At 51.3% G+C, this 115,884-nt stretch overlaps 8 protein-coding genes and 1 long non-coding RNA gene across 21 annotated transcripts; 3 read left to right on the plus strand and 6 right to left on the minus strand.

Moving 5' to 3' along the window:
• Nucleotides 1-716: 716 nt before the first annotated feature.
• Nucleotides 717-14,013, minus strand: Hnrnpl (heterogeneous nuclear ribonucleoprotein L). Of its 3 annotated transcripts, XM_052762913.1 has the most exons (13): nt 11,624-12,365; nt 9,425-9,543; nt 8,933-9,170; nt 8,722-8,809; nt 7,711-7,805; nt 7,554-7,626; nt 4,344-4,415; nt 3,952-4,232; nt 2,812-2,933; nt 2,319-2,520; nt 1,651-1,708; nt 1,441-1,536; nt 717-1,082 (listed from the first exon to the last, which is right to left on the minus strand). In XM_052762913.1, exons 1-13 carry the CDS (start codon nt 11,879-11,881, stop codon nt 1,024-1,026), a joined length of 1,761 nt encoding a protein of 586 aa, XP_052618873.1. In that variant the 5' UTR covers nt 11,882-12,365; the 3' UTR covers nt 717-1,023. The 3 variants fall into 3 exon arrangements, with proteins under 3 accessions (XP_052618873.1, XP_052618874.1, XP_052618872.1); XM_052762914.1 differs by lacking the exon at nt 11,624-12,365 and adding an exon at nt 13,895-14,013 and having other exon boundaries at nt 3,952-4,415; XM_052762912.1 differs by having other exon boundaries at nt 3,952-4,415; nt 11,624-12,366.
• A 12,020-nt stretch (nt 14,014-26,033) lies between these two features.
• Nucleotides 26,034-36,287, minus strand: Rinl (Ras and Rab interactor like). Of its 2 annotated transcripts, none has more exons than XM_052762056.1 (10): nt 33,918-36,287; nt 31,429-31,531; nt 29,975-30,047; nt 29,829-29,893; nt 29,133-29,282; nt 28,558-29,046; nt 27,961-28,254; nt 27,616-27,798; nt 27,363-27,526; nt 26,034-27,280 (listed from the first exon to the last, which is right to left on the minus strand). In XM_052762056.1, exons 1-10 carry the CDS (start codon nt 34,191-34,193, stop codon nt 27,236-27,238), a joined length of 1,842 nt encoding a protein of 613 aa, XP_052618016.1. In that variant the 5' UTR covers nt 34,194-36,287; the 3' UTR covers nt 26,034-27,235. The 2 variants fall into 2 exon arrangements, with proteins under 2 accessions (XP_052618016.1, XP_052618018.1); XM_052762058.1 differs by having other exon boundaries at nt 27,667-27,798; nt 33,918-35,364.
• Nucleotides 36,288-36,393: 106 nt separating this feature from the next.
• On the minus strand, nt 36,394-60,468 carry Sirt2 (sirtuin 2). Of its 4 annotated transcripts, none has more exons than XM_052762061.1 (16): nt 60,331-60,412; nt 59,522-59,568; nt 55,391-55,439; nt 55,047-55,160; nt 49,824-49,865; nt 49,618-49,724; nt 49,477-49,533; nt 48,027-48,095; nt 43,070-43,199; nt 40,370-40,429; nt 40,107-40,162; nt 39,924-40,000; nt 39,794-39,845; nt 37,345-37,415; nt 37,159-37,225; nt 36,394-37,067 (listed from the first exon to the last, which is right to left on the minus strand). In XM_052762061.1, the coding sequence occupies exons 1-16, from the start codon at nt 60,344-60,346 to the stop codon at nt 36,912-36,914; spliced, it is 1,170 nt and encodes a 389-aa protein (XP_052618021.1). In that variant the 5' UTR covers nt 60,347-60,412; the 3' UTR covers nt 36,394-36,911. The 4 variants fall into 4 exon arrangements, with proteins under 4 accessions (XP_052618021.1, XP_052618020.1, XP_052618022.1 ...); XM_052762060.1 differs by having other exon boundaries at nt 55,391-55,553; nt 60,331-60,361; XM_052762062.1 differs by lacking the exon at nt 59,522-59,568 and having other exon boundaries at nt 60,331-60,468.
• A 216-nt stretch (nt 60,469-60,684) lies between these two features.
• Nfkbib (NFKB inhibitor beta) lies at nt 60,685-67,741 on the plus strand. The gene is made up of 6 exons (XM_052761288.1): nt 60,685-60,953; nt 64,448-64,553; nt 64,637-64,970; nt 66,285-66,373; nt 66,454-66,723; nt 67,575-67,741. Exons 1-6 carry the CDS (start codon nt 60,775-60,777, stop codon nt 67,674-67,676), a joined length of 1,080 nt encoding a protein of 359 aa, XP_052617248.1. The 5' UTR covers nt 60,685-60,774; the 3' UTR covers nt 67,677-67,741.
• A 63-nt stretch (nt 67,742-67,804) lies between these two features.
• Nucleotides 67,805-70,790, minus strand: Ccer2 (coiled-coil glutamate rich protein 2). Of its 2 annotated transcripts, XM_052761289.1 has the most exons (6): nt 70,678-70,790; nt 70,355-70,473; nt 70,136-70,176; nt 69,892-69,979; nt 69,063-69,580; nt 67,805-68,128 (listed from the first exon to the last, which is right to left on the minus strand). In XM_052761289.1, coding segments are annotated over exons 1-6 (858 nt in total). In that variant the 5' UTR covers nt 70,680-70,790; the 3' UTR covers nt 67,805-68,038. The 2 variants fall into 2 exon arrangements, with proteins under 2 accessions (XP_052617249.1, XP_052617251.1); XM_052761291.1 differs by lacking the exon at nt 70,355-70,473 and having other exon boundaries at nt 70,678-70,787.
• LOC128124710 (uncharacterized) lies at nt 69,555-71,629 on the plus strand. The gene is made up of 2 exons (XR_008222942.1): nt 69,555-69,668; nt 70,299-71,629. It is a non-coding gene; the product is annotated as an uncharacterized LOC128124710 (long non-coding RNA).
• Nucleotides 71,630-72,926: 1,297 nt separating this feature from the next.
• On the minus strand, nt 72,927-83,850 carry Sars2 (seryl-tRNA synthetase 2, mitochondrial). The gene is made up of 16 exons (XM_052761287.1): nt 83,448-83,850; nt 81,170-81,265; nt 79,384-79,413; nt 78,483-78,623; nt 78,351-78,405; nt 77,860-77,923; nt 77,504-77,609; nt 76,300-76,347; nt 76,005-76,113; nt 75,755-75,800; nt 75,585-75,672; nt 75,390-75,499; nt 74,082-74,175; nt 73,900-73,992; nt 73,727-73,792; nt 72,927-73,376 (listed from the first exon to the last, which is right to left on the minus strand). The coding sequence occupies exons 1-16, from the start codon at nt 83,712-83,714 to the stop codon at nt 73,233-73,235; spliced, it is 1,557 nt and encodes a 518-aa protein (XP_052617247.1). The 5' UTR covers nt 83,715-83,850; the 3' UTR covers nt 72,927-73,232.
• A 49-nt stretch (nt 83,851-83,899) lies between these two features.
• Mrps12 (mitochondrial ribosomal protein S12) lies at nt 83,900-86,530 on the plus strand. Of its 2 annotated transcripts, XM_052761298.1 has the most exons (3): nt 83,900-83,963; nt 84,162-84,228; nt 85,916-86,530. In XM_052761298.1, exons 2-3 carry the CDS (start codon nt 84,180-84,182, stop codon nt 86,284-86,286), a joined length of 420 nt encoding a protein of 139 aa, XP_052617258.1. In that variant the 5' UTR covers nt 83,900-83,963; nt 84,162-84,179; the 3' UTR covers nt 86,287-86,530. The 2 variants fall into 2 exon arrangements, with proteins under 2 accessions (XP_052617258.1, XP_052617257.1); XM_052761297.1 differs by lacking the exon at nt 83,900-83,963 and having other exon boundaries at nt 83,970-84,228.
• A 2,858-nt stretch (nt 86,531-89,388) lies between these two features.
• Nucleotides 89,389-111,950, minus strand: Fbxo17 (F-box protein 17). Of its 5 annotated transcripts, none has more exons than XM_052761294.1 (6): nt 111,837-111,950; nt 93,913-94,343; nt 93,244-93,355; nt 91,772-91,867; nt 90,995-91,130; nt 89,389-90,027 (listed from the first exon to the last, which is right to left on the minus strand). In XM_052761294.1, the coding sequence occupies exons 2-6, from the start codon at nt 94,259-94,261 to the stop codon at nt 89,884-89,886; spliced, it is 837 nt and encodes a 278-aa protein (XP_052617254.1). In that variant the 5' UTR covers nt 94,262-94,343; nt 111,837-111,950; the 3' UTR covers nt 89,389-89,883. The 5 variants fall into 5 exon arrangements, with proteins under 5 accessions (XP_052617254.1, XP_052617255.1, XP_052617252.1 ...); XM_052761295.1 differs by lacking the exon at nt 111,837-111,950 and adding an exon at nt 100,175-100,276 and having other exon boundaries at nt 90,995-91,094; XM_052761292.1 differs by lacking the exon at nt 111,837-111,950 and adding an exon at nt 100,175-100,276.
• Nucleotides 111,951-115,884: the final 3,934 nt, after the last annotated feature.

Genomic DNA, 115,884 nt, shown 5'->3' on the forward strand with positions numbered 1-115,884 from the left:
TACTTTCAGGACCAGGTTAAATAAACCATGACACCTCTGAACAATGACACTCTGCTCGAGCCAAGGTACCACTGTCACTTGTCATACAGAGCACTATTCAGAACGTTTTTCTTCCTAAACACTTGAGCAGGTTAAGGTACTTCCCACCAAGCCCAACGACTTTTTTTTTTTCTTCGAGACAGGGTTTCTCTGTGTAGCTTTGCGCCTTTCCTGGAACTCACTTGGTAGCCCAGGCTGGCCTCGAACTCACAGAGATCCGCCTGCCTCTGCCTCCCGAGTGCTGGGATTAAAGGCGTGCGCCACCACCACCCGGCTTCCTCTTTTTTTTTTTAAGACAGTGTTTCCTTGTGTATCCCTGGCTGTACTGTAACTCACCCTGTAGATCAGGTTGGCTTTTCTGGGCATTAATGGCGTGCACTGCCACAACCCGCTCCACTTAAGTTTTTAATTACTGATTTCTCCTTCCACCTGAGACTGAACTCAGCTAGGTCAGGCTTGCCAGCAAGCATCTTTAGCCAGAGCCATCCACTAGTGCCTAATTTCACTTTGTCAATGAATACCCACAACTAAAATGAACCTGCTTGGAATTCAAGAATGTCACTGCTTTAATTCCAGTTTATTGTCCATCTGTTCTGTCCATCCTGAGCCCACCACTCTTCAGAAACTGGGTGGGAAAGAGGAAAGCAGACACCCCACCCTGCAGCCCCAGCTGCAGCTTTATTTTCCAAACCATTTTATTGAAATGTGCCAAGATACATGGGCAGCACAAATGTATGAACAGGGAAAAAAAAAAAATCACACATACAGTTATCTTAAAAAGTGAAGGTTAATCTTGGGAGATACCAGTTCCCCTCCCCCCCTCCAGAGTTCCAGAATTTCCATTGTGGTTAAGCGTCTACTGACCTAGCATTTAAAAAGAAACAAAAACTGCAAAAATAAATCAAAACAGAACAAACCCAAAGAAAACCAACAGCATAAAGGAAAGACGTTTTCCTGCTCGGACGTGCTCTTGCCAGCATCTAATTAGGAGGCGTGCTGCGCGGTGGAGAAGCACAACTTCAGGGTGTACGGGTACGGGCCGTCTGCAAACAGGGGGACAGATGTCAGGCTGGGCCCTGGACTCCCGGCGCGCCGCCAGTTATCCCCGCCCGCCCGCCCGACGGCACCCACACACCCTCTTCTGCAGGTCAATTACAGGGATCTAAGTCGTCACCATCAGGCAAGGCCTGAGTAACTCCCAAGCTCTCAGGTGGGTGGAACCAAGCAGCCTGGCTGGCCTCCCAGGAGAATGTCATCAGACTGCTCTCCTGGTGACCAAGTCCCATCTGCCTGTGTCTGCGACAAAGGCAATCTCTAGGGTCCTATCTTGCGGGCAGGAAGGCTCTGGCATGCAGCCAGACAAGCCACCAGGGGTATTCTGCAGGACACACAGACACTCACTTGGGTTTTTCATCTGGTAATGGTTCAGGAAGCCCAAGGTCTCCAGGGCATCGCTCTTAGAGTCCCACTCCAGCAGCCCAGAGGAGCTGCGCTCACCTGGATAAAAAGCAAGAGACAGCAGCAAGCTTAGGCTGAGCCAGCAGAGCTAAGTCCCCTCCCACCACCACCCAGAGGCAGAGGCCGGGGAAAGAACGTGGCCAAGGGACTCACTTTTGCCTGAAAATACTTTCACAGAGGTTGGCCGCTTCACTCCCAGCTCATCGCAGATCTGGGGCAGAAAGATAACAAAAGAATTCAGAAACCAAGGACTGCCTATGCGAGCCTTCAGACAGACCAGGTCTAGCAGTATCTGGTGTTCTCTAAAGACAGCTTTGATCACAAACTAAGTCGCCCTATCATCCTGTAACTTGAAAAGTTAGAAACCCCTCTCATGAGGCAGCACAAGGAAGGAAAGTGCTTCTCTAACTCCTATCCTGGCAGCCCCGCAGGCATGAGTGACATTAAATGAGTGTCACTCAATTGTGGCCCCTCTTGCCCTACTTCCCTGACAGACCAGGCCCTCGCAAACTTCACCCTCTAGAGTCATCTAGACACCCCGAGGCTTGATGACCTATGTTCGGACTCCACTCTTGGTAAATCACCAGCCATCACTGCTTGTTCAAGATGTCAAAGAGCACAGTGTACAGAACTGTACCGTGCATGCTTCTGCTCTCACCTGCCCCAGCTATGAGCAGGGGACCTATCTGTTTTGGTCTTTTGCTGTGTCCCCAAACACAGGGACCAGTGAATGGCCTTGGGAGTCTGATGATTACTTACAGAACAGAATGAGCCCAACTCAAGGACAGTACCAGACAGGCAGTTCCTTCCACACCACCTACCTCAAAGAAGTTCTCCTCGGTCACCTCCAGCGGAGCATTGAAGAAGTGCAGTACATTGCTAGGGTGCTGGATGCGGTTCTTAGCTGCCTGCTCTGGGGTAGAGAACCGATTGTTCCTCGACTCGCTGAAGTCTTTGTAACTGCAGGACCCGTCTTCTAGCCCGTATGACTGGCCGGGCATAATGGCTGGTTGCTTGGAAACACTAAGGAAAGAAAGGGAAGTCTTTGCTCATTGTCCTCCAGGGCCTGCCAGAGGCTCAGCTGGTCCCACGCCTGTCTGACACTGCGGGTGCTTTAACTCACAGGGTGCACAGCTGAGGTGGGGCTACCCCACTTTTGCCCAGAGCTTCACAAGGAAGCAGAAAACATGGCTCCCGTACCCACACCCCCATCCCTGGCTGTGCAAGCACCTTGATCTCAGTCAGCACTTGGACTATTACCTCTGCCCATGTCTCCCCCCTCCACCTGCCCCTGCCTGTGGTAACAGCACCTACCAGACATTCATCTTCTGCCCAAACATGAAGTTGTTATTAAGGTGAGTAATGGCTCGGTCCACAGCATAGCCATCAGCCATCTCCACCATGGCGGCCCCCGGCTTGCTTTTCATAAATTTCACCTTAGAGAAAAAGGGTGCGATTTAGCACCAGTGTCCAGCTACCAGAGTCCTCTCCCCTGTCAAGTCAGAAGCTAACTCCTGCTCTGGCTCTGGCCTTCCATTTCCTCACACGTGAATGGGAAACAGAACTACCCCCAATGCAGGCCTAGTTTCGGCATGAGCTCAATCCAAAGTAGGCAGCTGAGCACAGGTAGTGCTTTTCCCACTGGAGAGCTGCCCTATGAGGAAAACAGTATGCAGAATGAGAACAAGCCACCTGCACCTGCATGTTTTTGCTACGGCATGTTATGCATCCAGTCACAATATCAAAAGAAAAAATTTTAAGTGCTGGGGATGGAATCCTGGGCCTCTTAAGCACTTTACCTCTGAGCCCTAAGCCATCTTACAGCGACTACTACAGTACACACTGGACAGAAGGCAGGCTCTGAAGCCAGGCTATCTAGCCAAGTCTTGCTTCCATGTAGAGTATTTAACCTGTTCCTTTCTGATTTAAGAAATACAGTATGGGGGGGGGGGGACGACCCCCACACAAACAACTACATAGGAAGCACCAATCCTCCAAGCTTTACTGTGTTCTTTGAGATGGTCTTATCGGTGGCCCAGTCTCCTGAGTGCTAGGGTCCCAAGTGTGTGTCATCACAGCAGGCTGCTATTACTCTTATTAGCTGGACCAAGCCCAGGACTACACTCTTGGACGAGGTTGACCAGCAAGAAAGAAGCCACGAGCTACCAGGTGGAGTCACCTTTCAGCAGAGAATGCAGAAGGGCCCCGAGTGGTGAGATCAGAGGCAATGTGACATCACCATCTCTACGGTGTGTAGATTCTTAGGACTCCCGACTCACTGGTGTCCTCGTGCACTAAGTCTTAGTACTTGAAGATACAGGTAACTCAAACTCGTGAAGCAGGCTGCCTGCGCTGTAGAAGGCACTACACAGGATGCACCTCACTGTTCTTCCCTCTGCTCCCCTCCATCTGAGGCCTGGGGCCTCCTCCAGTTCTTCAAGGAGAGAAACTCACCTTCTCCACATTGCCATACAAGCAGAAGACATTGAAGACTCGGTCACAGTTCATCTTAGATTGATCCAAGCCATAGACCATGAGCACAGGGCTGTCAGCGTGGGGGCCATAGTCGGGTGGTGGGGGAGGGGGTGGGGGATGACCATACTGGGGGCCATAGCGACTTGGGCCCCGACGGTGACCCCCCACAGGTGGGCCCATCCTTCTCCCTTCGTAGTGAGGTGGGGGGGGCCCGTAGCCCTCATCATGGTAATGGCTGTGGTACCCACCATGGGGCCCTCCTGGGGGGTGGGAAGGAAAGAGAGGGAGGACGGGTGAGAATTTTCGCGGCGGACGACGGGCAGGGGCACATGAGCCACGGGAGTCCACGGAGGGGAACCCCCTGCCCTCACCATATTCTGCGGGATGATCTCCCAGGAGAGGGGGCTGCCGCTGGCGTTTGTTGGGATTACTGCCAGGGTCACCTGTAGATCGAAACAAGAGTTAGGAATAGAACTCAAGAAAGACTCCCCCAACTCCTAACTGGAAGCCCACCGCAAGGCCTCAGAGCTCCTGTGAGCATGGCTGCAGAACCCTTTCCTTACAAGGGCTGCCAGGGCCTCCATCCTATGACCTGGGGTCGGGGCATGAAGCCCAGGTCTCGGCAGTTGGGACCCACTCCCCTGCCTCCTTCCACTACTAAGGAGACCAGCTTCTGGGCTTACTTGCTCTCCCTTGCCCCGGTTTGTAGAAGGAACAGGCAGGGACAGGAGCAGCTTCCTGGCTGTCTAGGGAACTACAGTGTGGGTATATTATGAAGGGAAGAGCAGTTTTATAAATTAATGCCCAATGAAGGGAGAAATATTAAGGGCAACAAATAAGTAACCCAAGATGGACGGAAATGAAGTGAAACCGCCCAGAAGCCCCTAGGTTCAGGGCACACAAGGCCTCACTCCAGGCCTATCTTCATCACCCCTGGCCCGCCCCCCTCCACACATCACCCAGCCCAGCCCTTTGAGAGGGACAGTACATCTGACAAGCAGGGCACCAGCACAATCAGTTTGAAGGAGCAGTTAGGTACAAGGCATCAACATTCTCAGACCCAACAATGGCGCAGAGCCCCTCCCAGCCCAACTGGAGTTCTTAACCATTAGTTCAGCGCTTAAGTGACGGACACTGGTAAGCACTTTACAGACATCACAGCTTCTCCAATTCCTCACAACAACCCTATGAGGTAGGCACTCATTTCCCAGCCCCATCTTACAGTAAGAGATTAGAGCAGTTACTTTGTCACTGAGCAGTTAAGACACTCTTGCAGATCAGAGGCTGAGCTAGGACCTCAGCCCAGGTCTGGGTGGCACCAAGACCCAGAGCGTGAAACCGCTGCCCTTTCCTGCCACCCTGCCTGGGTTTGTTCTTTAACAGTCATTACAAAGATGGAAAAAGGCTACTTACAGCAGAAGTACAGAGTACAATGTCCATTTGTCACAAAAAAACAAATCTGTATTTTTCTCTTACCATTGGACGCTTCAACAGTGAGTTAGCACAGTTCTGAAAGATGGCGTCCCATCAAACATACACTGCGACCCTGCATCACATGGTTTTACAGTCATAAATACAAGTCACGGTACACATCCGCTACATTTTTCTTTAAGAATCGTTTTAAAAGTCAATGTTCTGATTAAATCAAAATTGGCTCACAGATGCTGTCCTCAGAAGATACCAGAAAGTGGAAATGAGGTGTGTGGAGTGGGTAGTGTCCCTCCGTGTAGTCACCTCCTCACACTGTGTGCTGCAGTGCGGTGCTTCTGGCTGTGTAGCGCTCCATGTGCGTGTCTCCTGGTATGAAGTGTGCCAGTGGCCCCACTATGCTTGCGCTTTGGCCTTGGTAGCGCCCGGTTACCCACCAGCAGGTAACTGTGTGCCTCTGAGCTGTTTTTGATTTTAGGTCTGTTTTGGTTTTTTGATTTTTTTGTTGTTGTGGTTAAATTTTTTTTTTAATTTCTGATCTCCAGTTGGTGCAGACTGTGTTGGCAGCCGGTGACTGCAGGAAAAAAAAAATCAAAACACAAAAGAAAAAACAAGGCCCTCCCCAAACCAAAGGACTTAAAAAACAAAACCCACATGGCGAGGAATGGAGAGAGGATCCTATTGTCTTGGAGGCCCATGGAATCTACTCCAGTCTAGGAATCGAATCGTTCTCCGAAAAGAGCGCCGCTGGCTGGCTGGCTGAGCTCTGTTCTGTGTTTCCTACTTCTGTGTACATTCTTGGGTTCAAGTTTGCTTGGATTTTGACTTTTAATGTTTAATAAAAAAGCAGTGTCTGCTGCCATGTTGCGTCTCTTTCTTTGTCTCTGTCTGCCTCTGTCTCTGTGCTTGTAGCTGTTCCTTGGAGCGCGGTGTGGTGTTCTTGATGTAGTGAGCTCAATCTGCGGCTGTTTCTGGGGACGTGGTGGAGGCTGCATGTTCTGTTCTCCAGGAAGAACTAGTGGTTTTGTGCCCTGTGTGTTGGTGCGCAATGTGCAGAGGCAGAGCCGCTGAAGTGTGGTTCCCGAGGGGGTGGCGAAGCACCGCCCTCACTCCAGGTTACCTCATCAGCCCTCGGTTTTTTTGGGCCCCAGGCTTGGGGCAGCCAAAGCTGAGGCATCAGAACCAATGCACAGCCAGCCCCTGCTACTAGCCCCTGCCGGTCTGCACATCTTCTATTTGTGTTCCTTGGAGAAGAAATGGTTGGTTGCCATGTTTCTGTCAGCAGTCATGTAATGCCATTGCTCGCTCTGGTACATTCACTTGGTCATAATTTGCCTCTGACCTTTGGAGGGAGCAGCCAGGCCCAGAGGGACAATTCTGAGGGTCCTTGGGAGAGTCTAGCCCACCCTGCCCACTGGCTCTCAGCTGCAAAGCAAGCAGAACAGGCCCACCTACAAGTGTAGGGGTGAGTCTCTGGCCTCCCAGAGTCAGCCACCAGCCTCCTCCCACAGCCCAAGGCCTAGTTCGACGTATCAGACCAAGAAGTGGTTGATCTTGATTTTCAGAGGGGTGATGCTGTTTTTCAAAGATAATCCTTGCCCTCTCCCACCTACCAAAAGTAAATCATTCTTGACAACACTAGAAAGGGGGTTGTCCCTGTGGACCCCTGAAGAGATGCCGAGTCCCTTCTACAACGGAGATCAGTAATGTCTGTCCTGGTCTCATCCAAGTGTCTGACCTCTACAAGGTCTACTTGCTTGAAGGCTCTGCTTCAAACCCCTTCCTCCTGAACCCCAACCATCAGCCCCTCAGACAGCAGAGAGGTTCTCTGCTCATCCTCCAGGGAATAGAGACTCAAGCAACCCTAACCAGGCTCTAGAATGAAGGCAGCAAAATCCTATGGAGCTGCTGACCTCTGCCTCCTTGCCATGCCTCCTCCTCATGGATGCCCTGTCCCGACCCTGCCCAGCCCCAGCCTCAGCCTCAACTCTGCCCCTTCAGCAGACTCAGGAGGCAGAACTGACCCAAGGGCCTTCCCATGCCCACAGGGAGCCCAATGGCATTACATAACCCTAAGCCCAGGTCTATGAAGTGCACTACTCGAGTGAAGAGGCAAGGCAATGTGTTTAGAACAAAGTAGCCATCAGGATTACCTTGTCCACTGAGGTTGGGGTTTGTGTAGTCCCAAGTATCTTGATCATTCTTGAACACATTTAAACGGGTAGGCTGCAAGAACAAGACAAAGTTTGAGACTGGCCATGCCTCATCTCACCAGGTGACTAACATCAGGTAGTCACTCCCGAGACTCACCTTTGCGTACTCGATCTTCAGAGTGCAACAGCCAGAATAGATGTCAGCCCCATTAAGTGAGGCCTTGGCCCGCTGGGCGCTTTGCACAGAATCAAATGTGAGAGAACTTAAGGAAGCTATCAATGTGGAGCTTTGGAAAAGTCATTACATTGCTGGATAAAACAAGGACCAGACAGCACTCAAAGACGGTGAGCACCACCTATAACCTCAGGCACAGCAAGAGCCATCGAGACACACCAAGGACTGCCCTCAGAAAGCAGCCACTGGCCAGGGCTCTCTGGGATCTGCAGTCTTTTTTTTGTTTTTCGAGACAGGGTTTCTCTGTGTAACCCTGGCTGTCCTGGATCTCGCTCTGTAGACCAGGCTGGCCTCGAACTCACAGAGATCTGCCTAGCTCTGCCTCCCAAGTACTGGGATTAAAGGCGTGCGACCCCACCACCTGGCTGTGATCTACACTCTTATCCCAGGCACCAAGAGATGGCAGCAGCAGCTTCTCAAGCTGTCCCATCTTATCTCGAAAATCTACACCCTGCCTGCTTTAAAGGTGGCTTCTCATTGCATCCTAGCCAAGGGGGCCCTAAAAAGCTATCTTTATCAAAACCCCCCTCTCCCCTTGTAAGTCATTCTGCAGGGCTTGAGTCTTCTGATTATCTAAGCCCCATCTACACAGAATACCAACCACCACCTCACCGAGGAGGACTGTGGATACAGCTGAGTGTTCCCACCTGTGCAGTATGCATGAAGCACTGGGCTCAATACTGGGGGGTGGGGTGGGGGTTAACACACCACCTGAATAAAATAGCACCCTCTTGAGAGAGAGGTGCCCACATCACCTGCTGTTACATAAACCTCATGAACTGTTTGTTCCTTTAAGATTTGCAGTGTATGGCTCCCTGGTCAGACTTCCACATAACTGTCTCTGCAAAGGCATTTGGTATGTGGCATGAATTCTCTCTGCCAAGCCCTGAGAGGTCCCCCAGATCAGAGAACACCAGTTTCCCAGAAAAGGATATTCCACCATAGCCTGGACTCCATTCTTCCGAAAAATGACAATTCTCTGGACAGGACCACAAGGATTACAGATAGTGTAAAGAACATCCTATAAAAGCAACAAGAGGCAAGGTAAGGGGCCTTGGCATGTCATGCTAGCTCGGGGGTGGAATTGGGACGACAGGGGAAAGGAGATCTCAGAGCAGCCTAGAGGAATGCCTTCAGCACACACCGTGGTTATGGAGTAGATGGGGTTCAGGATGGTAAACAGAAGCACACTGTTGACGCTCCGGGAGTCATCAGAGTCGCCGGGGCGAGAGATCTTCTGGCTGGTGGAGTAATTGACAAAAGCAGGGTGCCCAGCGATGTAGATCTGGTTGTCGGCCGCGTAGTTCACTGCATTACAAGCCCCCAGCACATCTTCAAACTCCACCAGCGCCTGTCTCTTCTTTGGCATCACCACCACATAGCTGCAGAGAAGAGGTGGATTTCAGTCCTGCTCTCTGTGACCTGATTCCTGCTCCTCTGAACTCTGACCCCAATACATCAAGTGATCGACAGTCATCTCCTGACCCCTCTTCCTGTTTCAGAAGAGACCGTCAGAGTGCTAATCCATCACTGCCCAGGCAACCCTGTGGGAAAGGAATCTAGGCAGCTTCATCCGCATTAGTTCACAGTAACGCTAAGGAGCCCTAACCCCTGGTTTCAGAAGATGATGTCGTACCTGATGGGTCCAAATTCCTGCAGGGCTTCCACAAGGTCAGCTTCCACCACACCATCAATCAGGCCCCTGATGTGGACAACTGGGGAGGCAGGGGTTTTGTGGGGGTCATCGTAGTTCTCCTGAAAAAGGATGGACAAACCTTGAGTGAGAAGAGGGACCCCGATCCAAAGCCATCGGATCGAGAACCGCCTTTGAGTGGGTAGCCATCTGCTCACTGGCTTTAGTTTCTTTTCTTTTTTTTTTTTTGGTTTGGTTTTTCAAAACAGGGTTTCTCTGTGTAGCTTTGGTGTCTTTCCTAGAACTCACTCTGTAGCCCAGGCTGGCCTTGAACTCACAGAGATCCACTGCCTCACTCACAAGTGCTGGGATTAAAGGAGTACACCACCGCCGCCCGGCTGGCTTTAGTTTCTAAGGAAGGCTGAACGTAGGAAGAACTGGAAACTCACATTTGGCCTTCTTCCTGGAATCTGTCTCTCCTCAATCAACGTACAACAGGAAGAGTGGCTTGGAAAGGGGCCACACCCACGGTTAGAGCTCCAACAGCTGCCTGCTAGCCTCAAGAACACACTCTGCATGTGCTCTAACTTCTCTGGCTTTCTCTGGCTAGGCAAGCTGTGGTCATTTAGTGACTGTTCCCCACAAGTCACCTTCATGGCCAGTCAGGGTAAGACCACATGGCTTCTAGGACAACATGCCCTTCGTTACACTGACTAGGCCAAACTAAAGAGAACAGGGCCAAGATCTTCTACACTGAACTGCTATCCCAACCTGTCGGATCTACCATAGCTCCTCCTCAGGGGATGTATCTTTCCACACACACCCAAGCTTCTGGGGCTCTGGAGGCAACTTTCTCCTCCGTCTCTCCTGGGCTCTGGGCCCAGGTTCTTGTCTGAAGATCACTGGCCGAAGCCCATGAACACTAGTGGGTTCTTTTTCCAGTAGGGAACCACACAAGACACACTCTTCCTGGCAGTTTCAAGCTAAGGCTTGTCTCCCAGAGCCCCGAGTTTGTTTAATCCTAACCCCGCTCCTTCCTGTTCTGTGAGGGAGTCTACAAAACTACCCATCTCAAAGGAACAGCAACTAATGTGAGAGATCTTTCACTTTAAATTATTGGGGATGGAGGCAAGATACCACACTGCCCATGAGATGCTCAGAGAACTCTCTGGAATCAGTACTCCTTCACCCTCATGGGCTCCAGCAGTCTAACTAAAATAAAATGTCTTCCAAACAGGAGGAAATGTAACATCCTAATGAGGCTAAGCGAGTACATGCTTACAGCAGAAAAGCAGCTGAACAAGAGGGCATTGTTTGTTTGAGAAGGAGTCTCACTATAAAGCTCTGTCAGGCCTGGAACTCACTATGCAGAACAGGCTGGCCTCAAACTCAAGAGATTTCGCCCGTTTCTGCTTCTAGAGCACTGCGTTAAGGCCAGCGCCACCGTGTCCGGTAGGAGGAGGACTTTTAGAACACTTTTAAAAGGAGTGCGGGACTGCAGCCCAACACAGAAATCAGAACTGTGACTTTTAGGAGAAGACTGAGTAGGCAAAATGCCTCCGGGCATGGCCACGGGACCAAAATATTTTAGTTTATAAATGCCCCTCTCCGGGAAACCGAAAGCAAACTGCGTGATGACTTCTAAGCTCGGCTCACAAACTCTCTTCCGTTTTACAATGCACACAGCATCAGAGGTCAAATATTCTAGTCTGGCTGGGCATTATAGTCTCAACAAGTCAACTTCTGTAAGACGCGACCGTGATTCGGACTTCGAAGGGGCAGAATTACCGACCCCACCGCCCACCCACTTCCCGCTCACAAGATCTGGTTGCAGAAGCGCGCTTGCGCGTGGGGGCACAGACTGAAAAAAAAAAAAAAAAAAAAACCGATAAAGGGAGAAAGGGAAAAAAAAGTCCCGGCCGCGTGCCTGGGCCCCCCACATGCCAGACCGCGGCGCCTGCGCACTGCGCCGCCTGCAGAGGCAGCCGCTTCCTCCGCCCCCTCAAGCCCCGCTACGGATTGCGCGCACGCGCAGGCGACTGTCCTCGCGCAAACCCCGCCGTTTGCCCAACGCCTGCCCCTCCCCCACCCATCCAAAAGCGCGAGGGCTGCAGCGCGTGCGCAGAGGTCCCCCGCAAAAATAAATAGCTTTAAAGTAAGAAATTTCCCCTTTCTTCCGGGAGTCTAAAGCCCTGGCCTCACCCCGCCGCCGCCGCCCGCCGCCCCGGATCCTCCGCCGCCGCCGCCTCCGTGCTGGTCGCCGGCGTTTTCAGTCTTCAGCCGTTTAGGGGCTCGGCCTCCCTCGTTGCCGCCGCCGTAATAGCGACCACCGCCGCCTCCGCCGCCCGCCGCCGCCATCTTCACCATCGCTCCCGCCCGCCTCAGCTGCTCGTCCGGCTGCTGCCTCTGCTCGAGCCGCCGACGCCGCTTCTCCGCCCGGGGCAGCAGCCTCCGCGACATGGCGGCGCAGAACCCGCCTCCCCCCGCCTCTCATTGGGGGAGGGACACGCCCGTCACTCGCCGCCCCCACCCGATAGGGGGAGCCACTGGCCCTGTCGTGGGGGGAGGGGAAGGCCCCACACGATTCCTGCCTATTGGATAGAGCCCATGCCGTTCTATTGGAAAGCCCGCCCTCGTCCGTCAATCGCACTTCTTATAGGTGAACCTTTCCTGCCAGTCATTCCGTCAAGCCCCGCCTCCTTAAAATAAACTTCGATTTGATAGGCCGGGTTTTTGGCATCGCTCCGCCTTCCCACAGACAGCAAATGGAAGCGGCTCCCCGAAGGTCCGCCTCCTTCCCACTCTCATTGGTTTCCTCGCTTATCGATCACTCTGAAATCCTTGCGTCCCCCAGTCACAACGATTACCTTCCCGCGCCACTCCGCTGGGATACAAGAAAGGCCTTCCCTTCTGTGTTCCTGCAGTGGTTCCCGCAGGTGCCCATCTTCTACGTCACCACTCGATTGGTCAATGGAGAGTGGAAAGAAAACCCTCTTACCAGATGGTATAGGGCGACTGATAGTCTCTGATTGGTGAAAAAGGGGAGCCCGTAGGCGCTCTCTGGCGCAATCTAGGAACGGGCCGAGGACGCATGCGCTACCGTACTTTTCGGGGCCTCAGGAGAAGAGGTGACTGTAAGGAAGCGACTGATAGACTACCCGGACTATTTTGCTTGCCTGCTGTTTGCAAGCTCCGGAAATCTAGACCAAGACAGCAATTTGCAGCTATAACCCCATTAGTACATTTCCACTTCACCTTTATCCTATCCAAAGCTAGAGGGTTGTTATTCTTTGAAAAAGAACCTCCAAATCTGAGCACTTCTAACTATAAAAGCACTCACTGCCAACTGACTTCGGACCCTGCCAAGCGGCATCATTTCACTTTAAATTCAGCCACAATAGATCTCTCAGTTTAACTCGATTCGCACGTGGTAACAGCACCGCGTCCTTGGGATTGCTCTGTAGCCCAGACTCGCTCCCTGGAGACTGCCCTGAAGGGACTGGTCTTCCTCCTAGGGTCCTGCGAAGCCCGAGAGCTGTAACGCGGCCAGAGCCCATTGGGGAGCGGACAGGGAAGGTTACTGACGGAGGATCCTGACCATGGTCCCGTCCACAGGCGTTATGGGGACAATAAAGAGTCAAACAGGCTTTGGAACGCTGGCCTACCACAGACAAGGCGCAAGTTTACACACCACCACCACGACACACACACACACAAGTCTGAAGGTCGTGGAAGATTCACAGGACGCCCCAAGCGTGCTGGGGTACCTTTCCACGAAAGTCTGAAGGTCGTGGAAGATTCACAGGACGCCCCAAGCGTGCTGGGGTACCTTTCTACCAGGTCAGTGGGATCCCCAAAGCCGGGATCCTCTTAGGACTAACTTTAAAATGTAAGGACACAGGGACTGGAACCCCGTTTGTTTGGAGAAGTAAAGTTTTGAGCATGGCGTGGTGGTTGCAAGCCTATAATTCCAGTGCTCTGGAGTCAGAGGCAGGATTGCCTTGAGTTCAGGGCTACCCTGGGCTCCAATTTAAAGAAAAGAAAAGTTTGGAGGCATCAGATGACCTAAACGAACCTCCACCCCATTCACTGGACGGATACTCCGAAGCCGGCACTCCCAACGTGGGGTGCGCCGCGGCGCAGCAGGTGACGCGCGGCGGCGGTGGGGCGGGCCGCTCCCGCGGAAGGGCGGGGTCCCGCGGCGACGTCAGAGGTGGCGGTGGGGGAGGGGAGCGCGCGGTCGCCTCCCCGCCCCCGCGCCCGGCCCGGACGCCCCTCGCCAGGGCGCGTCGACGGCACTCGACCAGACCCTGTACAGTGCGGGCCGCTCGCGGACCACGCGCGCCCGGGACAGCGACTGGCGCCCGTGCCCGCTGCTCCCGCAACCAGTCCCCCGCCCTCCCGCCGGCGCGGCGACGTGCGTCCCGCCGGTGCCCCCGCGGCCCTCCCCGACCCCGCGGCCCTGTCCCCTACCAGCTCGGCGGCGAGCCTGGCCGGCCGTCCGGGATCGAAAAGAGCAGACACTGGGAAGTTTTGGGGGAGGGAGGGGCGGGCCTTAAAGGGACCACGACCTCTTTTCACTGGGGGAGTGGGGGAACCGAGGAGGTACCGAAGCTAGAGCGGAATGGGAAGAACCTTGGGCCGCTGCGTTCGTTCTGGCTCCGCGTTCCCGCTCACCCTCAGTCCCACTCTCCACCTTAACCAGGAAAAAAGGTCCCCCAGTTGCTTGGGGTTCACGTGGCAGTTTTCCCCATTTGCTGAGTGTTTTGGAGGAAAATGTAGACATGCATGTTGTACAAATGAGTAAGCAAGGCTCAGAGCACCCAAGGTGCCACGGCTGCTCAGTGTCTGACATCGAAACTATTGCAGGGTGATGTCTGTGTGCTTATCAGAGAGCACTAGAGAATGGTGGAGAACAGCACAGGCTAGACCCCACGGCCGGGTTCAGCTACCCACCGGAGACAGAGAATCTCGAGTTTAAGGACAACTTGGGCTATATATCTAGATCACACCGACATACCAGCAGGTCATCTGACTCTCACAGCCCTTGTAAAAATCCCCACCTACCCAAATCTGCCGATTCTCTGCCTGCCGAGATCAGAAGAGGGTTGTCTTCGGATTCCCGGGGACTGGAATAACCCACAGCTGTGAGCTGACATGTGGGTGCTGGGAATTGAACCCTGGCTCCTCTGCAAAAGCAACCAGTGCTCTAACGGCTGAGCCAACTCTCCAGTCGTGTTCTATGTCTTTGCTTCTTTTCATCTAACGGCCTTTGACTCCATCTCAGTCCACCCAGTAAACGTCCACACACAGTTTTAATCATGGCTCATGCATAATCCCTGAAAGAAACCGGGTGTCGGCAACAACCGTCGTCCTGTCTCAGAGACACCTCCTTTTCATTGCCAAGGTTATAGCCAAAGAAAGAAGTGATTGAAAGTGTGCCAGACAGGTGGAGACTGGAACGCTGGAACATGTTGCTGCAAGGCTACCTGAAACACCATGGATTCCCCTCTTGTGCTGGGGCCACCCCGGAGCAGGAAGGGTTATGAAAGAAACTGCTTGCTGCTGGCCTGCTAAATTAGCTAATCCTCGATGGGGTACACGGACAAAGCAAGCTAAGCTAATGAGGTCACTCTAGATGTGGTCCAACCTTTAAACCCTCCCTCCTAGCCAGAAATTCAGTGGTGCCAACAGCTACCTGTAATCACAGTTCTAGGGAAACTGAGTGCAAGGTCATCCTCTGCTCCTAGTGGATTGGGGACAAACCTGGGCTGCGTGAGATCCTATCTTCTCAAGAAACAAGAACATTTTTTTTTTTTAAAATCAAAGTAATTACAGCCAGCGAGTCTGGCCAGATGGATTAGTAAAGCTGCTTTAGTGCACAAGCCAGATGACCTAAATTGATCTCCAGAACCCAGTAAAAGTGGAAGGACAGACTGACTCACAAAGTTGTCCCCTGCCTGCCACACATGTACCATGGCGCTCAACCCCACACACACATCATGCACACATAATAATAAATAAAAGTAATAAAGTAAAACCCCTCTTCCGGGGCTGGGGCTATAGCTCTGCAGTAGACAGCTTGCCAGAATCCTCCAGGGAGAGGCCAGGAAGCACAGCTCAGAGGCAGAGCTCCGCCTAACATGAACGGCACAGTGAGTTCCATATGTAGGACTGCACTAAACAAATCAATAAATACTTCAGGAGTGGAGAGAGATGGCTTAGCGGATAAGAGCACTCACTGGCCACTTTTCTAGAGGACCCGGGTTCAACTCCCAACACTTACATGGTAACTCACAATCATCTATAACTCCAGTTCCAGGGGGGTCTATGCACTCTTCCGGCCTCCTCGGGCACCAGGCACACGTGTCATATACAGACAGACATTCATGTAGACAAAACGCCCAAATGCATACAATAATAAAACGTAAAAATACATTAAAATCCCTCTTCCTTCAGTAACGGGCAGAAGAGCTGCAAACAGATTCCACCTTGCTCTCAAGTTTGTCTTCCCGTTATTGTTATTTTTTGTTTTGTTTGTGTAAGAGTGTCTCATTATGTATGTAGCCATGGCTGACATAGAATTCTCTATGTAGATAGACTGGTTTTGAACTTACTCCCTCTGCCTCCTGAATTCTGGGAGCAAAGCCCTGTGCCACCATGCGCAGCTTCCCTGTTGATTTTTTTAAAAATTATTGCCGGGCGGTGGTGGCACACGCCTTTAATCCCAGCACTCGGGAGGCAGAGCCAGGCAGATCTCTGTGAGTTCGAGGCCAGCCTGGACTACCAAGTGAGTCCCAGGAAAGGCACAAAGCTACACAGAGAAACCCTGTCTCGAAAAACCAAAAAAAAACAAAACAAAACAAAAATTAATGTTATGTGTATACACACATGGATGCTTAGTGCCTACAGAAGCCAGAAGAACTGGAGTTACAGACAACTGTGAGCTGCATTAGTGGGTGCTGGGAATCAAACCTGGGTCCTTTCGGTGAGCAGTCAGTGCTCTGGTTGGTTGGTTGGTTGGTTGGTTGGTTTGGTTTATTTCATGACAGAATCTCCCTATGTACCTCTGGCTGTCTTGGAACTCGCTCTGTAGACCAGGCTGGCCTCGAACTCACAGAGATCCTCCTGGCTCTGCCTCCCCAGTGCTGGGATTAAAGTCGTGTACCACCACCGCTCAGCTTGCAGCCAGTGCTCTTAACTTCAAAGTCATCTCTCCAGCTACTTCCCTTTTTTAAATGGTCTCATTTTAGTTTTGGCTGGCCTCAAGCTCTGTAGCTAGACTAGGGTGGCCTCAACTCAGAGATCTTGCCTCTGCCTCCCATGTGGATTAAAGCCATGGGCCACCATGCCCAGCTTCCCTGTTTATTTCCACAACGCCTTTGGATAAAACACCCAACTGGTCTGTAGACCAGGGCCTCTTCTGGTTCCTTTTTGTTTTCTTTTTTTTTTTTTTGGTTTTTCGAGACAGGGTTTCTCTGTGTAGCTTTGCGCCTTTCCTGGAACTCGCTTTGGAGACCAGGCTGGCCTCGAACTCACAGAGATCCGCCTGGCTCTGCCTCCCAAGTGCTGGGATTAAAGGCGTGCGCCACCACCGCCCGGCTTCTGGTTCCTTTTTATCCCCAAATTTTTCCTTCTTTTTTTTTTTTTTTGTATTTAAATTTTTCTTTATGTATTTGTTATGTACTGTGTGTATTTATGTCGCTGCAAGGTTTATGTACAGCACATCTGTACAGCTGCCCTCAGAGTCCAGAAGGTGTTGAATGCCCTGGAACTAGAGTTACAGGTGGCTGTGACAAGGTCTTACTGTAGAGCCCTTGCTGGGCCTGACCTCGTAGCAATCCCGACCTTGCCTCCTCCACTACGCCTAGCTTTCCCTAGGAAAATTTTATTTCTCTAACTCTAGGTAAATAGGTATATAAAATATGTGACCATGCCAGGCATGGTGGTGCGCGCCTTTAATCCCAGCACTCAGGAGGCAGAGCCAGGCAGATGGATCTCTCTTCAAGATCCCTGGTCTATATAGTGAGTTCCAAGTCGGCCAGGGAGATAGAGAAAGACCCTGTCTCAGAAAACCAAAAAGAGCCGGGCGGTGGTGGCGCATGCCTTTAATCCCAGCACTCGGGAGGCAGAGCCAGGCAGATCTCTGTAAGTTTGAGGCCAGCCTGGTCTATAAAGTGAGTTCCAGGAAAGGCGCAAAACTATTCAGAGAAACCCTGTCTCGAAAAACCTAAAAAAAAAAAAATAATAAATAAAAATAAAAGACAACCAAAAAGAAAGGAAAAAAGAAAGAAAGTTGCAGCCACAGCATGTTCAGAAACTTTATTTACTTTTTTTTTTTTTAAGTTTTCAAGACAGGGTTTCTCTGTGTAGTTTTGGTGCCTGTCCTGGATCTCACTCTGTAGACCAGGCTGGCCTCGAACTCACAGAGATCCACCTGGCTCTGCCTCCCGAGTGCTGGGATTAAAGGCGTGTGCCACTACCGCCCAGCCAGAAACTTTATTATTGCTAACTTTTCGCCAACCCCACATTCAGTTATGCAACCCCAATATGGGCTTGATAGGCACTTCTGCCCTATGCCAGCTGCAGCCTTCCCAGCACAGCTAGGCTGAGGTATTACAGGTCCCTGCTCACCTACTGTCATGGTTAATATCGCCATCTTGACTGGATCTAGAATCTCCCAGGAAACAAACTCCGGCATGTCTTGAGGGATTGTGTTCATCCCAAAATGGGAGGCGAAAGACCACTGACCTAAATCATCATGACCAAATTAATTAAAGCAAGTAATTACTTCAAGTCAGCTTTTTTATTCATGTACACAGGCTGCCTCTCTCCCTAAGGTGGGGTTTGAGAGGTCAGCCTCGGAGGTGAGGGAGACAAGGTTTTTATAACTCAGGGGAAGGGGGACTTGGCAAGCAAAATAGGTGGGGTTACAGGACTAGAACATCATAACAATTTAGTCCTAACAACCTCCTGAAACAAAGACATGGTTGCAAGGTGGGCATGACAAGGTAGTCATAACAACAGGTAGTCATAACAAGGTAGTCACAGGGGTTCATATAACCTTTTAAAACAAAGATAGGGTTGCAAGATGGTTATAAACAACTTTTTGAAACAAAGACATGATTGGCATTCCTGGAGCAGGCAGTGCAGAACCATTTGTAATTAAGGTTACAGGTGGGGCATAGCCCAATCTTTGAGAAACAGAGGTTTAATCATAAATAGGAATGAACCTAGTTTGTCTTTACTATAAGGTGGCTCTTAAGCCTAAGATGGAGGCAGGATGGTTCTTCAATTACCCAGATCAGGTTAGCCTCTGGACATGCCTGGAAGGGATTTTCCAAATTAGGTTAATTAAGGTGGGAAGAACCACTTTAATTTTGGGTGGCACCATTCCATGCACAGGTGTCTCAGACTTTATAAAAAGGAGAAAGTTACTGAGCACAAGCACTCGTGACTCCCTGCTCCCTGATTGGTGATGCGAGGGGACCAGTCAGCTTTCTGCCCGGGCTGCCAGGCCTTCCCCTCCCCATCAAATGATCCCCTCAAACTGAACTGTCAGGCAGAAGAAACCCTTCCTTCTTTAAATTACTTTTTATCACAGCGATGAGAAAAATAACTAACATACCAAATAATTATTTCCTCCCACGTGGAGCAATTTGTTAATTTCTGACCCCTGTCTAGAACCTGGGCTCTTTAGGGGCTGGGTAAGCATAGTCATGCATTGTTTAAGGACACTGTGTTCCACCACAATGGATAGCACATAACACCAGGGCCCCCTAAGATTATATTGCCTGAAATGTCTTGTTGAACCAGAAAACATAGATGTGTTCAGAAAACATCTGATGAGCACATGAGCAAACCTGAAAGATGCTTCCACTGGCCAGATCTTGAACAACCAGGGAATCAAACTAAACCAGGAGGAAGAAGAGATGGCTGTGGTGGTGTGTACCTACAATCCCAGCACCGAGGAGGCTGAGGCAGGAGGATCATGAGTCCCAGGTAACCCTGGGATACATAGTGAGACCTGGTCTAAAAAAAAAAAAGTAAAGTCTGGGGAGATGACTCAGCAATTAAGAGGACCTGAGTTCAATTCCTAGGACTCACAACATGTGTAACTCCAGTCTCAGAGACTTCAACACCCTCTTCTGGCTTCTGTGGACACTAGGCACACAAATGGTACACAGACATACATGCAGACAAAACACCCATCCACCTAAACATACATATACATATATATATATACATATATATATACATATATATATGTATATATATATATGAGTGTGTGCATGTGTGTGGGAGGCACAGAGGTTCTTGTGCTCACAGATAAGCACTAGGGGAACCAGGAATATTAAAGATCTCTTCAAAAGGAGAGGGTTTTTATTTCAGCCCAGAAGGCTAGGAACAGATGTGGTTCATAGCCCGGTGACCCTTTGTCCCGTCCCGCGGGCCAGGTTATTGGGGAGACCCGAGGAGGCACCTCCTGAAAGATCAATGGGGGCGAGAGAGAAAAGAGACCAGGCGCCATAAAGGAAGACAGAGTCAGTCTGAGTCGCGTCAAGGTCTCGTTTATTGACTGGGTATTGAGGCTTATAAGCAGGACTTCAGGCAGGGAGGGGGAGTAGGGGAAGCAAAAGGAGAGAAGAATGGAAAATTCCTAAGGAAGGGTGAGGTCGCTTTGGTCCCAGGCCCCTGCAGCTGGCTGATTAGCAGGTACTCCAGGAAGTTGTACAGCCCGCGGTTAGGCCAGGAACCTGTTTTTTGCAAGGTTTGATAAAGTAAGGAAGGTCACACAAAATTCAAGACACAGCTGTCCGGAGTTGGTCTCTAACAACCCTTGCGCTATCTGTGTGGCTGAGACCACACCAGATCCTCCTCTCAGACCCATGATAATCATGAGCCTGTCAATCTGAAGAGTCCATCTTTATGGTGTCACCTGTAGTCAGTCTACTGACCCCATCTTTAGGGAAGATGTCACATGTACCTTACAAAGAGTTTTGTTGTGGTCACATCTTTTTAGGTTTTTGGAGGGTTTTGTTTGTTTGTTTTGCTTTGTTTTTCTGAGACAGGGTTTCTCTGTGTAGTCCTGGCTGTCCTGAAACTCACTCTGTAGACCAGGCTGGCCTTGAACTCACAGAGATCCGCCTGCCTCTGCCTCCGGAGTGCTGGGATTAAAGGTGTGTGCCACCACCGCCCGGCTGTAGTCACATCTTAAGCTTTATTGTGCACACAGGATTGAGTTATTATCACCAAGAAAATTTTCACCAAATTGTGCTGTGCTTAAATATGCCTTTAAAGACTGACTTGGGGTCAGACTTTCAAAGTTTGAACCAACACCAGCTGGCTACTTATTCATGCTGAACTGAATTTCTTTCTTACCTGTCTCAGATCATTACTCTGTTGGTCATGGTGCGCACATGTCCATGCATGTGTCCATGTGCCTGCGCGCATCTGTGCGCACGCATGCCCTCCCACCCCCCATTTCTCCCACTATGGAGCAAGTAATTCTGTCTCAGACACCAGCTAGTTTTTGTCTAACTGGATTCAGTTCCGACACTTGGGTACAGTGTCAGGTCATATAGATTAGGGGTTCAATCCCAAGACTGCTCCCCCACTTTAGATGCCAGTCGGTGACAAGCCACACTTGTGGCTTCTGTGCTTCTGGTGGATTACCTATGCTACCACTTCAATCTGCAATGTCCCCTGTTAGTTCCTGTCATGGAGCCCTCGTGCTCTGGCTGGTGGACGCTACTTGGGGACGCTGTGGAAGCTGAGGCCTCCCTGAAGGAAATGGGTCACTGGGGGCAGGCTTCTGAAAGCCAGACTCCGCCCAGGTTCCTATCTTGCTCCCTGCTCCCTGGTCCATGATGTGTGAGCAGCCTCCGCTACACACTTGCACCTCCAAGAACTGAGTGGCTCCTCCATGCCTTCTGGCCACGCTGGGGTGGACCGCTCCACAGTCCTGAGCCCAGGTCCGTCCTTCCTTCTTTAAGCTGGACTTGTTGGATATTTTAGCGAGAGCGATACAAAAATGGCGAGGTCAGGCTAGAAATCAGGGGTCCCATCTGTTCTCTTTTCCTCTCCGCTGCTGCCATAAAGCATTCCAGTAAAGCAACTAGGCGGAAAGAGTTCATTTCACCAGGTCATCGCCCATCACGAGGGACGTCAGAGCGGGAACTCGAGCAGAGACCGTGGGAGATTGCTGCCAGCTGGCTCGTTTGGGCTCTTGCTTAGCCGGCTTTGTTATAGCGCCCTGGGCCACCTGCCTAGGGAATGGTGGCCTCTTGACAAAATAATCCCTAGTCGTGCGCACAGACTGATCTAATCTCACCTCAGGTGAGACCACTTTCTCAGGGGATCTGGGTTGTGTCAAACTGACAGTTAAAACTACCAGAATATACTACCACCACCTTCCAAGCTGGTTAAATTTGTTGAGCAACTGTGGCTTCCACACTCTCTGTGTGGTATAGTTGGCCATTTGGGGTGTGTGTGTGTGTGTGTGTGTGTGTGTGTGTGTTATTGATGATTGACCCTAATGCAAGGTACCTGCCAGGCAAGTGGACTGCTGCTGAGCCCCCGCCCCCCCCAGGAAGTTCGGCTGTTTGGACGCTCTCCCAGCCCTGTCCTTTTGAGGTTTTATGGAGGCCGCACAGGCAGGATTGCTAACGATGGGGTGGGGAAACCCAGAAAAACCTGTTGGTTCAGATTCTCCCGGCCTCCCCGGCAGCATTCCTTTCGCCAGGGCAAAGGACAGGATGTGTGGGGACGCAGGGTTAAGTTCTCCCAGTGAGAATTCACTCCAAACGCTCAGGGAATAAGGAAAAAATTCTTTAGTAGTCCAAAACCAGCCACAAACGGACGTTAGTAGGAATTACATAAGATTTAGACTTTAACATTCCACATACACCACTGTTCATCTGTACATGTCATGAGGTCCCAGCCCCAAGTTAAAGCCAAACAATTAAACAGGGAAAAGAGTGTAAACCTGGCCATTTTCAGCAATTGGGAAATGTACACAGCAAAGTTATGGTCACAATTACTTTCAAAATATACCAGTATCGTTCTTTTTGGGTTGGCTAATATTACCCAGGGCCATCCTGCCTACCTGGCAGAATCATTACCTCATCCCAATAAGAGAACCAGGACTTAATGGCAGACTAGAATTCAGTGGTGGCTGCTGGCCAGTGCCATCCCTTTGAACTGCCAGGCCGAGGTGTGTGCTTTGATATGGGAATGGAGCCTAATAGGCAGCAATCTTAGTGGACAGATCTCAACAGAAACATTTTCTCAGCAAGCCCCAACTGCAATTATGTTCGCGGTATGACATTTCCCCTACAGTCTGACAAGTCTGATCAGTCCTCTGCTTATCTCCGAGCCATATTAGGGGCAGCACTGCTGTGAGTGAATCCGACCTTGTGCGACTTAGAATTTCCTAAGCAAGTCTATTGGTGAATCCTTTGTAACCTCAATTTATTACTCTCAGTTTCTCCTGACCATCCTGACCTACTAGGAAGTAAGTCAGGGTCATGATTCAGGAATTGTAGGGAAAACCATAAACATGCACATTCACATTTGCTTTGTTTTGTTTGTTTTATTGAGTCAGGGTTGTGCTGTGTGACCCCAAACTGGCCCCCTGCCTCAGCCTTTCAAGGTTTGCGATTACAGGTTTGTACCACATGACCGTTTACATTGTGCTGTCTCTGTCTCTTTCTGGTGTACATCTGTGTGCACATGTGTGTGCTGTGCAGGTTCACATTGGTGTGCTCTGCAATAGTTTTTCTCCTTTATTTACATTTGTGTGTGTGTGTTTATGTATGTTCACCTGCTAGCCTCATGTGTGGGCACAGATGTGAAGGCATGAGAACCAGGAGCTGATTCTCTCCTTCCACCACATGGGCTCCAGGCTTCACACGCAAGTCAGGCATGGCAGCAGAGATCTTTACCCACTGTTTTTTGCTAGCACCACATTTAATTAATCATTTTTGTGAGAGTGTTTTGCTTCCATGTATAAATGTGTACCACACGTGTGCCTGGTGCCCATGGAGGTCAGAAGAGGGTGTAAGACTCCCTGGAACTGCAATTACAGTTGTGAGCTGCTATGTGGGTGCTGGGAATTGAACTCAGGTCCTCTGCAAGAGCAGCAGAATGCTCTTAACCACTGAGCCATCTCTCTAGTTTCCACGTTGGTTTTTTTTTTTTTTCATTATTATTTTTATCTCATGTGCATTGGTGTTTTGCCTACATGTATGTCTGTGAGGGTACCATATCCCTTGGAACTGGAGTTACAGACAGTTATGAGCTGCCATGTGGGGGCTGGGTCCTTTGGAAGAACAGCCAGTGCTCTTAACCACCGAGCCATCTCCCCAGCCCCCACATTGTTTTTTAAGACAGGATCTCTCACTGAACTTAAGCTTGCTGTTTTGGCTAGACTGGCAGGCCAGTGACAGTCTCAGCCCCCCAATATCTGTCTGTCTCTACCTAAGCATGGGGGGTTATAAGCACCTGTTGCCATACCAAGGACCTGCACTTTACCCACTGGGCCATCTCCCCAGTCTAGTTTGGTTTTGAAGACACGGTTTTTACTATGTAGCCCAGGCTAGCTTAGAACTTGAGGGAATCCTCCTGCCTCAGCTTTCTAAATAATGCAGTGGATGATAGACATGCATCTTTAGAATTTTTTGTTTGGTTGGTTGGTTGTATTTGTAAGACAAGGTTTCTCCATTTAACAGTCCTGGTTGTCCTGGAACTCGCTCTGTAGACCAGGCTGGCCTCAAACTCATGGAGGTCCGCCTGCCTCTGCCTCCTGAGTGCCGGGATTAAAGATGTGCACCAACACCGCCCTGTGTATCTTTAGAAGTTTTAAATATTGATGTCATGGTGGTTTGATGAGGAATGTCCCCTGATGGAAGAATTCCCACATAGCTACACCTGGTTTGACTCTGGAGTGTTAGCACCTGGCTTTGATCTGGCTTTTGTGATTGTTACCCATCTCTGTGCCTTCTGTTTGAAGTCTTAGCTGAGAGCTTTCCTAGGGGATCAAAGCCTAAGTGCAAACTTAGTAACAACAGCCCAGAAAACTGTGGTGTTATTACTGAGAATTTGCATTTGGTTCTCTGGGGGGCTTAGATCAAAGACTTTGGTATATGGAATTGACTTGTTAAAGGTGTGATGTGTGTAACAATAAAGGGGCCTTTTGCTCGGCGAAAGTTCATCCTTGAGTTACCTCTGTACTTCTTTCCACAGACCCACGTGAACCTGCACCTACACCCTGTATACAACAGTCCCCCATAGGCTCGGGTATTTGAACACTTGGCTCCTGGTTGGTGGCACTGTTTGGGAAGGTTTTGGACCCTTTAGGAGGCAGAGCCTTGTTGGGAGAAGGACTTGAGGCTTTACAGCCTGACCCCTACTTCCAGTTCTCTGTGCCTTCTGTGGGTTAGATATGATCTCCCAGCTTCCTTCTCTGGCTGCCTGATGCCATGCCTCCCCCACTATTCTGTAATCATCTAGAACCGTCAACCAAAATAAGTTCTTTCTTCCTCACATCGCTTTTGGTCATGGTGTGTTATCACAGGCATCAGTAACGAATCCGGGTGCAGTCCACTTGATTTTTCTTTGGCTGTCTTCTCTTCTGCTACCATTTCATACATCGTTGTCCAATCTGCATGAAGATGTTCTCATTTTTGTGTAAAACCTGAGAACCACACATTTCCCACTCCCACACAATTCACACACTCTGACACCAGATATGTGGAGGTTTCCCACACAGACATCAAGAAATTCCACAGCCAATAAAGATGGGTGTCCTATAATTTAACTCCATCCTGACATGACCTGGAGATAGCCTCAGACCCCACAGGGAGTTGGCTTGGATACGCAGGATAGCGCCCACCTCTGCTGCCTCAGGGCCAGTCTTGAGTTTCAGGTTACAATCGCTCCTTCTGGCCAATGGGCTTTTCGATTCCTGTGGGCTCTCCCTGGTGTTAACTGATTGGTTAGGAAGGTTCACATAACTCAGGGAAACACACAGATATGTTTATCAACTTAGTATGTACATTCCCTAATTTCCGATGCCTTCACTTACATTTTAAAAATAGTTAAAACTTTTATGTGTGTGGGTGGTTGGCCTGCATGCACCACATGTGTGTCTGATATTGTGGAGCCAGAGGAGGGTCTTAGATCCACTAGAAGTGGGGTTACAGAGGGTTTTGGGCTGCCATGTGGGTGCTGGGAATTGAATCCTGGTTCTCTGGAAGAGCAGAGCAGTCAGTGCTCTTAACTGCTGAGACATCTCCCCAGTCTTCACTTAACATTGTGTGTGTGTGTGTGTGTGTGGGGGGGGGGGGGGGGGGGTGTTTTGCTGGTGATAAAACCTAGAGCCTCAAACAAGCAAGACAAACAGGCCAAGCCGTAGCTCCACGATGGTGAATAGCGAAGTTGTTATACTGAGCCGCACCCACAGCCCTTCACTGGAAACTCTAGGTACGAACACTATTACTGAGTCCAGCAGGGCCTCAGGTAGCCCAGGCTGGCCTCAATCTCCTGGTCTTCCTACTTCTCCCTCCCAAGTGGTGGGATTACAGGCCTGCACCACCATTCCCAGAAAATAAATTTTTTACAAAAGGTTTATTTATTAGGTATACAGTATTCTGTCTGCATGTGTCCTTGCAGGCCAGAAGAGGGCGCCAGATCTCATTACAGGTGGTTGGGAGCCACCATGTGGGTGCTGGGAATTGAACTCAGGACCTCTGGAAGAGTAGTAGTCAGTGCTCTTAACCTCTGAGTCATCTCTCCAGCCCCCCAGGAAATGCATTTAAAAAATGTATTATTACCATTATCACCTTGGTGTCTTAAGATAGCAGGAATTTATTTGCTCATCGTTCTGGGGTCAGAGTTCTGACATCACTATCTCAGCCAGAAACCAGGGTGTCATCTGGGTCACATGACTTCTGGAGCTCTGAGGGGAGAAGCCTTTGCTGGTGCTGCACAAGCTCGTTTGTGGGGGTGGCGCACGCCTTTAGTCCCAGCCCTCGGGAGGCAGAGGCAGGCGGATCTCTGTGAGTTCAAGGCCAGCCTGGGCTACAGAGCGAGTTTCAGGACAGCTAGGGCCACACAGAGAAACTCTGTCTTCAAAAAACAAAACAAAACACTATAATAATAATAATAATGGCTGCACAAACACTTATGCCAAATAAGGTAACATTGATGGGTCACAGAGATTCCTGTTTTCAAGGCTGATGGAAAACCTATCCCATTGTTTCCTGAACTCTACTATATTTCAATGCCACTGTCCTGAACATCTAATATGTTTCAATGCCACAGTGTCCTCGTGGTCTTGGCCTCAAGTAATCCTCCCACCCCATTCTCCAGAGAAGCTGAGGGCATAGGCTCATGACATCCCCATACCTCTGCCACCCTCTTAACGACTTAGGGCACAGAAGAATCCAGAATAAGCTCCCACTTTAGGTCCAGACATGCTATCATTTTTATAAAGATCTCTTGACCTGGTGAAGTGTCATAGATGCAGACATCTTTGGGGGACCGTGCTTTTATTTCACCTGCCCCAAAGGGGTTCAGGTGAGAGGGTTGTAGTTTTAGCACTGTTTTGGGGGGTTGTGTTTGCTGGAGAGAGCCTCCTTGAGGCAGACCAGAGGAGGGGAGGAAGGAAAGGAGGGGTGTACAGCTGTTAGGCAATAAGCCCGTCCCTTTCCCTGCCCCACCCTCCGGCTGTCCCAGATGCCTCCAGCATCTTGCTTAGCAGAGGAGTGAGCCAAAAGCCCAGAAGTGACCGGGGTTTGAGGACTCCAATCATCACTGGTCCTCTACTGCCCATGGCTCCTCAAAGGGCAGCTTCGCCTGTGGGGAGAGACGGGAGGCTGTGTCAGAGGGGCAACAGATCCCACCTTCCCTTTGACCTGGATCCCGCACAGGTGGTCACCTGGGCTGTGGGCAGGGCTTGCTGGTGCAGCGTCCGCCTTCGGTGCCACTGGCGCAGGGAGGCCCGGGCCTCTGAGCTGAGCCCCTGGGGTGCACGGCCAGAGTCGGGCTGGTAGTGAGCAATGTGATAAAGAGCCCCAAACCACGTGGTAAGATAATAGCCAGCTAGGGGAGAGAAGGCGAGATCATCATGGCCCTCTGGGCTTCTCTGAATGCCCATCTCCCCTTCTGAGGCATAGGAAGATGGGGCTTACCGAGGGTGCCCCCCTTCTCAGTGTCTGGGCATACTGGAGGTGGGAGCTCACCTTCTCCCCGCAGCTCCTCTGGATCCAAGAGCTCCATAAGAAACTCCACGTCCAGCTGCGTCTCCCCTATGTGTGGACTCCAGATCAGCTCCTCGGTCAGGGCCGGCAAAAAGGCGTCGGCCCCTAGGGGCTCTAAGGAAGTCCGAGGACAGGTCGTGAGCTCGGTAGGGGGAGGCACACACACCTTCCTTCGGGTCCCCAGGCCTGAGTGGGCACTGGCCACCAGAATGGGCTACCCTTCCCTTGGATATGGGTACCCACCATTAACCCAGTCTACCTCCAGAGGTTCTTTACCTCGATTCTCGCCACCGGCCAGGCCGGCGTAGACGTCGCTGCATACCGCCAGCAGCAGCGCCACCTTGCGGCGCGGGACGCACGCGGCGTGCAGGTGCGCGAGGCGCGCGTGGATCCGGCTGCGCAAGGCTGGGGCAGGGTGCTGTCCCTCGGGCCCTGCCCCCGCCCGCAAGACTATTTGGCGCCGGCGCAGCAGCCGCAGTTCCTGGGCTCTGAGAGTTCGGAGTTTGGTCCACAGGGCCGGCTTCAGGGGCTCCAGAACTGCCCGACAGAGGGCCACTTCCACAGCGGAGCCTGCGGGGTGTGTGGCATGTGAGGACAATGCCACCGTGACCCACCCTGATCCCTACTCACCCTGTCTCCTGCTCCAGGTCACCTACAAGTGAGGATGGAAGTAGGGGCGTGGGGGCGTGTGAATACTCCAAGGATGGGAGAGTCTGGCCGGCAATGCATGTGTTAAGTGGAGCTATGATGCAGTAGTTATATGAAGTAAGGGTGTGTTTGCCCATGGGGAATGAGAAGTCGGATGTGAACACATACTGGGCCGAGTCATGGTATCCCCAAACCCTTGGGAAGTTTCCCTCCAGTTCTCATTACCAAGATCTTCGTCCCGAGGGACCCTAGGTTCCCTGTTCCCAAAGACAGCTCTGACGTCGGGGTCCTTTGCCAGGTAATTCTGGAGATCAGTGAGGAGCTGGCGCACATCCTGAAGCAGCTCCGTGGCCGGGTCCCCGGGCCTGTAGGGATTTCCAGAATTTGAGGTGAGGCGTGCCCGAAGGCATCGGTACTGCCGGGCTACATAGCTGCTCCGGGCCCTGGCCAGAGCACGGATATGGTCAGTGAGCAGGTCCTCGCGGCCTTCCTCTTCATCTCTGGACTTGTCACTGCCCACTTCCTCCTGCTCCTCCACCACACTAACTAGAGCAGGCCTAGGAAAGGACACTTCTGCTCCAGGACGGTACAAGGCCACTTCAAGGTGGTGAGTGTCTGGTCCAGGATGATGCACTTCCTGTCCAGTGTGGTGCACTTCCGGTTTCAGTGGGTCTTCCACCCAGGAGACCCGATGTGGGGTGGGCTTCCTAGGGGCTGAATGTGAGAAGTAGGTTGGGTCCCTTGCTAGAGCGGCATCCATTCCCTCATCCCTCAGGGTACCCAGGCCCCGCCCAGCTGACCTGGACTGTATTTCTGGTCAGTCTCTGGCTCTGTTTGCTGTGGAGCTTGCTCTGTGCCCCAGCCTCCATGCGTCTCCAGGTAGAGCTGGTTCACTACAGACAGCACCCTCCCTGAGGTGTTGACCTGGATGCAGCCAAGTCGCACAGGATCTGAGAGCCAGCAGAAGAGACAAGGTGTCCCAGGTGTGCAGGGGGCAACCAGGAGGCTTCATCGCCAGCCTTGCTCACTCAGGACCAAGAATGCAGTCCCAGCTCGCAGGTCCTCAAGCTGTATCAGGACCCGGAGATGGTCTCATCCCCCCTACTGCTACAGCGGCTGCTGCTGCTGCTTCTTCTTCTTCTTCTTCTTCTTCTTCCTCCCCTCCTCCTCCTCCTGCTCCTCCTCCTCCTCCTTCATCTTCTTATTTTCCAGACAGGGTTTCTCTGTGTAGCCCTGGCTGTCCTGGAACTCGCTCTCTAGACCAGGCTGGCCTCGAACTCACAGAGACCCACTTGCCTCTGCCTCCCGAGCGAGCGCTGGGATTAAAGGCGTGCACCCATCACTGCCCGGCCCACCACAGCTTCTTTTCACACTTGCCCCAAGCCCAGCTTCACCTCTCTCAAACCCAGTTATCTGGTCCTAATTTAGATCCAGTCTCTCTGGACCAAAGAGACCAGCAAGTTGACCTCTCCCTCCCCTGGAGCAGTGTGCCTCACCTGTGTCCTTGTCTCCTGGCCCTTTAGGTGGAGTGGGCAAGAGCAGTGTCCTTGGCAAAACGTCCCTGAGGAAAAAGGGAGACCTCAGTCTGGATGGGGTATCTCCGGGAAGGGCCCCCATTGCCACTCCGCCAGGGCACCTGTACCTGCTGGCTGACAGGAAGGCCAGGAGATGGGGAAAGTCTGGCATGCAGAGGTTGGAGGATTCCAGGGACACACCTGGGAAGAGACGAGAAAGCGAAGTTACAGGGTGGCCACTGGCCTCCTCCACCCTACCCTGTGGCCCAACCCCCCCCCCCCCCCACCTCTTGGCATGGGATCTCTATTCTTATATTCCTCCCTCAGAGAAGGAAAGTTTTCCACCCCTGGGAGTTGACATCTCCTTTCCCGATGTTGCATCTCAGCTCTGACACCAAATGGAAGTCATCAAAAATTTCTTCACTATTTTTTGTTTTGTTGGAGCGGGGTCTCACTGTAGCCTTGGCTGGCTTGGAATTCACTATATAGACCAGGTTGGCCTCAAAACTTGTAGCAATCTTTCTCCCCGAGATTATAGTCCTGAACCACCATGCCAGGCTTACATTTCTTAATTTTGTTCTATTTTATTTTATTTTTAGACAGGGTCTTGCTATGTAACCCAAGCCATTTTTGACCTTGTTATGTAGCCCAAACTAGAATGGAACTTTTTTTTTTTTAATTTAAATTTCTGCCTGGCGGCGGCGGCGGCAGTGCATGCCTTTGATCACAGCACTTGGGAGGCAGTGAGTTCGATGCCAGCCTGGTCTACAGAGCGAGATCCAGGACAGGCACCAAAAACTACATGGAGAAACCCTGTCTTGAAAAAAAAAAAGAAAGAAAGAAAGAGAAAAAGGGGGAAAGAAATTTTAATTTCTATTTTTAAATTTATTTCTATGTGTGGGTGTTTTGCATGCACGTGTACTACATGCATGCAGTGCCCACAGAGGCCAGAAGAGGGCATTGGATTCCTGGGACTGGAGTTACAGGTGGGTTTGAACCTCTGACATGAGGACCTCTGGAAGAGCAGCCAGTCCTCTTAACCAGGACCCATCTCTCCAGCCCTGGCAGACCTTGCACTCTTGATACCTTTTTACGGAGGCCCTCACGGCTGTAGCCTGTGTCAACCAACCACTCAAGGAGGGAGGCTGATGCAGGAAGAACAAGAGCAACACGCTGTAGCTGGGTTAGCAGGAGCAGAGAAGAGAGCCCCAGGTCTGAGCAGTGAGGGAGGGAGGGCCAGAAGCATGTGAGATCAAGCATGCTGCGGCTCATGGTGACCACCTAACTCTGTATGTGAGGATGTTACCAAGCCTCTCCAGGTTTGGGGAAGGGATGGACAACATGTAGTCTATGTGTGAGAACTGTGTTGGCTGTGCTCAGCATGGATTGTAAGGAAAGGGTAGGCACAAAGGCACCTGAGAGATGGCCACTGCAATGGTCTGGGCAAGAAGGAATGGGCCAGCTCAGACCACGTGATGGATGCAGGTGGTATTGGGGAGAGTCAAGAGATATTGGGGATCAAAGCTGAGAGTTCTTGATCCATTTGCAATGTGGACTGGAAACCTAGGAATAGGTACCTCACCTCCAGCAAACTTGTGAATTGGATAGGTGTTGACGTCTCCTGATGAAGGCCCTGTCTTCAGCATCAGGACCTGGCTAGGATCTTGTCCTATGACCAGGAAGCTCTGGAGAGAGGGGCGAGGGCAAGAATCAGCTTGATGCAGGTATATGCAATTTCTTTTTGCCTGCTTGGGGCCACTTCCCTTTAAACCAGTGGTTCTCAGCCTTCCTAATGCTGTGACCCTTAATACAGTTCCTCACGTTGTGGTGATCCCAACCATAAAATTATTTTTGTTGCTACTTCATAACTGTAATTTTGCTACTGTTATGAATTATAAATATCTGATACACAGGATATCTGATATGGGTCCTCCTGAAGGGGACGTGACCCACATGTTGAGAACCATTGACTGCTTTAGGAAAGCCTCTCTCTATTCCTAGTGCCTGTGGATGGGACCCTAGCGGGTGGGGCCAGATCTAGAACTAGCCAATAGGATGGGCTTCTGTCTGACCACTGTTCGGTTCAAGGATGGGCAACTGCCTAAGCGTGACTAATGAACATCTGCCATGGGATTTTTCCTGGAGATCTTTGAGTTTTGTTGTTTGTTTATTTATTTTGTTTGTGGTCTCTCTCTCTCTCTCTCTCTCTCTCTCTCTCTCTCTCTCTCTCTCTTTCTCTCTCCTCTCTCGCTCACTCAGGATTGAACCCAGGTTCTTTGCTGAGCTACATCCCCAGTATTGTTTTCTTTTCTTCCCTTTTTTCTCCAAAAGGGTCTCACTACATAGCCCAGGTTAGCCTCAAACTCCCCTCCTTCAGTCTCCCATCCCACACACTTAGCTTGAGGGAATACTTTGGAAAAAGTGGGGAATTCTTGTGGCGGGGGGGGGGGGGGGGGGGGGGGGGGGGGGGGTGCTTAAACCCAGGGACATTTGCTCACTATGCAAGAATGCTGCCGGCCACTGAGCCGCACCCCTGATTCCAAACACCTTTCACTCGGGTCTCTGAAGCTGGCAGGACATGGCACTGACGGTCGTCTTGACCGTTACAAGGAGGGGCAGCTGTGGTCTGCCAAACCTGTTAGCTGTCCTTTCCAAATTTATCCTGTATTCCCTGGAGAATTTATTTATTCAGTTATATTTTGACAAGGACTCAATGTCATCCAGGCTGGCTTTGAACTCCTGATCCTCCTGCATCAGACTTCTTAATGGTAAGATGACAGGCACGTGCCACCAGGCACAACCCTGTGGAATGTCTCGTCCAAGGCGTTAGTATCTGAGCTACAGGAAATAATAATGGTGGACATCTGGGCTTGGTGGTGCACACTTGTAATGCAGCACTCTGGAGGCTGAGGCAGGAGGATGGTGGGTTCAAGAGTAACCTGGTTACATAGTGACATAGAGGTACTCAGTGCTGGCTTGGCTGTACTGTATAACTCCTAGGTGATCTTTTTTTTTTTTTTAAAGATTTATTTATTTATTATGTATATAGTGTTCTGCCTGCATGCCAGAAGAGGGTCCTGGATCTCATTACAGATGGTAAGAGGGCACTGGATCTCTTGTGGATCATTGGATCAGGCAAGATCTCTGAGCCAGATATATAATAGAATTAAATTATTAGTCCTTGCCCTAGCTGGAGCAGCCTTGAGTCTTGTCTTCCTCCGAGCCAGAGGCCAGAGCATGGCTCACTGGTGCCTGGCAACATGAGGATTATCCAGCTGGGACCTGGCTAGGATCTTGTCCTATGACCAGGAAGCTCTGGAGAGGAGGGGTGAGGACAAGAATCAGCTTGATGCAGGTGTGTAAGCCACCATGTGGTTGCTGGGAATTGAACTCAGGTCCTCTTGAAGAGCAGCCGGTGCTCTTAACCTCTGAGCCATCTCTCCAGCCCCCTCCCAGGTGATCTTTTAAAGCTTGGCTGCCCGGCCCTTGCCATGTGTTCTGCGTCAGGTCAAAGGCACAAAAGCACCTGCCACCTCTCTTCTTCCTGCCTGGGATGCACATAGCGTGGACCTGGGCCACCCCGGGTAAGACAAGGAGAGCTCAGAGAGCTGCCCAAGAGCCAGCCCTGATGTCACTGGGCTGCAGGCTCCAGCTGCCGGGTGCCTTGCTGTTGGGAAGACAAACAGCTGTTTGGTGATGCCTGTAGAACAGGCCAGGAGATTAAACTCAGTTGGTAGAGTGCCTGCCCTGAGTGCATGAAGCACTGGGTTAAATCCCCAGCGCTGCATATGCTGGGTGTGGTCTCTCTCTTACACACACACACACACACACACACACACACACACACACACACACACACCCCTGTAATCTTAGTATTCAGGGCATGAGAAGTCAAGAGGATCAGAAATTCAAGGTCAGCTAGTGCTACATAGTGAGCTGGGGACCAGCCTGGGCTACATAAACCTTTTCCTAAGTTTTGGGTTAGCCCAGTTTGCATTGTGTCGGTCTCCTACCTGACACAAGTTGGCAACAGGGATGGTCAGAAGTGACCCCCCAGCCGTGAGTACTCACCCCCAGTGGCCACAGCTCCAAAAAGGCCTTGGCATGCTGAGCATCCAGCTCTGGGACCTGCCACACCCTCTGTGTCCTCTGCAGTCGAAGAAGTGGCTCTGGGGTACTGAGGACCCCAAGTGAGTTCTTGCCTGCTCCATCTGTTAGTGGCCAAGCCAACCTGGGATGTACAGGTTCCAGGAGGTCAAGGGTCATAGTAGAATCTGGCCATTGACGTGGGGTCCAAGAGACAGGGATAGCCCAGGGACAAAAGGTCAAAGATGGACCTGAGGACATTGGGTATCCTCACCTGTCCCTTTCAGTAGGGGCTGCAGACACCATGTCCTCTGGCTGGACAATCCTCATGTTGCCAGGCACCAGTGAGACATGCTCTGGCCTCTGGCTCGGAGGAAGACAAGACTCAAGGCTGCTCCAGCTAGGGCAAGGGCTAATAATTTAATTCTATTATATCTGGCTCAGAGATCTTGCCTGATCAGAATGGACCTCAGAGGTTCCCCAGCTATGCCAAAAGCCTATCTTTGTTTTGTTTTTCAAGACAGGGTTTGTGTTCTTTGTGAAGCCCCGGCTGCCCTAGAACTAGCTCTGTAGACCAGGCTGGCCCCAAACTCTTGGCAATCTTTGTACTTCAAGCTTTGAGATTATAGGCCTGAGCCACTATGCCTGGCTGGGGTGGCCATGCAATGCAATTCTTTAGTTGCTGGGTGGCAGGCAACTCTGGGGACCCCAGGAGAAAGGCCTGTGTATCTCGAGGGTGGAGGGCAGCATTCCCAACAGGAACTTACAGAACAGAAAGGGATATTCCAAGATCTTCATGGAGGTATTTGCAACCATACAAGTGCGTGAGATCTGGATAACCGCCACAGTTAAACCCAGAGCCTAGAAAAAATTCTTGGCTCACAGCGGAGCACTCTATCCAGATGCAATGTGACACACACTTCCTCCTTTTCCAGCCTTCAGAGGAGGCCTAGCATACCCTCCCCCACATTCAGTTTTTGGTTTGTTTGGTTTTTTCTTTTTTGGAAATAGGGTTTCACTATGTAGCCCTGGCTGTCTCTATATAGACCAGGCTGGCCTCAGACTCACAGAGATCCACCTTCCTCTGCCTCCCGAGTGCTGGGATTAGAGGCGTGCACCACCATACCCAGCCTTGATTAGAAAAAAAAATAATAGTAATTCTAAACATATAGAAAAGTTGAAAGAATATTCTAGAGCCTGCCATACGCCCAATATCTGGATTCTCCTGTGAAAATCTTGCTCTAATTTATCTCACATCTGAGCTATCCATTTATCTGTCAAACCTTAACTTTTTGTTGTTGTTTTTCAAGATAGTTTCTCTGTGTAGCCCTGGAGATCCTAGAACTCACTCTGTAGACCAGGCTGGCCTCGAACTCACAGAGCTCTGTCTGCCTCTGCCTCCCGAGTGCTGGGATTAAAGGTGTGTGCCTGGCCCAACCTTAATTTTTCTTTCTTCTTTTTGAGACAGGGCCTCATGTAGCCCAGGCTTGTCTCATACTTGTGTATTGTAATAGAGGCTAGCCTCTTACTCTTGATCTTCCCCACCCCACTTCCCATGTGCTGGGATCACAGGCATGCGCCAACTATACCCAAGAAGGGAACCCTGTAAGGGATTCTCAACTCAGGGTGAGCCTTTTGAATATTTCCCCCACAGCAGTCTCAGGAGTAGGGAGGGTAGTCTGGAGAGAGACCATTCATCCATCCATCTTTCCATCATCCCTCCATCCCCATCCCCCCATCTTTCCATCTGAATTATTCAGCTTGGGCCCAGCATTAGGTGACTGGCCTAGGAGGAGGGTTGGTAAGTGGGCTAGCCCTTTTATGAAGTGGGCTAGCCCTTTTGAGAAGGTTCCATTTCTGTTAGGGTGTTGTATGCAAGCCAGATAATTAACAGCTATATAAATCAATTAGCTGCTGAATGGCAGCTTCAGGGGGGGGAGGGGGCAGGCACACCTCAGGGATAAGCAGGGAAGAGAGGTGGAGAGGGGAAGGCGGGTGCCCTTCCCCTCCAGGACTCTTGGGAGGAGATCCAGATATGCCTGGTGCTGGGCAGGGTTGGATGGAGGCAGCTGTGGATGCAGAAGCCAGATGCTGGGTCCCTGGGGGCCCTACCTGTTCCGAGGGGAGCCTGAGCAGCAGGAAGCGAAAGTGTTCTCTGGAGAGGAAGCCCGCATACAGGGGAAGAGGCGGGGCTGGGGGCATCTGAAATCACCTTCCTCTCTCTTTCCGGGGACCAGCCTTAAGGGCTCCTCTTTTGGAGGAGTGGATCTCTGACAGGCTAAGAGCCAGGGTGAAAAGTCGCCAGGCCACCATCTCCAGGGGGCATCCTCTTGGCCCCACCCACTATCACTCCTAAGATCCTGGAGCCATAGGTCGTCAGTCTGCTGTCTTTATGGCCCCCCTCCCTCCCCCAGATGCCGCAGGTACCCACTAAAAGAAGCAGAGGCCACACAGCTCATGGTTAGTTGCTTTGTTTTGGTTTTTAATTTGTTTCCAATAAACAAGTCTCCTGCTCATCCCCCACTGGCTGGCAAGAGGGTCCCTAGGAAAGGGAGGCCAGCACCCACTTTGTCTGTTGGAGGCAGAGAATTGGGGGGCCTTCAGGCTTGGAGAGCCCACAGACTCTCACCCCTGGGTGAAGTTCAGCCCTTCTGTGGGGTAGGTTAATTTGATTTAGACACGCCCCCCCTGAGAACAATAGAGAAATGCCTTCTTCTGGCACAGTTAGCAGTTTGGGGGTAACCTGATCTCTGGGAGTTGTTAGGAGTTAGGGGAGGTCTTCTTGCCCTCGGTGGTTAGAGGCTGTGGGCTGTTAGTGATGGGCTGTGCAGCCCGCAGCCCCCAGGTACATTAGAATTTTCTGGGATTGAGTTGGGGACCCTGGTTAAGAGAATGAAGGATCCACTGAGCCCCACAGCAGCTCATGTTAGAGGGGCCAGTGCTGGCGGGGGCTCCACTGTCCTGCTCAGGAGGTAGTGGTCAGGGGCGCTTCTCTCTCTCTTCGGTCCTGGCCGCCTCCTTGGCTGGAGGTGGAGACTTTCTAGGGGAGCTGCTAGTGCCGGGGTTGGGGGCCTGGGACCCTGACTGAGCATCTATGCTGGCATGCTCCCTCCGGACAAGGTCTTCCAGCTCCTTCTGCAGGGGGCAAAGTTCAAAGAAGTTAGAGGTTACCATAACATCCTATAGGGCTGGGCTCAGGGTGGGCTGGGGTGGCCTAGCTCCTCACCTTCCATCCCAGGAGGTCAGCAAGGGCCAGGCAGCCTTGGTCACAGTCACCTAGCCAGGCCACATCCCTGCAGTGCGAGCAGGAGGTAGAGAACAGACTGAGGCCTGGCCAGGCTTCTGTCTTCTCTCCCACCTCAGCTTGCCCTTCCCAAGCTCCTTCGCCCCCCCCCCCAGGCCCAGACCTCACCTGTAAGCTTTCTTGGAGTCAAAATCCATGCCGCCTCCCAAGCCCATCATCATGCCCAGGAAGGGATCTGTCTGTGGGGAGAGTATGGTGATATTTTATTTGTATTAAAATATTATTTGTATGTTAATAAATAAAGTTGCCCGGGGGTCAGAGCTATTAGCAAGCCATAGGAAAGCAGGGCAGTGGTGGCGTACGCTTGTAATTCCAGCACTTGGTAGGCAGAGCTGGGTAAGTCTCTGTGTGTTCAGGGATACAGCCATTATTGGATACACATGCCTTTAATCTCAATACCAATCATAGAAAACCTGGAGGCCTATACAGACAAGCCGTGACATGGCGGTCATGTGGTTGGGTTTACAACCAATGAGAAGGCAGGACAGGAACTCTATATAAAGACTTTAACACAGGGGTAGCTCTGGTTCGGAGAGGTAGGACCACCGCAGGAGGAAGGGTAAGGTTTTAGCTCTTAGCTCTGACCTCTTGGCTTTCTTCTTTGCATTGGTTCTGTGTTTCTTATTTAATAAGAAGGTTGGTTACATCTACAGGAGAGAATAGCTAAGAGCACAGCCCTGGAGCCACCAGACCTGCCTGTATTTATTTTCGAGACAGGGTTTCTCTGTGTAGCCCTTGCTGTCCTGGAACTCACTCTGTAGTACAGGCTGTCCTTGAACTCACAGAGATCCACCTGCCTCTGCCTCCTGAGTGCTGGGATTAAAGGCCTGCACCACCACCGCCTGGCTTATTTTTATTTCTTAAGTGTATGTAGTAAGTATGTGTCTGTGTGTGTGGGTGTGAGATCCCCAGGAGCTGGAGTTGGAGTAGTTGTGAGCCTCCCGATTCGGGGGCTGGGAGCTGCACTTGGGTTTCTGAAGAACAGAAAGTGTTCTTAACCACTGAGCCATCTCTCCTGTCCAAAACCATCATTTTTTTTCTGACAGTGCTGAGGCTTGAACCCAGGGCTCTGTGTATGCCAGGCAAACACTCTGCCACTGAGCCATATCCCCAACCCAAACATATTCTTTTTGAGATAAGGTTTCTCAATTGGCCTGGAACTCGAAATTGGTGAGACTGTCTGTCCAGTGAGCCCCAGGTATCCACCAATCTTTGCCTCTCCAGTACGGGACTGCAAACGCATGCCACCATGCATTCTTGTGTCATTTCATGTGTCCTTCGGTCCCGTGTCTCCTGTCAGCTGAGATTTGTCACAGACGTATAATCAGAGTCTGTTTTGAGCTTATTCCAGAGCCTTCCATCCACAGACACCCCCTCCACCCCCCCCTTTAGTATTGTCAGCAGTTGCTGGTGAGAAGGGACATGGTGATATTTAAACTTCTAAGCAGTTGCCAGGTGGTGGTGCACACCTTTAATCCCAGTAGTTGGGAGGCTGAGGCAGGTGGATCTCTGTGTTTGAGGCCAGCCTGGTCTACAGAGTGAGTTCCAGGATAGCCAGGGCTACACAGAGAAACCCTGTCGTGAAAAAAACAAAACAAAACAAACCACAAACAACAACAAAAAGCTCCTCCAAACAAATAACACAGCCAGGTGTGATGGCACAGGCCTGTAACCCCGGAATTTGAAAGGCAGAGGCAAGAAGATTAGGGGTTCAAGGCCGTCTGTGATTACACAGTGAGTTTGAGAGGACAGGCCACACGAGAGCCTGTCTCACTGTTTCAATAACCTTCTCCGGGTTCACACTGCGTCGCACCACACGTCAAGTAGATACAGCTTAGCATCTCCAGGAGGAGGTGTGTGCTGCCTACAGACAATCTACCACTTCATACGAGGGACCGGAGCATCTCCAGGAGGAGGTGTGTGCTGCCTACAGACAATCTACCACTTCATACGAGGGACCGGAGCATCTCCAGGAGGAGGTGTGTGCTGCACACAGACAATCTACCACTTCATACGAGGGACCGGAGCATCTCCAGGAGGAGGTGTGTGCTGCACACAGACAATCTACCACTTCATACGAGGGACCGGAGCATCTCCAGGAGGAGGTGTGTGCTGCACACAGACAATCTACCACTTCATACGAGGGACCGGAGCATCTCCAGGAGGAGGTGTGTGCTGCACACAGACAATCTACCACTCATACGAGGGACCGGAGCATCCCCAGATTTTGATATGTGAGAAGGTACTAGGATGGTAATGGCTGGAGCCCTGTGGCACAGTCAGCCGTACACTGGTCTCCTGGGTCCCAGGGAGCACTCGGGCTTCAGCAGGTTCAAGGTGTGGTTCTGTCATTTGCTCAGAGGAATCCAGAGTGGGGCAGAGGCCTGTAGCGTCAGGTTGGCCCAGCACCTGACGCCCATATTCTCCAGCCCTGAACTGGCAAGTCTAAAGCACCGATGCTCTCTAGGAGGGACACACTGAGACCTGTCTCACCCTCCTGTGGGAGGGGTGAAACCCCCCAGTGAGCAGAGAGCGAGGGAAGCTGAGACAGACTCACCTGGCCCGTCTTCTCCTTGTTGATGAGCAGGCGTGGGGTAGATAGTGGTGCCCTGGGAATGGGGAGCTGGATTCAGGATCTGCCTTGTTTCCTGTCCCCAGCCGACCCCCAGCCCTACCTCTCCACCTACTTGCTGATCAGGGAGGCGAAGGGCTGCACTTGCAGGGAGGTGCCCATGATGATGAGGAGGTCCACCTTCGAGAAGTCCTGCAGGGAGGAGCCAGGAGGGACTTGGACCCCACTGCTCTGCCTTTGTGCCCCACCTCCCTCCAGCTCGCAGCCCACGTGGGCCAAGCCCAGGGTGGACACTTACTGACTGCATGCAGGAGAAGAAGCGTGGTGGAAGATTCTCACCGAAGAACACGATATCTGAGGTAGAAACGGATAGGAGAGGAGATATAGGAGACAGAGCTGGAACAGGCAGCAATCAACTGAGGCCTGAGGGGGCAAATACCCACCCTCTGTAGGACAGGAGGGGGTGGGCCACGCAGCAGAGGTGGCCAGAGGTGGAGTGAGGGGAACAGTGGGGGAGAGGGCCCCAGCTCCAGTCCCCCCACCCCAGGCCCCGAGGCTCACCAGGCTTCACCACACTCTGACATTTTTCGCACTTGGGGGTTGTTTCTGAGAAGATCTTCTCTGGATGGGAAGAGGGAGGGAGGGAGAGGCGTGAGGCCTCCCAAGCCTGGAGCAGTCATTTTTCTTCTGCCCCTCCCCACTGTCAACATAAACGCACCCAGGCAGGTGGCAGAGGCGCACGCCACTAAACCTGCTTTTGGGAGAATTCAGGAGGAGGACTGTGAGTTCACGGACAGTCTTGGCTACACAGCAAGACCATGTCTCAAGCAACTCAGTGTGTAAACGCATATGCTGCCAAGCCCGATGACCTGAGTTCGATCCCCAGAACCCACACGCTGAAAGGAGAGAAACAAGTCCTGCAGACTGTCCTCTGACATCCACAGGCATGCTGTGGATGTATATACCCACACACATACACATGCAAACACACAAAGAAAGAAATGTGAAAAGTATTCAAAAACAAAAAGTCAAGAGGAAAGGATGTAGCTCAATGCTGGAACATTATGGGACCTGGGACATGATTCATCAGTAGAGCCCCTGCCTAGAATCTGACTGTGGGCATGGCTCACTGGTAGAGCACCTGCCTAGAATCCCCCAGTGAGAGGCTGGGGGTGTGGCTCAGTGGTAGAGCCCCTGCCTAGAATCCCCCAGTGAGGGGCTGGGGTGTGGCTCAGTGGTAGAGGCCCTGCCTAGAATCCCCCAGTGAGGGGCTGGGGTGTGGCTCAGTGGTAGAGCACTTGACTTTGCATGTCCAAGCCCCAGCACCACAAAACAAACAGCACACCTCACCACTAAGGGATCTCCTGGGGGTGTCCTTCCGGCTTATTAGAGAAGAGCTCCCTTCTTAGAGAGCTGTCCCCTTCATCTCCAGGCTTCCAGGGGGTGGCTCCAAGTACCACTGCCTACAGCTAGTGAATGAGATGGTAAACACAGGAGCAAATCCACCTACCCCTGGACTCCACCAGACCCCCATCTGTGGAGTGGGGGTCAAGCCCTTCCACTGGGTCTTGAGGACAGTCCTATTTGCCCTGGGTCAGGGGAGGACATACAGATAATCGTGGGATGGAGTCCACCTCAAGCCCATCTGCGTGTCCCCCCCCCCCCCCCGCCCCGACTCTGTGACAGACTCCTCTAATACTACCCTTAGGGCAGTCACACTCCTTATTGTTCATGGAACAGGGGCTCGAAAGCACGTCTGTCACTTGCAGCCTGCAGAACTGGAACTCAGCTGTCAGCCGCTCATCTAGCCGCGCACAGAGTGCGGCTTTAACCACCACCATGCAGGGTACTTCTACACAAACACCACGCTGTTCTGCGGGGGTAGATGCAACTCCACAGAGACATAAAGGGGTGATGGCCATTGTCCGGAACCCCCAGCTGTGCACGCTCAGGCTGCTCGGAACCCTCAGTCTGGGGGCAGCTGGCTGGCATTCTGTCAGAAAGGCCACCTTCCATGGTCCTGCCACAAAGGCCACAGCTGTCCTGATCTCAGGGGACACGAGGGGCTTTGTGAAGTCAGCATAAAGAATACAGCTTCCCGGCACAGCGACAGGGCAGCCTCAGACTCGACACAATGGCTGCCAGAAGCAGGCTGGGGCTGGCACTGAGGGCATGGGGACTGTCCTTCCGTGGACGGGGACAGTGGCAGTAGTGAGCCCGCCGTGTGTGCTCTCGCACTAATCTCTGACTGACCGGCACGGCACTTGGCTGCTTCTCTACACATTCCTCTCGCACTGTCTACTATGGGAGTCCGGGCTACATGGAACTTAGAAAATTTACTGTTTTTTCTTATTTTTATTTTTCGTCATGTAGCCCGGCCTGCCCCGGAACTTGCTATGTAGCCAAGGCTAGCCCTGAACTCCTGCTCCTCCTGCCTCTATCTCCCAAACAATAGATAACAGGCATATACCATGGCTCCTGGTGTGGCACCTACAATTGAAATCAACAAAAATTTAATAAAATTAAAGACCCTGTCTTTAAAAAAAAAAAAAAAAAAAAGAAAAGAAAAGAAAAAGAAAGATTAAAAATGTCCTGGGTCAGCAAGGTGGTTCAGAAGGTAAGGTGCCATCTTCAAGCCTGGCAGCTTGAGTTCAATTCCTGGGACCCACATGGTAGCAGAGAATTGATTCTTTGGTTCACTAGGCTCATTTCTAGTGCTCAGTGGACAACTGGAGCATTGGGCACCAGACTGGACGCAGACAGGCCCCCTCGTTCCAATGCTGTCCTCAGAACACAGCTGTGTTTGCCTTGACGGAAGGACTCTCATGTGAAATGGTGAAACACCTCAGAGGCCACAGAGCCAGTGCTCATGACTTCAGTGGCTCTGTGGCCACTGTGGGTGTGAGTCTAGCGTGGCTGGCCTTGCTCCGTAGTTCATATGTATGACAGCCTGGCGGAGAGGGGGTAAGGGAGCCACGGCTCCGTGGGGCTTCCACAGCTACTGTAAAGAGCAAGAGAGCTGAGTGTGGTGGTGCATGCCTGCAATCTCAGCACTAGGGAGACTGAGGCAGAAGTGCAAGTTCAAGGCTAGCCTGGGCTACACAGGGAAACCTAGTCTCAAAGGAAACCAACCAACTCACCAACTAACCAGCAAGAGCTGAAAAAGTGAACAGGACCACACTGGTGCCAAAGCATGTGGAGACCTGGCTATGGCATGGGCAAGGAGTGGGAGGTTTGGCCTCATCGTGATCCCAGCCTCACCTTTCATCCAGCTCAGCGTGTATTCTTGTCGGCAGCTGGAGCTGACGCAGTGGGAGGTGTAGAAGGTGCCGTGGGCCTCCACCAGGTCCTCGGGCTCCAGCCCCGCCACTCGCTCCAGCGTGTCTATGTTCTGGAGCGGGAGACAGAGGGAAGGGCAGGACCATCAGCCCTCATGGACTCTGAGGAGCGGGACTGCAGGGGACAAGGGGGAGGGGAGGATATGTGCCAAGTGCCCACTCTTCCAGTGGGCCACCGAAGGGTTAACAGTCAGGGCTACAGGGCTGCCGAGGCTCAAATGTCTATGCAGCCAGGCCCACGCCATCATCAGCCCCATGTGACATTATTCTGTAAACCTGGGTCATTGCTTCTATTTTCCAGAGACGTTCTTTTGTTAGAGAGCCACACTTTCCTGCCATTTGCCACCAATTTATTAAAAGAGCCGCACCCGTGCGGCCCGACCTGCACAGCTATGTGCAGCAGCTCTGCGCAGGCATTAACACAATAAAATGAATCAAGCCAGGAGTGAAGGTGGCTGCTTGAAATCCCTGCACTTGGAGACTGAGGCAGGAGGACTGCTGTAAGTTTAAAGCCAGCTTGGGCTACCCAGCTATTGTCAGGCCAGCCAGGGCTACATGGGAAGACCCTGCCTCAAAAACTGAAATAATAGCGCACACCTTTAATCCCAGCACTTGGGAGGCAGAGGCAGGCGGATCTCTGAGTTCGAGGCCAGCCTGGTCTACAGAGTGAGTTCCAGGACAGTCAGAGCTACATAGAGAAACCCTGTCTCGGAAAACAAAACAAAACAAAAACAACAACAAAACTGAAATAAACAATAAATAAAGCCAGGCACGGTGGATCATGCCAATAATCCCAGATTGCTACAAGCTTGAGGCTAGCCTAAGCTACACAGTGAGTTCCAGCCTGGGCGACAAGAGTGAGCCACTTGAAAAACCCCAGTAAAGGGCTGACAAGATGCCTCAGCAGGTGATGGCACCTGCCACCAACCTGCCAACCTGATTCTGACCCCTGGAAACCACATGGTAGAAGGAGATACCTCCCCCAAGTTGTCCTCTGAACTCTACACACACACTAAATAAATGTAATATTTTTTTTAATTAATAAAAGAATGTCTTATTTATTTCTTTGGGAGGAGTTATGTTTTTTGAGACCCTCCCTCTAGAGTGCTGGATTACAGGGATTCACCACCACACCCGGCCTCACATCACAGACCCCGCCTCAGAGTTGTAAATGACTCAGTTTAGAGTCCCTCACTGGAGAGTAAGCAACACACATGCAAACGGCTAAACAAGGGCCTAGGGAACTACCACAGCCTGTATCCGGGAGACAGGGTTCAGGATCGTAGGAGATGCCTCAAACCTCAGACTGGGTCGGCTCCTATCCACAGACTGTGGCTATGTCCTGAGGACCCCGTTGTGAGTTTAAGTTGCCTCAGATACATCTACCCTATTGCACATCACAGCTAAGTGACCCAGGACCTGCCTGGGTAAGTCGGCACAGTTTCCCCTCATGATGACGTGGCAGGACAGCTGCCTCTACCCAATGCCAACAGAGTAAAGCTGGGCTAGTGCAAGTCTGTAACCTCAGCTACAGGCGGAGGTGAGACAGAAGGATGGCAAGTTCAAGGCCTGCCTGGACTCATGGCTCAGCAGTAAAGCATTTGCCTAGAATCCCCCAGTGAGGGGCTGGGGTGTGGCTCCCCGTCCCCCAGCTCCCAAACCCCCCCTTCTCCCATGCATGCATCACTGCACACACCACCCCCACCCCAGACCCATGGGGGGAAAAAGGAAAAAAGATTAATCTTCAGCTTGTAAAAAGCATGGTGCTGCTGTGTAGTGTGTGTGGAAGGGGCCCATACAATGGGCTGAGTGGGAAAAGGAGCTTGAAGAGAACCTCTGTATTGTGAATTTGAACATTCAATTTGAAAGATCTGCAGCCGTCACTCTGTGGGGACCACAGTGGCTTGAGTGATCACGACAACTGCCTGAATGTGTGAATGGGTTCCTGTGTCCTGAGCTGAAAATAGCAGCACCCAGCTTCAGGGATGCTGCGTTGGCACAACTCAGAAGCAAAGCTGGTGTGTTCCAGAAGGTGGGTCAGTGACTCAAACAGTGACTGGGGAGGAGGAGGAGGACGAGGGCTGAGTGCCTGAGAGAAAAGACGGCACAGAGTGGGCAGGTGGAACATTCTTCTCCACCGCTAGATATTTTACATAAGTCACTCAAAAATCTATGTGTAGGGGCTGGAGGGATGGCTCAGCAGTTAAGAGTGCTGCTTGTTCTCACAGAAGACCCAGGTTGGGTTCCCAGCACCTACACAGCAGCTCATACCACCTGTTAACGCCCTCTCCTGGCCACTGTGGGCACTGCATGCACATGGTACACAGACACAAGTAAAATAAAAATAAACCCTCTTAAAAGTGTATGTGTGGGGTCAGAGAGATGGGTCAGCAGACAAAGGTGCTTGCCACCAAGCCTGATGATCTGAGTTCTACCCCTGGAACCCATGTGGCGGAAGGAGAGAGTTGAATGCAAGTTGTCCTGGGACCTCCAACATTTTTATGTGGCATGCCTGCACATGTGTGTGCATACTTGGAAACACACACACACACACACACACACACACACACACACACACACACACACACACACACACACACGCATGCACGTGCACACACACACACACCACCTAAATTAAAGCTTAAAAAATACTGCAGGTAGCGGGGCAGTGGTGGTGCACGCCTTTAATCCCAGCACTCGGGAGGCAGAGCCAGGCGGATCTCTGTGAGTTTGAGGCCAGTCTGGGCTACAGAGTGAGTTCCAAGAAAGGCACCAAAGCTACACAGAGAAACCCTGCCTCGAAAAAACAAACAAACAAACAAACAAACAAACAAATAAATAAATAAATAAAAATTGCAGGTAGTTCTCAGATACCTGCACATTTCACACTGAGCACACCTCTGCTGGCCTTCTGGTAAAATGTGAACATGCCAGCACTCAGGGCACTTGGCAGCCACTCCCAGTTGGCTTTGTCGGAGGCCTCAGTTTTTCACTCCATCTGCTGAGTCAATACCTATATGCTGCTTCTCCAGCTATTGCCTCTCTGCTCAGCCCAGGGTCCATGTCCAACTGCCCCCACCCTCCATGTAGCTCTCTCCCAGGGTCTCAACGCAGAATGCCATCTCCCCGACACCTCCCTTCCAACAGTCTCAGGAAAGCACAGGAGGTACTCAGATGAGGAACACCCCAGCATCCAGGCTTCATCTGCCAACGAGATGCCTAGTCTTCCTGCTGCTCTCCCTCAATGGCCCTCACCAAAGGTCCGTCTCTCATCCACTTTGGCTGGACAAACATGGCAGCTTCCTGCCTGCTCTCTGCGGCTCCCTGGCCCTGTCCCCCCACACACCCATAGTGAGCTCTGCCTGAAGATCCCTCCCCTCTCAGTTCTCTGGGCTTTGCTTCAATGCCACCCTCTGGGGGAGGCTTCCATGCCTACCCTGTGCACACCAGCATCCGCTCACACAGACCCACCTGGCCTCTTGGGTAACTTCAGAGGCCTGGTTCCATCTGACACACAAGGTCTGTGACTCGCCCCGCCTTCATATGTCACACACATGAGAATATCAGCACCAGGGTGCAGGGGGGTTGCTCTGTCCACGCTAGCAGTGCTCAGCACTGGGTGGACGGACATCTGCTGTCACCGAAGCTAGCAAACAACCGCAGGCAGGGAGTGTGGGCCTTAAGGAGGCTGTCAGCATCGGGCCTGGGCCTTGTTCTGTGAGTGGGGCTGAGTCAGGAGTGTCCTGGCCTTGGGCAGCACCTGAGGGCTGAGCTGTCCCTTCCCCAACTAGGGCCTCCAGCCATCTGGCCCCAAAAGAATTCATCCTCCCCCTGGTGGCCATCTCTGACTTTGCAGGTACCTCATCGGGTTGCTGAAGAAAACAATACCTATTTGTATTCAAGCATTAACTCTTCTGTAAGATTTGGAGTTCTGTTTTTCCTTTTTGATTTTTTTGGCGGGGGTGGGGGGAAGGTTTGGCTCTGGAGCAAATTTGGCCTTGAATTCACTATGTAGCCTAGGCTGGCCTTGAACTCATGATGTTGGGCTTGAACTCAGCATGCCAAGTGCTGGAATTACAGGTGTGTGCTACCATGCTCAGCTAGCTTGTGTTCTAAGGTGTAATTTATAGCACACATGTAGACTGCCGCAGAGCAGTCTGAACGCCAACACATGGATGAGACAGAGGTAGAGGCACACATTTTTTTTCCTTCTGGCTACCAGCAGCTTGAGCACCCTTCCGAATACTCCGGTGTGAACACAGTGTCCTGTTAGCCACCACTGTGTTCAAGGCCAGGCTCGGAACTATGCAAGTCATAAAAAGCACACCTTTTTTTTTTTTGCACCAGTTAGAAAGCTGTCCCAGTTTGCTGACTTGGGATGGCTGTGATATAGATGGTGTCCCCTCAGACAGAGTCCTTTTGTAGTATGCATGGGGTGACCTAATGGGAATATACTGTCACCTCACAATAGACTTCAGAGGGCCTGAAGCTGTTTTGGCTTTTTTTATTATTGAAAAATTCTTTTAAAAAATTCTTATATGTAGTAGTTTATATTTTAATAAATTAATTGACTGATCAATCAATTTAGAGACGAGGCCTCACATCCTGAAGGCTGGCCTCAAACTCACTCTGTAGCCAAGGAAGACCTTGAATTTCTGCTCCTTCTGTCTCCACTTCCATAAGTACCAACGTGCCCAGTTTCTGGCCCATTTTTATACAGGGGAAACAGGCTAAGAGGAGTGGTTCACTGGAGATCACTCACTACAGTTAGCTAAGCCCTGGTCGCTGGCCCTGCGCCTGCCTGTGTCATCCCCAGCTCTGACTGAGGGCTCCAAGACCCATCAGCCTACGCACCAGCCACGGCCACCCGGTCCCCCTACCTGCGTGTAGCAGCGCAGCAGCAGTCCTTTCTCCTTCAGCAGGCGGATGAAGTAGTGGCAGATGGTTGGCTGGAGGAGAATAACAAGGCTGATGGCCATGGCCACAGGCCGTCCCATGGGCCAGGGACGACGCCAACCACACGCCCATTCTATCCCATGGCCCCATCCTTGCCCAGTGAGGATGAGCATGGCATTCTCCCCGTCACCGATGAGGAGACCATCCGAAGGCACAGTGGTGGCTTGCTGGCATTACCAATCGGTTAACTGCACAGTTAGGTTCATAGCCAGGCTCCGGCCTCAGCCCTTTCTGAGACTCTCAGCAGCTTTGTCTTACAGGTGGGGAAACTGAGGCTCAGAGCCACAAAGTAAAGAGGTGAGGGCCAAGAGAGAGGCCAGGCTGGGCAGGCCGGCAAACCATTCCTCCTCCTTTCCTTTAATTTCTTAAAATTGTTTAGTATTTATTTAGTTTGTTTTTTGTTTGTTTTTCAAGACAGGTGTTTGTTTTGTTTTGTATAGGCTTGGCTGTCCCAGAACCAGCTCTGCAGACCAGGCTGCCCTCGAACTCACAGAGATCCGCCTGCCTCTGTCTCCCGAGTGCTGGGATTAAAGGCGTGCACCACCACCAACTGGCCCGGGGATCTAAAAACAATGACTTATCTCTCTTATGTGCATTGATTGGTGTTTTGTAAGCATGTGTGTCGGCAAAAGGGTGTCGGACTTTCTGGAACTGGAGTTCCAGACAGCTGTAAATTGCTATGTGGGTGCTCCAGGCCACCAAGTGCTTGGACTAAGGGTGTGCACCACCACACCAGGGCTTCCTTTCTTTTACAAAATATTTAACATTTTTAGTTACTGGGGGGGGGGTCTGCGTGGGTATATGCATGTGAGTTCCAGTGCCCACTGAAGGTATCGGATTCCCTGGAGCTGGAGTTACAGCCCCCTCACATGGGTGCTGGTTCTCCACAAGAGCACTATGTGCTCTTAAACGCATCTCTCCGTCTCGCCCACCTTTTCAATTTTTTCATCTTTTTTTTTCTTTCACTTTTGAGACAAGGTCTATGTAGTCTAGGCTGACCTTGCATTTGAAAGTTTCCCATCTCTGCCTCCCAAATATTATAGTTATGGGCACATCTGCCCAGAATTTATGCCCCGCCCTCAAACAGTATTTATTTATTTACATATTTATATGGGAGGGGTGCACTTGCCACAGTGCATATGTAGAAGTCCGAGAATAACATGTGGCAGTCAGTTCTCTCCTTCAGTCATGTCGGTTCCGGGGATTGAACTCAGGTCGTCAGGTTTGGTGGCAAGCACCTTTACCCACTGAGCCATCCTGCTCGTTCCATAGCCTGGATTCTTAATAATCATACAACGCTGGTCTGAAGGGCCTATAAGGAGCCTCCTTCCCATGTCTGCTCATTCCAATCTCCCCTGCAGAAAAAGACCTTACCTTGAACTGCCCGGGGTAGAGCTCCTTAGCAAGGGCAAAGAAGGGTTCTGGATGTTTCTGTAGGAGAGAGAACCAGAGGGCCACACGCCAGGTAAGATAAGGCCTGGAGATGGGAACTCCCTCCCTCATCTAGCTGTGTACCTTGAAGTAACTGATCTCAAAGATGGCTTCCGGGTAAGGAAGGCGGTACTTCTCCAGGTTCGCATAGAGGCCAGTGGATGGGGAGCGGAAGTCAGGGATACCCGCCGCTAGGGAGGGGCACTCAGTTAGAGGTTCTAGCCCCATATATGCACAAACCCTCCCCGGGCTCCCACACCCCAGGAGTGGCTGGAAGGAGGGGCACTTACATGTGGAGATTCCGGCTCCCACCAAACAGATGACCCTGCGACCTGGAGGAGAGAGTTCCGATCATGTGATAGGGTTCTCCTCCCACTCGTACTGCAGGTGGGGAGGACAGTGTTGGCAACCCCACATGTGTGAGGAAACACAGCCAACCAGAAGGGACAGCAGAGGAGTGGGCGACAGCAGGTGAAGTCTTGGGGAGAATGCTAGAGCCAGCTCAGCACTACAGAGCTGGCTAGTGTGAGTTCCATTCTGAGAACTTTGAAAGTCAACCCAAACCAAACCCTGGTGACAGCTTACCTTCAGGACACAATAGTGTACGACTTAAAAATTATTTTTAAGTAATTTTCTTTTTTTGAGACAAAGTCTCATTATGTAGCCCTGACTGGCCTTGAACTTGCAGAGATCTGCCTGCCTTTGCCTCCCAAATGCTGGGATTAAAACTGCGTGCCATCATAGCTGGCTTTAAATCTCTCTCTTTTTAAAATCTGAGCTAAGGAGGCAGCATGTCGGTGCACACTTGCAGTCCCAGCACCGGGGAGGCAGAGGCAGGCAGATCTCTGTGAGATCCTGGTTTACTCAGTGAGTTCCAGCCAGTCAGTGCCAGGAAGGGAGACCCTGTCTCAAGTACAAGACCAACAACAGGAAGAGGAGGGCTGCACAGAAGGCTGAGGTTGGGAGCACGTGCTCCTTCCCAGAGGACCCGAGTGCAGCGCCCAGCACCCATGCCAGGCAGTGCCCCGCACCCGCTAACTCCAGCTCCATGGCAGCCACCGCCTCTGGCCTTTGAGGGCACCTGCACACATACCTCTTGGGTGTTGGGGCTATGGTGTGTGCCAGCAGGCCTGCTGTTATTTTCTTTGGTTTTGTGACAGTGTCTCCCTGTCTAGCCAGGTAGTCTGGAATCCTGAGCCTCCTGCTTCAGCCTCCCAGGCACTGGGATGATAGGCTTCACCTTCAGATGACCCATTTCCAGCATGTTCTACCCTTTCCTTCACCTCACTGCTGTGCTCACACGGAAGCCACCAGTGAGTCTGCCCCTTGGAGTCAGCTGCACTCAATCACCTCTTTTTTGTTTGTTTGCTTTTGGTTTTTGGACAGGATCTCATGTATTTCAGGCAAGCTTTCAATTTACTGTGCAGCCAAGGATGACCTTGAACTTCTGATTCTCCTGCTTCCATCTCCAAGTGCTGGGATTACAGGCATGCACCACCATGCCCAACTTTTCTTTTCTTTCTCAGAGACAGGGTCTCACTATGAGCCTGGCTGTCCTTGAACACAGTGACCTACCTGCCTCTGCCTCCTGAGCATTAGGATGTAAGATGCATGCCACCATGTCTGGCCATGCCCCGTTTCTGTATGTGGTGTAGGGGATTGAACCCGGGGGTCTGTGCATGCTAAACAAGCACTCTACAAAGTGAGCCACATCTCTGGCCCCTCAACTGTATTAAACTTCTTCAGACCCATGGTTTGTATTCTTTTTTTGTTTTGGTTTTCAAGTGAGATTTTCACTGTATAGCCCTGACTGTCCTGGAACTCACTCTGTAGACCAGGCTGGCCTTGAATTCACAGAGATCTGCCTGCCTCTGCCTCCCAAGTGCTGGGATTAAAGGGGTGCGCCACCACCACCCGGCTGGTTTGTATTCTTATGAGGGTTTTGTTCCCAGTTTTTAATAGTTCTTAGAAAAGTAGATGGCAATGGATGTGCATGCCTTTAACCCCAGCACTCGGGAGACAGAGGCAGGTGGATCTCTGTGAGTTCAAGGGCGGCCTGGTCTACAGAGTGAGTTCCAGGACAGCCAGGACTACACAGAGAAACCCTGACTGGAAAAACAAAGAAAAAAAAAGAAAAGAAAGAAAAAGAAAAGAAGATGGCATGATATGGTCGAATCCATTCACAAGCACATAGCTGGCCAGAAATAACCTTGTTGCTGCCTCAGCTGCTGGCTGGCAGGCAGCCCAGCGACACAGAGCCCTGGCATCTGTCTGTCAGCTGATGGACAGACACAAGTGTGGTGTCCCATGAATTGGGCACCCCTGGGGTGTTCTGTTTAAGGGACAACAAGTGTGAACAGAGGTGAAAGTCTGCCACAGGGGCCAGTGAGATGGCTCAAAGGGTAAAGGCACTTGTTTGCTGCAGGCCTGAGTTTGATTCTGAGAAACGTCACGGTGGAAAGAGAACTCCTGAACACTGTCCTCTGCCAAGCACACACATGCACCTACACACACACACACACACACACACACACACACGTACACACATACACGTACACATACACTTATAATGTTTAAGCTGGGCATGGTGGCACACGCCTTTAATCTCAGCACTAGGGAGACAGAGCCAGGTGGATCTCTGTGAGTTCGAGGACAGCCTGGTCTACAGAGTGAGTTCCAGGGCAGCCAGGGCTACACAGAGAAACCCTGTCTCTAAAAACAACAAATCAAGGCCGGGCGGTGGTGGTGCACGCCTTTAATCCCAGCACTCGGGAGGCAGAGGCAGGCGGATCTCTGTGAGTTCGAGGCTAGCCTGGTCTCCAAAGCAAGTTCCAGGAAAGGCACAAAGGTACACAGAGAAACCCTGTCTCGAAAAACCAAAAAAAAAAAAAAAAAAAAACCAAATCAAAACAAAACAAAAAATATTTACAAAAAAAAAAAAAAAATCACAGCCTAGGCCTAGTCACAGCTTTTTTTAGGACGGCACTGGCCCTGGTCTGGTTGGAGGTCATGGGCACTGAGACTGGGGACGCACACATTCTTGTGTGTGGTAACACATGTCTGTGATACCAAAACTTGGGAGACTGAGATAATCCTGTGTTAAAGCTAGCCACAGCTATCGAGCAAACCCTCGCTTCAAGGGTCCTGGTATCGAGTCCTGACTGTGCCACTTGCCAGATGTTCACACCAAGTCACAACCTTTCTGTGCCTCAGTTTCCTCTTCAGTTCAGCTTACTTCTAGAAAGACCTCCTGGCTCTTCTGAGATAATCAGTACGAGGATGCTTGTGAAGTCCTTAGCCCAGGGCTTGGCACACAGCCAAACTGAGCTACATCTGGTTAATCACTATTAATCCTAAGTCCCTCTCCCTACAGGCCAGTGACGCTAAGACCTGAGTGGAAGAAGATGGAAGGACAAACGGCCCCTAGCCACTGCTGGGGTTCTCTCTGCAGGCGGCTGCCCGGCCTGTGGCAAGAGAGAGAGGCTGAGCCGCCAAGCCTGGCTGCCAAGGAGGGAGACGAGCAGCTGGGCGAAGGGGAAACCGGAGAAGATGGCCTCAACAAAGGGCTGTTCAGGACCCTCAAAGCTCCATTGTTCCCACTGAGGACCGAGAGGGCCTGGTTTCTCAGACTTTGGTGACTCACCCTCAACGAGAAATACCAATTTCACGGTGACCCAGCCAGGTGGTTTCTAAACAGCACATCTGAGACAGGCTTCCTGTAATAATACCATAGCAAGCCCATCCACAGCTCTCAAGGGATAGGGTCCTGTTCTAGTCATTTCTCTCTTGAGAGCGAGAGAGAGCGAGAGCGCGCGCGCGAGAGAGAGAGAGAGAGAGAGAGAGAGAGAGAGAGAGAGAGAGCCATTCACGTGTGGGTCCAGGGACCAGCTGAGGTTGTCAGCTTTGGTGGGAAGCGCCTTTCCTTGCAAAGCCATCTTGCAGATCCGATTATGTTTTTTAAGGCAAGGTCTCTCCCTGGGACCTGGGCTTGGCTTGGCTCCTCTTGCTTCTGTCTCCCCAGCCCTGGGCTTACAAGCACTGAGCTCCTGTGTGGGTGCTGGGGATTACACCCAGGTCCTCATGCTGGTGTGGCTGCACTCTGTGGACTGAGGTATCTATCTCCTCACTCTCTACTTCTCTCGTTTTTACGAAGCCCAGGCTAACTTTGGATTCAGACCCTCCTGCCCCAGCTTCCTGAGTAGCTGGATTGCAGGGGTGCCAGCCCGTTGGGCACATTCACACCTGTTAACTTCCTTAGCCTCACCCTGGGTCACCCCAGAGGAATCATCACTTCTGGTCTCGGGCCTGGTGGTGCTGGTCTACATTCACAGCTATCTGGGAGCTGAGAGGGGAGGATCAACCTTCAGGGACTGTAGAGTGAATTCACACCCATTCAAAATTCAACAGGAAAAAGAGGGCTGGGCTGCAGCTCACCGGTAGAGCGCTTGCCTGGCATGTGGGGGCCCTGGGTTCCATCCTCAGTACCTACTTGTTCCACCCCTCAAAAAATAAGCAGTGATTCAGGTCTGCCAATCAGACAGGGAACTCAGAGGAGGCGGAGTTCAGGGCAGTCATTTGACTCAGCCTGGGCCGAAAAAGTGCCCTCTGGAGTAGCTCTGGTCTCCTGTGTGGAGCTGCGCGTGTGCGCAACACACATACACACACACACACACACACACACACACACACACACACACACACACACACACACATACACACACACACACCCCCCACACAGGCACAGACAAACTTGTCAGACTTGTGGGGCTTGAGAACAACGTCCAAGCGCCTCACTCCATCACGTTTAATGCTTAGAGTCTGCGTGCTCCTTTTTGGTTCTTGTCTGTCTGTCTTTCCTTCCTTCCATCCTTCTTTCCTTCCTTCCTTCCTTCCTTCTTTCTTTCTTTCTTTCTTTCGTTCTCTCTCTCTTTCTTTCTTTCTTTCTTTCTTTCTTTCTTTCTTTCTTTCTTTCTTTCTTTCTTTCTTTCTTTCTTTCTTTCTTTCAGTCAACACTCTTATTATGTAGCTCAGGCTGCCCTCAAATTCATGATCCTCTTGCCTGAATTTCCTGAAGAGCTGAGTTTCTTTTTAAGTGTCTGAGTGTTTCACCTGAGTGAGTGTCTGTGTACCAGGTACATAATCGACACCCACGGAACCCCCTGGAACTGGAGTTACAGATGGGTGGGAGCCACCATGTGGGGCCTGAGAAGGCAACCCAGGTCTTTTGGAAAAGCAGCCAGTGCTCTTAACTAGTAAGCCATCTCTACATGTCAAGAGTTGGGTGTCCTCCAATTTTTTATTTTAGAAAAGCTGTCATGTAGCTCAGGTTAGCCTTAAATGCACAATATAGCCGAAGCTAACTTTGAAAAGCTGATCCTTTTATACCTGCTCAGAGTTGAGATCACAGGTGTGTATCTCCATACTCAGCAGTTTTTCTTGCTTCTCATACCTGACAAGTCTGAAGTCACTGTGGGCCAGGGGTGGGAGAAGTGGCCAGGCAGTGGGGGACTCACAGCGCTCGCTCTGCATGTAGCGGGTCACTCCTTCAAGGCTCAGCTCGTCCAGCAGACGCTCCTTCTGGGAGCCCAGGCCCAGGGTCTGGGAGAATAAATTCCGCAGGAAGTCCACTGACCAACAACAAGAGAGACAGTGCCAGGTGGGCATCGAGCCAGGGCCCCAGGCCTTGCCCAACCATGCAATCTACTATCCTCCCCCCAGCAAAGTCCCAGTGTCCCCCACAACCAGCAGCCTCCACAACCAAGCCCATTATTACATGCTTTAGGTATCACTCCTATTAGCTACCCTACAGTCCCAGACCCCAGATCACCCCCCACCCCTCCTCCAGGAAGACACTTACTCTCGGCCGCTCCGCCAGAAGCTCCTCCCTCAGTGTCCGAGTCTGAATCCTGGAAGGGGCAGGTGGGATGGCCAAGCCCAAGAAGTGAGGTTAGGGAGAAAGGGAGGGGAAGGGATGGGGTGCCGCCTGGTTCAAAGAGGTAGGGCTCTGACTGGGAGGTGGCCTGAAAAAGTAGAGGGCCAGTAGAGGGCTCTAGGAGAGGTTGCCTATAGGTAGGGGACCTAGGTCTCCTCATGTGACTGACTTCCTAGGCCTTATCTTTTTTTTTGAAATGGGATCTCTCTAGCTGGCCTAGAACTGGCTATATAGACCAGGCTGACCCAGAACTCCCAGAGATCCACCTGCCTCTGCCTCCTGGGCTTAAAGGCATGGCCTACCATGCTTGCTCCCATCTTTTTTCTCTTGACAGGGTCTCACTATATGTCCCTCATTGGCCTAGAACTCACTATGTAGACTACGATGCCCTTGAACTCAGAGATCCACCTGCCTCTGCCTCTTTCTGACTATTGGAATTAAAGGCATGTGCCACCATACCTAGCTTGCTTTCTGAAATAGGGTTTTATGTAGCCCAGGCTGGCCTCAAACTTGCTATGAAGTCTACAGACCTTGAACTTCTGATCCTTTTGTCTCCACCTCCTCAATGCTGGGATTACAGGTGTCATGTTGGAGCTCATGTTCGACATTCTAACTAGCCCGCCATCACAGCCTGACAAGACACTAGGGACTGAAGCCAAGGCTTCCTGAACACTAGGCAACCACCGCCGCCAGGGCTAGACCTCAAGTCCATGGGCCTCAACTTGTACGTGCAGCTCAGAGTTTGCTGTGAGGCTGAGCAGTGAATCCCTTGGCATCTCGGCTGGTCCTCTCCACTTCCCTGGGCCACCTGCCACAGCTATGCTACAGCCTAGGCACTGGTGATGCTGCTTCTCTGTCCCCAGATGTGAGCCTCTCAAGGGGACCCCACTTTGCTCCAACCATGTTCCAGAGCGGCCTTAGCATCTCCTGGAAGCCAGCTCCTGCTCCCAGTCCCCATGCCAAGTGGCCTCACTGCCCCTTAGTTGACTTCCCTACCGCACCCTGCCCTTATGCCAATTTCCAGTGTTCCCACTCAGTCCCCCGATCTCCCTCCACTGACCCCCTCTCCCAACCCCAGAGCTCTACCTGGTTCAGCCTGTTCTCTCTCCTGGGGTCCTGCTCTGGCTTCCTTGACTCAGTTTCCATCTCTGATCCTCCTATTCCCCATGGTAGCCTATTTAGGGCTGTCCACCCCTCTTTTCTTTAAAGCCCCCTGAATCACAAACATCTACCATGTGCCATAATATAAGCCAAACAAGGGCAGGGACTTTATCTACGTTCACCACTTACCACCCAGCCTAGATAACAGGACTTCTAGAACCTTCTGCCACTAAATGCATGCAGACTGCGTGCTAGGCCAGGGTTTGACCTACTCAATCAACTAACTGCTCAAAAGCCCTCAGGCCACCCCTTCCCTACTCTGCTCCCAAACCTCCTTTCCAAATTATTTTTTAAAAAGATTCTTTAGTTGTTACTGCTGTTTTGAGACAGGGTCCTACTAGCCCAGGTTGGCTCCAACCTGTTATGTATCTGAGAGTGACCCTGAACTCCTGGCCCACCTACTTTTATTTCTTAGGTGCTGGAATTATAGGGATGTGTCACCACCACGCCTGATTCTAAAATGATTCTTTCCTGATGTTTTAAAATTACACAAGCGAGCCGGGCGGTGGTGGCGCACGCCTTTAATCCCAGCACTCGGGAGACAGAGGCAGGCGGATCTCTGTGAGAGGCCAGCCTGGGCTACCGAGTGAGTTCCAGGAACGGCGCAAAGCTACACAGAGAAACCCTGTCTCGAAAAATCAAGAAAAAAATTACACAAGCTGGCGAGAGGGTCACCAGGGAAAGGTCTTGCCACTAAGCCTGACAATCCGAGTTTGCTTCCAGGCCCCACATCACGGTGGAAGGAGAGGACAAATGCCCTCAGATTACCACACATCACTGTGGCATGTGCATCCTACCCAGAAAACAAACAAACAAGCAAAGCTTAAAAATTAAAAAAGAGATTATACAAGCTTTTTATTTTTTTTTTTTTGAGACGGGTCTTACGTTCTCACCCAAGCTGGCTTCCAACTCATAAACCCGCATTTTCAGCCTCCTGAGCCTTCGCACAATGAACAAATGCCAGGCAACATCAAATCATGATTAAACAGAAATAACTCCAGCTGTATGTGCTGCATGAGTTTTTACTCATTGATATTACAGAAACGGGTCATGTCAGAGTATAGTTCTAAACATTGTCTCACAGACCCACCTTATTCTTTTTTTTAGATTTAATTCTGTGTAGATGTGCATGTTTGTGCATGTGTGTGCAAGCGCTCATGGAGTCAGATCCCCTCAAACTGGAGTTAGAGTCACTTGTGGGTTGCCTGATGTGGGTTCTTGGAATGGAACTCAGGTCCTCTGGAATAGCAGTATACATTCTTAGCCACCAGGCCATCTTTCCAGCCCCCACCTCATTCTTTATTGTGGCTCCATAGTAACACATTGTATGATGAACCATAGTTCATTGACTCCCTCTCCTGATGGCCACTGGGGCTATTTCTAGTGTTCCTCTGTCTGGATAAGGCTGCAATTGACACCCCACATCATCTTTGCCACTGAGAACCCCTTCTGACTGAAACCTTTGGTCTGGCATTAAGTCTTATTTTGGAAGCCAGACAAGAAAGATACTAGAGACCCACAGCAGGGTTGTCACAGCTCTGCTGAGCACTTATGGGTGTATTGTTGACCACAGCTTCTGTACCTGCCTCCCTTTGAAGAGTGATCTCATATCGATGGGCATGCTGGCATTCAGTGGTTGTAGGCATTGTCTAGTACAATGGTTCTCAACCTATGGGTCATGATCCTTTGGGGGTTTGAACAACCCTTTCACAGGGGTCGAATATCAGATATGTTGCATATCAGATATTTACATTACAATTCATAACAGTAGTAAAATGATAGTTATAAAGTAGCAACAAAAATAATTTTATGGTTGGGGGTTACCACAGCATGAGAGACTGGATTAAAGAGTCGCAGCATTAGGAAGGCTGAGAACCACTGGTCTAGTACATGAGGACAACCTGGACTCTGGGGGCTCTAGAGGCATTGGCAGGGTCTTCAAACATCTTTGAGATGTTCATCTACCTCCTCACTGGACTCACAGCATCTTTCCCTACCGGTTCTAAGCCCTTCCCTGTCCCTCTACCCAAGGGACACTGCATCAAGTTCCTCATCTGTAAAGTGTCCATGAAGGGCTTGATGCTCACCAGGACGCTGGAAAGAGTAAATGGGGTCGTGCACACTAAAGTACAGGGAGAGCATCAATAAAGGACTACCCCAGCAACCATTACTGAAAAGGTTTACTCCTCCTCCTTGCTCTTCAGATCTTCACACTCTGCATGAAACACCATATCTGGTCTTATTTAAGAAAATTCGAAATCACTTCACTTATGACACTGTGACTATATCTTGGTCTTGTTCCTAGATCCGCTTGTGAGTTCCTCCAGGGAAGAGTTTGGCTAGAACCTTCTACAATCTTCTCTGACCCACAAAGTTTTCTGTGCACTCCTGGAGTGCCTCTCCTCAGACAGAGCCTCACTATATGGCCCAGCTGCCTGTCATTCCCCATCTTCCTACCCCAGCCTCCCAGGCACTGGGATTACAGATGTATGACATCACACCCAGCTTCTGTGCTACTTTCAAAATCAACTCTATAAGGTCATGTCCCCCACCCCATGAGACCTGTGAGTTTGAGGATCAAACTGGAAAACTGTCCCTTTCAGGCCCAGCACAAATGAGGTTCAGAAGGGATTGAGGAAGGGGGTGGGTAACAGTCAGCAAAGAGGACAATATGGAAGGGCCACCAACCGGTGGTTGAGGCTGTTCATTTTTCCTTGACAGTCCTCAGAAGCCACCATTCCCCAGGAGGCTGTACTAATCCCCACACAGAGTTAGGGATCAGGACCATAAGCCAAGGGCCCTCGGGTAAAAGTCTCCCCTTGCCACCTCCCCCCAGTGTGGAATGTGGAACCAAGTCCATCTCTCTCCTTCCCTCCACCCTTTCCCCCATCTCACCTGAGCCTCCTGCACCTTCCCTGCCTGGGTCTCCAGAGGGTCAGAGGCTGGGGAGGAGGGGGAGCAGACGTGGTTACAGTGGGGGGAATAGTTAAGGGGATGAAGGGTTCACAGTGGTGGAGGGCAACAAGAAGACCCACCAACCTAATCATCCTGGAGTCAGGGATGGTAGTAAAACTGTCAGAGATGGGGAAAGGCATATTTTAGAGTGAAAGGCTGTGTGAGGTGGAAAGGCTGAGGAGGGGAAGGTTTAGGAGGAGAAAGCAGGCGAAACAGGACTGAAGGAAGACTTAGAATTAGGCAGGACATGGTAGCGTGTGTGTCGGCGGGGAGAATGAGGGAGGGCGAAGTTTTTCAGGAGATACGAGTAGGGATACTTCTGCTGAAGAGTTGAGTATGGGAGAGGAGATGCAGTGGAGCTTGGAGGTTTAGGAGAGGCACAGGAACCGAAGGAATGAGATAGAAAGGGGCAGGAGGGGTCCCCGAACATCCTATAGTTGCCCCTAACACCAGACAACCTTAGCAACCAGGATCGTGGCAACTTTGGTCCTTAGCAACGAGGGTCCTCAGCAACCAAAGTGCGAGAAATGCGATCATTAAGAACTTGCCAAACGGACCCTTAAAATCTCACAACCCAGACACCCACCAACCTAGCAATATCGATCACTTAGCAATGGCCCTCCAAATCCCACTCCCTTCACGTAGCCCCTTTCTCCCACCCCACCGAACCTGCCCTCGGGCCCCGGGGCCTGCAGCCCAAAGCCAGGCCCCGGCGCGGCCCGACCCTCCCATCTGGGCCCCCGACTCACGGTCCGGCTCGGCCATGGGAGCGGGGTGGGGGCCCTCGGAGCTGTCACCGACTGCTCTGTCCCGTGACGGCACCGGAAACAAGAGGGGACCGAGAAAGGATAGAGAACTACAACTCCCAGCAGCCAACGCAGTCCAGCAACCGCTTTCGTACACTACACCTCTCGTGGCATAGAACTACAAATCCCAAAAGGCATGGCGCTTGTAGCCATATTGATAAAGGGCGTCTGGAAAAAGTGGGGAAACTCAGCGAGCCGGTGTCCACCTCATTATTCTGATTGGTTCTGGTGCTGCACAGGGGCGGGGTGAGGCTAGGTAACACATTTTGATTGGGTAGAAGAGGGGGCGTGTTGGGGAATTCCCAGCAGGGCGGAAGCACTGGAGATCACCGCAGAGCCCAGCGACAGGCGGGCGACCACAGGGGGCCACCCGAGGTGGCTGGGACCATGGCCGGGGTCGCGTGCTTGGGGAAAACTGCGGACGCCGATGAATGGTGTGACAGCGGCCTAGGCTCTCTAGGTCCCGACGCGGCGGCTCCCGGAGGACCAGGGCTGGGCGCAGAGCTGGGCCCCGAGCTGTCCTGGGCGCCCCTGGTCTTTGGCTACGTCACTGAGGATGGGGACACGTGAGTAAACCTTAAATTACCAAACGGAGCCCTGGGATCCTACCTGAGTCCCCGTTACCCTATGGTTCCTGTGGCTTCTTCTCGTTCCTAACGCTGACTTCTGATGCTGGACTTCCTGACCCATAATTCCCAAATACTAAGTTGTGAGAAGACTAGTCTGTCTTCACCCACAGTCAAGAGTCTCCTCTCTCTTGAACTCTAAATTTTTGCTCCTGGAATCCACATCGTACCTACTGATCCCCAAACTGGATCTGAGCCTTTCCGACCGGGTCCCCAAACCTTTGTTAGCACGCTAGTTCCCACACCTTCTGACCTCTTGCTTCCAAATGTGGTCTTTGCTCTTTAGCTACTCTTGTATAAGCCAGATTTTGATTTCCAAAATTAGTCCTGGGCTCTACAACTCTGACAATTCCAGCACTGATCTGCAATTAAGAAATTGAGGCCGGGCAGTGGTAGCGCACATCTTTAATCCCAGCACCGGGGAGGCAGAGGCTGGTGGATCTCTGTGAGTTCCGGGCCAGCCAGAGCTACATAAAATTCAGAATCTCATTTCCATGAGGATAGATTCATCTGTTAACCAAATGTTTCTCCCACACTACCACCTTCCAGTCCCTGTTTTTAGTTTGAGCTGAGTTTGTGATTGCATTTGTAAACCCAGCACTCAGTGGGCCAAGACAAGAGGATCCCTAGTCTTGAGGACAGCCTGGGAGAACCTGGAAAAGGAGGAAAGGGAGATTGAAAAATAATTTTTAAAAGCAGGAAATTTTGATTGGTAGCTAAGTTGGGGAGAAGAGACAGCTGTGGTGAAGGTCTATGTAAGGGATTGTACCCGGGATTTTTTTGTCCTTTGTGCTTATTGAGTATGCCCAGTGACTCAGTGTCTGACCCATGAGGGGAACACAATAAACGCTAATCTTAAAGAACCAGGTGTAGTTTCCTTAATTTTCTTATTTTTCGCTTTCTATTTTATTGGTCCCTGTTCCTTTATTATTTTATTCTAATTACTTTGGATTAAGTTTTGTAATTTTCTTTTTCCCCTTTCCTTTTTCGGTTTTTTCAAGACAGGGTTTCTCTGAATAGCTTTGGTGCCTGTCCTGGAACTCGCTCAGTAGACCAGGCTGGCCTCGAACTCACAGAGATCCGCCTGCCTCTGCCTCCCAAGTGCTGGGACTAAAGGCGTGTGCCACCACCGCCTGGCTAGCCTTAAACTCTTGATCTTCCTGCCCGGGATTCTAGGCATGGTGATGCATGCTGGCTTCTGCTTGGCTGGGGACTGATTGTGAACGCTAAGCAAGCACTCTACCAAGGGAGCTACTCCCCAGCTCACCTTTTCTCTTTTTTTTTTTGTTTTTTGTTTTTTTCGAGACAGGGTTTCTCTGTGTAGCTTTGCGCCTCTCCTGGAACTCACTTGGTAGCCCAGGCTGGCCTCGAACTTTCTCTTTTCTTTTAAATGTATTTATTTCTATTTTATGTACATTGGTGGTTTTTGCCATGGGTGTCAGGGTCCCCTGGAACTGGAGTTACAGACAGTTGTTAGCTGCCATGTGGGTGCTGGGAATTGAACCTGGGTCCTCTGGAAGAGCAGTCGGTGCTCTTAACCGCTGAGCCATCTCTCCAGCCCCCTTTTCTCTTTCCTAATGTGCATTGAGTACTATAAATATTCCCTCCAGAGAACTTCTGATATGTTGTATTTTTGTTTTCACTTAATTGAATATTTTCTGATTTCTCTTTTGATTTCTCCTTTGGCCGGTAGATTATGAAGAAGCATGTTCATTTCCACCCTTGGAGGAATTTCCAGATGTCTTTTTTCTGTTGCCAGTTTTGAATTTCATTTCACTGTGGGCAGAGAATATTCTTTGCTTGATTTGAAGTGTAGTTTTTCTCTTTGAGTGCTGGGCATCAAACCCAGACCTTCTGAGTGCTAGGCAAGTGGTCTGTCAGGAATTGTGTCCCCATGGGAATTCATTTTGATTTACTGAGACTCTTTTTTTTTTTTTGGCCCAGAATGTGTTATTTGTGCACTTACAAAGAATATATAAAATGGGATTGGAGAGATGGCTCACTAGTTAAGAGCAATAGCTGCTCTTCTAAAGGACCCACCCAGGTTCAGTTCCCAGCACTCACATGGCAACTAACAACTGTCTATAACTCCAGTCCCCAGGGGTCTACTGCCCTCTTCCGGCCTCTGTTAGCTCCCGAGTGCACGTCGTGCACATCTGTACAGTCAGGGCCACATACACTGAATAAATAAATCATCTATGATTTAGAGGTAGTGTTGGTTAGCAGTGTTATTCAAAGCTGTGTGTAATTCCAGCTACAACGAAGACTGAGGCAGGAAGATTCTGAAGTTCAGGACCTGCCTAGGAACAGAGTGAATTCAAGTCCATCCTGGGGAACACTAACGGCAAAGCTCTGTCTCAAAATAAAGGGAACAAAGGCTGAGGATGTAGCTCAGTGGTAGTGTGCTTCCCTGCATGCACGGGGCCTTAGGTTCAGTCCACTGCTGCAAAAACCAAGCACCAACAACCACAAACCCTGCTCTTCAAGTCTACTGTCTCTTTGCTGGTATCTTCCGTTTCTTCAAGCAATCAGTGACAGAGACCTATGGAAATCTCCAAGTCTATGGATTTGTCTATTGCTTCTCATTCTGTTAGCTTTTGCTTTATGTAATTGAAGCTCTGTTATTAGAGCCATTGTTGTGTGCGCGCGCTGTCAGTCAAACCTGAGGTCTTGCACATGCTAGCCAAGTGCTCCCTGTGTAGCCCAGGCTGGCCTTAAACTTGTGATCCTCCTGCCTCAACTTCTGAAGGGCTAAAATTAGAAGCTGGGGCTATCATACCCAGTGAGTCTGTGTGTGTATGTGTGTGTTTGTGTGTGGAAGCCATTGACCCATGGTCACTGCCTACCTCCATTGCTCTTCACTTTCATTATTATTATGCGAGACAAGGTTTCACAGTGTAGCCCTGGCTGACCTGGAACTCACCGTGTGGACCAGACTGGCCTGGAATTCACAGAGATCCACCAGCCTCTGCCTCTTTCACAATGCCACCATGCCCAGCCTATTTTTGGTGACAGAATCTCACTATTTAGTATTTGACCATGCTGGTCTAGAACCCACCATGTAGCCCAGTCTGGCCTTGAAATAACAATCCTCCTGCCTCAGCTTCCCCAGGTGCAGGAATGTGAGCTATTATAGCTGGCTAAGTTCCTTATAAACACTGGTGAAACCAAGTTGGTGGCTGGGCCTACTTTTCACAGGCTTGCCAGCCCAGCTACTCAGGAGGCTGAAGCGGGAGGAACTTGAACTCAAGGTCAGCCTGGGCAATTTATGAAGACCCTTGTCTTATCTCAGAACACCAACCAGCCAGACAAACCAAGTTGCTGGATTAACTCCTGTCCCTGGCTCTCCCGGACACTGAATTGTTCCAACTGTGGCCACAGTCTGTAGCACACAGTAGACACTCTGTGTATTGACCCCTGCCTTCTGTCCCCAGGGCCCTGCACTTGGCCGTGATACATCGGCATGAGCCCTTCCTGGATTTCCTCTTGGGCTTCTCCGCCGGCACTGAGTACCTGGACCTGCAGAATGACCTAGGCCAAGTAAACCACTGGGGATGGTCGCTCTAGGGAGCTGGGTCCGGGACTGTCAGTATGGCCCTAACCCCTGCCCTCTATTCCTGTAGACAGCCCTGCACCTAGCAGCCATCCTGGGGGAGGCATCCACGGTAGAGAAGTTGTATGCAGCTGGCGCAGGAGTGTTGGTGGCTGAGAGAGGGGGCCACACCGCGCTGCACTTGGCCTGCCGGGTGAGGGCCCATACGTGTGCATGTGTGCTGCTCCAGCCCCGCCCCAGATGCCCAAGGGATGCCTCAGATATCTACCTCACTCAGAGCCAGGACCGAACCCCAGACACCAGCCACACCCCTGTTGCTGTGAACCCTCAACCCAACCCAGAGAACGAAGAGGAGCCGAGTGATGAAGACTGGAAGCTGCAGCTAGAAGCTGAAAACTATGAGGGTGAGGGAAGGACGCGAGCTCCTGGCCAGAGCCAGGGAACCAAGCTACTGGCTCTTACCCAACTTGAAACCTAGCCGCTGGCTGCGGATATAACTAAATCGATGGAGTGCTTATCTGGCATACACGGAGCCCTGGGTTTGATCCCCGGCACAAACTAGGCATGTTCAGGGTCACCTTTGGTGCTATCTAGCTAGTTTGAGGCCAGGCTAGGTTCAGGGGACCCTGTCTCAAACAAACACCCACCTCAGGGCATGGCTATGTGTGCCTATAATTCCAGCCCTTGGGTGGTAGAAGCCAGAAGCAGAAACATCATGCGGTCAGGTTCAGCCTGTGCTACATAGTGAGCCTCTGTTTCAAAAACAAACAAATAAACAAACAAAAAAAGGTGAGCATCACCATGCTCAGTATAAAAAAAAAAAAAAGGTAGACTATGTGGGAACGCCTTATGGAGAGCAGGTGGGGGGTGGGGGGAAGGGGTTGAGGAGAGGAGAGGTACATGTGCTTAATGATACCAAATAAAAAGCCAGGACCAAGGGTGGGGGGGGTGGGAGGGAACCCAAAGCAAAACCAGCTCCTAAAAGCAAGATCATCCCCAGACTCCAGAAATCCCAGCATTGGGTCCAAGGACCTTCACTCCGCCTCAGGGGTATTAAGAATTAGACATACAGGGCTCCTCTTCCCCTGGTCATCAAACCACTTGAGGCCCAGACCTGCCCCCCACAGATCCTGAAATGGCAGGATACAGTGGTTGAGCCTGGACTACCCATCTGCAAAGTGCCTTCCCTCCAGAACTGTTCCCAAGTATGTCACTAGCCCAGCCTGCCCAGGATGAGAGGATCCATCCCACGCTCCCAGCCATGAGCAGAGGGTGCGGAGGTTACCCTCCTCAGTCAGGCCTCGTGGGAAAAGAACCTGGCTTCTCCATAAATGGGCTGAGGTCACCTGGTAGCCAGTGTCCCAGGTCCTTTGTGGGACTTCTATTGTTATTATCCTTGTTGGTTTTCTTTATGATGCTGGGGATGGAACTCAAGAGCTGTCCATCCTAGTCCAGCCTCTGTTCTTTGTGAAGGCAGACCAAAGACTTGGTTCTGTTGGTCCACAGATTAAGTGCTCTCATTCAGAGTCCCCAGGCTTGTAGATCCCAGACCCTGCACCACTCAGGCTTACACCCACCAGCATGCTGACACGTAGGCATCTGGAATTCAGCAGCCAGCCTCCAAACCTGGTATCCTTAGCTCACATAGCTCTTCTTAGGGTCGTGACCAAGCTGAGGCCCCTTAGCCTCTCATCTGACACCAATTGCTCTATCCCCAGGCCACACCCCACTCCATGTAGCTGTCATCCACAAAGATGTGGAGATGGTCCGGCTGCTCAGGAATGCTGGAGCTGACCTCAATAAACCGGTGAGCCACGGTGGTGGGCCCGTGTGGGGGAAGGCACAGTCCCCTCTTCGGTCTCACTGACTGCTCTGGCACACCCACAGGAGCCCACGTGTGGCCGGACCCCTCTGCACCTGGCAGTAGAGGCCCAGGCAGCCAACGTGCTGGAGCTTCTCCTGAAGGCCGGGGCTGACCCCACCGCCCGCATGTATGGGGGCCGCACGCCACTTGGCAGTGCCCTGCTGCGGCCCAACCCCATCCTTGCCCGCCTCCTCCGTGCACATGGAGCCCCTGAACCCGAGGATGAGGATGATAAGCTCGGCCCTTGCAGCAGCAGCAGCAGCGACAGTGACAGCGACAGCAGAGATGAGGGCGTGAGTCGGGCGCGGGTACCCCAGCTGGAGGGTCAGGGTCAACCAGGAACAAGAGATGAGGGCGTGAGTCGGGCGCGGGCACCCCAGCTGGAGGGTCAGGGTCAACCAGCAACGAGAAAGCTGGGCGGATGCTGTCAGGGAACTCAGACAGGGGACACAGGAGATGGGGGGAACTGCCGTAGACTTGGGCAGTCGTGGCAGTGGTGGCTGAACAGCTAAGGCAATCTGTCATGGTGGCACACATTAGCCTGGAATCCCGGGATTCAGGAGGCAGAGGCAGTGGATGTCTGTGGGTTTGAGGCCAGCAAGGGCTGCACAGTGAGACTGTCAAAAAGAAAAACACCAGCAAAGACGAGCTAAGTTAGACGTCCTCCAGAGGAGGGCATGAACACAGGCAGCGAGGGTCTGAACACGGGAGGCAACTCTGACAGCAGGAGATGCAGCACTTGGGCTGTAGGTAGGTGACCTTGGTCAGAGTGGCCGGAACACTGATGGTAGGGAAAGACCTCAGCCTTGGGGGGGGAGCACTAGTGAAGAACCCTGACAACAGCATACCCCTGGGGAGGGGCTGGTAGAGCAGGAAGAGGGCCGGAGGTGGGTGAAGGCAGAGGGGAGAGAGCCAAGTCAGGTGGCTGTGATACCCGAGCCACTGGGGGGCTGGGACCACAGGGTAGCGGTGGGGGAGGGGGTGCTGAGCCATGGCCTCCAGCATGGCACATTGAGAGTGAGGATATTAAAGAAGGGGTAAAGGGGACACAGGTGTCACAGTGAGACCCCATTAGGTGCTGTGACCTGGGCAGTGGGCAGTGTGGCAGCTACCTGACCCCTGTGCTATCCCTCTCTGTCCCCAGGATGAATATGATGACATCGTGGTCCACAGTGGCAGGAGCCAAAACCGGCTACCTCCCTCCCCGGCATCCAAACCTCTTCCTGATGACCCCAACCCCGCCTGACTTAAGTTCTAATATTAATATAATTTCCAATTTAATAAAACTTCTGACCTGACAGCCAGAGCCCAGATTGATAGTGCTTCCCTGCTTATTTCAGGCCCATCCCTCCAAAGCCAAGAGTGAACCAGGGGCTTGCTTTGTGCTTTATTCACTCAGAGGGATGGGAGCGTGGGGGTGGGGGCCTGAGTCAGTCTGAACCCAGCCCCTGCCCCCCTCAGACTTTTCTCAGGCTCGGTTCTCAGGCACACCCTTGCACACCAGTCCCTGCCAGCTGGAAGTGGAGCAGGATGCCAGGTGGATTGGGGGCTCTGAGGGCAACTGTCTGAGCCTTAGGGAGTATGGGAAAGGAGGAGAGTGGCGGGGGGTCAGCCTTCCCTCCCAAGTGCCTCTCCCAGCATGGCGGTGGCCTTCTTTAGCTGCTCCTTCATGCGCTCTAGCCGTTCCACATCATCTTCCTGGGGGAGATCAGAAATCCAGTTACCACCTCTGTGACCACTGTGATTCAGACCTGCCACTTCATACACTAAGTCCCTTCCTAGCTGTCTGTCATGGTCAGTGATGGCTACCATCTTTGTTCCCGCTGACCAGCATGGAGGGCCACATTTCCTGCCACATTGATCTCTTGATCCTTCTGCTTCCACTTTCTGAGTGCTGGGATTACAGATGTGTGTCATCACAGCTGGTTTATGTAGTGCTTGGAATTGAACCCAGGGCCTGTGCATGCTAGGTATACATTCTACCATGGACCTATATCTGGCCCTGGGTGACCCATCTGAGGTGATGGCCATTTTGATTGCTGCTCCCAATTAAGGTTATATTTAATTCATTTAAAAGAAAACTTTTTTGAACTGTTAAACCATCTCTCCAGCCCATAATTGAAAAAGAAAAAAAAAAAAAAACAAGTTTATACCTTTATTTGTTGTGGATGTGAATGTGCACATGTGTACCACAGCGTGTGTGGAGAGTCAGAGGACAGCCTGTGGGAGTCAGTCCTCTCCATCTTCCATGGGGGATCTAGGGATTGAACTCAGGTCCCCAGGCTTGGCAGCAAGTGCCTTTACCCCCTGAGCCATCTTGCTGGCCTGTGGGACCTATTCAACTTTGCATGACTTAGCCAACAGTCTGTCACTAGCCTACTGAACCAGGAGAGTAGCTGCTAGCTTCCGTGGGAGCCAACTTACTGGTGCACACCGGCAACGGTGGCTTACCTGATGCTCTGGGTAATTAGTGGTGTCTTCCTGGTCACTGTCCTTGCTTGGGCGATGCTACCTAGTCCTGGTGCATACTTGGTCACTCTGACCCATCTCACGGTGGATTTCATTGTGGCCCAGCACTGGGAGGTGTTGGAAGAGACCCCTTGGGTGGCCTTGGAGTGCCCCCTCCACTCACCTCCTGCTCTGACGCCTCTTCCTCCTCTGCCTCTTCCTCCTGTTTGGCCTTGGTGTCTGGCTGCTCCGGGTGGCCATGATGGCTTGAGGACCCTTCACGCCTTTCTGCCCCGGCCATCTCAGCCCCCTGCCACAGGTGGCGGCCTCCGCCCAGCAGCTGCATGCCCTTCTCCTCTGCCTGAAACTGGGCCGTCTCCTCATCGCTGGCCTTCTCAGCCACCCGCTTCTGGGGGCCCCTGGCACTCTGTAATTGCTGCTCCCACATACGCTCCAAGGCCTTCCCTGGCTGGCTCTTCTCTTCCTCCTCCTTCTCCTCCTCCTGACGGAGGCGGCTGTGGAGCTGTGTGTGGATGGCCTGTTCCCGCACCTCAGACTCGTGGGTCCTCTCTGCTTCCTCCTCTTCCTTGTCCCTTATCTCCTGGCTGGACCTCATCTCTCCAGCCTCCTGCTTGTTGAACTGCCCACCCAGCAACCTCTTCTCAAGGGACACACAGCCACGGGGCTCTGTCTCGAATATCTCTGGCAGGAAAAGACAGGGTGCTCTTTGTGCATCCAACTGAGAAATGGAGGCCCTGAAGAGTTCCGGGTCCTCCCCGCCATCATGAAGGTAACTGCTTGGCACTGGGAGGGGGCATCACTGGCTGCAGATGTTCACTGCTCCAGTCCCTACACTGCAGGGAGCTTCAAGGGAGCAAGGCTTTTCATGTGTGTGGGGGAGGGGTAAGTAGTACCACACTATCCCAGACCTGGGAATTCTTCCACCATGCACTGGGGCCAGTAGGAGAGTAGGGAAGGATGTCGGGAGTCTGAGGGGAACTAAGGCCTCCTACCTTTGTGGAGCAGAGCTGTGCAGGGGCCTCTCTGGGCCTGGCCCAGTGTCAGCACCTCCATGACCACCTCTGCTAGACAGCGGGTTAGCTGGGGGCAAGGAAGAAAGGTCAGAGGGAGGCCAAGGGCAAGGGAGTTGGGAAAACAGAGTGGCTATCGATCAAAAGAAAGAGGTAGGGATCCTGGAGAAGTTGGGCAGAGGGGACCCAACGGGATGGGGAGGGCAAAGGAGGTTTCCTCTCTCACCTCCTCCTTGGAGGGTCTGGGCGCCAGGGGAGCCGAGGAGGCTGTGGAAGGAGGAAACAGCCACTGTCCGTAGTACTGATCCCAACTTCCCAGAACCTCAGTCCACCAGCCACACTGGCCACGTGTGCTGTCCCTATGTGTAAGCTCCGCTGCCCATCTATAGCCCGACCCCAGGTGAACTGCCATGCCACCGAATCCCCCTGTGGACTCTGGACTCACCAGCCCCCAGCAGCAGGGCCAACAGCGGGAGCAGCACTGTGGAGGTGGGTACCCGGCGCAGCATGGTGGGAAGTCGGGACCTGGGACCTCTCCGCTGAGTGGACAGCCAGTGCCAGAGCCTTATAACCCAGGTGCAGTGGCCCCAGCAGGGGGAGGAAATGACATCAGCACCAACCCCTCCCCAGCTTAGGAGAGAGGACAGCTGTGGGGCGCTCCAGGACCCTCAATTATTCATGGGAACCCACACTCAAGCATGCTCCCCTCCGGGCTTCTGGCCCAGGAGCACGGGGTGGGGTGTGGGGGAAGGCTCTCCCCAGACTCACATGGGAACTGGGCAACTCTCCTTTTCTCAGCTTTCCTCATCTGGAAAGTGGATCCTCCTGAATCTATTTCCTCGGAGGTGCGAGCTCCTTCTGGCCAAGTCCCCGCTCCACCATCCACCAGCTGTGCAGTGCTGGGACAATTGCTTAAGCTTTGTTATATTTAGGAAAGTTTCGGTGACAGCCTACTCCAGAGCTCTTGGGTGAGAATGAAATGTGAGGGTGCTTGGGCAGTGCCCTGCACTGGGAACTTCACGGGGCTACACGGCACCCCGTACCGTGCGTGTGACGTACACACTTGTGGAGGCTGGTGTCTTCCTGCTGCTCCCCACTTTATTTTCTGAGATGGTCTCTTACTGAACCTGGAGCTAGGATAGGCCAGTTGGCCAGCAAGCTCCTGAGATCCAACTGTCTGTCCACTTAGTGCTTGGGTTACAAGAGCACATGGCTTCTGTGGCTTCCAAGGATCCGAACTCAGGTTGTCACGATAGCGTAGCACTTTTCACATGAAGCCCTAACCAACCACCAGGTAACATTTTCCCTTGCTTTTCTTTCTTTTTTCTTTTTGGGAAGACAGGGTCTTGCTATGTAGCTCAGGCTGGCCTCAAATTTGTGGCAATCCTCCTGTCTTCGCCTCTAAAATGCAGGGCTTACAAGTGTGAACCACCACAGATAATGTCCAGTAATCTATTTTTGTTTCTTTGAGACCGGGTCTTGCTAGAGACAGCCTGCACTAGCCGTGAAATCCTTTATTTGAAATTGCCGTTACGTGCGTGGCAGTGGGTAAGTACACACTTGAGTGCCTGTGGCCAGGGAGTCCTTTGAAAGAGCAGCCAGTGAGCGCTCTTAACGGCGGAGCCATCTCTTCAGGTTTTTGTTTGTTTTTCGAGACAGGGTCTCTCTGTGTAGCCCTGGCTGTCCTGGAACTCACTTTGTAGACCAGGCTGGCCTCGAACTCACAGAGATCTGCCTGCCTCTGCCTCGTGAGTGCTGGGGTTAAAGGCGGGTGCCTCCACTGCCCGGCTCAGCTCCTCATTTTAACACAGGGCCTCACTGTGTAACTGTGGCTGGCCTGGAACTTGCTATGTAGACAAGGCTAGCCTCAAATTCAGACAGAGCTACCTCTCTCTGCCTCCCAGGTGCGGACATTAAAGGCGTGCACTAACACACCTGCAAGCCTTTAATTCTGGATCTTCCTGCCTCAGCTTCCCCATGCTGGGACCACAGATGCATGTCAGCACACCAGACTCCAGGAATTCATATTTCGAGATAGGACCTGATATATTCCAGGCTGGCTTCAATTTATGTACACCAGATTTGCCTCTGTTCCTGTGCTGGGATTATAGACACATACTAAAATGGCCAATTAATTCTATGCTAGGGAATTGAACCCAGGGATTTGTGCATGCTAGGCAAGCACTCTACCAACTGAGCCACACCAGATTCCCCCAGTAACTTTCACTGGGCACTTACTGTATGCCAACTCTTCTCCACAGAGCTGGATCTACAGCAGTGAATCAACTGGCCAATGTCCAGCCCTGCTGGAACTCACACTTGAGAAGCTGGACAGCCAACATTTGCAGATAATGTTATGCAGAAGAGTGAATGACGGCAGTGAATCCGACAGAGGAGAAAGTCATGGCACCCTTGTCCTTTACACTGATAGAGCCACAGGAGGACCCTGGGCGGGGAGGGCCACACCCCAACTCAGATGCTCCCAGGGGGCAGAGACAAGGAGTCTTTTGTGACTATCCAGGTGGGAGACCAAAGTGGTCAGTTGAAGAATAGGGCTGAGGAAGGAGGAAGGAGCGGGCAACTGGCAGACCCTGGAACATTCCGAAGGTAAAACCGCAGGTTTGCTAACCCACCGAAGGTGGGAAAACACCGAGGATAGCCCGAAGGGTGGAGCCACTCAAGGTGCTGAGCAAAATCCACCGGGGGTGGGGGTGGGGTGGGGGAGCAGAGAGCTAATGTCGGCAAAGGGCTTGGAGTGCCTGTGAAGGGTGAGGTGAGCACAAAGGATTCTGGGGATCAGCTTCCATGAGTGTGGCACTCTGGACAACACAGGAGTTGGGGACCATCGGCCAAAGGAGAAGGACAAAGCTGGCTCAGTCTGAGGGAGTCATCAGAGAATGATGGCCTTCTTGTCCCAGAGGAAGAGAGGCCTTGGCATCCTTTCAGTCACCCTGGGGATCCCCAGGCCACCCAGCATGGGAGCAGTCACCTCTCTCGCTCACAGATCCAGAAGACTCTGCTCTTGGGACCGTTTATTGTGGGTCTTCTGCTCAGTACCAAGGCTCCGGGAAGGAGGAAGACGGGATGGTGTCCTCCAGCTCTCTCCAGCTAGCCTTCTTCTTATCACAGGCTGAGACATGCCTCTGGCTGACAGCCCAGTGACAGTAGGGGCCACTGCCAATAATTCAGTGGCAGGGAAGGAAGAGTGGCAGACCAGGAGTTCGGGGGGAGGTGACAAGTACAAAGACTGGAGGGCTGGCTCCAGGGTAAAGGTTCTACGTGTCTGGGGTCTCCAGAGTGCCAATCTCTAGAGCAGACAGTTGTCATCTGGCAGCAGGCCGGCCAGGGAGCCTGGGCTTCTGGGGCTGGTTGGGGCCGATGTACTGGAGAGGCGCATGGGTAGGGGCTGTGATCCGGTCAGTGCCTAGGTAGGGCTGGAGGACAGCGGGCACGAGAACAGAACCATCCTGGGGACAGAGCAGTTATGAGGATGCTAGCCTTCCTCCAACTCTCCCTCAGTTGCTGGGGGAGTCTCAAATTCTCACCACTCCCATCCATTTAGTACTGCCAGCTGAACCCAGGATCTGTCCCATGACAGGCAACTCTTAACCACTGAGCCACACCCCCAGCCCCTCACCAGGGGATTCTAGGCAGGGGCTCTACCACTGAGTCACACCCCCAGCCCCTCACTGGGGGATTCTAGGCAGGGGCTCTACTATTAAACCATGCCCTTAGCCCTGTTTTACTTTTAAACTGAGATAGTAAAGATCCCCAGACAGGCCTTGAACCTGAGATTCCAGGCTTGGGGACCTCTCACCTTTTGCTGATTGCTCTCCAGGAGGGCAATGAGGACTCGGGGAACAGCACAAGCCGTGGCATTCACCTGGGAGAAGGGTGTGCTCAGGGCCAGGCTCTGACCCCGTCCTGGCCCTGGGATGGGGGTGAGGTGCTGCAGAGGATGGGAAGGTGGAGATGCAGTGTGGGCCTCACCGTATGTGCAAACTGCAGCTCCCCAGTCTCCGTCTCAAACATGATGAACAGACGGCGGCTCTGGAAGTCTGTGCAGTTGGAGGCGCTGGTGACCTGGAGCAGGGATGATTGAGCGGCTGTCTTGGGGACAGGCCCATCCTCCAGCGTCTTACCGCACGTCCCCACTAGGCCAGGGCTCTCACCTCTCCGTATCGGCCTCGGCCAGGCATCCAGGCCTCAATGTCGAACTTGCGATAGGCAGGAAGGCCCAGTTCCTGGGTGGGCATGTCCAGCACCCTGAGGCCAAGGTCGAAAACAGGGTAAAAGTCATTGGGCAAGGGTGAAGGATGGTCAGTGGAAGAGGAGGAGGACATGGAGGACGACAAAAAGGAGGGAAAGAAGGGGGTAAGAAGACACAGAGGATGAGGAGAACCCGGTGCTGGGGAGGTGGTACCCAGAGGAGACAGAAGGCAGAGGGTGGGAAGGAAGGACAGCCATGCAGCAGCCTATGGGCTACTCACCCAACCACTCTTCTGGTCTAGAACAGCATCTCCAGTTTGGGAGTTCTAACTGCCTTTTTCTTTTTGTATGGCTTTTTGAGGTAGGGTCTCATGTAGCCCAGGCTGGCCTAGAATTCACTATATAGCTGAGAATGGCCTTGAACGGGGTCCCGATCACAAGCGCTGGGATTGTAGGTGTGCACCTCTAGGCCCTGTGTTTGTGTGTGCTCACTGACGGCGCTAGAGAGGGTGGACAGAGAGCCCTAGGGATCCACTTGTCTCTGACTCTCCAGCACTGGCGTCACAGATGTGCACCTTCACCACAGAGGTTATGTGGGTGCTGGAGATCAGAACTGAGGTTCTCTGTTTGCACAGCAGGCACTTTTCTGTTTCCTTTGAAATAGGGTCTCGTAGTCCAGGCTGGCCTCAAACTCACAGCAATCCTCCTGCCTCAGACTCCCTAGTGCTAAGATTGTAAATATGCGCCTTTTCAGTTTTATTGACTTAGTTATTTTGAGACAGGACCACACTCTATAGTTCAGGTTGGTCTTGAACTCATGGAAATCCTGCCACAGCCTCTTAAGTGCTGAGATTACAGGCATGCGATGCCCCACCTGGTTGTATATTCTGTTTTTTTTGTTGTTGTTGTTGTTTTTTGATTTTTTTGCAATGAGTCACCTGGGGAAGAGGTGGCCTTCTTCAGCCCTCTGGAAAGCTGTGTGTCCTAAAGGATGAATGGGCTTTGTGTATCTGGTGCCTCCCTTTCACATCCTGCTTCACCTTGGAGGGCAATGAGGTCTCTTGGACCTCACTCCAGGGATGAGGAACTGCCCCAGAGGGGTCACGGAATAGCTTTACTGTGCATGCTTTTCATACTTCTACATAGCAAGATAATGCAGACAGAGACTATACCGTCCAGAGGCCTCACCCAGGGAAAAGGAGGCAGGTGGCAGGACAGCCCAGTCACCCCACTCCCTTCTTCAACCCCACCAACCCCACCCAGCTCCGCACCGGAAGTGCAAGCCCAGCTCAGTCAAGATCTCCACCTGCAGGGACAGGAACTCATCCAGCAGCTGCGAGCTCTGCTCCAGCCCAGGGGCTGTCACCCCAAACATCTCCACCTGGGACAGGGCAGGGGCACTGGGTCAGGAGGTCCTGGGGGATGGTGGTGACCTGTGCATGGCCAGCTAGGTCTGCGCCACTCACTTTAGCGAAGTGATGAACTCGGTACAGTCCCCAAGGCTCCTTCCCGGTGTCTGTCTCGGCCCGGTAGCAGGTGCTGGCACAGACCATCCTAGGAGGGGCATGTGAGGTTGGGTCAGGGAGGGTAGGAGACATTACCAACGGGGTCTAGGGTTAAAGAAACTGGGCATCACCTGACTGGCAGGTCCCTGAAAGCTACAGAATGGTCCATGAAGTATCCTGGGAGGAGAAAGGCAGGATGAGGTTAGCCAGGGTCACGCCATCTCCCACAGGAAGTCGGAGTGAGATTTTGTCAGGGCACACGGCTGGCTAGTCACTGTACTTTTGAGCAGTCAACAACCTCCACAACTGTATGTGTTAGCTCCAGGTTATGATCTGTCACCTGCAGGAAGCTGTCCCTCCACCACCCAGGCAGATGCTCACCTGCCAGCCCCACCTCTGCCGTCCCAGCCAGGTTGAGATCTTCGAAGCGGGAGGGGTCGATATTGTAAATCTGGGATGGGTTGGCGTTTGGTGTCATTCCACAGCCTTCCTGGGGGAAGGGTGCAGGGGTCAGGTAACCTTGGCCTCCCCCGTACTGGGGTCACGACCCCAGTGGTTCCTCTAGAAGCATCTGGAAATGAAATGCCCCCCCCCCCCCCATTATGGCTGACTTCCATGACCCAGCCCAGGACAGTCTCCTCAGGGAGAGAGGGCCTGTCACTCAGGCCTCACTCACAAACACAGCTCCTCGCAGAAGGTCTGGAACCGTCATGGGGGTGAAACCCTAGGGAGAGGAGAGGGCATAAGAGAGGCACATAAGCCGGGCGGTGGTGGCGCACGCCTTTAATCCCAGCACTCGGGAGGCAGAGCCAGGCGGATCTTTGTGAGTTCGAGGCCAGCCTGGTCTACAGAGTGAGATCCAGGAAAGGCGCAAAGCTACACAGAGAAACCCTGTCTCGAAAAACCAAAAAAAAAAAAAAAAAAAAAAAAAAAAAAAAAAGAGAGGCACATAAACCTAAGACAGGTCTGAGGAGGGAGACAGTGGCTGCACCGCCATTCCACAGTCCACCCCACAGCAGAGGCCTGAGCCCTGCGACCCTGTTATCGGGTTCTCCTGCTACAAGTACCCTGCTTTCCTTGCAGCTCATCCAGAGGGCAGCTGGAGATGCCAGTGAATCTAACACATGTGAAATCTAACACATCCCTTCCCTGCTTGAAGCCTCCCGTGACTCCCAGTGCCCACAAAACACCTTTTATCCCAGAACTTAGAAGGAGGCAGATAGGCAGATCTCTGAGTTTGAGGCCAGACTGGTCTACACATGGAACTCCAGGCCATCAGCTAAGGTTGAACAGTGAGACCCTGTCTCAAAGAAGAAAGAAAACCTGAAAGCCCGTGATGCCCCCACCATGGCCAGGAATTCATGCTAGCAGCTTACGGACTCCTTGCCTTAGTGGACACCGCTCTCCAAATGCCCCCAATGCTGCAGCAGGAAGTGAGGGGTGGCGATCACAAGCGCAGCCTCCTGGCCAAGCTCTGAGACCTTGTACTAGTGACCTCCCCCTCAAGCCTCAATTTTCCCATCTCAAAGGGGGCATAATAACGGCACCCACTAGCTCAGATGACTTAGAAATTAACGTGTTGATAACATACACTGATGCTGAGAACTGCGACACACCACGCCCGGGGGTTTGAGATTGTGTCACTATGTTGCCTCGGTCAGTCTTGAAGTTTTGATCCTCCTGCCTCAGCTTCCCCAGTGCTGAATAAAGTGTGTGTTACCATCTCTGTGTGTGTATATGATTCAGGGAATGGAACCCAGGGCCTTCTACATGCCAGGCAAGTGCTCTACCAGTTAACTGAGCTACATTGCTAGTAGCTTAGTCACTCTGAGCTTGGTACCCATTCCACCCTGTCCAGGTAGTCCTCAGGTAGGCCATACCCTGCTGATAAGCTTGCTGAGGGTAAAGTTGACCAGGCCATGCTGTAAGAGGGCCCCAGCCCCGCGCAGGTAATAGGACCGGTGGCCAGACACGTGAGACAGGCGCCTAGAGACAGACAGGCAGAAAAACTAGCAGTGCCTGTGGGCCAGGGTGGGTGGGGAGAGGACTCGAGTACCCAGGGGGCAGAGGCCCAGATGCTAGGCGGACCTGGCATCAAATATTCATCTTGGGCAGGCCCAGCCTTGGCATTCCAACTTGTACCCTAAGGCTGCAGGCCAGAGCTGGCTACCAGCTGTTAGTGTGGGGTGATGGGGTAAAGGGGGGTGAGACCCAGGGGGTGGGGGTGGGGGCTCACTTCTGCCGGATAATGTCGAGTCTCTCGCCAATTTCCAGGTGGCCTCGGGGTCGGAAGGAGAAAACTGGTCGTACATAAAAAGCAATGGGGTAAGAAGGAAGAAATATGAATTGGAGAGGATTAGAAAACAAGGAGGAGAGAGAGGACCATGGGGGAAGGGAAGTAGGGTAAGAAAACGGAGAAAGGAGAGAAGAGTGAAGAGAGGTGAGGGGAAGGAGAGAGCAGATAGAAAGAGAGACACAGGCGCTAGGGAGAAAAGCCCCAGAGAGTGGGGACCAAAGCAAAGCAAGTTAGAGAAGAGACAGACGGCCACACACTGCACCCATGCCAGGGGCACCCAGTGAAGGAAGGGTAAGGAGACTCAGCCTCGGTCCAAGTCAGGCGGGCTGCTCCAGCCGCGCCCCAAGGCCCGTCCTGACCCAAGACCACCCATGCCCACCCCCAGCCTGAGATCCAAGGACACTGGATTTGGGCCCTGGGGTGTGACTCACCTGGCTTGTCTCCCACCACACGGAGCACCCTAGCCTGGCTCTCATCCCCAACAGGCTGCAAGAAGAAGAGCGTGTCAGAGGAAGGCGGCAGCTCGGATGCCCTGTCTCCTCTGCAGCTCGAATGGCCTTTACCGTGTCTGGGTGGGTCTGGTTGGGCAGCCTCAGAGCCTGCAAGTAGAACTGCTCCTCCAACTGGGTCTCTCTGGGGTACAACGGTGTGAGCTGTTTCCGGATTTCCCGGCCACGGGCCCGCAGGCCCTGATATTGGGGGTCCTGGACATGGCAGAGAGGGTTAGCCTTGGGGAGGGTCAGGGATCCCACCACCAGCCTGACTCATCCTTGCTGGCAGGACACCATATAGACGCTCGCCACCTCTTTCCACCCAGCAACCTGAGTTTCCGCTCAATTGGCAAGTTCATGCAAACAAGGCTCAGGCCTGCCCAAATGGAACTTCTCTTGCTTTGGCTGTGAGGAGACAGGAACCAAGCTGAGCTACCCATAATCAGCCAGAGGATTCTAGAGGGAACTATCAGGAAGGTGTGCGTAGCTCTGACTTCCTCTGCCAGAAAGGAACAAAGCCAGGCTCAGAATAAACCTAGTAATGGAGTCAAGGAGCTGGCCGAAGTCAGTTTTATTTTTACAAAGAGACATGCTGCTTTTGTTTTTAATGTCTATGCGTGTGCCAGAGAGCAAATTTGGGTCCTCTGTAAGAGCAGCACGCACTTATGACCACTGAGTCATCTCTCCAGCCCCAATGGAAGCTTTTTTTTTTTTTTTTTTCACATTTATATTTTATGTATGAGTGTCCTGCATGCCAGAATGCCAGAGAGGGCATCAGATCTATTATAGATGGTTGTGAGCCACCATGTGGTTGTTGGGAATGGAACTCAGTACCTCTGGAAGAGCGGACAGTGCTCTTAACTGCTGAGCCCCTCTCCATGCCTGGAAGCTGTTCTTTTTATCTGACCTCCTGACCCTGTCTGAATTATGCTGTCATGGTAGTGGAAGAACTGGAACCGACATGGAACCCTACCTTCTGCACTTGGTCACTGTCTCGGTTTGCCTGGTGGAGAAGAGGAAAGGGGAAGGTGATTAGGTAATGAACTTGGGGATGCGGAACAGAGACAGAAGAAGTCACAGTTCAAACAGGACCATGGCATCTGAACCTGTCAGTGCTGGCGGCCCTCCACCGCTCTGCCTCGGTTTCTCTACTGGTACTCCAGTGGTGGTAACATAATACAACAGTAATGACACCCACCATTGTGAGACACCTGCTCCCTCCTCCTGGGCTCTGTGGGGGAAGACGGGCTTACCTCTTTATTTCAGTTATGTCTTTGTGCATCTGGGTTTAAACCTAGGGCTTTGCCCATGCAGACAACATTCTACCACTCAGCTACACTCTTGGCCCTGTTGTTTTTCTTTATTTTTTATTTATGAGTCTCTGTGTGTGTCTGTATGGTACATGTGTGGATGCCCTTGGAGTCCAGAAGGTGTCAGAACTTCTGGTGCTGGAATTATAGGTTGTTGTGAGCCACCTGACGTGGTGCTGAGAACCAAACTCAGACCCTCTGCAAGAATCACGGGGTCATCTCTCCGGCTCGGGTTTGTTTTTAAATGAGGAATCCGTAGGGCCGTCTGGCCTGGGACCTGATATGCAGCTGTGCTGTTTGAATGAGAAGGGCCCCGAGAGGCTCACGAGTTTACATGCTTAGTCCCCAGGTGACAGCTGTTGGGAAGCATGAAGAGGCACAGCCTTTCTGGAGGAGATACGTCACTGTGGTTGGGCTGTGAGGTACCAAAATCGTATACCAGGCCTTGTGTCTTGCTCTCTGCCTGCTGCCTGCACATCACAAGGTAAAGCTCTCAGCTCCTGCTCCAGCACGATGCCTATCTGCTTCCCACCATGATGATAATGAACCATCCCCCGAAACTGTAAGCAAGTTCCCAATGAAATGCTTTCCTTTATAGGAGCTGCCTTGGTGATGGTGTCTCTTCACAGCAGCTAAGGATGACACTGAACTCTTGGGCCTCCACCTGAGGGCTGGGATTGCAGCTGTGTGCCACCACACCCTTTGTGACTTCTACTAAGCCATCTGTGCTGGTGCTGCTGGTTGTCAAGCTTTGTAAATGTTGGATTGTGACTCTTTATGGGGTGCTGTAACTGAATGGTGGGGTTAGAGAATATTTGGCAATAGTGAGGGTTTCTTTCTGTATGCACAATGATGGAAATCAATTACAAATCAAACATGTAACAAATATCTGTGTTTCTGGCAAAAGGGGGCTGGTGAGTGGGAAAAGGTTAAGAAACCAGGTCTAACCCAGGCCCTCTCCTCCCCACAGGCCTGATTCAGTCCCTCTCCAGGAAAGCCTTCAGTTCAGGACCTCCCTGCGGGCTGGCCCTAAACTAGCAACAGTGACGATATCTGTGCTGATGACTCTTGTGAGGGTGGGTGTCCGAGCCCTGGCAGCAAGAGGAGATTCTACTTAGGGAATGGTCTCTTTGCTCCTGGAAAAGATCTTGAGGCAGAAAAGCTCAATTTTCGTCTCTGACGCGGTGGTAGCCATCTTGGAACTGGGATGGGGTCCAATCTATGTGTTCAAGTTGGGCACACAGAAGAAAAGAATCTGGTTGGGGATGCTGAGGAGAGCTAATTCATCAGCCTTTGGAGCATCAGGACTAGGTGGCTTGTTTAACTAGGTAACAACTCTCTACATGATCCAAGCCCCTTTAATTAGATTTCCTGTTACTCCCAGCCAGAGGCATCCTTGTCGCCTCCAGCCGGCCCTGGCCCACAGAGCCACCATGCTCCCACGCTCACCAGCAGGGCCCGCACCGCCTCTGTCACAGCCGCCTTCTCTGCCTCCAGGCTCCGGATCTGCTCCCGCAGCTGCCTCAGCTCCTGCCACTTGGAGATCTGTGGGAGGACACCACGAGGGGGAAGTGAAATGGCCACCTGGATGGCAGCAGGTGAGGTCCAGCGTCCCCTCCCATTAGTGCCACTACACCCAGAAGCCCAGCTGTGGGCACAGCTGTCCTGAACCAATGCATTTCCCAGCTCACCCTGCAGCCGCTTCTGTTGGTGTGATCAAGACCAACCAAGGGACAAGGGTGGATGTGTGACTTTTTATATTATTATTATTTTTGATTTTGTGAGACAGTGTATTGAAATGCAGCTCAGGGTAGCCTTGAACTTGTAATCCTCCTGTCCTTCTCCGAGTGGTGGGACTACAGAGGTGCCAGCATGCTTGGCTAAGTCACTTCTTTAAGGTGACTAAACCTCCCTTTTCCCTTCTTGTTTATTTATTTTGTGTGTGGCCACAGCATGGAAGTGAGAAGACACTTTATAGGAGGTGGTTCTCTCCTTCCACTGCGTGGATCCCAGGGACTGAACTCAGGTTGTCAGTTTGGCAGTAAGTACCTTTTTCTGCTGAGCCATCTCCCCTGGCTCCTCTTCTTTAAATACAAGGTCTCCTTAAGTAGCCCTGGCTAGCCTGGAACTCACTCTGTAGCCCAGGCTGGTCTCAAACTCACAGAGATCCGCCTGCCTCTGCCTCCTCCAGGTTACTGGGATTAAAAGTGTGCACCAGCCAAGCAGTGGTGGCGCAAGCGTTTAATCCCAGCACTAGGGAGGCAGAGGCAGGCGGATCTCTGTGAGTTCAAGACCAGCCTGGGCTACGAATTGGTTCCAGGACAGGCTCCAAAGCTACACAGAAAAACCCTGTATCGAAGAAAAAAAAAAGTGTGCACCAACATGCCCAGAGATTGTTGTTGTTGTTGTTATTATAATTAAGCATTTACATTAATTTCTTGTGTTTGTGCTTGTATGGAGGTCAGAAGACAACACTCTCAGGAGCTGGTTTTCTCCTACCATCTGGGAACAGAACTCAGGTTGTGTGGCTTGGCAGCAAATGTCCTTACTGGCTGGGCTACCTGGCCACAGAAACTTAAATGAGGCCAAAGTGTACATGATTTACAGTGCCCGGTGTGAGAGGGTGTGGTGTTTCAATGAGCAATGTCCCCCATAGGCTCTGGCTCCTAGGCATCTGGTCAGTGCTGGTGATGTTTGGGGAGGCTTAGGAGATACGGTCTGGCCGGAGGAAAAAGGTCGGTCACTGGAGATGGGCTCTGAGAGCTTAAACCTGCCCTACATCTAGTTTGCTCTCTCTGCTTCATGCTGGTGGTTAAAGGTGTGAGCTCTCTCAGCCAGGCTGCGAAGCACGCCTTTGATCCCAGAAAGCCAGGCAGATCTCTGTGAGTTTAAGGCCAGCCTGGTCTACAGAGCAAGATCCAGGACAGGCACTAAAACTACACAGAGAAACCCTGTTTTTTTTTTAAAAAAAAAAAAAAAAAATGTGAGCTCTCAGTTTACTGCTCTGCCACCCACTGCCATTCTGTTCCTGCTAACCCCAAATAAATTCTCCCATAAGTTGGTTTGGTCATGATGTTTTAGCACAGCAACAGAAAAGAAACTAATATAGAAGGGTTCAGGACAGTTGTGAAGACTTGACTGATCCATTACATTCAGAACTCACTACTGACATGGTGACCCCCAATTCTAGTTCCCTATAAGGTAGCACTACCTAAGCACTAACGATTTTATCATTCGCACCCAGTCTCAACATCTGGATCGTAAGTGTTGCTTAAATATCTGCTCAGCAGGTGTTTATTCATTCAACCCTATTTATCAGTTTGCTATGATAGCAGGATACAGAGCTGTCTCCAAGAGTCCCTCGCCCATCTGACTCGGACCTCACTCCTCAGTTTTCTTTGTGGCCTTAGGGCGAGGCTGGCATCAAGTTCCAGCACAGAAGACAATGGTATTTAAGTTCCAAGAGTAGAGTAGATACCAAGTATCCAATTACGAAATATATGCAAAAGGGCGTGCAGGCCACAAAAGGCATCCGTGACGTTCAGTGGGGCCTTAGTTCTCAGTGGGCCACTGGCGCATAAGTGGGTGTCATGCACAAGACATTGCCTGACGTGGGAAGGAACCCAAATTCCTGTAAGTAGTTCCTCCCATTCCTGGAATGCATAGGGCAAACCCAGTTAAGCTAGCAGCCCGCTCCCGCGGCCGCGGCCGGCGCAGGCGCACTCACAATCGCAGGCAGGTCGGCCGGCCGCAGCTCCCCCTTGCGGAGCTCTAGGGCGCGCGCGGTTGCTTCTGGGCATGCGCACACCGACTCCATGTCCAAGTAAGGAAGCTCGCTGTAGCCCTCACGTGCGTGTTCATACAGGAGGTTCCGCGCTCGTTTTTCTGTAGCGAAACTTCTCCTTGGGTTCTGGATGCACACGCAGCGTCCTCGGGACCGGAGCCCCTGGCGAGCCAGGAAAGGCCGCAAGAACCGTGCCATGGACGCAGCCATCTTGGACTGGAAACCAGGAGTCACTCGCCAGGGACGAGCCAATCAGACGCGGAAAGAGAGTTCCCGCCCAGGCTTCAGAAACCCTTCCAATGAGGAAAGTTGAACCAAGATAGATCCTGTCATTATCCAATTGTCGCCTTTGTCCCGCCCCTTTCGTGACGTAGAAGAAGTGGCCAATCACTAAAGAGAATATCCGGAAGGGGCTGGAGGTAGACTTTAGCGTGTCTACGGCCCTGCTAGGTTGGGGAGGTGGGTGTAATTATCTGTTCTCCAAACACCTCTCTCTTCTCCTCACTTTCCCCGTCCAGTATCGGGCGAGGGCGAGTGGGTCGCTGGGGGCCTGCTCAGAGTGAGGCTGAATTTGCGGGGGGCACTTTCCATTGTGGTTTGCCTTGTAGAGGAGACTCGTCCCAACCTCCGTTCTGAGTATCTTATGTCCTAACACAGGGACGCAGAGAAGGCGAGATGTCCTGGTCCGGCCTTCTCCGTGGCCTCACCACGTCCCTCAGTCGTGGTAAGTGAGCGTGGGCCGCAGGGACGAGGCTGGATGAGGGCTACTCACTGGGACTTGTGTGGCTTTTGCCAGATCTCGGGTGGTATCAGCTTTAAACACGGTGCTTTTTTTTTTTTGGAGACAGGGTTTCACTGTAGTCCAGGCTAGCCTCTAATTCGCTTTGTAGACAGGATGGCCTTGAACTCCTGATCGATCACCCGCCTCAGCTTTCCAAGTATTACAGGGGTTTTCTACCACGCCCCTGGCTCAAGGGACAAGAAGTGGGAAGCTCCTGTGTCGAGCAGAGTTTAAGTCAGTCATCGTCATGGCTCCCCCACATAGATAGTGGTGAATCCTTAAGATTGTATTGGCTAATGATACTCTGTCTTAGTTTCTGTAAGTACACTCTGATGTTCATGCAACAATACCGACCAATGTTCTTTTCTCAGCGTGTCTCCCTGGTTAGGTGTCTCAGCAAGTATTTATTGATGACCTCCTATGGGTGAGAAATCCAAGCCAGGGATTTTAGTCATTCATTCAAGTGACATTTTTCTAATTCTAAGATGTGCCTCCCACTGGAGGGGAACTTTTATGTTTTTAGACATACCCCAGACATCAAATGTTGTGCACAGTGTCCTGAGGGATTTCATTCACCTGAATATTTACTATCTAACCTGATCTACATAGAGAGTTCCAGGACAGGCAGAGCTACATAGTGAGACCCTGTTTTTGTTTGTTTGTTTTTAAGTGTTCAGTTTTGTGTGTGTAAGGTTTGCCTGTATATGTCTGCGCGTCTGTGCATCATGTTTGTGCAGGGCGTCAGATCCTCTGGAACTGGAGTTACAGATGATTGTGAACTGTCTTGTGGGTGCTAGAAATTGAACCATGGTCCTCTGTAAGAGTAGTCAGTGCTCTTAACCACGAAGCTACCTCTCTAGCTCCACAAATAAATCTTACTGGTCTGCCTCGAAAACATCTCCTCCAGTATTTCCACCTGCCTCTCCTTATATTACATTGCAGCTGCAGTGGTCTGTTTGGGTTTTTGTTGTTTTTTTAAGGTACCTAGGCTGGAGCAGTTTGGACAAGGAACCAACAGGGAGTGGGAGGTAATGGCGGGTTAGGTGGAGTCTTTGAGAAGGCTTGACTTTGCCAGCATGCTCAGCTTATGTAAAAGATTTAAAATGTATAAGAACATAATTATAGGTATGATAATAAAGGTTAGCTGTTGTTAGTATTATTCCTAAATACCTCTACTTATTTATGTGTATGAGTGTCTTACCTGCATGAATACTCTTACCTATGTGCAGTGTCCTAGGAGGCCAAAAGAGGCCATCGGATCCCTGGAACTGTTGCTAGCCACCATGTGGTGCTGAGGATTGAACCTGGGTCCTCTATAAGAGCAACCTGTGCTCTTAACCACTGAGGCATCTTTCCAGCCCCTGTATGAATGTTTTCCTGCATGTATGTAAGTGCATTACAGGCATGTGTCAGATCCCCTGGAACTAGAGTTACAAATGGTTATGAGCTACCACCATGGGAGCTGGGAATCAAACCCCTATCCTCCACAAGAGCAGCAAGTGCTTCCAACCACTGAGCCATCTGTCTGTCCCCACAAATACCTCTAGACATCAGCAGTTATGACCTTGTAAAGGGCTCGGATCCCTCCCTAGAATATGGAAACCAAGTAGACCCTGTTGTGTCTCTACAGGCCTGGCCCTAGGTCCCCAACTCTGGGCCACACGTTCCATGGCCACCCTGAACCAGATGCACCGCTTAGGCCGCCCGAAGGAACCCCCTAAGCGTCTGGGTCCCACAGAGGGCCGGCCACAGCTGAAGGGTGTGGTGTTACGCACATTCATCAGGAAGCCGAAGAAGCCCAACTCTGCCAACCGCAAGTGCTGCCGAGTGCGCCTCAGCACGGGCAAAGAGGCCGTCTGCTTCATCCCTGGGGAGGGCCACACCCTGCAGGAGCACCATGTGGTCCTGGTGGAGGGCGGCCGCACCCAAGACCTGCCTGGGGTCAAACTCAAAGTTGTGAGGGGCAAGTATGACTGTGGCCACGTGCAAAAGAAGAAGTGACCATAATTGACAGTGGTCAGGCACTGGGTCCTCGGAAACCAGTTCTTCCTGTTCCAGCGAAGGCTAGTCCTGGGCTCAACTCTCACTTGGCCTCATCAGGACTGCTATTAACTGCAAGAGTTCTGGTGAATTGGGAGGAAGCGCCCCTCTGCCCACTCCCTTGGCTTCCATGTTCAGTGTCCACAGATGGGACCTCATGCTGGGATGGGAGTTGTAATAAACACATCTGCAGGTTGTGATGTCACCCATCGTGCCCTGTCTGTCCCTGGCTGTGATGGCAAATGCCCACCTCTGTGCACCTCAGTTCCCTGGCGGAGGAGCTGTTCTAGGTGCTGAAGATGATTAATGGATGCTCCACATGCTCGCACATGTGTGTGGTGGTGACGGTGTGGGTTCTTGCAGCACCAAGAGGGGTGAAGGCCCATCCCAAATGTGGCCATCTGCCAAGTAATAGTAAGTTTGATACTGGCAGGGTGTTGAAACATTTAAATGGGTAGTGAGTGGTGGTGAGTGCCTGTGAGACCCTTTCTCAGAAGAGGGAGGGGAAAGGGGTTATATATGCCTCGGTTTGCTGATTCTTGCCTATGTGCTGTTATTTATTTTTTATTTCTGATCAATCTGTACATATGTGGGTGTTTGTGGGGGCCCTTCTGGAGCTGGAGTTGCAGGAGATTGTGAGCAGTTGATGCCGGTACTGGGATCAAACTGGAGTCATCCTCTGGAGGCTGGAGAAACAAACAGCAAGTGCTCTTAACCACTGAGCCATCTTCCTAGCCCCTGGGAGTCCCTGCCTCTGGCCTTCAGTTTCCTGCCTTGGATAGTGGCATCAATTGTAATGTGGCCTTTTATGATCACAGGTTTTAAGCTGTAGGAGTTATGCTCACATTATTGGACTCTGGAGTTCAACTGATTCCAGCCCTGCATAAGCACAGACACACAGACACACAGTTCCTGCCTGGTGACCTGGGGCAAGGCATTCTAATGTAACCTGGACTACTTGGCATTTATTGATAAAGAACCAGGGTTAAGAATTTAGCTCAGTGGGTAGAACCCTTGCCTAGCAAGTGCAAGCAAGGCCCTGGGTTTGGTCCTCAGCTCTGGAAAAAAAAAAAAAAAAAGGGAGAGATAAAGAACCATGGCAAACTGGACTCCATGGCTCACATCTGTAGTCCCAGTACTTGGGAGATAAAAGCAAGAGGATCACAAGTTCAAATCTGTCCTTGGTGACAGCAGATTGGGGGGCAGCTACATGAGACCCTGTCTTAATAGAAGGCCATTGGAGAAAGGACCCTTAAGAACTAGCCTGGAGCCAAGTGTGGTGGTGGCTCACACCTGTAACCCCAGTACTGTAGAGGCCAAGGTAGGAAGGTGCTTTGAGTTTGAGACCAGTCTGGGCTATGGAGTGAGAGTCTTACCTAAACCGGCCTGGGTCCTGGAAGCTTGCCTCCAATACGTAGCATAGACACAGCCTCTTGATGGTCTCTGATTGTGCACATGTGGCCACAAGTACTTCTGGATCGGGGCTGGAGGCAGACAGGAGCACAGCCTGCAGACGGACACCTTCTGCAGTCTCATTTTCTTGACTGAGGCCGAGTCTGTATCCCAGGCCAGCTTGGAACTCCCTGTGCAGCTGAAGATGCCCTTGAACGATCTCCTCCTCCACCTCCTGAGTGCTGGGGTTACAGGCGTGACTCATCATGCCCAGTTTTACGTGGTGCTGGGGATGGATACATGGGGCCTTTTGCATGCTGGGCAAGTGCTGCACTGTGACCTCTGCCTCAGCACCAGTTTCTGTTTGTTTAAAAACTCAGGTGTGTGTATGTGTGTGTGTGTGAGAGTGTGTGAGTGCAGCTGCCCTTGGAGTCCAGATGTGTTGAATCCCCCAGGAGCTGGAGTTACAGTAAGCTGCCTGGTGCAGTACTGGAAACCAAACTTGGTTCTTCTGTAAAAGCAGTTTGTACTCCTAACCTCTGAGCCATCTGCCAGCCCCTTTAACACCTCTTTAAAATTATTGTTTAAATATTATTTAAACAATATTTATTTTATTTTATGTGCATTGGTGTTTTGCCTGCATGTATGTCTTTGTGAGGGCACTGGATCCCTGGAGTCACAGACAGTTGTAAGTTGCCATGTGGGTGCTGGGAATTGAACCCAGGTCCTTTGGAAGAACAGCAGTGCTCTTAACCACTGAGCCATCTCTGCAGCCCCTTAACACCAGTTTTATTGGGCAGTTTGGGGGGAATTAAGAGCAGGTGTAGGGGAGCTTCCCCCAGAGCCTGTCTGGTGCCAGGCAACTCGGCAGGAGAGGGGAGGATGTTACCTGGCATAGGGGGTGTGTGTGGGGGGGGGGGGTGTCTCTGAGGAACTGATGAGAAATGCTGCCAGCCTAGACAGATGAGGTGCTGCTGCGGGGCAGTAAAGACAGACATTGTCCCCAGGTGGATGGGTACAGGGGCCCACAGCTGGATCTACGACTCCTCAGAACATCACAGCTGCCAGGATGAATGCCCTCGCTGACCTCCGTTCCCTGCCCGCCATCAACCCATCCCCCAAATGTGCAGGTGAGACAGTGTCCAGGGCTGGGGAGACGGCTCGGTGAGTGAAGGCGGCTGCCAACAAGCCTGATGACCTGAACTTGACCCCCTGAACCTACTCCTGCAAGTTGTACTCTGAGCTCCCCACATGTGGTTCTCAACCTGTGGTTTGTGACCCCTTTGAGGTCAAATGGCCCTTTCGCAGGGATTGCCGAAGTCCATTGGAAAATACAGATATTTATATTACCGTTCATTACAGTAGCAAAATGACAGTTATGAAGTAGCAACGAAATAATTTTATGGTTGGGGGTCAGCACAGCATGAGGAACTGTATTAATGGGTCACAGTATTAGGAAGGTTGAGAACCACTGGTCTACACAAACTGAAGAAATCATTGTGAATGCCTCTTTCAGAGAACTCAGGTTCAGTTCCCAGTACCCATGTTGTGTGGCACACTATCATCTGTAACTCCAGTTCCCTCTGGATTCCCACACTCACATGTACATACCCACACACTGACACACAATTAAAATACATTTTTTTAAAAAAGTCACTGTCTCCTTATAAGTAGCTTTCTCCTTTTGTTATATTCTGAGCTTGGTCTATTGGATGTTTTGTGTTTTTGACATGGTCTCACATAGCTCAGGCTGGCCTGGAACTCAGTATATAGCTGAGGATGACTTTGAACTCATGATCCTCCTACCTCTACCGAGAGTGCTGGGATCAGAAGTGTGTGCTATCAGGTCTGGCTTGGACTGTTTTTGTTTTGACACACTTTACCCACTGACATCTATACATGAAGCAGTTCTCAGGCTCAGTAACCTAGAGGTGCCTGTCACTTTAAGGTGGTCCCTGCTTGAGGAGAGAAGGAAGCTACAGACAAGCTGGTTAGGTCCCTGGTGTGTCACAGCAGGAGGGCCATGATGCTGAAACAGCAAGTGTGTAGGGGAGCCGCACAGGATCCCCTTTTTCTGTTCAGCTGGGGGCAGGCTGCAAAGCCACCTTTGACTAACACCATCCGGGAGAAGGCAGTATGTCCTGGAAGTCCTGAAGGGCTGGTCAGCTAGGACAGACGGATCCTGAGCCGCACACTGGAGTGGGTCACAAGGGCACCGTAGTGTCCCACCCAGGAACGCGTGTCTCTCCCATACTGCTCAAAAGACACATATCGGATGCCTTTGCCAAAGTCAGTGAAGACGTGAGAGACCTGTGGGAAAGGAGTGACAGGCTGAGGCTGGTGGACCCCTCTTCCTCCATCTCAGCAGACTCTTGAGCAAAAGAAAGGGCTAGATGCTGAAGACTGGTGTCGGGGAGAGCAGTGGGCATGCTCCAGGAGGGAGGCAGGTGTGAACAGGTAGGAGGAGGTGAAAAGTGACCAGGGAGAGGCTTCATGGAGGTGATACTGGAGGAGATGAGGAGGGCTGGGAGCCACATGAGGTTCTGGAGAAAGTGTTGCAGACGATCAACTGTCAGCGCAGAGACCGTGAGCTAAGAGAGCCTGCCGCAGACCGAGAGAAGTAGGAGGTGGGCTAGGTAGGTGGGAGGCCGTGTGGGGCTCTGTGGGCCATAATGAGCCACAGGCTTGGCACCCTCCCCCAGTGTCTTCACCCATTCGTTACTGATGGATTGAGAGAGGTCCTATATAGCCCTGGCTAGTCTCAGACTCAGAGATCCACCTGCCTCTGCTTCTCAGTGCTGGAACTAAAGGCCTGCACCACCACTTAGTTATTTTGAGACAGGGTTTCAGGTAGCCCAGGCTGGCCTTGAACTCACTAAACCTGAAGAAGTCCTTGAACTCCTGATCCTCCTGCCTCAGCCTCTCAAGTGCTGTAATTTGAAGTGTGCACCACCAGGCCTGGCTCATGCGTGCTTTTGGGACTTAAGGCCAGTCACCCTCTCTGTGGCTCAATTTCTCAACCCTAGGATAGTAACAGAGCAAGGACTTTGGTTCATGCATTACAGCACCTTAAACAGTACCTTCAACACAGTAGGTGCTCAATAAATGCTCTAATAAAATGATTAATCAGTAAGCCTCTTAGAGCAGGGTTGAGATGTACTGTATAGTAAGGGCTTGATAATTGGCAGTTGTTTTCAGACTCCATCAATGAACCGGGAAACCCAGCAAGGTGATTGTTGGGCGCAGGCCTTGGAGCTAGTGGGCAGTCAGGACTTACTTGTCGGCAGCTGCTCTCAGTCCACTGAAGTACTGGGTTGGGCGAGGCCGAGAACTTGACCACTTCATTTTCATATTCATCCAGCAGACGGACCCGAAGCCTGTAGACACAGCCGCAGTTCTCACGGGCGCCCCACCTGCCAGGTGGTAGTGCGTTTTCAGGTCCCTGCCACCTAGCCGGCTCTCCGGGTTGGGAGGAGGGAGGCTGAGGGCTGAGCTTTCCTGCAGCTGAACCAACGTCCTATCCACACATTTAGTGCGTTTGGGCACTTACGAGAAGATGGGCCCCAGTGGTGGGCCAGAGCCAAATCATAGGGGCGGAGCCAAGCCTGAGAAAAGGGCCTGGAAGACGGTGTTGCTACTCTGAGCGGGTGGAACTACAGTGCTCTAGGGAGGAGCCACGCCCAGGCAGGAAGAGTTGACCTGAAGAAGAAACCAGAGGCCAAGAGAAGAGACCAAATGCCTCCAGTGTTGCCAACTCGTCAGAAGCCTTGACTGGCCACAAGGTTTTAGGGCCGGCGCTGAGTAGAATGATAGCATGGAGCCAGTCCGTGGGCTCCTGTGCGCAACCCATGCCTGCCTGCTTGGGAAGAGGGTGGAAAGGAGTGCAGGAACAGGCCTGGGATGCAACAGGGCTCCTCCCTCCTAGTTCTGCAGCTGTATCTCCCAGGAAAGGGAGCCCAACCCTGTGGGCTGATGGGGCGAGACTGAACTATCTCTCCAGCCCACTCTAGTTACCATCGCTGTGGCTCTGGGTGCCCCGCCAGTCTCTGCTCACCAGTCAGCTACGCAGATCTCAATCTGGGCACTGTCCAGAAGCTCCTGCCACATTCCTTCCATCACCAGGTCCACCAGCTGCCTCTTGAAGCACCATCTGGGAGGGAGATGCCAGGGCTGAGACACAGTCTTAAAACCACTTCCTCCACGAAGTCTCTCCTGATCACCCTGCTTTTCAGGACAGGAAGGTGTGTGGTGGACAATGCGTCTCCCGTCACACTATCCCCTCCCCCATTTCCACCTTGCTCCGCCCCCAGGAGGCTGATCTTCATGCTAGTCTCCTTACCCCTGATGTTGGGGGGGACCAGGAGATATATAGATAGATAGATAGATAGATAGATAGATAGATAGATAGATAGATAGATAGATATAGATATATATAAAAATAGGTCCACACACTAGACAACTGAGCAGAGAGTTCTGGGGCCTCCCAAGATTCTGGGGCCCAAAAGATAACACAGGAGCTTGTTAGTGGAACAAGCTGTGTCAGGACAAACTTAGGTATGCGTGAGAACTTCGGAAATGATAGAGGACAGGGGTATGGTGGTGTGGGCCTGTACTGCCAGTTACCTGGGAAGCAGAGCAGGAGGATCAGGAATTCAAGGCCAGCCTCACCTACACAGAGTTCAAAGTCAGCCTGGTCTATATGAGACCCTGTCTCAGGAGGGAAAAGAAAATCAGAAATTCTGGAGCCAGATTATCTGGGTTCAAATCCTAACTCTATTATTTATTTATTTAGTATATATTTCTTTACTTGAGACAGGATCTCACTATGTGGATCTGACTGTCCTGGAACTTATGTAGACCAGGCTGGCCTCAAACTCACAGAGATCTGCCTGCCTCTGCCTTGGGAGTGCTGGGATAAAGGTGTGCGCCACCATTCCCAGCCCACCAATTGACTAGATATTAGCTCTCCTCTGTGCTTTAGTTTGTCATAAGCTGGGGAAAGAAAAATACCCATGTTGACGGACTTAACAGACTACGACAGTGGGGCCATGGCTCAGTGGAAGAGTGCTTTGCCTATCATTCCTGGAGACCTGGATTTCATTCCTTGTATCACAAAGACCACCACCACCACAACCAAAACAATGACAAGTCAGATGTGATGTGGTAGCATGCTGGCGGTCAGAGGTTCAAGGTTATCCTCTGCTAAAAATCAAGTTAGAGGCCACGCTGGCCTACCTAAGACCCTATCTCCAAACCAGGGCTAGGGAGACGGCTCAGTCGGCAAAATGCTTGCCTCGCGTGAAGACCTGAATTCCATCCCCAACAGGCACATAAAACACCAGAGTGCCGTCACCAGGGGCTCTGACGCCCTCTTCTGGTCTCGTTGGGCACGTGCACTCACAAGCACAGCACACCTCCCCACATACACACAGGAAGGAGGGTAGGGGAGTGACAGTAGGATTAGCGGCCTGAAGTAGGTCCCTCCCCCTCTTTGGACCCTCACTCTAGGCATCAGGGGCCACTCACTCAAAAGAAGTCACAAAGCAGGTCTGGGAAGGAGCGCCTGACACCACCGTCAAATTCTTTTCCACGGCCCAGCCGTTCCCTCCGTGCTCCACTTCCCAGCCTCTGAAGCCCTCTGTAGAAAACAACGTGGCAGAATATAAAGCATTCGCCTGCCCCTCGAGGGGCAGGGGCCTCGCAGTTTGCCTTGCGCATAAGCTCCCACCCAGTACATTTCAAATTTGGGGTGTCTTACTAAACCCATCTTCCAAGTTCCTGTATCCTGGCCCCACCGACCCGGCCACTCAACCAGCTTCTGCTTCCAGCTTTCAGACCCACTGAGTCTCAGTGCCCCCGAGTCCCATCTTTCTGCGCACGCCTCCAGCCTTCTGCCTTGCCCCGCCCACCCGCTCAGGTTGGCGCACTCTGATACGCTTAGTGTTTTATGCAAACCCCTCCTTCCACCCGCGCCCAATCCGCTTTGTCTTAGCCGGCCTCAGGCCCCTCCCTCTAGGCCACGCCCTCCGACCGGGATTTCCTTCCCTAGCTGTCCTTCAGTCCCGCCCCCTGCCTGGGTCTCCTCGGCTTTAGGTCCCGCCTTCTAAGCGTTAGAACTCGCTCTCTAGGGGTAGGCCCCGCCCACCAGCCAGAAGGCCCCGCCTCCAGGTGTTAGGCCCTGCCCCCGGGACCCACGCTCTCCGCAGGAGTTGAAGATGAGGTTGCGACCGAGCGGTGCGCGCAGGCAGAAACGGGCCAGAGCGCAGAGCGGGAACTCGTCTTGATGGTCATCGTCGGGGGGGCAGCGCTGGGCCAAGGCGTAGAGGGCTCTGCCCTCCGCACTGCGGTCGCGGGCCAGCTGCAGCAGCCACACGCTCGGGCCATCCACCACGTCGCGCCAGGCTCGGCACACGGGCCGGCAGCGCGTCACTAACGCGCGGGGAGACACGTGGCTCAGCACCTGCACCAGCAGCTCCGGGGGCAGCGCCGCCAGAGTCACGCGCGGAGCTTCCGGCACCTGCCGTCGCGAGGGTCGGGCTCCCATGTCCCGCCACCGGCGTCCTCTGGGTGCAGAGGGGTTGGCGTCTCGACCTCCCTGGGTCACGAACCGGGTTCAGGATGCCTGGCTGCAGACAAGATAGAGCAAATCCGTTTGCCTGGAGCCAAAGACACCTCCAAATCTAACCCAGTCCCAGCAGGGTGTGGTGGAACATGCCTGTAATCACAGCACTTTGGAGGCAGAGGCAGGAGGATTGCCATGAATTCGAGGCCAGCCTGTCTCACATAGTGAAACCTTTTAAAAACAACAAAGCGGCCGGGCGGTGGTGGCGCACGCCTTTAATCCCAGCACTCGGGAGGCAGAGCCAGGCGGATCTCTGTGAGTTCGAGGCCAGCCTGGGCTACAGAGTGAGTTCCAGGACAGGTGCAAAGCTACACAGAGAAACCCTGTCTCAAAAAACCAAAAAAAAAAAAAAACAACAACAAAGCTCCATGAGGGAAAGGCCGTATCTGCCCAGACCCCACCTTGTGCAGTCCACTTGGGCCGTGGAATTCACTGTGTATTCCAGCAAAGTCACTTTCTTCTGAACATCTTTTCTAGAATCCGGTTCTCCTCTTATGCTCCTTCCAAACCAGTAATGTCCTTGCTCCTTCGAGCTGTGTCCAGGCCATTCGACCTCTCCCTCCCGAAGTCCCCACCCGCAGATCTCAGGGGCAGCAGGTCCACTGCTCCCTTTTTCTCCTTCAGTGTCTCGGAGTTCCACGCGCCTTCGAGCCCACTGTGGTCTCCAATTGTGTCCCTATTGCCCTTCCACTGCCCCCACCCCTCGCTCTTGACCTAGCTTCAACTCCACCGCCGATCCCAAGGGTCTCACATGCACTCTGGACCCTTTGGCTTTCGTGCCTAGTAATGTCTGAACTCCAACTCCGAGCCCCTATCTTTGTTCACATCCCCAACTCCCAATGCGAGGTTGTAATTCCGGGCTCTGCATGCTGGCCAGTCACTCCATCATTGGGCTGCACTTCGGCTCCCCACTGCTGAGTTCTAGGTGGTTGCTCTACAATTGATCCAGGCCACACCTGGCTCCTCTTTATAGTAAAAATTGCCCCAGAACCACACTTCGCTGTGCATGCCTGTAATCCCAGAATGTAGAGGTTGGAAGCAGGACTTTCTAAGTCCTAGATCAGCCTGAACTATGTAGTGAAAATCTCAAAAATCCAAGGGCTAAGAACAAAAGGTCCACATGCACTACTTCTGTAGTTTCTGCCTGCGATAGCTCTTGAATCTTTCCTTTCCCTTCCTTTCTTTTGCTTTTTTTGTTTTTTTGGTTTTTCAAGACAGGGTTTCTCTGTGTAGTTTTGGTGCCTGTCCTGGATCTTGCTCTGTAGACCAGGCTGGCCTCGACCTCACAGAGATCCACCCGGCTCTGCCTCCTGAGTGCTGGGATTAAAAGTGTGCGCCACCACCGCCCCGCTCTTTTGCTTTTTTTGAGACAGGGTTTCATGTAGTCCAGGCTAGTCTCAAACTTGCTATGTAGGTAAGGCTGACCTTGAACTCCTAATCGAGCAGCCTTCACCTCCCACATGCTGGCATTACAGGTGTGTGTCACCATGCCCAGCTGGTGAACTTTTTCTAGGCACCCTGAAATGTCAAGGTCATCAATGACTGTCCTGGTGCAAAGCTGCTAGTTGCTACCCTGCTGGCCCCTGGGGACAGCTCACTGTTGTCACCCACCTCACAGGAACGTCTGCTCCTTCCAGTCTTCTGCCTAGGTCCTTTGTTACCTCCCTTGGCTTCCCTGATGGCCTGTCAGAGATGACCTTTGAACCTTAGTTCCCAGGGACTCTCAGCACCTTCTGGCTCTGTGCTTCCTTCCTCACACACAGTCAGGTAGGGGAGGCAGCTGGGTCAGGGGTTGCCCTGTGCAGCTCAGAACACTCCACAACTCCATGTTTTCAAGCTAAGGAAGGAATCCTCCCTGGGGGTCACAAGGTCCCACACTACCTGCTCTGTCTTTTTGTTCTCCTCTTCCTCCCTCCCTCCCTCTGCCTCAGCTTCACAGGCCTCCACACCTCAGGGCCTTTGGTCTGGCTGTCCCCTCTACTAGAAGCATGATGCTTACATTTGTTGTTGTTGTTGTTTGTTCTTTGAGACAAGGGTTTCTCCGTGCAGTTTTGGTGCCTGTCCTGGATCTCACTCTGGAGACCAGGCTGGCCTCGAACTCACAGAGATCCGCCTGCCTCTGCCTCCCAGTGCTGGTATTAAAGGCATGTGCCACTGCCACCCGGCGATGCTTACATTTGTCCTTCAGGTCTTTGCTCAAAAGTCTCCACATATCTTCTTATAATTTTAGGGCCTCATTACCAAGCCTAACCCCTCTTCCCTTTTCCTTAACTTTTCTCTTTAAAAAAATTTATTTTTCTTGCCAATTGTGGTGGCATACACCCAGTGCTCTTGAGGAAGAGACAGACAGAGCTCTGTGATTTGAGCCAGCCTGGTCTACATAGTAAGTTCCAGGGCAGCCAGGGCTACACAGAGAAACCTGGTCTCAAGAGAAAGAGGAGGAAGAGGAAAGAAAGACAGACAAATGGGGCTAGACCGATGGACCAGTGGTCAAGAGCACTTGCTGCTCTTGCAGAGGGCTGGTTGAATTCCCTAGCACCTACGTGCTGGCTCACAACTGCTGTAACTCCAGTTTCAGGGGATCTGATGCCCTCTCCTAGCCTCTGAGGGCACCAGGCATGCACTTGCCACATAGGTATACATGCAGGGAAAACACCGACACAATAACATAAATAAATGTTAAAAAAAAAAAAAGTACAAGTAGATAAAAATAAAAACGAAGGGTTGAGGTCATTCCAAAAAGGACTATGATGGTACTTCCTATCTAACACGTGGCTCCATAATTCTGCTAGTCATAGGCATGACATTGCCAAGGGATTTTCCAGGTGGCATTCTAAAAATGTCTCTACTCCTTCTCTGGAGTCCTAGAGTATTGCTAAGTGGTTAACTGGCTGGTGGAGTGGGCAGACTGAAGTTGATAGCCTTGGCTGCTGTCTGGAGTGTGAATCGCACACATCTCCACTGCCCAGGTGAGGTCCCCAAGCTGTGAGGCTGGGGAGGGCTTTCCACAGTTTATAGACTTGAGCCAGTGTGAGCCTGCTCTACCACATCCCTGCCAGGGTCAGCTGCTGACATTTCAGCTGCTTTGAGGGCAGGGGCTGGAGAGACCACGGGGAGGCGTGGCCTAGACAGGCCAGCTGTTCCAGCCCAGCTGTCTTAGTGTTCCCAACACAGGTACCCATGAGGAAGCCCTCGGGTGACACGGCCTCCTCTTCCATCTGATAGCAATTACATGAGACCCCTGAGTGTGGGCCAGCTGCCTGAGCCCAGTTAGTTCCCAGAGCACTGAAAGAAAACAAAGCCATTGTTCATGCAACCATCCATCTTTGTTCTTCTGAGACAAGGCAACTACACTCTCCCACTCTGAATCCAAGCTCTCTCTCCTCTCTCGGGTGTGTGTGTCTCACTATGTAGCCATGGCTCACCTGTACTCGCTCTGTAGACCAGGCTTTGCTTGAACTCACAGAGATCTGCCTGGCTCTGCCTTGGGAGTGCTGGGATCAAAGGTGTGTGTGCACCACCACACTTGTCTTTTTAAAATTTATCTTTTTTTTTTTAAATAAATTACATTAATGTGTGGGGACTGGAGAGATGGATCAGCGGTTAAGAGCACTGACTGCTCTTCCAGAGGTCATGAGTTCAATTCCCAGCACCCACATGGCAGCTAACAACTGTCTGTAACTACAAGAGCTGACACCCTCGCACAGACATACATACAGGCAGAACACCAATGCACATAAAATAAAAATAAATAAATTATAAAAGGGTTGGGGATTTAGCTCAGTGGTAGAGCACTTTTGCCTAGCAAGCACAAGGCCCTGGGTTCGGTCCTCAGCTCAAAAAAAAAAAAAAATCATTAAAAAATTACATTAGTGTGTGTGTTCCACTGCTGTATGTGGAGGCCAGAAGACAACTTTGTGGTCAGTTCTCTTATCCACCATGTGGATCTCGGGGGACTGAACCAGGTCGTCATGAATGCTGCCAAGCACCCTTACCCACTGAGTCTTCACCAGCCCTCCGGTTTTCTAGTATTTGGTGGTAGTTTTTATTTTTGCTGATGTTGTTATACAGGGGCTTACTCTAGTGCAAGCTGGCCTAGAATATGCGGTGGTCCTCCCGCCCCGGCCCTGCCGGGATTACAGCAGTAAACTACTGTAGTATCTGTCAATTACCTATTTACTGAATCAAAGTTGGGCCCTTCAGTACTTTCTCCTCTGCGCGCTGCCACGGGTCTCCAGTAGGGGGCGCAGGAGGAGCGTGGCAGACGGCAGCCTTGGCCTCCAGCTTTCAGGCTTCTCGGTGGCATGGGCCTGCAAGCTGCTGCGTCTCCGGCATCAGGATTCCCCAGCACCGGGCTCCTGCCACCACCTCACCCCAGACGCTTCCCGTACGCGGTTTGTCTGGCATCCTACAGGACGTGCACTTCTGGCAAATTCCATCCAGCCTGGGGCTGCTGTCTGTTTATTCTCTCTTTTCATTTAAGATTTTATTTTTAATGTTTGTTTATTTAGTGCATGGTGTGTGTGTGTGTCAGTTCTGCCCTGCTGAGTGGTTTCTGAGGAGGAATTCAGGCCTTCAGGCTGGGTGGCAGGTGCCCCTCCCCCACCCCAGGTATCTCAGTGCCCGCGCCCCCCCTTTTGGTGTTTTTGAAACAGGGTTCAGTCAAAGCTGAGTTCATCTCTGAAGTGATGGGATTACAGCTGTGTGACACCACACTCAATTCTGTGCACACTCATTCTTCTCTCCCTCCCTCCTTCCTCTTTCTTCCTTTCTTCCCGATGTCTGAGTAATGATCTCCTTATGTTGCTCAGGCTAGCCTTGAACTACTGTGCTTAAATTATCCTCTTGACTCAATCTCCCAGGTGGCTGAGACTACAGACATGCACTCAGGCACACACAAATAAAATACATATTAAAAAATACAAAATTTTCAAAAATTACTTTATGTTTATAAATGTTTTGCCTGCATGAATGTAATAACTGTACCACATTCATGCCTGGTGCCTGAGGAAGTTGGAGAGGGCACTGGATCCCCTAGAACTGGAGTTAAGGATGATTATGAAGCACGATGTGGGTGCTGGGAATTGAACCCAGGTCCTAGACAAGAGCAGTAAGTACTATTAACTACCAAGCCATCTTTCCAGTTACCAAAATGATGTTTTAATTGTGTGTGTGCATGTGTAAGCAGAGGACAGCTTGCAGGAGCTGGTTCTCTCTCTCTACCTCATGGGCTCTAGGGATCGAACTCAGGTCCCCACACTTGGTGGCAAGCACCTTTACACACTGAGCCATTAAAAACAAAACAAAAGCCAGGCAGTGGTGACGCACGCCTTTAATCCCAGCACTCAGGGAGGCAGAGCTAGGCAGATCTCTGTGAGTTTAAGGGTAGCCTGGTCTACAGAGCGAGATCCAGGACAGGCACCAGAACTACACAGAGAAAGCCTGTCTCGAAAAAAACAAAACAAAACAAAACAAAACAACAACAAACAGCATTTCTCTATGTAGTCCTGGCCTGTCCTGGAACTCACTCTGTAGACAAGGCTGGCTTCGAACTCACAGAGATCCGCCTAGCTCTGCCTCCTGAGTGCTAGGCATGTGTCACCACCGCCTGGCCGCTGTTACACTTAATAGCTGAGTCATCAACATTCGTGTCTCCAGTGACTATGTGGTTCCGGGATCCTGGTTACTCTCTGACTGACATGTCTACTACATATTCCCAAACCTGGCTTCCTCCTTCAGGACAGCTCCTCCAGGACTCATCCACATTGCTGGGGAATATGCCAGTGACCAAATGAACCAAAATCTGTTGATCCACTCACCATGATGGAGACTTACTTGAGCTGTTTCCCACGTGGAGCTGTTAGGAATGGAGCTGATATGAGTGTTCATGTATGAAGGTCTGTGTGCACATAGGTTGCATTTCTCTTGAATAAATACCTAGGAATGGAATTATTGGGTCACAGGGTAAGTATGCATTTCACTGCACAATAAAATGATTAAGGGGCCTGGAGAGATGACTCAGTGACTAAGAGCACTAGCTGCTCTTTCAGAGGATCTGGGTTCAATTTCCAGCACCCATGTGGCAATTCACAACCATCTGTAACTCCATTTCCAGGGGATCTGATACTCTTTTCTGGCCTATACAGGTGGTGCATGTACACACATGAAACTAAACACCCATACGCTTAAAACTAACATTAATTAAACTTAAACGAACATTAATTAAAAAAGTAAACTCTGAGCCAGGTGTGGTGGAGCCTGCTTTCTTTTTTTTTTTTTTTTTTTTTTTTGGTTTTTCGAGACAGGGTTTCTCTGTGTAGCTTTGCGCCTTTCCTGGAACTCACTTGGTAGTCCAGGCTGGCCTCGAACTCACAGAGATCCGCCTGGCTCTGCCTCCCGAGTGCTGGGATTAAAGGCGTGCGCCACCACCGCCCGGCTGGAGCCTGCTTTCTATCCCAGCACTGGGGAGGCAGAGACAGGCAGATCTCTTTGAGTGTGAGACCAACCTGGTCTAACAAAGAGAGTTCCAGGATAGCTAGAGCTGTTACACAGAGAAACCCTGTCTCAAAAAACCAAAATAAATCAATACACAAACAAACAAACAGTGTGTGTGTGTGTGTGTGTGTGTGTGTGTGTGTGTGTGTGTGTGTCTACCAGTGAGGGGCTGGGTCATGACTCGGTGGTAGGGCACCTGCCTAGAATCCCCCAGTGAGGGGCTGGGGGTGTGGCTAAGTGGTAGAGCCCCTGCCTAGAATCCCCCAGTGAGGGGCTGGGGTGTGGCTCAGTGGTAGAGCCCCTGCCTAGAATCCCCCAGTGAGGGGCTGGGGTGTGGCTCAGGGGTAGAGCTCCTGCCTAGAATCCCCCAGTGAGGGGCTGGGGTGTGGCTCAGTGGTAGAACACCTGCCTAGAATCCCCCAGTGAGGGGCTGGGGTGTGGCTCAGGGGTAGAGCCCCTGACTAGAATCCCCCAGTGAGGGGCTGGGGTGTGGCTCAGGGGTGAGCTCCTGCCTAGAATCCCCCAGTGAGGGGCTGGGATGTGGCTCAGTGGTAGAGTCCCTGCCTAGAATCCCCCAGTGAGGGGCTGGGATGTGGCTCAGTGGTAGAGCCCCTGCCTAAGATCCCCCAGTGAGGGGCTGGGGTGTGGCTCAGTGGTAGGGCACCTGCCTAGAACCCCCCAGTGAGGGGCTGGGGTGTGGCTCAGTGTTAGAGCCCCTGCCTAGAATCCCCCAGTGAGGGTTGGGGTGTGGCTCAGTGGTTGAGTGCTAGCCCAGCATACCCACAGCGGTGGATTCATAAACAGCACCAGAAAGAAAGGAAGGAAGAAAGAAAGAAAGGAAGGAAGGAAAGGAGAGATCAAAGCTGTTAGTGATAAAAGGAAGACTAAGATGGCTGTAAATTTATTTACAAGGCCACAAAATGAAGGGAAGGAGAGATAAGGAAATTTAATCAGTTAACAGCTGCAAGCCAAGCCAACAGAAAAGTATTCTGTATTAAAAATTGTTTGTTTGTTGGTTTAGCGTGTGAGTGTCATGCTGTGGTGCGGTGTGGGGCTGTATGAGAACTGTGGCGTCCTTCTCTCCTTGTGGATGTGGGTTCTGGGGATCTCACTTAACCCTTTGCCTGCTGAACCCTTTCTCTAACTCTATTCTGCATTCTGGGTTTTGGGTTTTTTGGGGGGGGGCGGGTTCAAGACAGCGTTTCTCTGAGTAGCCCCGGCTGACCTGGAACTCACTCTGTAGACCAGACTGGCCTCCAACTCAGAGATCCATCTGCCTCTGCTTCCTGAGTGCCAGGATTAAAGGTGTGCACCAGGAAATAACATTTTTTAAAAATATATTTTTATTTTATGTGTATGGGGTCCCTGCATGTATGTCTGTGCACCATGTGAATGCAGTGCCCTTGGAGGCCAAAAGAGGGTGCCGTACTCCCCGCCCCCCCAGGACTGGAATTACAGCTGGTTGTGAGCCACTGTGTAGGAGCTGGAAGTTGAACCCAGGTCCTCTGGAAAAGCAGCCAGTGCTCTAACAGCTTTCTCCAGCCCTAAGGAACCTTTAGAAAATGCAGCCTTGCTGAAGGAAGAGCCTCACTGTGGGTGGGCTGCGAGGTTTTACAGCTTTTCCCACTTCCTGTGCTCTCTGTTTCCTGTATGTGGATGAAATGTGACCAGCTTCCTGCCTTTGTCAACCCCGCCTTCCCACCCCCCACCCCGGTCACTTTGTCTTGCCTGCCATCATGACACATCTCTCCCTCTGGCACCCTGAGCTAAAATACACCCTCCCTTCCTTCAGTTGCTCTTAGTCATGGTGTTTATTGAAACCACAGAAAAGTAACTAATGCACCCCCGAAATCAATCAATCAATCAACAGAATGTAAAAAAGAAAAAATTTAAAAAGATGAATTTAGATCATTTTCTCACTGTCAGCTCATACTCACAATTACTTATCTAGACATTTAATTCAAGACATAAAACTAGAGCTGGACATGGCGGCCCACACCTACAATCCCAACAGTCTAGAGGCAAGAGGAGCGTGCATTCAAGGTCATCCTTGGTTATATAGTTAGTTAGAGGCCAGCCTGTTTCATAAGTAAATAAATAAACTTTAAAAATAAAGACTGTCTGGCTCCGGGAGGCATGTGTTGGAGACCGTGGGTACCTAATACCCCTGATCCTAACAGCTGTGGACAGAGCCAATGTGCTCAGGGCGCTTGACAAATGGCTCGCTGCGGTTGTGAATGCCTCACTATGATTATGGCCAGTGCCAGAATGTGGGCTCCCTATGGCAGCCTTGACGCAGGACAAGAGGAATGTGGGCGGGGCTGACACAGAGGGCGTGTCTTACAGTCCCACTGAGTCTCAGGCTGAACTCAGAAAATGCTCAGTTCAAAAAAAGATCTAGATTACCAAATGACCAAGTGTGACTCTGTCTAAAAAAGAAACGGAGGGAGGGAGGGAGGGAGGGAAGGAGGGAGGGAGGGAGGGAAAGACGGGGTGGGGGGCGCTATGGGAGTTGACAGAGTGCTGGCCTAACAGTCACAAAGCTTCTGGAATCGATCCCCAGCATTTCATAAAGCAGATACGTCACCTATAACCCTAGCGCTCAGAACTAGGAGGGTCAGAAGTTCAAGGTCATCCTTGGCTACATAGCCAATGCGAAGCCTGGGCTGCCCGAGATCAAGTTCTAACAGCAACACAAAAGAAAAAAGCTGTATTTAGAAACAAGGTGGAGCTGAGGCTGCAGCTCAGGGTTTGCCTCCCATGCATGCCTGAGGCCCCTTGTTTAACCTTCAGTGTGGCAGAGAGAGAGGGAGCGAGAGCGAGAGAGAGAGAGAGAGAGAGAGAGAGAGAGAGAGAGAGAGAGAGAGAGAGAGAGAGAGAGATCTCAGAGAGGGCCCATAGTAGTTAAGAAGATTCCTTAAGGTCTGGAGCAATGGCTCAGCGGTTAAGAGCACTGGCTGCTCTTCCAGAGGCCCTGGATCCAATTCCCAGAACTTACATAGCCCCTCACAACTGTCTGTAATTCCAGTTCTAGGGGATCTGACACCCTCACACAGACATACATGCAAGTAAAATACCAATGCACATAAAATAAAAATGAATAAATTCAGAAAAAATATTTCTTCATTAAGAGGAGCCATGTTCCACACAGACAGACAGACAGACAGACAGACAGACAGACACACACACACACACACACACACACACACACACACACACACACACGTCCTCATGCAGTGTGGCGCCATGTCCAGAGAACACAGTGACTGTCCTTTACCAAATCCTGCTGACTGCACATCTACTTTACTCCAGGTTTCTGGGAAGTGTTTGGGAACTCACTCAGAGCCCCACAGGAGGGAGATGCTGTTCTCCACCAAGGGAAACTGAGGTTTTAGGAGGCAGAAGACATGCTTAAGTTCCCTCAAGCAGTGAACTACAGAGCGAGGGCAGAGCCCAAAACCACGGGAAGCTCACAGGTCCAATGGATGGGTTCTCTTTTACTTCTCTTTCTTTTCGTTTTGAGACAGGGTCTCTCAATAGTCCGAGCCCTTCCGAACTCACTCTGTAGACCAGGCTGGCCTCAAACAGATCCACCTGCCTCTGCCTCCCAAGCACTGGGACTGAAATCGTGTGCCACCAAGTCTGGCTCTGTTTTCATTTTGAGACAAGATCTTACCGTGTAGCCCAGGCTGACCTTGAACTCATGACCCCCCCCCCCTAACCTCCAAGTGCTAAGATCACAGACATGCACCACACCTGGTCTCACATCTGATGTGTTTTGATGGAGGATTCTAAAATCAAGGCAGCAGGTATTTGGCAGGCATTGTAAAAGGCCATCACAGAAACAGAATGGGGGGGGGGGGTGGAGGTTGATCAATTAAAATCCAGTTTCATCTGGTTTCCTTCTGCAGGAAATAGAGGACTTCTGTTTTTCTTTTTTCTTGTTTGTTTGTTTTTCTCGGTGTAGCCCTGGCTATAATGAACTCGCTCTGTAGACCAGGCGATCCTCAAACTCAGAGATCCACCTGCCCCTGCCTCCCCAGTGCTGGGATTAAAGGCATGCAACACCACCAGTGAGAGAGGACTTCTCAACGCCTTTAGCGGCTTCCCCAATGTTTTCATTTGCTTACGTGGCCTCTGGCATGAATAGCTACAGATGCCTCCCATTACGTCACTCAATAGCTAGGATGTGAAACCTGGTGCTCAGGACTCCAGAGTCTGTGCCACTGGACCAGTTCCACATTGTTTTATATCTAATCTTGCTTCGTTCTTCCCTATTTAAAAATACACTGGTGTGGGCTGGAAAGATGGCTCAGCGGTTAAGAGCACTGGCTGCTCTTCCTGAGGACCCTGGTTCAATTCCCAGCACCCACATGGCAGCTCAAAACTGTCCTGGAACTCCAGTTCCAGGGGACATTCACACCAACACACATAAAATAAAGTTAACTAAATTATTAAAAAAAAATACATTGGTGTATTGGTGTGTGTGTGTGTGTGTGTGTGTGTGTGTGTGTGTGTGTGTGTGTGTGTGCGCTCGTGCTTGTGTGCACACAAGCTTCCTTTTCTACTATGTGGGGCCCAGGGATTGAACCCAGGTCATCTGGTTTGGCAATGAAGAACTATCTTGCCTGCGTCTTAGGCCTAAGAGCCACCTTATAGTAAAGACAAACTAGATTCGTTCCTGTTTACGATTAAACCTCTGTTTCTCAAAGATTGGGCTATGCTCCACCTTAACAACAAATGGTTCTGCACTCCTGCTCCAGGAATGGCTATCATGTCTGTTTCAAAAGGTTGTTTATAACCATCTTGAAACCATACTCTTGTTGGAACAGGTTATATGACCCCCTATGACTACCTGTTGCTATGACTACCTTATCCTGACTATGACTGCCTTGTTCTGACTATGACTGCCTTGTCATGACTATGACTGCCTTGTTCTGACTATGACTGCCTTGTCCTGACGATGACTGCCTTTTCCTGACTATGACTGCCTTGTCATGACTATGACTGTCTTGTCATGACTATGACTGCCTTGTCATGACTATGACTGCCTTGTCATGACTATGACTACCTTGTCATGACTATGACTGTCTTGTCATGACTATGGCTGCCTTGTCCTGACTATGACTGCCTTGTTCCAACTATGACTGCCTTGTCATGACTATGACTGCCTTGTCATGACTATGACTGCCTTGCTCTGACTATGACTGCCTTGTCATGACTATGGCTGCCTTGTCATGACTATGACTGCCTTGTTCCGACTATGACTGCCTTGTCATGACTATGACTGCCTTGTCATGACTATGACTGCCTTGTCATGACTATGACTGTCTTGTCATGACTATGACTGCCTTGTCATGACTATGACTGTCTTGTCATGACTATGACTGCCTTGTTCTGACTATGACTGCCTTGTCATGACTATGACTGCCTTGTTCTGACTATGACTGCCTTGTCCTGACTATGACTGCCTTGTCCTGACTATGACTGCCTTGTCATGACTATGGCTGCCTTGTCCTGACTATGACTGCCTTGTTCCGACTATGACTGCCTTGTCATGACTATGACTGCCTTGTCATGACTATGACTGCCTTGTCATGACTATGACTGCCTTGTCATGACTATGACTGCCTTGTCATGACTATGACTGTCTTGTCATGACTATGACTGCCTTGTCATGACTATGACTGCCTTGTCATGACTATGACTGCCTTGTCATGACTATGACTACCTTGTCATGACTATGACTGCCTTGTCATGACTATGACTGTCTTGTCATGACTATGGCTGCCTTGTCCTGACTATGACTGCCTTGTTCCGACTATGACTGCCTTGTCATGACTATGATTGCCTTGTCATGACTATGACTGCCTTGTCATGACTATGACTGCCTTGTTCTGACTATGACTGCCTTGTCCTGACTATGACTGCCTTGTCCTGACTATGACTGCCTTGTCATGACTATGGCTGCCTTGTCCTGACTATGACTGCCTTGTCATGACTATGACTGCCTTGTCATGACTATGACTGTCTTGTCATGACTATGACTGCCTTGTCATGACTATGACTGTCTTGTCATGACTATGACTGCCTTGTTCTGACTATGACTGCCTTGTCCTGACTATGACTGCCTTGTTCTGACTATGACTGCCTTGTCCTGACTATGACTGCCTTGTCCTGACTATGACTGCCTTGTCATGACTATGGCTGCCTTGTCCCGACTATGACTGCCTTGTCCTGACTATGACTGCCTTGTCCTGACTATGACTGCCTTGTCATGACTATGACTGCCTTGTCATGACTATGACTGTCTTGTCATGACTATGACTGCCTTGTCATGACTATGACTGTCTTGTCATGACTATGACTGCCTTGTTCTGACTATGACTGCCTTGTCCTGACTATGACTGCCTTGTTCTGACTATGACTGCCTTGTCCTGACTATGACTGCCTTGTTCTAACTATGACTGCCTTGTCATGACTATGGCTGCCTTGTCCCGACTATGACTGCCTTGTTCCGACTATGACTGCCTTGTCATGACTATGACTGCCTTGTCATGACTATGACTGTCTTGTCATGACTATGACTGCCTTGTCATGACTATGACTGCCTTGTCATGACTATGACTGCCTTGTTCTGACTATGACTGCCTTGTCATGACTATGATTGCCTTGTCATGACTATGACTGTCTTGTCATGACTATGACTGCCTTGTCATGACTATGACTGCCTTGTCATGAGTATGACTGCCTTGTCCTGACTATGACTGCCTTGTCCTGTCTATGACTGCCTTGTCATGACTATGACTACCTGTTGTTATGACTATGACTACCTGTTGTTCTGACTATGACTGCCTTGTTCTGACTATGACTACCTTGTTCTGACTATGACTGCCTTGTCCTGACTATGACTGCTTTGTCCTAACTATGACTGCCTTGTCCTGACTATGACTGCCTTGTCCTGACTATGACTGCCTTGTCATGACTATGACTGCCTTGTCATGACTATGACTGCCTTGTCATGACTATGACTACCTGTTGTTATGACTATGACTGCCTTGTCATGACTATGACTGCCTTGTCATGACTATGACTGCCTTGTCATGACTATGACTACCTGTTGTCATGACTATGACTACCTGTTGTTATGACTATGATTGCCTTGTCATGACTAGGACTACCTTATCATGACTATGACTGCCTTGTCATGACTATGACTGCCTTGTCATGACTATGACTGCCTTGTCCTGACTATGACTCCCTTGTCATGACTATGACTGCCTTGTCATGACTATGACTGCCTTGTTCTGACTATGACTGCTTTGTCCTATGACTGCCTTGTTCTGACTATGACTGCTTTGTTCTGACTATGACTGCCTTGTCCTGACTATGACTGCCTTGTTCTGACTATGACTGCCTTGTCATGACTATGACTACCTGTTGTCATGACTATGACTGCCTTGTCCTGACTATGACTGCCTTGTCATGACTATGACTGCCTTGTCATGACTATGACTGCCTTTTTCTGACTATGACTGCCTTGTCCTGACTATGACTGCCTTGTCATGACTATGACTGCCTTGTCATGACTATGACTGCCTTGTTCTGACTATGACTGCCTTGTCATGACTATGACTACCTGTTGTCATGACTATGACTGCCTTGTCCTGACTATGACTGTCTTGTTTTGCCCACCTTGTAACCATGTCTTTGTTTCAAGAGGCCATTAGGACTAACTTGTTTGTCCTGCTCCAGTAACTCCAACTATTTTGTCCATCAAATCCTCCCTTTGGAAACCCCCTACCCCTGAGCTATAAAAGCTTTGTCTTCTTCACATCCAGTGCTGACCTCTCAAACCCTGCCTTATTGAGAGGCAGCCCCTGTACACGAATAAGAAAAGATTGCTTTCGCCAGGCAGTGGTGGCAAACGCTTTGATCCCAGCACTCGGGAGGCAGAGGTAGGTGGATTTCTGAGTTTGAGGCCAGCCTCGTCTATAGCGAGTTCCAGGACACCAAGGCTACACAGGAAAACCTTATCTGGAAAAAAACAAACCAAAACAAAAAAAGCTTGCTTTAATTAAATTGGCCATGATAATTTGGGTTACTATTCTTTCTCCTCCCATCTTCGGGATTAACAGCAGCAAGCATCATTACCCACTGAAATATTTATTACCCAACCCTCTTCCAAAATTTTAAAGCATACTCATATAGAAAAGTTGAGCTGAGCATGGTGACATGCTGTTCTAGTAAATATGTCCTCTTTATTTATTTTTATTGTGTTGAGGTTTGAACCTAGGTTCTCCCTGATGTGAGGCTAACACTCTACTACCGAGCCACGCCCCCCCACCCCTCACTGGGAGATTCTAGGCAGGTGCTCTACTTCAGATCCACTCTTCCCGTCCAGAAATATAATTTTTTAAAATTTATTTATTTTTATTTTATGTGCATTGCTGTTTTGTCTACATGTATGTCTGTGTGAGGGGGTCAGGTCCCCTAGAAGTGGAATTACAGACAGTTTTGAGCTGCCATGTGGGTGCTGGGAATTGAACCCGGGTCCCCTGGAAGAGCAGTCAGTGCTCTTAACCACTGAGCCATCTCTCCAGCCCCCAGAAATACAATTTTTAAAAATTAGTAAAGTAGACGGACAATGGTGGCGCAGGCCTTTAATCCCAGCACTCAGGAGCAGAGGCAGGCGGATCTCTGTGAGTTCGAGGCCAGCCTGGTCTACAGATTGAGTTCCAGGAAAGGCGCAAAGCTACACAGAGAAACCCTGCCTCGAAAAACCAAAAAAAAAAAAAAAAAAAAAGATCATGGTGGGGGGACATAGTAAGTTTTATGGGCTAACGGATGAGGCCATATCTCAAAAAAACAAAACCCAAAACAATCAAAAAATATCTCTAATTAGCTACCCAAGAAGTACATGAATTGTGCGTGCACACGTACATGTATCTGTGCATCTGTGTGTGTGTGTGTGTGTGAGAGAGAGAGAGAGAGAGAGAGAGAGAGAGAGAGAGAGGTCTGGAAGTCCTGGTGAAGCTCCTTTCTCATGCTCTCCACTGCTTTTGTTTTGGAGCTCATGGATCGGGCTAGCCTGGAAAGTTGTTAAATTCCAGAGCCCTCCTTTCCCAGGCTTCCTAGTGCTGGGATTACAGGCGTGCTCAGCTTGCTCTGGCTTTTTCTGTGACTGCTGGGCATCTGAAGAAACTCAGGTCCCTGGGTCGCCAGGCAAATGCTTTATGGGTTCGGCCATCTCCCTAGATGCACAAATTAGCCGTATTTTGAAAAATAGCTTAACTGCAATTTAAGTGGCTGCCTAGGAAGTGGGTGCTCCCTTGAAGAACTTTATCTTCATACAAACTCTCTCTGTCCTTCGAATTGGTTTTTTTGTTGCTTTTTCTCACGGGATATTTAGACAACTTATCTTAGGTTTTCTATGGCTGGGATGAAACGCTATGACCAAAAGCAATTTGGGGAGGAAAGGGTTTCTTTTTAGCTTACAGCTTATAGGCTTGATAAATCAAGACAGGAACCTGGAGGCAGGAGCTGATGCAGAGGCCATGGAGGGGTGCTGCTTACTGGCGTGCTCAGCCTGCTTTCCTATAGAACCCAGGACCACCAGCCCAGGGATGGCACCACCCACAGTGGATGGGTGCTTTCCCGACAATCACTAATTAAGAAAATGCACTACAGGCCAGACTGGTAGGGGCATTTTTCAGTTGTGGTACCCTCTTCCCAAATTACGTTAGCCTGTGTCAATGTGACACAAAACTAACCAGCACAAAATCATTGTTTAAAGTCAGATTTGTGATAGTTTAGGTTTTCAATATAGGGAGTTGAATAAACTGGGGTGTGTGTGTGTGTGTGTGTGTGTGAAAGCCCGACCATTGCAAAAGTAACTCCGCAGAACAGATTTTGAATTGGGAGGAGCAGCCACAGCTGAAAGGCACCGTGTAGCTAAATCCGGAAACAGCTCTGAGACTGAACCACAGATTCTGAGAAGGGGCTGCCAGCCGGAATGATCCAGACTCCTCTCAGGGGCTGCTATGAGAACACCGTTGGTCTGGTCTGGGAGGGATTTTGTTGTTGTTGTTGTTGTTGTATATTTTGGGATGGCATGGGTAGAGCTGCAAGAATGGGTGTTGAAAGATCCGTTTCTTTCTTTTTTAATTTAAATAAAAAAACAGGTGTTATGGTTGCGTATGGGTTTGATGTGTATATGTGTTGGGGTGTGGAGGTCGGAGGACATGTGAGAGTCGGTTCTCTCCTCTTCAGTTCTGAGTCTTGAGGGTCATCACCAGGATTGGTACCAGGCACTTTTATCTGCGTAGCCACCTTCAGCCAGTAGACCCATTTCCATAAAAACAGAGCATATACTAAACTTGGGAATGAAGCCCATTACTTTGTATGCTGCTTCTTCTCTTTTTTCTGTTTTGTCTGTTTGTTTTTTTTGTAGCCCTGGATGTCCTGGATCTGTAGACCAGGTTGACCTTGAACTCACAGAGATCTGTCTGCCTTTGCCTCCCGAATGCTGAGATTAAAGGCGTCGCCACTACTGCCCGGTGTATGCTATTCCAAAATATGAAAAGTTCAGTGGTGGTGGTGGCGCACGCCTTCAATCCCAGCACTAGAGAGGCAGAAGCAAATGGATCTCTGTGAGTTCAAGGCCAGCCTGGTCTACAGAGTGAGTTCCAGGACATCCAGGGCTACACAGAGAAACCATGTCTCAAAACAAAAACAAAAACAAAACAAAAACCTAAAAATGAAAACAAAAGAAAAACTAAAGACACACACAAAGTAAAGTCTTTTCATTGCGGCGTGTACAGCTGAGTGTAAGTGAGCCCTGTACAGCCGGAGAGTCTTCCCAGGGAAGTACAGACTCCAGGAGACCCCGCCCCCGGCATGGCGCCAGGGGAACACTCCTCCATCCTCCGGATTGCCCCAGCTGCGGTGTGGACGTGACCCTTTGGTCCCAATCTCAGTCCCTACCTGTCCCTACGCTCACCTGGTGGCCTGCTCCGAGGTGGCCTGGTGCTGGGAGCAGTCGAAGAGTTGGTTTCCCGCGGTCCAGGGGGCCCCGGGACCTGGGATCCTGGCTGACCGTCTTCTCCCGTGCTCGGGATCCCCGGCAGGATGGGGCACACCGGGCAAGGTTCCAGTACCAGGGATCCCTGGCCAGGGCCGCCGAGCCACGTCCCTCCCGTCCCTCACGTGGCTCCCACCCTCCTGCTGCACACCCCGGGCACCTCCCCTGCTCCCCGCCCCCGCCCCACTCCGGCCTCCCCAGCCCGCCTTTCCTAACAGGGAGGCCAGGGTACGTCCTCCCGTCGCTAGGAAACGGCTCAGCTGTGGCTCTGGCCTCCGCGGGATTTGAAACCCGAGGATGAAAGCCAAGCCAGGCTCGTCTCCTGTTGGCGCGGTTCTCAGAAGTCCGCTCAGTCCTTAGCAGAACCGCCTAGCACGCGGGCTGCGCCGCATCCATCGCCGCTCTGCTCTTCAGCATTAGCGAACCCTCCCCGCCGTGAAGATCAGCATCCTCCAGGCCCGGACGTGACCACGATTTCTTTAATTTACACATATATCAATTAATTAATTTTTATCATCATCTCATTATGTAGACATGACTGTCCTGGAACTTGCTATGTAGATCAGGCTGGCCTGGAACTCAGAAATCCACCTGCCTCTGCCTTTTGAGTGATAGACTCCAAGGGAGATACCGCTACCTCTCGGCTATTATTAGTACTTTAGATTCATTGTTTATTTTTATTTTATGTGTATGAGTGTTTGACTCCCTGTGTCTGTGTGCACCACATGCATGCAGTGCCCACAGACAGAGTCGGTAAGGGGAGCCTTCAACCCTGGAGTTACAGATGGCCGTGAGCCGGCGTCTGGGTCCTGTGTAAGAGCAGCCTGTGCCCTTAACCGCTGAGCCATCTCTCCAGCCCTCCCCGGTGTCTTTCTAAATCGTTTTCCACCGTTTTCTTTACTTACTTATTTATTTTTCACGTGTAGTTACTGTGTGTGATTGAGTGCAAACACGTGTGTGTTGTGTCGCTGCGCCCGAGATCGTCAGAGGACAGCTTGCAAAAGTCGGCTCTTTCCTTTAACCAGTGGATTCCTAGGGTTGAGCGCAAGCTTTGTCAGTCAGGCTCGGTGGCAAGCTGTTACACACTGAGCCACCTTGCTAGGCCTCCACCTTATTCTTTGGAGCTGTGTGGTTCAGTTAGACTGCTAGCAAGCTCCAGGGATCCTCCTGTCCTCCACCCTGTCAGGACTGTGGTCTTTCACATGCGTGCTGGGAGCCAAAGTCGGGTCCTCGGTCCTGTACAGCAGAGCCCTTCACCTATGGATCCACCGCCTCAGCCTCTCATTTATTTTATTTTGAAACACCACTCACCCTCTGTAGCCCAGGCTGGCCTCAAACATGTCACTCTCCTGCCTCTGTCTCCAGAGCGCTGTGATTTCAGGCTTGTGCCACCATGCCCGGCTGTGTGTGTGTTTCTAAGGATCCAAAGGGAGCTTGGGCCTGTGGCTCACTCACTGCCCCCTCCTGTGGTTCTACACCTGGCAATGGAATTGTCCCGTGGGAACCTTTGGGGAAGAAAAGTCACAGCTATCATTCCAAAGGTAGTTTTGGTGGCCCAAGCGGGTTAAAATCCATTTGACTGCAATCTTGCTAGCGTAGGGGAGAAGAGGATCAGGGCTCAGTGTAAGGTAAGATGTTCTCAGCAGTGCGGGGCTAAGGCGCCTGGGTGTGGTGCTGCTTGCCTCAATCCCAGCACCGTGGAGGTGGAGGCAGGAGGATTGTGAAGCTGAGGCTGGCTGGGCTTACATAGTGAGTCTCAGGCCAGCCTACGTTGTAGGAAGCCTTACCCTGTCAAACCAGTCAGGGCTGTGGATATGGCTCACTGCATGTTCCATAGTTCCAAGCTCTAGAGAGGGTGAGGCGGATGGTGTCTGTAGATGGAACTTTCCCCCTTCCAGGCCTCTTCCCCAGGCCACAGTCCTCCTCTGTGGAGAAAAGTGTGTGAACATAAGTAACAAATGAGTGAGACACTCTCTACCACGGTGGGCTGTGTGGGCTCTGGAGACAGTGGTCAGATACGTGGACACTGATCTGCAGAAACATCAAGAAATTCAAAAGGCTGATGAAGGGCAAAGTGAAGTGGTGGGGGAATGAGGAGGGAGCCAGCGAGGAGACATCTGGGCTGGGAGAGAGAAGTGCTGAGGTGGAAAAAGGGAAAGACACAGAAGGCTGCATGTGGCTCATGTGGAAGAGTTCCTGCTCCTCAGACACAAAACCCTGGCTTCCATCCCCAACACTGAAGAAACAGGCCCCGCGGCGCCCACCTGTGATCTCCGATCTCAGCAGATCTGAGGCAGGAGCATCACATCAAGTTCGAGGCCAGCCTAATACAGAAGACCCTGCCCCTCAAAGAGAAAGAACAGGAAACAAGGGAAATGGTACCATTACCTGTCTGTCTTTGTGCCCCCCCCCGGTCTAACAGGAGACCACTGCAGAGGACAGACACCAACTCATGGAGGGTGGCCAGTGGCCACAATTGTGTCAACCAAATGCTTAGGTGGCCTTTATTTATTTATTGCCACTCCCAGGGCTTGAACCTAAAACCCACACATGCTAGTCAAGTGCTCTGCCTCTGAGCTATGTCCCCAAGCAGTTAGGTAGGGCTTTATAACTAAATATTTTTTTAATTATTATTATCATTATTTTGGTTTTTTGAGACGGGGTTTCTCTGTGTAGCCCTGGCTGTCCTGGAACTCACTCTGTAGACCAGGCTGGTCTGATTTATTTATGTGTCTGTGTGTATGTTCACATGTGTGTGTGCCTACGGAAGCCGGAAAAGGAAGTCAGACAGACCATCTGGAGCTGCAGTCATGGGCAGTCAGGTGCTGGGAGCAAACCCTTGTTCTCTGCAAGTACAACAGGTGCTCTTAACTGCTGAGGGTCTCTCCAGCCCCTACCCATTCCTTTGACCAGAAACCAGGAATTAGAGCAGATTAGAAAGAATTAAAAGAAAGAAAAATATAAAAGTATATAATACTTTTAAAAAATATTTAAAAATATAAATAGACACAGTCAGGGGTTGCAGTCACTTAAAAAAAGTTTTTGTTTTTTTTTTGTTTTTGTTTTTAAATTTATTTGGGGGCTGGCACACACCGTGGTTCCAGTGTGGAGATCAGAAGACAATGGTTGGTTCTCTCCTTTCACTGTGTAGTTGTTGGGAATCGAACTTGGGTCTTCAGCCTTGTCAGCAAGCACCCTTACCCACTGAGCCATCTTGGTGGCCCTGAATTGGCCTTCTTTCGATGGCTCAACAAAGCCCGGCTACCTCCACCTTCCTGCCTTTGTGTTACCCAGTGGTTATCCTTTCTTCTTCCTCTACAACCGTTTTCTCCCTCCCCTTCTCCTCTTCCTCTTCTTTTCTCTTTTGAGACAAGGTCTCCAGTAACACAGACTGGCCTTGAACTTCTGTACAGGGAGTGATCCTCCTGCCCGCCCCTCCAACCAGGGAGTGTTGACATAACAGAGTGTCATCTGGAGCATGTTGTAAAATGAAGACATGAAAACAGCACTTCTGGGCGGTGGTGGCGCACACCTTTAATCCCAGGACTCGGGAGGCAGAGCCAGGCAGATCTCTGTGAGTTAGAGGCCAGCCTGGTCTACAAAGCAAGATCCAGGACAGGCCCAAAGCTACACAGAGAAACCCTGTCTCGAAAAACAAAACAAAACAAACAAACAGGGCTGGAGAGATGGCTCAGAGGTTAAGAACACTGGTTGCTCTTCCAGAGGTCCTGAGTTCAATTCCCAGCAACCACATGGTGGCTCACAACCATCTGTAATGAGATCTGGTGCCCTCTTCTGGTACACAGGCAGAATACTGTATGCATAATAAATAAATCTTTAAAAAAAACCCAAACAAACAAACAAATAGCACTTCCCCATAGTGATGGGCACGCAGTAACTCTCCGGGTCCTAGGAGCTCAGCACGGTAAAGTTCTCAGAGATCACTCTGGGGTACCCTGGTCCCAGG

Source organism: Peromyscus californicus, unplaced genomic scaffold (genome assembly GCF_007827085.1).
Source record: "Peromyscus californicus insignis strain IS unplaced genomic scaffold, ASM782708v3 Scaffold_4__1_contigs__length_199733344, whole genome shotgun sequence".
In the NCBI taxonomy this organism is placed as follows: Eukaryota; Metazoa; Chordata; class Mammalia; order Rodentia; family Cricetidae; genus Peromyscus; species Peromyscus californicus.

Coding starts and splice junctions, on each gene's coding strand:
- Hnrnpl (XM_052762912.1), bottom strand. CDS start 11,881: ATGTCGCGGAGGCTGCTGCCCCGGGCGGAGAAGCGGCGTCGGCGGCTC. Junction 8,810..8,932: donor CCATCTACTCCATAACCACG/GTGTGTGCTGAA, acceptor TTGCTTTTATAG/GATGTTCTTTACACTATCTG. Junction 1,083..1,440: donor TTACCAGATGAAAAACCCAA/GTGAGTGTCTGT, acceptor CCCTGTTTGCAG/ACGGCCCGTACCCGTACACC.
- Rinl (XM_052762056.1), bottom strand. CDS start 34,193: ATGTCCTCAGGTCCATCTTTGACCTTTTGTCCCTGGGCTATCCCTGTC. Junction 30,048..31,428: donor AATTCACAAGTTTGCTGGAG/GTGAGGTACCTA, acceptor GTCTCTTCCCAG/GTGTGTCCCTGGAATCCTCC. Junction 27,799..27,960: donor GGCCGGTGGCGAGAATCGAG/GTAAAGAACCTC, acceptor GGACTTCCTTAG/AGCCCCTAGGGGCCGACGCC.
- Sirt2 (XM_052762059.1), bottom strand. CDS start 55,625: ATGAGGAGACCTAGGTCCCCTACCTATAGGCAACCTCTCCTAGAGCCC. Junction 40,163..40,369: donor TCAGAGTGTGGTGAAGCCTG/GTGAGCCTCGGG, acceptor TTTCTACCTCAG/ATATCGTGTTCTTCGGTGAG. Junction 37,226..37,344: donor GACTCCAAGAAAGCTTACAG/GTGAGGTCTGGG, acceptor CTCGCACTGCAG/GGATGTGGCCTGGCTAGGTG.
- Nfkbib (XM_052761288.1), top strand. CDS start 60,775: ATGGCCGGGGTCGCGTGCTTGGGGAAAACTGCGGACGCCGATGAATGG. Junction 64,554..64,636: donor TGCAGAATGACCTAGGCCAA/GTAAACCACTGG, acceptor CTATTCCTGTAG/ACAGCCCTGCACCTAGCAGC. Junction 66,374..66,453: donor GAGCTGACCTCAATAAACCG/GTGAGCCACGGT, acceptor GCACACCCACAG/GAGCCCACGTGTGGCCGGAC.
- Ccer2 (XM_052761289.1), bottom strand. Junction 69,980..70,135: donor CCAGACCCTCCAAGGAGGAG/GTGAGAGAGGAA, acceptor CCTTGCCCCCAG/CTAACCCGCTGTCTAGCAGA. Junction 68,129..69,062: donor AAGAGGCGTCAGAGCAGGAG/GTGAGTGGAGGG, acceptor GATCTCCCCCAG/GAAGATGATGTGGAACGGCT.
- Sars2 (XM_052761287.1), bottom strand. CDS start 83,714: ATGGCTGCGTCCATGGCACGGTTCTTGCGGCCTTTCCTGGCTCGCCAG. Junction 78,406..78,482: donor ACCAGACCCACCCAGACACG/GTAAAGGCCATT, acceptor TTCTTCTTGCAG/CCTGTTGGGGATGAGAGCCA. Junction 75,500..75,584: donor GAGTTCATCACTTCGCTAAA/GTGAGTGGCGCA, acceptor GCCCTGTCCCAG/GTGGAGATGTTTGGGGTGAC.
- Mrps12 (XM_052761298.1), top strand. CDS start 84,180: ATGTCCTGGTCCGGCCTTCTCCGTGGCCTCACCACGTCCCTCAGTCGT. Junction 84,229..85,915: donor CACCACGTCCCTCAGTCGTG/GTAAGTGAGCGT, acceptor GTGTCTCTACAG/GCCTGGCCCTAGGTCCCCAA.
- Fbxo17 (XM_052761294.1), bottom strand. CDS start 94,261: ATGGGAGCCCGACCCTCGCGACGGCAGGTGCCGGAAGCTCCGCGCGTG. Junction 91,868..93,243: donor TGCTTTGTGACTTCTTTTGA/GTGAGTGGCCCC, acceptor TCTCCCTCCCAG/ATGGTGCTTCAAGAGGCAGC. Junction 90,028..90,994: donor CTGAGAGCAGCTGCCGACAA/GTAAGTCCTGAC, acceptor CCTTTCCCACAG/GTCTCTCACGTCTTCACTGA.